Here is a 130,912-nt window from a genome sequence, read left to right as displayed (position 1 = left end):
CTTATATGACACACACACATATCATGTCCTACTCTTACAATACACAAATATAGCACATTCTGCTCATTCCATACAAACATATAACAAGCTCTGCTCATGCTAAATATACCTAGATATACATACACAGGGGACATAGGACAACTGTTCTCTGCCGACTTGAGGGTCACATTTGCTGAACTCCCTACAAACCATATATTATATATGTATAGTGTTAAATCCACGCAACACTGACTACACTGCACCTGACAGAAATCACAAGGGGTCAGGTAGTAGTGCAGCCTCAGGCCTTGGGCCTGTAACTTCAAGTGATCATATCTCTAATGTAGACGGACGGACATTTATTTTGGATCTACTCATTTAAGGATCAGCCACTGAAGCCGTAAATCTCAATACTGTTCATTTCCAGGAGAAAATTTTTAAAATGGTTGATAAATGAAAGGGGTATATTTTTAATGAGGATTTTGTGAGAGCGGTAACTATGTGGAGCAAACGTCCCGTCACATCCATTTATTCATCTATTCAGGGTGTTCAGCGGTAGCAGTTGACCTCGACCCCTGGGGTCCAAAGTCCCCTCTACCACATAAATGGACTCCAGCATTAGGTGGGGGGCCCTGTCACAAGTTTTGTATTGGGGGCCCAGGAGCTTCAAGTTACTGCTCAGCATATATTATATTATTCCAGGAGGCCCGTAGATTGCAGACAATTATATAAACAATTTATATACAAATTTCCATGGTCGACCGCAATTTTTAACACAACAGAATTCTCATACGAGGACCTAGAGCACTGTTCATCCTGAGCCACCTGGTTCATGAACACAATAAGGGTCAGTTCACACGCCGGATTTTGTGTGGCGGGTCCCGCCGCAAAATCCACCGCGGAATTATTCCTGCCATCGGCAGGAAGATTCCTCCTCCCATTGACTTCAAAAGGGAGGATGTAATATGGGAAGAAGACAAGCCGACAGAGGCAATATGATGCTCTGGGCAATGTTCTACTGGGAAACCTCGGGTCCTGGCATTGATGGGATCTGTGGGATGAACTCGAAAAACATTTCCTTAAAGGCGTTGTCTACTTTAAAGATCACTTTTTTTTCTTGGAAAGTTTCCGCATCCATAAGCTGATCACAAGTTGTTCTGCTGTTAGGACCCTCAATGATCGCCTGAAATCTGTAGATGAATCCAGCAGTAAGTGTCTACTCCCTGACAGCGCCCCCAAAGGTTATATTAAGTATTACATGTTTTTTATTGCAACCAATGGGCTGTACATGTAATGCATGGACGTGTTATTCCTCCAGCGGGAAAGAGATCGCGCAGGAGCAAACTTGTCAACTTTTGAGAAGGGAAATCAGGGAGATACTGAATGACGATGTACAAATGCCCCGCCCATTTATATAGGATATGCCCCCAAGCTACGGCGTTTGAATCACAAATAGTACATATGACCCCCTTTAGCACACCCCAAAGATAATGCAGACCTCATACCAGATGCCCTAAGCTATACAGACTGCAGACTAGAGCCCCTAAATAAATACAGACCCCCAGACTAGACACCCTAAACAAATACATACCCCCTTACTACAGACGTCAGACCACTAAAATAAATACAGACCCCAGTCTAGACTTTCTAAATAAATACAGACCCCTTAGGTAATTACAGATCTGAGACCAGACCCCTTAAATAAATATAGACCCCAGACTAGACCCTCTAAATAAATATAGACCCCAGACTAGGCTCTCTAAATAAATATAGACCCCAGACTAGACTCTCTAAATAAATATAGACCCCAGACTAGACTCTCTAAATAAATATAGACCCCAGACTAGACTCTCTAAATAAATATAGACCCCAGACTAGACTCTCTAAATAAATAAAGACCCCAGACTAGACTCTCTAAATAAATATAGACCCCAGACCAGACCCCTAAATAAATATAGACCCCAGACTGGAACTCCTAAACACAGACCCCCTGATTAAAAAGAAACCCCAGTCCAGACTTCTTAAATAAATAAATAAAGACCCCTGAAATAAATACAGACCTCAGACCAGACCCTCTAAATAAATATAGATCCCAGACCGGAACTCCTAAATACAGACCCCCTGAATAAATACAAACCCCAGACCCTATAAATAAATATAGACTCCAGAAGAGGTCCGTTAAATAAATGTAGGCCTCAGACCTGAACGGCTAAATATAGACCCCCTGAATAATTACAGACTCCAGACCAGACCACAGTGTGAGGACGTTGTCTGCGCTGGCTCCCGGGAGTGAAGAGGACTGCCGGAACGGCGAGAAGTATGTTTTAAAGAGCACAGGGGGCACCCGGGGGGGGGGGGTCTCCCCTTTTTCTGGGAGTTACTGGACAGTCTGTAAGAGTTGGCATGTATCACCTGAGATCCCAGCACTCCACACTGTGAGTGATATAACGGCGTGGGGTCCTGGACTGAGAATCATACCTCTAGTTCTGGGTGTACGTGACGCTGTGAGAAGACGTCGCTGTGAACCGCGTGCAGTGACAGATTAACTTTTAATTGAAACGGATGGAACTCACTGCACCATTAACAAAACATTATCCCAAGGGGAGAGCTGCCTCCTCGAGTGGAAAATCAGAACAGAGTAAAACGTGTTTTCTTTTTATAGAAAAGGCCTAAAACACGATAGTAAAAAAATAACATAAAAAGACTTAAAATAACCGAAAATGAAAAGTTCTAGAATAGGAATCATCTAGTAAATATGTCAGAGGCATCACTTTACAGAGGTAGAACGGACATCATTAGAAATAATGCGGCTGTATTTAATCATTTATGTTTCAATTCCTCACTATTTTCAAAATGTCTGCTTGCTGTTAGTAAACGGAGACATTTTTGTTTACATCCAAAGAGGCCGAAAATCTCTTCAGACCTAATATTTCTCTCAGCTTAATTTTCCCAGAGTCATAAATAATCACCTATTCTCAGGATAAGTGATAATTTTCTGATTGCTGAGGGCACCACCGCTCGGACCCCCACTGATCCTAAGAACAATAGTCCCAAACCCCCTGCGGCCGAGCAGTGAGGAGGACATTGAATGTAGTGGCGGTCGAGCATGTGCGCTGCCACTCCATTCAGTCTATGGGAATGACAAAAACAGCCGAGTACAGCGCTCGGCAGTTTCCGTCATTCTCATACACATTGAATTGAGGGGCAGCGCACATGCTCGACCGTCACTCCATTCAATGTCCTCCTCACTGCTCGGCCGCAGGGGGTTTGGGACTATTGTTCTTAGGATAGATGGGGGTCCCAGCGGTGGTGCCCTCGGCAATCAAAAAATTAACACTTATCCTGAGAGATTTGAGCTGCTGATGTATTTTACTCACAGAGGCTTATCTATTATTATAGTAGTTATATTCTTGTATATAGGAGCAGTATTATAGTAGTTATATTCTTGTATATAGGGGCAGTATTATAATAGTTATATTCTTGTACATACGGGCAGTATTATAGTAGTCATATTCTTGTATTTAGGGGGCAGTATTATAGTAGTTATATTCTTGTATATAGGGGGCAGTATTATAGTAGTTATATTATAGTATATAGGGGCAGTATTATAGTAGTTATATTCTTGTATATAGGAGCATTATTATAGTAGTTATATTCTTGTATATAGGGGCAGTATTATAGTAGTTATATTCTTGTATATAGGGAGCAGTATTATAGTAGTTATATTCTTGTATATAGGGGGCAGTATTATAGTAGTTATATTCTTGTATATAGGGAGCAGTATTATAGTAGTTATATTCTTGTATATAGGAGCAGTATTATAGTAGTTATATTTTTGTATATAGGAGTATTATTATAGTAGTTATATTCTTGTATATAGGGGGTAGTATAATAGTAGTTATATTCTTGTAAATAGGAGGTAGTATTATAGCAGTTATATTCTTGTATATAGGAGGCAGTATTATAGTAGTTATATTCTTGTATATATGGGGCAGTATTATAGTAGTTATATTCTTGTATATAGGGTCCGTATTATAGTAGATATATTCTTGTATATAGGGGGCAGTATTATAGTAGTTATATTCTTGTATATAGGGGCCGTATTATAGTAGTTATATTCTTGTACATAGGAGCAGTGTTATAGTAGTTATTGTCTTGTACATAGGGGGCAGTATTATAGTAGTTATATTCTTGTATATAGGGGGGAGTATTATAGTAGTTATATTCTTGTATATAGGGAGCAGTATTATAGTAGTTATATTCTTGTATATAGGAGGCAGTATTATAGTAGTTATATTCTTGTATATAGGGGGCAGTATTATAGTAGTTATATTCTTATATATAGGAGGCAGTATTATAGTAGATATATTCTTGTATATAGGAGGCAGTATTATAGTAGTTATATTCTTGTATATAGGAGCAGTATTATAGTAGTTATATTCTTGTATAAAGGGGGCAGTATATAATAGTTATATTCTTGTTTATAGGAGGCAGTATTATAGTAGTTCTATTCTTGTATATAGGGGCAGTATTATAGTAGTTATATTCTTGTATATAGGGGGCAGTATTATAGTAGATATATTCTTGTATATAGGGGCAGTATTATAGTAGTTATATTCTTGTATATAGGAGCAGTATTATAGTAGTTATATTCTTGTATATAGGAAGCAGTATTATAGTAGATGTATTCTTGTATATAGGGGCAGTATTATAGTAGTTATATTCTAGTATATAGGGAGCAGTATTATAGTAGTTATATTCTTGTATATAGGGGCAGTATTATAGTAGTTATATTATTGTATATAGGGGCAGTATTATAGTAGTTATATTCTTGTATATAGGGGCAGTATAATAGTAGTTATATTCTTGTATATAGGGGGCAGTATTATAGTAGTTATATTCTTGTATATAGGAGCAGTATTATAGTAGTTATATTCTTGTATATAGGAGCAGTATTATAGTAGTTATATTCTTGTATATAGTAGCAGTATTATAGTAGTTATATTCTTGTATATAGGAGCAGTATTATAGTAGTTATAGTCTTGCACATAGGAGGCAGTGTTATCGTAGTTATATTCTTGTGTATAAGGGCAGTATTATAGTAGATATATTCTTGTATATATGGGCAGTATTCTAGTAGTTATATTCTTGTATATAGGAGCAGTATTATAGTAGATATATTCTTGTTTATAGGAGCAGTATTATAGTAGTTATATTCTTGTACATAGGGGGCAGTATTATAGTAGTTATATTCTTGTATATAGGGGACAGTATTATAGTAGATATATTCTTGTATATAGGGGGCAGTATTATAGTAGTTATATTCTTGTATATAGGGAGCAGTATTATAGTAGTTATATTCTTGTATATAGGGGGCAGTATGATAGTAGTTATATTCTTGTACATAGGGGGCAGTATTATAGTAGTTATATTCTTGTATATAGAGGCAGTATTATAGTAGTTATATTCTTGTATATAGGGGGCAGTATGATAGTAGTTATATTCTTGTACATAGGGGGCAGTATTATAGTAGTTATATTCTTGTATATAGGGGGCAGTATTATAGTAGTTCTATTCTTGTATATAGGGGCAGTATTATAGTAGTTATATTCTTGTATATAGGGGGCAGTATTATAGTAGATATATTCTTATATATAGGGGCAGTATTATAGTAGTTATATTCTTGTATATAGGAGCAGTATTATAGTAGATGTATTCTTGTATATATGGGCAGTATTCTAGTAGTTATATTCTTGTATATAGGAGCAGTATTATAGTAGATATATTCTTGTTTATAGGAGCAGTATTATAGTAGTTATGTTCTTGTACATAGGGGGCAGTATTATAGTAGTTATATTCTTGTATATAGGGGACAGTATTATAGTAGATATATTCTTGTATATAGGGGGCAGTATTATAGTAGTTATATTCTTGTATATAGGGAGCAGTATTATAGTAGTTATATTCTTGTATATAGGGGGCAGTATGATAGTAGTTATATTCTTGTATATAGAGGCAGTATTATAGTAGTTATATTCTTGTATATAGGGGGCAGTATGATAGTAGTTATATTCTTGTACATAGGGGGGCAGTATTATAGTAGTTATATTCTTGTATATAGGGGCAGTATTATAGTAGTTATATTCTTGTATATAGGTGGCAGTATTATAGTTTATTCTTGTACATAGGGGGCAGTATTATAGTAGTTATATACTTGTATATAGGAGCAGTATTATAGTAGTTATATTCTTGTACATAGGGGCAGTATAATAGTAGTTATATTCTTGTATATAGGGGGCAGTATTATAGTAGTTATATTCTTGTATATAGGAGCAGTATTATAGTAGTTATATTCTTGTATATAGGAGCAGTATTATAGTAGTTATATTCTTGTATATAGTAGCAGTATTATAGTAGTTATATTCTTGTATATAGGAGCAGTATTATAGTAGTTATAGTCTTGCACATAGGAGGCAGTGTTATCGTAGTTATATTCTTGTGTATAGGGGCAGTATTATAGTAGATATATTCTTGTATATATGGGCAGTATTCTAGTAGTTATATTCTTGTATATAGGAGCAGTATTATAGTAGATATATTCTTGTTTATAGGAGCAGTATTATAGTAGTTATATTCTTGTACATAGGGGGCAGTATTATAGTAGTTATATTCTTGTATATAGGGGACAGTATTATAGTAGATATATTCTTGTATATAGGGGGCAGTATTATAGTAGTTATATTCTTGTATATAGGGAGCAGTATTATAGTAGTTATATTCTTGTATATAGGGGGCAGTATGATAGTAGTTATATTCTTGTATATAGAGGCAGTATTATAGTAGTTATATTCTTGTATATAGGGGGCAGTATGATAGTAGTTATATTCTTGTACATAGGGGGCAGTATTATAGTAGTTATATACTTGTATATAGGAGCAGTATTATAGTAGTTATATTCTTGTACATAGGGGCAGTATAATAGTAGTTATATTCTTGTATATAGGGGGCAGTATTATAGTAGTTATATTCTTGTATATAGGAGCAGTATTATAGTAGTTATATTCTTGTATATAGGAGCAGTATTATAGTAGTTATATTCTTGTATATAGTAGCAGTATTATAGTAGTTATATTCTTGTATATAGGAGCAGTATTATAGTAGTTATAGTCTTGCACATAGGAGGCAGTGTTATCGTAGTTATATTCTTGTATATAGGGGGCAGTATTATAGATTTATTCTTGTACATATTGTATATAAAAAAGCACCTCCCACAGTGAAGAAAGTAGTGAATCTTAGCTTTATTATGAGGCAGGATATATTCAGGTAACAACTAAAGTAAAAATTCTATTTAATATAATAATTTTGTACGATTGCTCTTCCATGTAACTTTGATATGTTTTTTGTTTATTTGATATGTTTCCATGAATGTTATCATCGGTTGTGACTGGAGTTATATTGCACTGGGCTGATGAAATCTCATATTTGATTGTCGCTGAGGATGGAATTATTTGCCAGGAATTTGATGGAAGAAACATTGCCCCGCTGTGGGTCTCATTTTCTCTCAAGAGCATTCTTGTCTATAGTGAATCAGTTCCGCCAATGCCCTTACAACGAGTTTGTTTGTACATGCTGAATACGTCAGAACGAATCTTCAACAGCAAATGTTTATAGTTTTCATGCTGGTGCGATACCATCTGTCTTTGTGCAAAAAGCGACAAACTCTCATGACTAATGTTCCAGCTATTTTAGGCGATAAGCTGAGAGGTTGCTTTGGCAAAACTAACAAGTATCCGTTCCATGGAATGCAAACTGTGTAATGTCAATATAGTCACCGCGCTGGGTGGAACTGTCCTGACTTGAGCTTCTCAATGGCACTTACATAACCATGAATGTGGAGATAAGGAATCGTGCAGAACGGCCTGGGAAAACACACTGAACACGTGCAGGGAAAATATAAAAAAAGAGAGTAAATCTTTGAGTCCCAATTTTTTTATTAGAAACTCCTCCCCTATATCAGAACTAAGCATGGGCGTAGCAATAGAGGCTGCATTGGTCGCAGTCAAACCCACAACCTGGTGTCCGACGGCACAGTTCACTTTAAGCTGCATGGCAGGGCGGCCGCACAGCTCAGAGGTGACCCACGCTCAAGCAAATACTGCTCCCATGTAGACACCCTGAACTCCCCCTTAATCCTAAAGCAGAGCGCTTATGTTACAGCCTGGACAATTCTGGAGCCTGGAGAGGTGAGTAACCACTGGACCCACTAACCCAGGTATCGCCCACATCCCTAACCGCCCTTCTCACTAGTTACAGGGCTTAGAGGACGTATTGCATTGGGGGCCCTAAAGCAATTAGAAGATGCCAGTATTATAAATGGCACATGGTAGGTGAGGGGGCCCTGGTACAGATTTTGCACTGGGGCCCAATTTCTTCAAGTTACTCTGAAAACTTTTCTTGTTATATCAGTGTGCTGTGTTTTACTTCTTGTGTCAGCTATTTCTGCTCCTGCTTCTACCTCTAGTGGATGAGTGATAAAAGGAGATACATTACAGCAGCCATGATACTTATCGTTTAGTCACAGAGTCATCCAGGCTTCATAGAAATGCATAGCCCCTGCTGTCTCCTCCTCCTTTCCCACCTACTCTCTCTGTGGCCTCCTTTATGATGAAATCAGTTCAGTGCCTAAAATATAGCAGCTTAAGAGTGAAAAGCTATAAAAATCAGGTAAGAGATTTGTCGTCACCCCCTAAAACGTGACAGCCGCTCTGAGCGCCACCTTTTGGTGCCTGGGTGGATTATATGAACAGGTCAAGAAAATGGAAACGTTTTTTAGAGCTGAAATATGTGGTATTGTTTTTCCAGCACATCCCACAGATGTTCGATTGGATTGAGATCTGAGTCATTTGAAGACAAGTCAATGCCTTGAACTCTTATTCATACTCCTCAGATCATTCCTGAATAATAACTATCCTGCTGACAGGGGGCACTGCTATTAGGGATTACCGCTGCCATGAAGGGGGCACTTGTCTGCAGCAAGGTTTAGGTCGGTGGTAGAGGTCACATCCACATGAATGCCAGGACACAAGGTTTCCCAGCAGAACATTGTCCATAGCACCACATTGCCCCCGCCGTCTTGTCTTCTTCCCATAACGTATCCTGCTATCTCTTCCCCAGGTCAGCGACGCACACGCACCCGGTCGTCTACATGATGTAAAGAAAATATGATTCATCAGACCAGGCGCCTTCTTCCTAGACTCCATGATCCAGTTCTGATGCTCACGTGTCCATTGAAGGCGTTTTCGGCAGTGGACAGGGGTCAGCATGGGCAATCTGACCATTCTGCAGTGACACAGCCCCATATACAGCAAGCTGCAATGCTCTGCATGTTGTCACATCCTTCCATCATTGCCAACTGTGACTTTTTCCGCAATTTGTGGTACAGTAGCGCTTCTGTGGGATCGGGCCAGACAGGCTAGCCTTCACTCCCCACACGAATCAATGAGCCTTGGGCACCCATGACCCTGTTGCCGGTTCTCCGGTAGCCTTCCTTGGAGCACCACTGGTAGATACTACCCACTACATACCGAGAACACATTACAAGACCGGCCGTTCTGGAGATGCTCTGACTCTCAACACAATTTGGCCCTTGTCAACGTCACTCGGATTCTTACACTTGACCATTTTTTCTGCTTCCAACATCAACTTCAAGAACAGACTGGCCACTTCCTTCCTGCCACTTCCCCCCTGTCAGGCGTTATTGTAGCCAGATCATCAATGATATTCACTTCACCTGTCAGTGGTTCTAATGTTATGGCTGATCAGTGTATAACTACCTAAGGGTATGTTCACACGGCCTATTTTCGGACGTAATTCAGGTGTCTTACGCCTCGAATTACGCCTGAAAAGACAGCTCCAATACATCTGCAAACATCTGCCCATTGCTTGCAATGGGTTTTACGATGTTCTGTGCAGATCAGGTGTAATTTTACACTTCGCTGTCAAAAGACGGCGCGTAAAAAGACACCCGCGTCAAAGAAGTGCAGGACACTTCTTGGGACGTTTTTGGAGCAGTTTTTCATGGACTCCAATGAAAAACAGCTCCAATTACGTCAGTAAAAGACGCAGCGAAAAACGTGAATATTTGCAAAAACGTCTGAAATTCAGCTGTTTTCGCCTGAAAACAGCTCCGTAATTTCAGACATATTTTGCATTTGTGTGTGAACATATCCTAACAGGCCTATATTTCGTCAGCAGGTGTATATGTCAGTGCATTCAGTGAGCCGGAAGCTTACATACGACTGGAGCCGAGGAACAGATGTTTATAATAATTCTGCAGATCTCATCTGTTACATGAAGGATTTCCTTTATATCGCCGTCTGTCAACATCTGCAGCGTCGTTGTTCTCTGTCCCGTTAACCTTCCTCTTTCTTGTAATTCACATCATAAAAGCCACAAATTTTTAAAAAAAGTAAATCATTTTTTTTTTTTTTTAACTAAACGCCGTCTCTACAGGTGCAGAACAAACGACCAAGTGCTTAACAGTATCTGTGTACGGGGCAGATTGTTCGGTGACAGATGTCACATGCAAAAAACTTTAATAGAAGATCAAAAACAGGATAATATTGGATGTAGTATTCACTGGGGGTGATTATTAGGACAGATAAATGGGCATTTCCCCTTTAAATCATCAGTTAACATAACGTTTTAGTTGTTTTTTGTGTCAAACAGTTAATAATATATAATCAATGTTTCATATTTTTGTCTGTGGCTGGGGAAGCTGGGTGACAACCAATATGGCCACCATTAGGCTGGGTTCACACGTGGCGGAATTTCACTTGAATTCCGCTGCGGACACTACGCAGCGTTAATCCGCAGCGGAGCCGTTTCTCCATTGACTTCCACTTTAATTTAGAAGTGTTCGTTTAGACGATGCGTAAAATTCCGCTGCGGAGCATAGGCTGCGGAGCGGAATTTGGTGTCCGCAGCATGCTCTGTCTGTTGCGGAGTTGTGGCGGACTGGTTGCGGACTCATGGCGGAATTTCTCCATTGACTTCAATGGAGATTCTAAGTTCCGCAATGAAGTCCGCAGCTGTCATGCACATGTTATGTGTGCTGCGGAGCGTATTGGTTTTTTAACATGACATTTCTTCATTCTGGCTGGACCTATGTATTTCTAGGTCTACAGCCAGACTGAGGAAGTCAATGGGGCTCCCGTAATTACGGGAGCGTTGCTAGGCGACGTCAGTAAATAGTCACGGTCCAGGGTGCTGAAAGAGTTAAGCGATCGGCAGTAACTGTTTCTGCACCCTGGACAGTGACTACCGATCCCAATATAAATCAACCTGTAAAAAAATAGAAGTTCATACTTACCGAGAACTCCCTGCTTCTGTCTCCAGTCCGGCTTCCCAGGATGACGTTTCAGTCTAAGTGACAGCTGCAGCCAATCACAGGCCAATCACAGGCTGCAGCGGTCACATGGACTGCCGCGTCATCCAGGGAAGTCGGGCTGGATGCCGAAAGGGGGACGCGTCACCAAGACAACGGCCGGTAAGTATGAAATTCGTTTACTTTCACTAGGGAAAGTGCTGTCCCTTCTCTCTATCCTGCACTGATATCCTGCACTGATAGAGAGAAGGGAAGCACTTTTCCCGCAGTCCGCAGCAGCTAGTCCGCATCAATTTACTGCACATTTTGGACAGATCCGCCGCAGAATCTGCAACGCAGATTCTGTGCGGCATTGATGCGGACAGTTGCGGAGGAAAACCGCCACGTGGGGGCATGCCCCTACAGTTCTCATACGGTTTGTCACCCAGCTGTGGATGTAGATCCAGATTTGCTGTTTAGTCTGGGAAAGTAGTTGTCACTCAGCTTTCTGAGAAACATATAAAAAAGCGACTGGTGATTGGAGTTATTAGCTCCTGTTACTAATAATGTGACAGAAGAGGACGATTCGAGGACTTATCTGCTATTGATAGTCGATTCCATATTTTAAGGGACGCTACAATGTTACCCATAGCAACCAAGTTTATGTAATGAAAGCAAATCTGTTATTGGTTGTGAGGAAATATAATTTCGGCACTTTTCGTTATTAACAATTTTTCCTTAATATATTCCACATGTTCAGAACAATGGAGGAGACTGCAAAAAGTGCAGCGAAGGAAGAACAGACTGCTCAGACATCAACAAAACATCTCTAGAGACTGTGCAGATAGGAAAGAAAGTTGTATTATTATACTAGAATAAAAGTACAACGAAACACCTGAAGTAAAAAATAAATAAAGGATAGATAATGAGGTAGATAGATAGATATGAGGTAGATAGATAGATAGATATGAGGTAGATAGATATGAGATAGATAGATATGAGAGAGATAGATATGAGAGAGATAGATAGATAGATATGAGAGAGATAGATAGATATGAGGTAGATAGATATGAGGTAGATAGATATGAGGTAGATAGATATGAGGTAGATAGATAGATATGAGGTAGATAGATAGATATGAGAGAGATAGATAGATAGATATGAGAGAGCTAGATAGATATGAGATAGATAGATATGAGATAGATAGATATGAGAGAGATAGATATGAGAGAGATAGATATGAGGTAGATAGATATGAGGTAGATAGATATGAGGTAGATAGATATATAGATATGAGGTAGATAGATATGAGGTAGATAGATATGAGATAGATAGATATGAGATAGATAGAGAAATAGATATGAGGTAGATAGATATGAGAGAGATAGATAGATAGATATGAGGTAGATAGATAGATAGATAGATATGAGGTAGATAGATAGATAGATAGATAGATATGAGGTAGTTAGATAGATAGATAGATATGAGAGAGATAGATAGATAGATAGATATGAGAGAGATAGATAGATAGATATGAGGTAGATAGATAGATAGATAGATATGAGGTAGATAGATAGATAGATATGAGGTAGTTAGATAGATAGATATGAGAGAGATAGATAGATATGAGGTAGATATGAGGTAGATAGATATGAGGTAGATAGATAGATAGATAGATAGGAGGTAGATAGATAGATATGAGATAGATAGATAGATAGATAGATATGAGGTAGATAGATAGATATGAGAGAGAGAGATAGATAGATAGATACGAGAGAGATAGATAGATATGAGGTAGATATGAGGTAGATAGATATGAGGTAGATAGATAGATAGATAGATAGATATGAGATAGATAGATATGAGATAGGTAGATAGATATGAGATAGGTAGATAGATAGATATGAGGTAGATAGATAGATATGAGGTAGATAGATACATATGAGGTAGATAGATACATATGAGGGATAGATAGATAGAGATAGATAGGGAGAAAGATAGATATGAGGGAGATAGATAAATAAAAAGTTCACAGGTTAGTGAGATAGATAGGTAAATATATATATATATATATATATATATATATAAAAAAGATAGAAACATGAAAGATATTTATGAAATATATGAGATATATAAACAAATCAGAGAGGTTAGATAAATATATAGATATGAGATTGATACATTCATGTCTTATCGTAGCCATCGTCTATTGTTAATAAGCGGAGTAACTTTATGTTGGAGGGACAGCAGTATGATTGACAGGTCTGGTTTTGGGTTCTGTTATGCCACAGTCCTGTATTGGGAAATATATCCGTTACCAGCTGGACCAGACTTTTATGACCATGGGGCCGTTTACTAAGATGTAACATACACAAAGGGTTAAGACAAAGACAAGTAGAAAAACTTCTTGGCAAAACGTACTTAAAATATGAAGCGATAATTACACTTGTCACATTCTCTTCTGCACTCAGAAAACCCTTTGTGAAGCTGCAGTAAATCTAAAAATTCCAAATGTTCTAATTAACCGAAGCTGTAGATACATATACGGACGTGTGGCGACTAGTGCAGAAATGCGGAGGTTTTACCATAGCAGTGAGGTCCCTAATGCAGACACCCGGGAGGCTCAGGAGCAGGTGGCCAAAATATGGCTACATTTTACCGTCCGCTTAACAGGCGCAAGACTAGGACCCCTACGGTTCTACTTAGACTCAGTTTACATCTGCATCAGAGGCTAAATAACAGATTCTGTCATATTTGGCAGGAAGAATAGCATTTAAAGAGGAATCACCCCTTCAGATCCGGTCTGAACCTCAGTTGAGTGACCCCCTGACTTCTTGCATTATTACAACGGATTTGCCTTTCCCGATTCCTATTTAAAACTTTGCTGTGTCCTGCCTTCCCCTTCAGATTAACGCCTGGTGCCTTTCCTGTTGAACTCCCAGTTGCCAACCTCTGTTCCATCTTCTGACTACGCCACAGGTCATCCCCGGTACTTCAGTCCGTCTGTGCCTGACATGGTCAGCCGTGCATCTACTGCCAAACAGTGACTACGCCGGTGCCCGAAACCTGGGAATCTCAGCAGAAAAAGTACATCCATCCGTAAGGTTAAAGGTGAAGAATTGGTGGGTCCCTTAGGAATAGTGTCCTGGTTAGTCAGCACTTTGGTTGCGGCACAAGAGGTTCAACTATCCCGGTGAGTTCCGTAACCTAGGACAAGGAGGCCACTTGGTAGCTTACACAGGACGCCATGGCAGTACCACAAGAGGTTCCACTAGCCTGGTCAGTTCTAGAACATAGGATGAGGAAGCTACTCAGTAGCTGGCACTGGACCCAAAGGCAGTACCTCAAGAGGTTTCACTATCCTATAGAGTTCTGTAACATTGGATAAGGAGGGCACTCAGTAGCTGGCACTGGACCCTATGACAGTACCACAAGAGGTTCTACTATTCTGGCGAGTTCTGTAACATTGAATAAAGAGGCCATCCAGTAGCTGGCACTAGTGCTGGACCCCATGGCAGTACCACAAGAGATTCCACTACCCTGGTGAGTTCTGTAACATTGGTGAAGGAAGCCACCCGGTAGCTGGCACTCAACCCAATGACAGTACGCAAGCGGTTCCACTATCCTTGTGAGTTTTGTAACAATGGATAAAGAGGCCACTCAGTAGCTGGCACTGGACACCATGGCAGTACCACAAGAGGTTCCATTACATGGACTCGGACGGGTGATCCCTTTAAACATACACTGCAATACTTCTGTAACGTAGTGTATTGTGCCGGTTAGTGTTAAAACTGGCAGGCATCTAAAAGGCCCTGCCTTTAAACCCCATGAAAACCTATTGGCACCCCACGATCTCATTGCGGCAGTGCTGATGGCTTGACAGAGGAAGCCCCCACCCTCTGTCTAACCACTTAGATGACATGGTCACTATTGACCGCGGCATCTGAAAGGTTAAATGGCCACGATCTGAGTTACCAGCAGAGTGACAGCTGAAATCTACAGATGACACCGATGTGGATAGTACAATCACCGCTCCTGTCCCTGCACCATCCCGGTGCCCTACATTTACGGCGACAAGAACATGGCACCAGCGCAATAAATTCACAGCGGATGGTGCCAAGTGGTTAATGTTGTACACATTTTCTTTAGTGTATTACGACCACCTTCCTCCTCCTTCAGTCTAGTGCGCTGATAAAATCTACATATGGTTAGAGCGAATGACACAGGATAAACACTGACACACTGAGACGGAGCGTAAGTTTTATGTTCAGAAGCAGAAAACATGACACTTGTAGGCAGAGATGAAGTGTGAGCTTCCTCAGAACATTTCCTTTCATGTCTGCAGTGCTCAGCGTACAGCCCCATGCACACGGCCATAAAACTCTTGGTAATTGCGGACCGTAGTACGGTCCGCAATTACAGATCCATTCAGTTCTGTTTACCGTGGACACCCTTCCGTATCGCTACAGAGGGGTGTCCGTGCTGTAAAAATGTAATGTGTAATTGGTGGGTGGTCCGAACTCCGGGGCCCTTAGGGCCCATTCACAAGAACGTGAATAAAGTCTGTGTGCTGCGCATGGAAATGACATGCAGCACACGGACCCATTGATTTCAATGGGGCCGTACACACATGTGAGTGTCCGCTGCGTGAAACTCACAGCATGCCCTAAATGGGTGTGTGAAAACCACGCACCGCACACACATGCACATCCGTGTGCGGTGCGCGATTTGCGCATCAATTCAATTGAAAAAAAATACTCAACGATGCATAATGCATTTTTCATGCACGTGAATCTGATACACTTGTGTGAATGTAGCCAAAGGGGTCCTCGCTTTATATTAGAATCAATAAGACATGATAATGGTTTGCTTTATTTGTATTGCTGACCTATTCTGTAGTGCATGAAATCATGAGAACCAGTAAAAGTGAAATAGCAATAGGGATAACGGAGGTTGAAATCGCATCAGACCCCTCTCCACCAGGACATGGGGCCATATACAGAAGGACGGACGTAGGTGAAGGCAACTGAGAAGGGAGTGACAGAGCAATCTCTAGAAATACTATATTTTATGCAGATCCTGAAGCTATAATCTGAGAAACCCCCTATAAAACCAAGAAGACTAATCAGGGAGAATATATTAAAAGGGTCTTCTGAGGTAATAGAGGAGGGTTCCCCTAATTGGGAGCTCACTCTATTAGCCATATCAGTCAGCCCAGGCAACAACACCCATTCATTAATTTGTAATGTTACATGGATAATCCCCTCCACATCTATCTGCAGCAGTGGGACCCCCGCAATTATCACCGCATCGAACCATATGTTAAAAGAGCTGCAAAGGAAATGAAGCAATACATGGCGCCAACTGAAACTGATGGGCACCATTGTAATTCACAGGCGCCAGCAAAACTCCAGCATGAAAACTGCTCTGCGGCGCCTCTACACTGATAAATAAAGGGGTTATCACATCTCTAAGTAGTGGTTCTCCTCAGACTATAGGGTTGGGAACTTGCAGAATAAAAAAAAAAAAAGGCTTGTTCAATAGCCTTTAAGGGGCATATATACCTTTGAACACCATTTTACAGTTTATAGATAATGTATGTAAAAGTTGAGACACTTTATAAAAACATTACATTACTTATCTTGTACTAATACGGAGTTACATGCTGTATTATACTTCCGAGCTGCACTCCCTATTCTGCTGTTTGTCCCTGGAAACAGCATGCTTGTTGTCTAACACGCCTAACAGCTTAGCTAAGCTCCCATAATGAAGGGGGACAGTTTTTGATACATGACATAAGTGAAGCGGACATTTCTCCGGCACAAGCTCTGTGCAGACCTGAAGATAGTTGGGAATGCTGAGAGATTTCAGCTCTGGAGCTGCAGAATTGTGACTGCGGCTGTGGTGTTTAATACAGGATGTAAGTCAGGATCAGTACAGGATAAGTAATGTAATGTATGTACACAGTGACTCCACCAGCAGAATAGTGAGTGCAGCTTTGGAGTATAATACAGGATGTAAGTCAGGATCAGTACAGGATAAGTAATGTAATGTATGTACACAGTGACTCCACCAGCAGAATAGTGAGTGCAGCTCTGGAGTATAATACAGGATATAACTCAGGATCAGTACAGGATAAGTAATATAATGTATATACACAGTGACTCCACCAGCAGAATAGTGAGAACAGCTCTGGAGTATAATACAGGGTGTAACTCAGGATCAGTACAGGATAAGTAATGTAATGTATGTACACAGTGACTCCACCAGCAGAATAGCGAGTGCAGCTCTGGAGGATAATACAGGATGTAACTCAGGATCAGTAATGTATGTACACAGTGACTCCATCAGCAGAATAGTGACTGCAGCTCTGGAGTATAATACAGGGTGTAACTCAGGATCAGTACAGGATAAGTAATGTAATGTATGTACACAGTGACTCCACCAGCAGAATAGTGAGTGCAGCTCTGGAGTATAATACAGGATATAACTCAGGATCAGTACAGGATAAGTAATGTAATGTATGTACACAGTGACTCCACCAGCAGAATAGTGAGTGCAGCTCTGGAGTATAATACAGGATGTAACTCAGGATCAGTAATGTATGTACACAGTGACTCCACCTGCAGAATAGTGAGTGCAGCTCTGGAGTATAATACAGGATGTAACTCAGGATCAGTAATGTATGTACACAGTGACTCCACCTGCAGAATAGTGACTGCAGCTCTGGAGTATAATACAGGGTGTAACTCAGGATCAGTACAGGATAAGTAATGTAATGTATGTACACAGTGACTCCACCAGCAGAATAGTGAGTGCAGCTTTGGAGTATAATACAGGATGTAAGTCAGGATCAGTACAGGATAAGTAATGTAATGTATGTACACAGTGACTCCACCAGCAGAATAGTGAGTGCAGCTCTGGAGTATAATACAGGATGTAACCCAGGATCAGTACAGGATAATAATGTAATGTATGTACACAGTGACTCCACCAGCAGAATAGTGAGTGCAGCTCTGGAGTATAATACAGGATATAACTCAGGATCAGTACAGGATAAGTAATATAATGTATATACACAGTGACTCCACCAGCAGAATAGTGAGAACAGCTCTGGAGTATAATACAGGGTGTAACTCAGGATCAGTACAGGATAAGTAATGTAATGTATGTACACAGTGACTCCACCAGCAGAATAGCGAGTGCAGCTCTGGAGGATAATACAGGATGTAACTCAGGATCAGTAATGTATGTACACAGTGACTCCACCTGCAGAATAGTGAGTGCAGCTCTGGAGTATAATACAGGATGAAACTCAGGATCAGTACAGGATAAGTAATGTATGTACACAGTGACACAACTTGTTATAGAGATTAATTTTACATATAAACTGTAGTATGGAGTCTTATTGCACAATATAAGGTGAATTGAATGGATGAGAACTGCTCTAGGACGTCAGACTACAATAAATAGCATTATTCAATCCTCCAGTCCAATGTCATTGAAATTTACATAAAGAAAGTTTTCCACCACCTCTATCTCTCAGTTTAACCATAGTCCTCTAATGGAAAAATAATATTCACCATCCTCCGTGAAGTAGCGACTTGTTAGCAATGAAAATGATGCATGGTGGTTCAGCCCACACAGCCGCGGTGATGTTAGGATGGAGGTTGTCATTTTCCTTTGAAGTCATCAGCAGCACAGACAGGATAAGAAACGATCACACATATAAAGTGCCTGAACAGGTGAGAATAGTCCCTGAAAAAAAAATAAGACACAGCCAGGGCTCAGCGTCCACACAGCACAGAGTTCTCCAAGGTGAAGTCGTAATGGAACCTGGCAAACGTCTCGTCCAGGCTGTATACAGGGCCCGGCTCCGGCAGCTCCTGGCAGATGTTCTGTACCTCCTGGACATGGGGGGCCAGGATGAAGGGGATGTCGTTGAGCAAATCGGCCATGGCTGGGTTACCTTCTGAGGCCTCACTGGTCACTTTGGCAGAACCGGAGTCATTGCTGTTGACCTGCGAGAAGTTTCCTGGCGACAACTAGAAAACCAAAAAGGTAGAAATAGATGAGGAACATATGCTGCTCCAACTGCGTATCAAAACGACAATAGTTACGCAATGCTAATACAGAAGAATTCACAAGACGCAAATAAACTAGGCGCCGGATTTAAAAAAACAAACTTCTGAACTATTGGACACAGGCAATAGCCAGCCGCTCAAATCAACCCAGGACAACATCTGCGTGGAGTTTGTATGTTCTCCGTGTTTGCGTGGGTCTCCTCGGGGTACTACGGTTTCCTCCCACACCCCAAAAACATACTGATGGGGAACTTAGATTCTGAGCACCAATGGGGACAGTAAGTGAGGACCTCTGTACAGCGCTGCGGAATATGTTGGCGCTATATAAGTAACTGAAATAAATAATAAATGTCTCATCTCTATCTATCTCATATCCATCTATGTCAAGGTTGTCAGGTGCTGGGCAAATTCCTTCTAATCTGGCATTAATTTTGTTGCATACCATCAAGCAATGTAATAATAATCCCAATAACTCCAACACAACCTGAGTATTTAACGCACAATCTCCATGAACATCCGTTAAATAAAACCAAATATACAAAGGGAGCGGTTAATTTCCTATTTATGACAGCGGAGGAAATTCTGTGAAAGTGGAGGAAGCAATGAGTGGAGATAAGCGGTTCTCCTTTCCATACATGGAGATAAATTACGTGGACCCCATATTATACCACTGCACGAAAAGCAGAAAGAGTCACACAATTTGCACAATGTGACTGATAACTTATATGGTAAAGACATTTAACTAAATTGTTTTTGCTCAATTCCTCATAACTACTAAAATACTGCCCCCTATATACAAAAATATAACTACTATAATACTGCCCCCTATATACAAGAATATAACTACTATAATACTGCCACTATATACAAGAATATAACTACTAAAATACTGTCCATATATACAAGAATATAACTACTATAATACTGCCCCCTATATACAAAAATATAACTACTATAATACTGCCACTATATACAAGAATATAACTACTATAATACTGCTCTATATACAAGAATATAACTACTATAATACTGCCCCCTATATACAAGAATATAACTACTATAATACTGCTCTATATACAAGAATATAACTACTATAATACTGCTCTATATACAAGAATATAACTACTATAATACTGCCACTATATACAAGAATATAACTACTATAATACTGCCCCCTATATACAAGAATATAACTACTATAATACTGCCCCTATGTACAAGAATATAACTACTATAATACTGCCGCCTATATACAAGAATATAACTACTATAATACAGCCCCCTATATACAAGAATATAACACTATAATACTGCCCCTATATACAAGAATATAACGACTATAATACTGCCTCCTATATACAAGAATAGAACTACTATAATACTGCTCCTATATACAAGAATATAACTACTATAATACTGCTCCTATATACAAGAATATAACGACTATAATACTGCCCCCTATATACAAGAATATAACTACTATAATACTGCTCTATATACAAGAATATAACTACTATAATACTGCTCTATATACAAGAATATAACTACTATAATACTGCCACTATATACAAGAATATAACTACTATAATACTGCCCCCTATATACAAGAATATAACTACTATAATACTGCCCCTATGTACAAGAATATAACTACTATAATACTGCCGCCTATATACAAGAATATAACTACTATAATACAGCCCCCTATATACAAGAATATAACACTATAATACTGCCCCTATATACAAGAATATAACGACTATAATACTGCCTCCTATATACAAGAATAGAACTACTATAATACTGCTCCTATATACAAGAATATAACTACTATAATACTGCTCCTATATACAAGAATATAACGACTATAATACTGCCCCCTATATACAAGAATATAACTACTATAATACTGCCTCCTATATACAAGAATATAACTACTATAATAAAGCCCCCTATATACAAGAATATAACTACTATAATACTGCCCCTATGTACAAGAATATAACTACTATAATACTGCCCCTATGTACAAGAATATAACTACTATAATACTGCCCCTATGTACAAGAATATAACTACTATAATACTGCTCCTATTTACAAGAATATAACTACTATAATACTGCCCCCTTATACAAGAATATAACTACTATAATACTGACCCCTATATACAAGAATATAACTACTATAATACTGCCCCTATATACAAGAATATAACTACTATAACACTGCTCCTATGTACAAGAATATAACTACTATAATACTGCCTCCTATATACAAGAATAGAACTACTATAATACTACCCGTATATACAAGAATATAACTACTATAACACTGCTCCTATGTACAAGAATATAACTACTATAATACTGCCCCCTATGTACAAGAATATAACTACTATACTACTGCCCCCTATATACAAGAATATAACTACTATAATACTGCCCCTATATACAAGAATATAACTACTATAATACTGCTCCTATATACAAGAATATAACTACTATAATAATGCTCCTATATACAAGAATATAACTACTATAATACTGCCCCTATATACAAGAATATAACTACTATAATACTGATCCCATATACAAGAATATAACTACTATAATACTGCTCCTATATACAAGAATATAACTACTATAATACTGCCCCTATATACAAGAATATAACTACTATAATACTGCTCCTATATACAAGAATATAACTACTATAATACTGCTCCTATATACAAGAAAATAACTATAATATTGCTCCTATATACAAGAATATAACTACTATAATACTGCCCTTATATACAAGAATATAACTACTATTATACTGCCCCTATATACAAGAATATAACTACTATAACACTGCCCCTATATACAAGAATATAACTACTATAATACTGCCCCTATATACAAGAATATAACTACTATAATACTGCACCCTATATACAAGAATATAACTACTATACTACTGCCCCCTATATACAAGAATATAACTACTATAATACTGCCCCTATATACAAGAATATAACTACTATAATACTGCTCCTATATACAAGAATAGAACTACTATAATACTGCTCCTATATACAAGAATATAACTACTATAATACTGCTCCTATATAAGGGAATATAACTACTATAATACTGTCCCTATATACAAGAATATAACTACTATAATACTGCTCCTATATACAAGAATATAACTACTATAATACTGCTCCTATATACAAGAATATAACTACTATAATACTGCTCCTATATACAAGAATATAACTACTATAATACTGCCCCTATGTACAAGAATATAACTACTATTATACTGCCCCTATATACAAGAATATAACTACTATAATACTGCCCCTATATACAAGAATATAACTACTATTATACTGCCCCTATATACAAGAATATAACTACTATAATACTGCCCCTATATACAAGAATATAACTACTATAATACTGCCCCCTATATACAAGAATATAACTACTACAACACTGCCCCTATATACAAGAATATAACTACTACAACACTGCCCCTATATACAAGAATATAACTACTATAACACTGCCCCCTATATACAAGAATATAACTACTATAATACTGCCCCTATATACAAGAATATAACTACTATAATACTGCCCCTTATATACAAGAATATAACTACTATAATACTGTCCCCTATATACAAGAATATAACTACTATAATACTGCTCCCATTATACAAGAATATAACTACTATAATACTGCCCCTATATACAAGAATATAACTACTATAATACTGCCCCTATATACAAGAATATAACTACTATAATACTGCTCCTATATACAAGAATATAACTACTATAATACTGCTCCTATATACAAGAATATAACTATAATATTGCTCCTATATACAAGAATATAACTACTATAACACTGCCCCCTATATACAAGAATATAACTACTATAATACTGCCCCCTATATACAAGAATATAACTACTATAACACTGCCCCTATATACAAGAATATAACTACTATAATACTGCTCCCTATATACAAGAATATAACTACTATAATACTGCTCCTATGTACAAGAATATAACTACTGTAATACTGCTCCTATATACAAGAATATAACTACTATAATACTGCCCCCTATATACAAGAACTACTATAATACTGCCCCCTATTTACAAGAATATAACTACTATACTACTGCCCCCTATATACAAGAATATAACTACTATAATACTGCCCCTATATACAAGAATATAACTACTAGAATACTGCTCCTATATACAAGAATATAACTACTATAATACTGCTCCTATATACAAGAATATAACTACTATAATACTGCTCCTATATACAAGAATATAACTACTATAATACTGCTCCTATATACAAGAATATAACTACTATAATACTGCCCCTATGTACAAGAATATAACTACTATAATACTGTCCCTATATACAAGAATATAACTACTATAATACTTGCCCCTATATACAAGAACTACTATAATACTGCCCCTATTTACAAGAATATAACTACTATACTACTGCCCCCTATATACACAAGAATATAACTACTATAATACTGCCCCTATATACAAGAATATAACTACTATAATACTGCTCCTATATACAAGAATATAACTACTATAATACTGCCCCTATATACAATATAACGACTATAATACTGCCCCTATATACAAGAATATAACTACTACAATACTCCCTCCTGTACAAGAATATAACTACTATAATACTGCCCCTATGTACAAGAATATAACTACTAAAATACTGCCCCCTATATACAAGAATATAACTACTATAATACTGCCCCTATATACAAGAATATAACTACTATAACACTGCCCCCTATATACAAGAATATAACTACTATAATACTGCCCCCTATATACAAGAATATAACTACTACAACACTGCCCCTATATACAAGAATATAACTACTATAATACTGCTCCCTATATACAAGAATATAACTACTATAATACTGCTCCTATGTACAAGAATATAACTACTATAATACTGCTCCCTATATACAAGAATATAACTACTATAATACTGTCTCCTATATACAAGAATATAACTACTATAATACTGCTCCCTATATACAAGAATATAACTACTATAATACTGCTCCTATGTACAAGAATATAACTACTATAATACTGCTCCCTATATACAAGAATATAACTACTATAATACTGCCCCTTATGTACAAGAATAGAACTACTATAATACTGCCCCTTATGTACAAGAATAGAACTACTATAATACTGCTCCTATATACAAGAATATAACTACTATAATACTGCCCCTATATACAAGAATATAACTACTATAATACTGCCCCTATATACAAGAATATAACTACTATAATACTGCCCCTATATACAAGAATATAACTACTATAATACTGCTCCTATATACAAGAATATAACTACTATAATACTGCCCCCCTATATACAAGAATATAACTACTATAATACTGCCCCTATATACAAGAATATAACTACTATAATACTGCTCCTATATACAAGAATATAACTACTATAATACTGCCCCCCTATATACAAGAATATAACTACTGTAATACTGCCCCTATATACAAGAATATAACTACTATAATACTGCTCCTATATACAAGAATATAACTACTATAATACTGCCCCCTATATACAAGAATATAAAACTATAATACTGCCCCTATATACAAGAATATAACTACTATAATACTGCCCCCTATATACAAGAATATAACTACTATAATACTGCCCCTATATACAAGAATATAACTACTATAATACTGCCCCTATATACAAGAATATAACTACTATAATACTGCCCCTATATACAAGAATATAACTACTATAATACTGCCCCTATATACAAGAATATAACTACTATAATACTCCCTATATACAAGAATAGAACTACTATAATACTGCTCCTATATACAAGAATATAACTACTATAATACTCCCTCCTGTACAAGAATAGAACTACTATAATACTGCCCCCCTATGTACAAAGTTACAAGTTATACAATTAACATGTAACAGTTTATTTTGATTTGCATCCATTGAATTACACAGAGTGCAGTAAATCTGTAACACTGTATGTGATTCCACTCCAGTAGGAGTAAACTCTGCGGAGGATTTTCGATGTAAGAATTTCTTGAATCTTCCATGCTTCGAGAACCCCGGCGACACCGCTCACTTGAAACTCATACACGTCCATTATTCATTGACCTTTCTTGGATTCCAAAGCTTTTAATTCTGAAAGACTCAGGGAAGTTGGCAGTGAACCAAAGGCAAAAAGCATTGCCTGAGATGCGGAGCACAAGAAACGGTTCTACATTACCTGGTAAGGCAGATTGTAGGAGAGGTCGGTCCCAGGAAAAGGGGGTGCACTGTCCCTCCGCTCAGCCGGAGTCTGTCCTGTACAAAACACAAGGAATGTTACATGATCTATATCTCAGGAGAATGGAAAATATGATCCTCTCATAGCCCAAGGTACGAGAAAATTCCTGTAATCCAGTAGGTGTGGGATTATATAATATTCTGGACTATCAGGCGGCCACAGAAAAATATAGAAAACTTTTACCTGTAAGGACAGAAACACTCCGGGAAAATAAAATACCTCTCCTATCACTAGTATATTATGTGTGAAAAACCGGAGTATTTTGCAGTACCAGTGCCGGACTATTGGACGCTGGATTAAAGGAATTTTACTGTAAAACATCTATAAAGATGTAATAATTATCATGATCAAAATGTAAAGGGTTTGACCCTTCAAAAAGATATTACAGCCATTACCATTTCCGTGGCATAATTGTTTGATCGGTCAGGGTTTCCATCCCATGCTCGGCCACCACTCTATACCACGGATGGATGGTGGGAAGGGGTGGGCGAGTAGGGTCCCTCATTTTAGCATTTGTTGGGTGTCCCAGAGGTTGGACCCCCCACAGATCTATCATTTATTCATAAGGTCTGGAGTACGCATTTAAGGACACGTCCAGTTTTGGCCTCCAGGACCCAGAGATTTTTGGTTTTTGCCTCCCCACATTCTGACAGTCGTGACTTTTTTAGTTTTATTCTGACATAGGTCGGCAGTATTTCCCGGACTGACCACAGTTCAGGGAGTCGGGGTTCCTAGCATCATAGACATCTATGATGCTAGGAGTCCCTGCCTCTCCGCGGAAAAACCGTCCCATAATGAAAACATGATTACAGTACGGGCCAGTATTCCCGCGGGCAGGCGGGGACTCCCAGCATTATACATAACGATGATGCTGGGAACTCCGGCTCCCGGAACTGTGGTCGATCCGGGAAACGCGGCCGACATATGGTCTGTATCTCAACCGAACACGGCCGTGTGAATATAGACCAAATAAGGGCTAATGTGCCATCTGACGTCCGTTTTTTTTAACAGCCGTCATGCGACTGTGTTAAAATCAATTCAGCTCTAAGGGGCTAGTCACATGGTCGTTATTTTAATGTACCGCGTGAACGGCCCGTGAGAAGATAGGACATGTCCTATATTTGCCCGTATTCCCGGATCCCTCAATAGACTCAAGTCTATGAGGGATCCGTGAAAACAGGTCCCGCACGGGTGCAGATCGGCCGTGAGAAACGTCATCTTTTTACAGTCGATTTGACATCCGTTTGTATGAATATGGCCTAAGAGTTTTATGTGTTTATGTAAATAAAGCTTATTTCTTGTATAATGAAAAAATGAGATTTTCGAATATACATTCACAGCTACACTGCTAATTACTGCTGTATAATCCCTTCCATGTTGCTGCGGCTTCTATTAATATTTCTCCCCAGTGTTGTATTCACAGCTACATTGATTATTACCACTTTATAATGTCCTCCATGCCGCTGCTTCTTCTAGTAAGTGTTACATTTCACCCGGCTGCTAGATGTATAGCTACACTGCTCACTACTGCTGTATGATGTTCTCCATGCTGCAGCTTCTAGTAAGTGTTATATCTTACCCCAGAGGGGGAAAACTGCTAAAAATTTCCATATACAAGTCATGTAATGGCCAGAAATAGTGTTATTCCTGATGTACACATATATGACAGCTTATTCTGTAAAGTCACCTGAAAGGTTAGGTATGCTTTAAGATCTCTGCTTGCGGTCAGTTAATGGAAATATTCTTTTTTACATCCAGTGGCTGAAAACCTGTCTTGATCAAGTCCAACTGACCCAGGCGCCCGGCTAATTATAGAGTATCAGAGCGCTCTCTAATAACGAGCCCTGCAGTTGAGAGCAGGGCAGGTTTTTAGTACCATTTAAATCCCTACTTGTTATAAGGGTGGTTTGACAATGAGCTGATTACAAAGTGTCCACCTGCTGGGTCCTCCAGCGATCAGCAGTGATCTGTGGGAAAACCAGGCAGTAAGTGTTCAATTTTCCTGTAGCGCCACCACAGGAAAAACTATGCATTACACATTCACGAGTTATCGGTGTAATGCAGGACAGGACAGGTCCTCCAGAGAGAGACGACCTATGTAAACCCTCCCCCCAAGAGATGAGGATCCTAAACAGGGGACCCCTTTCTATTAACTCCAAATTCCCTAATAGGGTGTATGAAAAAGATTCTCTAAACTAGACAACCCCCTTTTAGCAAAGAGCAGGAATGCACGAACAAGCCCACGCACTCAGAACATTGGACTGGCCGAGTGGTATCCCTGAGAAGTGACTGTAATGTTCTTCGCTGCTTCACATTATAAGCGCTCAACAACAGGATTAGTGGCCCTTTAAATATATTCACGTATACATTCCATAGTAAGCCCTGGCAATGTCTCAGATGCAGGTTGGGCCTGTAAGAGACAAAACCATGAACCCTACACATACAATGCAATGTAAACACGGACTTCTCAGTCATCCCGGTTCAGCAGGACTGTTCTGTCCAGTCTTTCTGCTCTATGACCCCATACAAAGTCCTGTAGTCACGGAACGCCCCTCCTGATCAGTTACGGGACATCGAAATGTGGACGTCAATTCGCTGTTAGATCCATAGACTTTGGAGTTAATGCCTTATATATACATCCGCCGTATATATATGGCGCACGTCTGGTGGGGGAATATGGAGCAGACTCGCGGGCTGAACCAATAGCAACCATGGAATTTAAATTACTAGAAACAGGGGGGCAGACCCCCGTAACATTCCAATGCCCCCCACCCGGTGACACGATCAGGGGGCGCCGTTGGTTGACATGGCAGTGTGGGAGCCTGATGAGGGATCCCAGATCCGCCATCTTTGTACTCCTATGAAGCTCTGCCTCAGGCAGGGCTTCATAGGAGACCGTCAGTATCACAATATACTGCAATACATTAGTATTGAAGTATATGGTGTAAGTGATCCAACGATCGCTGGTTCGAGTCCCCTAGGGGGACAAGTAAAAAAAAAGTGAAAAACAGTAAAATAAAGCTTTTTTCTAATAAATATAAAAAATTAAACGTTTAAAAAACTTTTCCCATTTTCCCTCAAGCACAAAGTAAAAAAAATTAACATAACTAGTATAGACGCGTTCATAAAAGTCTGAAATAATATATCATTACTTAGGCCGCACGGTGAACGCCATAAAAAATTAAAACCGCCAGAATTGCTGTTTTTTGGTCACTTCATCTCCCACAAAAAAAATGGAATAAAAAATAATCCAAAAAAGTCTCATGTACCCCGAAATGGTACCAGCAGAAACTACAGCTCGCCCCACAAAATATAAGCCCTCAAACCGCTAAAAAAAAAAATCGACGGAAAAATAAAAAGTTATGGCTCTCAGAATATGGCGACAAAACGAAAATTTAATTTTTAACAATCAGTTTTTTTCCCCTTGTAAAAATAGTAAAACATCAAAAAAACTATATGAATTTGGTATCGCCGTAATCGTATTCACCAGTAGAATACAGTTAATGCCGTTTTTACCACACAGTGAACACCGTAAAAACAAAACTCCCCAAAAGGATTTAGCAAATCGCTGTTATTTTCTATTCCATCCCTCAAATATTTTTTCCCCAGTTTCCCACTACATTATATGGTACAATAAATGGTGCTGCGAAAATCTACAACTCGTCCAACAAAAAACAAGTCCTCATACGGCAATTTTGATGGAAAAAAAACAAACCCAAAAACTGGCTTTTGGAAGGTGGGGAGGAAAAAACCAAAAGTGAAAATTCGAAAAACGGCTGCAGCGAGAAGGGGTTAAATCCACACTTGAGCACGATTTCTCTTTTTAACCTAAAAAGGGCCAATATTCTGTGCTGATTAATTTGACAATATACCCTTATAGCCGGGAGCAGGGTGGCTACATACAGCCGCCACTAGGGGGAACTTGGAAGCTTACTGCATACTGTGTTATTCTTGCATAAACAGTATGCAGGGAGCTCCCCCTACTGGTGGCTGCAAGTAGCCAGGTGTTAATGATTCAAAGGGTTTTTCCCATCTGCACAACCCCCTTCTCTAAAATGAAGACCCACTGGTGATCAGCTGATTGACACTGGTCTGGCACCTGAAATCCCTAGCAGCGACCACTGCAGGAGAAGAGTGGTATTACAAGGTGCTCATTTAAACGAAAGTCCACTATGTGATACATGGTCGCGGTGCGTTCTCCAGAACACCAGCTAATAGAAGGCTGACCCGAGCAGGGTCTTCCCCTCTCTGACGTCCATATTCCCGATTAGGGCATACGGACAGGGGTGTCGGGACGGGGCAACCCCCTTTAAATCTATACAGGGAGCTCTAACCACTATATAAATGAGTATTAAGAAACTCATCAGAATTATGGACCTTGAAATGACATGGGGTTAAGAGGTAGGTTTTCCCTTTTATCACTGTGTGAAGATAAAGTCCTTGGGCTTTGATGCCAATGTTTAGGAGAAAAGGAAGGAAAATACTGCATGTCAATTTGCCAATTATTTTGAAATGGCTGATAACAGGGAGCGATAGTATGCATTCTACTGCACAGCAAATGGAGAGAACGCCTCTTTCAGTAGAATGTGAAGTCCTTGGGTCTTGATGTTAAAGACAAGCGATTCTGCCTGGGATTATACCGAATGTAAATCTGCAAACTATTTTAAATTCTAAATATACAAAAAAGTGAAATTCACATAAAAAAGTGGAGAAATAATCTGCAAATCATCAGAACAGATAATCCTGGGATCAGACGTCTCCAGGGAATTTTTTTTAGGATTAAGCACATTTGTTTGCAATAAATGTTGAACAAATGGGATTAGTCTACACTGTACCTGCCATACGGGAAGCCACGTGGGCCATACCGGGAAGCCACGTGGGCCATACCGGGAGCCATGTGAGCGCCTTACCGGGAGCCATGTGTGCCACACCGGGAGCCATGTGAGCGCCTTACCGGGAGCCACGTGTGCCACACAAGGAGCCATGTGAGCGCCTTACCGGGAGCCACGTGTGCCACACAAGGAGCCATGTGAGCGCCTTACCGGGAGCCACGTGTGCCACACAAGGAGCCATGTGAGCGCCTTACCGGGAGCGACGTGTGCCACACAAGGAGCCATGTGAGCGCCTTTCCGGGAGCCATGTGTGCCACACCGGCAGCCATGTGAGCGCCTTACCGGGAGCCACGTGTGCCACACCGGGAGCCATGTGAGCGCCTTACCGGGAGCCACGTGTGCCACACAAGGAGCCATGTGAGCGCCTTACCGGGAGCCATGTGTGCCATACCGGCAGCCATGTGAGCGCCTTACCGGGAGCCACGTGTGCCACACCGGGAGCCATGTGAGCGCCTTACCGGGAGCCACGTGTGCCACACAAGGAGCCATGTGAGCGCCTTACCGTGAGCCACGTGTGCCACACAAGGAGCCATGTGAGCGCCTTACCGGGAGCCACGTGTGCCACACAAGGAGCCACGGATGATGTAAGAGGGGAATGGAGAACATACAGGAGGACTAGGAGACGTTATCAATTATTTAGGATGTTAAAGGAAATGTTCAACAACCAACCCCCATTTATCAGCCACTCCCTCCCCCCATAGTGACCTGTCCATGGCAGAGGGACCTGTCCATCTTATGACTGCATTAAGCGCCCGCTGATCTACCCTACCCGGTGATCAGCGGTAATTGGTGTTTGCAGCAGACCTGGAGCCGCTGATTATCACGTAAACTCCTATGTGGGACTATACAGTGCCGGATTAGAGGACTTCTCTGGTATATACACATATTAGAGTTTATGTTATTCCAGAACACATTAGGGGTGAAGCAGATAAAAAGTTACTATGTCCAATAATTGCAGCGATTTCACATGTCTCAGCTCAGCGGATCACGCTGCAGCACATTTCCACTGACAGGATCATCACAATTTAAATCGCATGCCGGTATTTCAAGAATTTCCTAGTAATGAAGCCGCTCTTATTTTAAGGTAAAAGGTTTATGACCTCCAGTAAATCGGCTCCAGCTGCACACGTTATAACCTTCATAATGATGTTCAGTAGAGAAGGGGGCGGGGCTCTGACAACTTCTCAATCATTTCTCTAAAAGAGGGTGGGACTTGATTTTGTGATATCAAATGTGTCAAAAAGGAATAAAATAGTAGCAGTAGTAACGGAATTCTAGTTCGGGTAAATGTTGTATTTGGGCGCTATTCCTAGGCAGCATCTGGATGAGTTTGAGTGGTTGCCTAGCAACAAGCCCATTGGTGACCACCCTGGATCTCCACGCTCTATTGGAGCTCAGCGTGGTCGCATTCAATACTACAGAGGAGCTGGCGCACCTTTGCCCCGTGCATTTTGAAATGGAACAAAGCCAAAATGTTTTTAGTGGGAGGAACACCTTTAATACTTCGCACAGCTGAGAGTTTGCTACAATTGTATCCCATCTAGCCAATCCTGTTTAACGGACACAGCTGCAAGAGAGAGCACCGGTACACTGTAACAAGCCGTGCCGCTGTGTCACGTGGATATTACGAGGCTGGGTTTCCAGTTTCTGGGTGCAGATAGTGGGAAAGGTTTAACAAAACTTGTGCAAACACCCACATCATCCAATCAGACTCAGCCTCCTGCACTAGTTTTGATTAATCCCCCTCAATGTTTTTTTCATTGACAACAACTAGACATTGTTCTGTAACATATAAGCAGTACAAATCTCTCTCTTCTGTCCTGATGGTTTGCTACAATGTATCAGTGCAGGTAAAATGTCTCAGCGTGTTTCGCTCCGAAGGATTACTGGATACAATTGTAGCAAACCCTCATCTGTGAGAGGAATTAGGTCGGTACAGGTTCATTCCGTGGGTGGTAACAGGAACGTTACCATTCACTGACAGCAAGCATAGATCTTGAAAATTGTGAGGAATTGAAACACATAGTATATTAGAAAGTTGCAGCATTTCTCCCATGCTGTGTATGACATGGACGCTGCCCGCTTTGTGCCAGCTTGTAGAGAAGATCAATGTGAATTGCCGTTCCTTTCCTAGACAAACAGGTTCCTAACAATGTTATAGACCGCAACACAAACAGAAGTAAATCTCTGCCGCGAGTAATGAGAAGTATATTGTTCTGGTGTTTTTCTGACTATCACAAGGTTTCGGTGAAGTAAAATAAAAGGTGTCAGGAGCTTATAATGGCGCAGCAGCGTTATAGGAGGAGCGGCTGATAGCGGTAACGTATACGGATGTATCACGAGGTTCCCAGCACTGGGGATAAGAAGTGGTGATCACGGGGGCAGGGAGTTTGGAGTTTACTTTTAAATTTCTTCATTTCCTACACCTGCTATGAACAGCCGTACCTTTGTGCCACTAATTTGCGCCCTTTTTTTAAAAATGCGCCTAAACGAACATTCATCGCATGGCCACGCCCACTTTTCTTAGCCTTTCCTGTGCAAAATCGGCGCAATGTAAGATGCAACTTTTTGACCCGTAAAGTTTTCTCACAATAAATTTTTTGAATTATAGATTTGGCCTATTATGTGTAGACTATAAAGGGAAATAACAGGATGCGTGCTGCCACCTAGTGGAACTGAAGAGAACAGCAATATGCCATATAGCGAATTATGCGCTGCAAGCGGATCTGGCCTCGGATTTGACCCTTTATGTTGCAAAAAAGTGAAATACACGTTAGAATGTGGGGCAGATCCGTGACAGAACATGCATACTGCGGATGTGAAAACGTGCATGGCTCTATTCACGATTACTGTAATTCGCTGGGGACTACCAGCGCAGGAAAATCTGCAACAAATCAGTCACGTCTGAATATAGCCTTATAGGATGCCAATAAACCGATCAACATGTATTCGGAGTATGGGAAGAATTTGTGTCATACAAAACAATTCCCTTCATTTGGCAACTGAAGGTCCAGAAATCCCACTAATCTGGAACGGGACAAATATAGTCCCATGCCGGATTATCAGAATTTTAACTAAAAACTCAAGATATTCTTCATAAATTACGGAATTTTTGAAAACCGTTTTGCAGAAAACATTTATGTGCTCTCTTTTTGGATGGAGGGTCTACAGGAGGGGCTTGGTGTCCCTGGTCTCCTACTGCAGACAAAGAAGTGGGGAAAGGCTCCTGGGGCAGCCAATTGCCTAACAGCAGCACAGAGGTTTGTGAGCAGAAGGAAATGTGTCAAATGTCAAAAATGAGCCAAAAAGATACTGTTATGTCAAATACGGGCCCCATAAAACCGGGGAAGGTTATAGTATATAGTATAGGTTATAGTATAGGTTCCTATGGGGATGAAGATGACAAATATTTAACCCTTCTTATCATGTGAAGTAGTACTGGAATCATGGAAGAAGAATTTGCATTGGCAGCAGGTAAGATTTCAGGGCTGTGATCTCCCCTATAGGGCAATGTATGGAATTACATAAACACCCCCCAGCATTGTAAGGTGTTTACTGCGCTCTAGTTATGGAGGGAAATATCTGGTCCTTCTTGTTTGTCTTAATTTTACTGCTTGAAGGTCATTTCTTTTTACCTTTTGCCTCGTTTAGATTTCACATACTGATTCCTAAGGCCTCGCGCACGTGATTACAGCACGGGCCGTGTACACAGAAGATGTGCATTTATTTCAATCGGACCGGACCGGAACAGGACTTGTCCTGAGGTTTTTACGGATTGCGGCCCCCGCATAGTCCATGTAAACCACGGTCGTGTGCGTGGGCCCATGGAAATGAATGAGTCCGCAATGTATCCGCATTTTTGAAAATGAATTGCGGACGCAAAAACACGTCCGTGTGCATGAGGCCTAACACTCTCCATGCCTTACATCATCACTCATGACAGGGGCCGGTCCAGTATTTCCAGACATTGCCCTCTACCGTCTACAATGTCAATGTACCATAATAGGGGCAGGTGGAGTTGACCTGAGTGCATGACCAGTCTCTACGTAGGACAACCACTTACCCAGGAAAATAAAGCCATCCGTCTCTTTCTCTGAAGCTGGATTTTTTTTTGTATCTTGGTTTTTCCGGAAAAAGTTGAACATTGTTGAGCTTTGTCGCTGGCCCTTTAAAAACATAAAGACTTTTAACAACCCTGGAAATAACAAGGAACGAGTCATTAACGAAAAAACCTGCCTCAAAGTTCCGCATCTGCCTCCCATTGAAATCAATAGGGGGCAATCTGGGGCCTCTTTTGGCGCTGATTCCAAAGCAGTTTACATATCAAAATCAGCGTAAAAAAAACGGAGTGTGAACGGACTCTAAAGATTATATTAGGGAATTCTAAGCAGCTACAACGAGCAACTTCTCACAGAAACTCATCAGTGAAATCGTAATTATCAATAAGCCCGGAGTCAGGACAGGTCTCATCTTGTAGACGTCAATGGACGACTTTAAAGGGGTTGTCCCAAGATTAACATTTATCACCCATCATAACGGTCTGATCGCTGCGGGCTCCTTTGATCACTAGAACGAGGGGTCCCAAACCCGCAGTGAGAATTCTGAATTGAATTATGCGGAGGACGAGCACACAGCTTCCTCACCGTCTACGGGGCTGATGTAAACGCTGCACTCCGCCATCTCCATCCGTCCTATAGAATTTATATGGAGAGATCTACTTGGCCGCCACTCCCAATTTAAGCCCCTACTCATTGCGGGGGGGGGGGGGTGCACTGAGGAGGAATGGGGGGTACCAGGGAAAGTGATCATTTATTCACTCACATTAATCATTAAAGAAATATTCAGAGAATCGTCACTGATCACCGGTCCTCAGGATCGGTCGTAAGTATCTGATCGCTGGGGGGCCCCACCGATCGCAACAACGCGGATCCCGGGTCCCCCGTACTGCTTGACCGCATGAATTGGCGGTTGAACATGCGCGGTGCCACCAAATTCAGAGTCCATGGGGACACCGGAAACAGATGAGTACAGAGCTCCGCTATAGACATTGAATAGAGCAGCACCGCGAATGTGCAAACGACGCTCCATGCGGTTGAGCAGTAAGGAGAAACGGGGAATTCGGGACCCCCGTTCTCACGATCGGTGGTGGTCCCAGCGATCCACCAGTGGATAGGTGATCATTTTTTATTCTAGTACAACCCCTTTAAATGACCCCAGGGTGTTCTTTCATCTATGAGGAGTCCGGCGCTATCAGCATTAACCCCTTCACTCTTGATTGATATCTCCGGCCTCGTTTGACAGTTTCTTTTTAGTGGCCTGACAGGAAGAACTATCATAGACTTTCACAGACAATGACACAGAGTTAGGCACCAGCAGACGAGGTTTTGGGGACATCGGCCTCTTGGATTCTGGGATTTGTCTACTGCTATGTGGGGGGGGGGGCGTTTCGAGTTGTAGGGCGTTGTCACAGAAGCCATTTTTGGCTCCTGGACTAGACGGCGACTTTAGACATTGCGTTTTTTTAGCGGCCACGTGAAATCATACAATGTCGCACAATTAGTCCGCAACCCAGACCGGGAGTTGCGTCAAAATTCTATTCGACGGTGACTTTGGTGAGACATCATGTGACTTACATCCTCCAACCAATGAGAAAGGGGAACAAGGCTTCTGCGCTACTTTTACCACTCACTTCTATTGTGAAGAGCTGCACACAAAATGACCTAAACATGGCGGCCTGAACCACGATCGCACTGCGAAAGTCATCAACTAAAACTGGGTATGACAATTCTATGGGGGGGGGGTTCACCCCTCCTTATCAATGACTGACGCATAACAAAACTACCCAGTTAGCCAACAATTCCCATAACAACCTGATGATCGCTGCCCACAGACCCATTTACCTCACCGCCAGCTGACCGGGAGACCTCCGCACTCTTTACAAAACATACGCCCCCTAGGCTGTCACTCAGATGACTAAACAATATGACGTCACGATCCCTAAAGCGCATGCGCCTTGGTCCAGCACCAAAATACTTCCCCCATCCCTTCACAAAGGTTCCACGTCACTTATGATTCCTCTCATGAAAATCCAGTCAATATTATTTTCAAGCCCTTATTTTATCAGGTTAATAATACACAAATATTCCCGGCTCGTATAGAGCTATGAACTAACGAGGTAAAGTCATAGAATTTTGCCCGGCGGGATTTGAGAGTGGACTCTCCTCCCTCTGCTGTGCGTCAGAAGCGTTTCTTTTGATTGGCTGATCTGACTAGGAGGTTTATGCTGATTGGTTGGTGTCGGTGTGAAGCCCGTATGGTACGTTTGGGTATGTCAAATCGTTTTGATTGGCTAGTTGGTATCAGGTGGTCTTGTCAGTGGTTTCCCGCCAGACGAGGCTTGTGTGGTGGTTTCTGAGTGAGGTGATGGCAGATCTATATGAAGTGCCGCGGGTTCGGATTAACACCAGCATGTTGGCGCAGTACATGGGACAGCCAGTGTGCTTTGTGGGCCGGGTGGAGAAGGTAATGACGTTATATGTTTCTTTAACCCCTCTTATATGTAGACCTTTCCTTGACCTACAAGTCCCAGCATGCCGTGCTGTATTATAGGCGCTAGCAACTTTGGGTTCAGAATTTGATCTAGAACAACAAATCCCAGCATGTCCTATCAGCCGCAGGGTCAAACCAGGGCCCTTCATCTGTTGGGGACTGCAAGGCCCAGCATGACCTTTCGGTTTCTAATTCTCGGAGAATGCTGGGTATTGTAGTTCCCTACATTCTGGAACTTGTGGGAGGAGTTTTAGAAGTGTTTTTGTTTTTTTTACCTTTTTGTATGTTGATTTTGGGTTAGTCAAAAAAGTTACCGCAATCTCTGCAACTAACAAACTAGGATGTGTTCCTGCAGGTTGTAACGCTGCGTTCAATTTCATTTGCTAAACTTTTCTGATTTTCCCCTGTCAGTATCTTTTCTTAGAACTCTGCTGGTATGTTCCTCTGTTGCTCCTCCTGGAAGTGTATGAATTAAAGCGGATTTTGCATCTCATATAGGGATGGCATTATAGGGGTTCTGATCACTGTCTGGTTGGGATCAGACTACTCGGCCCCCTGAGCGTGAGAAAGAAGGGACTGCAGTTTTCAACCCTTCAAAGTGTTTCTCCACGGCCCCGTTACATGGAAAACTGACGATCCAGATCCACGAACCCTTCATCGTTGGGGGCCCCCCCCCCCCAACCAACCAGCCATGTCTTTATGGACCTTGTGCAGTGGGGCGCAGTCATCCTGGAACAGAAAAGGGACGAACCCCAAACTGTTCCCACAAAGTTGGATGCTACAAATGTCCCCAATGTCTTGTTATGCTGGAGAATTAAGATTTCCCTTCGCTGGAATCCCGCCTTTCCTGTCTAAAATAATTCCTAGGGACCGGACGGGTTTTGTTCCTTCGAGAGAGACCAGGGATAATACCGTCCGGCCTGTTAACCTCATTGAACATCTTACCTCTTCCTCTGTCCCGGCTTTTTTTGCTCTACCGATGCCGAAAAAGCTTTCGACCGGATCGCCTGTTCATTTCTCCAAGAGACTCTTCTCTTATATCGGTCCGGGCCCGGGTATGCTCTGTTGGATTTTAAGTCTATATTCCTCTCCTTCGGCATAATTCCTCCTCCTTTCCCCATCTCTAACAGAACCCGCCAGGGCTGCCCACTACCGCCCCTGATTTTCACACTGTGTCTGGAACCCTTCCTATGCCCTGTCCGTGATAACACGGATACCGCGGATGTACAGGTTGGGGATACGACTCGCAAAGTCGCAGCATACGCGGATGACTTAAAATTTTTCCTCTCACGTCCCCACATTTCGGTGCCTAACCTGATGGCTGAATTTCGGTCGTTTGCATCACTGTCCAATTTTAAAATAAACTTTGAAAAGTCAGAAGCTCTCAATAGCCCCCCCCCCCATATCCCAATTGGTGGCAGCCTTGGCGGATTCCTTCCCTTTCACGTGGGCGGCCAGCTCCACATCCCCCCCCCCAGTCTCCGCTGTACCCCATACTGGACAATCCCTCTTTTCAGCCGGGTTGCGAGCCTGGTCCTTTTTTCCCACAACCGCATCGCTAGCGAGACCCAAGCACGTCATTACATCATTAAAGACGTCATCGCAACTAACTGACAGTGCGGAGCCGGGACACCTTCCGTTCTGGCAGGCTCCCAATGACGTCACTTTCTCTTATCCCTCCCTCACGCCCCCGCGTTTTCCCGTCCGTTAACAGCCTTTGAAACCACAACGACGGGACATCTTCGCCACACCCTTTCTGTAACGTATGGTTTGTTAAATTCCCCAATGACAGACCTTCCAACTTATTTGGCTAAATGGGCAACTGACCTTGACAACTATCACAGCGGACGTGCGTAACCGGTTGTATACCATGACTCGTCAATCTTCTATGTCGAGTAGAATTCAGGATGCAGGTTTTAAGATACTGACGTGATGGTACAGGGTCCCCTCCAAACTCCACAAATTTTACCCTGAGCTGTCCCCCATGTGGTGTGGGGATGGGTGATCTTTTACATTTTTGGGATTGTCCGCGACTAGCTGCCATTTGGGAAAATGTTTGGAATGTGGCTTCTAAGTTCACTGACTGTACATTGCCCAGATCCAAGAAGTCGATATCTGGTTAACTCGGCACGTGCTTGCGTTCCGGCGATGTGGAAACAGGTTGAACCCCCCCCCCCCCCCCCCCCACACAATTCGCTTTTGGTTTCAGAAGATCCAAGAAGTGAAGCGAATGGCGGAGCTGGCGGCCTCCTTACAGGACACTCATGATAAGTTTATGCACTCTTGGTCTACCTGGGTAAGCTTTGAGAATTCTTCGGAGTATATCGCTCTGATGTCCTAAAATGAAAAAAAGCTATATATACATTTCCTATGAGACGTCCGCTTATGGGATGGACGCTGAGGAGAAATCCCCCTCATACCCCTCTTCCCCCCCCCCCCCCTTCCTGGCTCTTTCCTTCCCCCCCCCCCCTTCCTGGCTCTTTCCTTCCCCCCCCCCCTTCCTGGCTCTTTCCTCCCCCCCCCCCCCTTCCTGGCTCTTTCCTTCCCCCTCTTCTTCATTGTATTATCCTTCTAACCGTCCTGATGGGTGATCTCTGTTATATCCGCTTAGTTGGACTTTTAGGCTTCCAGGGGTCCCCATTGGTCCTTCCTTTCTTTTTTGTTCTTTGTGTTCACATGTTACAATTGTATATCATTGAGTCATGATATGTTGTATGTTTCTGAAACAAACTTGTAAAAAATGAATAAAAAGAGAATTAAAAAAAAATAATTTTCCCCTTCACTGGAACAAAGAGACCGACCCCTGAAAAACACCCCCGTAATCTTATCCTCCTCCACCAAACTTTACAGCTGGCACACTGCAGTCAGGCGGGTAACGTTCTCCCGACATTCACCAAACCCAGACTCCTCTGTCAGAAAGGCCTGTGAAGTGATTCTTCTCTACCTGAACACATTTCCGCTACTGCAGAGTCCAGTGGGTGCGGCTTTACACCCCTCCATCTGACACTTTGGCATTGTGCTTGGTGATGTAAGGCTAGCATGCAGCTGTTTGCAGGATCAGACTACAGAGCGGTTGTTTGTAGTCTGTTACCATGGAGACACATAGGTCTGCGTAGGCGCTGAATGACTATTTGCAAATTCCAGAGCTCTGGATTAGATGGTCCCCTGGAAGGAGAAGTCTGCGTGCGTTTGTTGGGCATGCTGGGAGTTGTAGAGCCGCTCGTTATAGACCCCTGGTAATTAGAAGAGTGGTGACTTGGTGTCTCAAGGGTCCTACAGCAGCACCAAATTTGGCACCCCTGAAATAACTGTTAATGGTGCAGCTCTCTGGTCTAGTTTTCTATCGTCTAAAACCATAATAAATCTCCCTCCATGTATAGGATTGTTTGACCTCCACTTCACTGACCATGTTATCGCTCATGACAGGTTCACCCTACAGGGACGTCGTTCATCCTCTCTGATGGAGCGGGGAAGAACGCCACCGTAGAATTAACAGATCCAGTAAGTATATCCGGCACGGACTAGGGAACCACGTGAAGGGCCTAGGTCAGCAGGGGGCTCTTACAGGGGTGTTCTGGTGTCCGCATATAAAGCTTAGTCATTGTATAATGAAACGTTAAACAATTTTCCAACAAAGTTTCTGTATCATTTATTGTTACTGTGAAAACGAAAACGTCCGGAATGGAAACGCGCTGAAACGGAAGCATGACCATTGACATCAATGGAAATACAAACGGAAAACAATAGTTTCCATTCAGGTTTCTGTATCTGTTCCTCTGATGGAATAAATGAACGGAAACCCCGAACGCTGATCTGAACAGGCCCTTATGACGTGTTTTTTTTTCTTTCATATACTTCTTGTATCATTACCTAATAATTATTCACCTCTAATGTCCTTTTCTGTTTTGTTTTTATTCCTAAGCTTGACGAAGAATTATCTGGTGTGATTGAAGTTGTTGGTAAAGTTACCCAGAAAGCGACAATAATGGGGGTGTCCTATGTCCCTTTTAAAGAAGACGTCGCCTCTTTTGGTAAGTAAAAGGATTGTTGCAAAAAACAATATCGGGATGTAAATTAAAGTACGAGGTCAGTCCTGATAACCTCTGTGGTCACTTGAGTAAAGCTCTGCTGCCCTCTCTGGAGCTGGTGGCAAAGTGACGACTGTATGTATTAAAGGGTAACTAAACTTTAAAAACTTTTGACATCTCATAGTGACATGTCAGAAGTTTTGATCGGTGGGGTCTAATCACCGAGACCCCCACCGATCACTAAAACAAAGTGGCAGAAGGCCTCGGGTGGGCGCTGTGCCGCTTAGTTTGTGATTTTCCTCTCTGAAAACCGAGTGAGCGTTGCACGGGCTCATAGACTTCCTATTGAGCCTGCAAACCGTGCCAAGACATGAAGTGGCAGAGCACTCACTCGAGTACATTATATTAGTATACGGCAGGCTCAGTGTGTGTGTGTGTGTGTATAAACCGTAATATACCACTCCACTAACTAGTAGCTGAGGCATCTCCATCAGGTTCTTCAAGACTAGTGTTGAGCGGCGACGGCAGCAGAGGAAGCTGACGGAACAAAGCAAGCACAAAGTCTGGGGACTGCCAGAGGTGGATGAGCAGCGAAGGTTGACCAAAACGAAGTGTTACTGGACTATCTTTAAATAGTGCATTGACAGGACTGCTGTGCGCTGCTTGTGTGGGGGGTGGGGGACCGCTCTTGGCTCAGGCAGGGCCCACTGGGTGATTTGGTGGGTCTGCTTGTGCCTGTACATGTACCTCTGCAGCTCCTGTACCTGACAAAACCTAAAATGATCCCTGCATGCCATCCTTCAGTGTTCTGGATGCTGGAGTAGCAGCGTCGATGCCGTCATATTAAGCCTGCTCTGCCATTGGCTATCCAAAACGTTAGTAACTGATAGCCAATCAGAATTGCTGATATGTTAATCGCATATCAGCTATTCTAACTGGATAGCCTACAGTTACTGGCGGCAGTGGCTGGGCTGCATGTAATCGAACCGAAATGCGTAGGATGACGTCTGTTATCTGCGCTGAATTTCGGTTTTGGATGTTTTTAGATTAATTGCCCAGCTCTGTATCATCGTCATTTCACTTAGTGCACATAACAACCTAAAAACTGAAAGACCCCCTTGCCTGATTTGGGGGTAGGGGACTATACACGGTTGTGTGCAAATGAATTGGGCTGAGCTCTATCTACAATCGGATGCACTAGTAGGACTCGTGGGAGTAAGATCCACCTGCCTAGGGGGCATTAACAGTCGACCATTTGTGGGGTCCGGGCACACCCATAGACTTGTTTCTTAGGGCAACTCGACAAGGATGCCCTCTAGTGACCGATGTCTTAAGTTGGACCATGTCAAGTTGTTTCTTGCATAGATTTGATTTCTATTTGTACATCTTCCTGCAGATCTTGGCTTGTATGATGAAGCCTTGAAGATAATTCATGAATTTCCTCAATATTATCCCTTTGGACAGAAAGGCATGGAATAAGCTTAATTTTCATCTCCCGCCCACTGGAAATCTGGATTCTGCGGCCTGTGACATCCGTCTATATTTATCACTTTCTGCCACGGGCAGGATTTAGCATCTGCTTTTACCTGGTATTCAATGTAAGAAGAACTGATCCAGAGAAAAACATTGATTCTTCTTCTTCGGAGGCTGCAGGATATTTACCCTGACCTCACTGCCTACCTGAATACATTGTGGGGGTCAGTCGGGGGTCAGTGCACTGCTGAGACTGCTGTAAATCTCATGTAATGTGTTCACGTTTCAAATACAGTTATATTTTTTAAACAAAGTGTCTTTATATTTGGGTCTTGTTTTGTATGATGAGAACTGAGGCAAATATCCATTATCAGCCCCTACTGCAGACTTAACAGGATCCAGGGATGGATGTCATTGCATAAGTGCAGCAAAATCAATCCTGATGCCAAAAGATCACTCAGCGATCGACCTCAAGCCTAAATATGGGCTGTGAAAACAAGCGCCGGCCAACAACACAGCTCATTGATCGGCGCTGAGCTAGGATCGCTTATGTGGGGGGATGAGTGACTTATATGGGGGCAGACGATGGTCGTGTATTTTCATCATGTCGGTAGGACGTTTCCCTGTTTACACAGGAAGATGCGCTGCCGACTAGCGACCATTTTATTGGCCTCGAATGAGCCGATATGCGACAAACGCTTGTATCTGTACGTTCGCACTAAGACATTCACACGAGCGCGTCTGATTTGATTCTGCAAAAAAACTTTCTTTTGTATTCCTGTCTGTGTCCGTTCTTCTCCTCTGCAATCATTTTCTGATTTAACTTTTTTTTCTTGCACCGCTTAGCGACAGAGAAAATGGCGTTTGTATGCTTTTTTTTTTTTTTTTTCACGCAACCCTAGATTTCAATGGGTGAGTCTGGTTTGCAAAAACAGCAGAATAGGGCATGCTGCAAGTTTCTCGCCACAGATACACTCTGGTAACAAATCTGATGTGTGTCAGCAATGATTTGTACGGGTCAGGGCACAGTCTTAATATATACAGCACACAGACTAGAAATACGTTCGTGTGAAGAAGGCAGAAGAATGCGTTTTGTACCAATCCTAAGTTACAGCCTCTCTTATCCTCTAGCGCTACATTCACAATTAAGTTGGTTGTGTTAGGAAACAGTCAACAAGCTCGTCGTCAGACACATTCCTAATATCTCAGCTTGTATCGTACAGGGAGACCGGGCCGCCCCCTCACTACATTAGATTCATGTGCTAAAGGTTCTTCAGAGAGCATGTGACACATGGAGTCAGCAGGGGATGCTGAGAAACGTCCACTCTGAAGTCTGCAGAATTGTGACTATAAAGACCTCCCGCCCACGAGATGGAAATGCTGCAGAAAGCCTATTCCAGTAGCCGCATGCACCTGCTGCAACACTGAGCTGCAGTGCTAATTCACAACCACCTGACTTTTCCATGAATTACATTTCAGCCGTTGGATGGAGGAACGTGACCGATAAATGAACGGGAATGGGATGTCAGAATAACACATCCCAGTTCTCACCTCGAGTACCGACTTGTAGAAATAGATCCAGAAATTGAGAACTTTCCTTGAAGAATAAATGTAATTTTTTTTGTTTTTTTTTACAATAACAAACGAAGTCCAGTAGGGGGCAGCTTATTTTATGTACCGCGTTGCGTTATGCGATTCATAATCTTCCGGATTCCTGGTACAAATCCTTCATGTGTGACAACAGTCTGTACTCTGTGGTATACAGAACGCCTCCTGCTGTGCTGCGTCTTGTATGACAATGTCCTAGATGAGGGTCAGACTTACGGCTGTGCAGTCTCGGCGGGAACCAGATTGCCTGTTGTATCCAGCTGCATACACTTACAGGAACACGCCGACACCGGGCACTCTGTGTGATCCCTGCAAATCACAGGACACAATTATAAAGCCAGAGTATAAGCAAAACATGAAGTCATTGGGTCAAACATAGCACCCCCTGTAGGGCAAATGTCGCATTACATGACCGACTGTATTTGGTGAGAGACACTCTTTGCAGTCTCTGCTTTTTCTGATACGGGGCATGTTGATGGGATAATAGGGAAGGGGTCGACCTGAGCAGACAAACCCTTCAAAAGTTACTCTCTGTAGATACTGCACATTTTGACAGAATCCCCTTAAAGGGAACTGGTCTAACATGCTGGATTTCAAATACTGTCCAGAGATAAGCAGTGCCTGACATATGCTTATCTCCATAGTGAAATAACCCCCGTTGGGCTGAGCCGGATGTGCACATTTATGAGAGGTTGGGGCTGACAGTGGTCTATGGCCAGTTGTAAGGTCACGGATACAGCAATCATTCTGAAGTTATTGGACAGAAAGCAAATTTTGTTTAATCCCACCCAGGATTTCTGGCAACAAAAAAAAATAAAGTTTGTCACTTATATGCACGGGTGTTATCTAGTGTAACACTACGGGAAAGAATATAAATCATGTAGTATGGCTTTTTAACCCATTTATCACATACGCCGTTCCTCACCTGAACCAGCTCATCATGTGCCCGGCGTGACCACCATGTCGACAGTTGTGGCACCACGTGAACCAGTTGTTAAACTGAGCCACCTTCTTCTCCTTGCTGAGGTCTATCTTCTCATCAGACTTTGATGCTCCTAGGCAGAGAACAGATCCATGAGGTAAAGCAGAGCATGGCATTTTTATTTCCCCGGCTGTCAGACACTACAGAGAACGGGTAGAACAATGCAGCGGCGCACGCTGGACAATACCCAGAGGTCTGATATAGGACAAGGAGTGAGGTGAACACAACTGGCAAGAAGGAGAACAGATCTCAATGGCAAGTGCCTCAGGTTAATAAAAGCTTAGTGAAAATCCACCCAAAATTCTGTGCTGATAAATCATATAATATAGGTTTTGCGGTTTTGTTTTTCTGATACAGAGGTCCAAGTCACGCGCTTCTCTTCACACAGCCATTAAATTCTGGCTACCGCCACTAGGGGGAACTAAGGAGCTCGCTGTAAGACAGATTTATTCAAGAGTTCAATGTGTATATAAGTGTATGCAGTTAGCTCCCTCTAGTGGTGGCTGCAGACAGAATTTTATCATTTAAATTGTAACTAAACTATTTTTTTCTTCTTGTTCTTCTTTAGAATAAGCAATATTAAGAAATACTCATTTATTTCATTACCTTATTTTTCTCCTTGACGAAGAATATTGTAGCCGAACTCCCTTCCAAACCCCTTCTCCTCGAATGCCTTTTGCGGTTGCTATGAGAAGTCCCTACCCGGTTTCTAGCTACTTTGTGTATGAATTGAACGGTGTCTGTGTACGTGTGCGGGGGCGGCACCTGCTCAACGTGCACGCTCCTTGTAGGCTATACTTGGAGCTGGACGTACCTCACAATCCAACTCTCTGCAGGAGACACGAGGTGGAGTGGTTTTTAAGGGGCGGCGGTAATGAATGGCATGTGCCCTCACGATAGCGCGTCAATACACGATGGGTACGTTAACAATTACACATTTTACTGGCACGGCCCACGAGCCAATTGAAACAGGAAGTGTGATTCGGTGCGTTGAAATGTGATAAACCTTCAAAAAGGTAATAAGTGCTCGAATTATGAGTAATATTTTATTAATTATTGACAATAGAATTTGATCACATTTTTTGTTTAGTAACTCTTTAACTCTATGACTGTGTGAGGCAAAGCAGGGGATTTGATGCTCCTGATTAGAACAATGGCGCTCCAACTTTTAGGTTGGGTTCCCATGTAGCGTAAACGCTGCGGAAATTCCGCAACGGAATTCTGTTCTGAAATTCCGCAGCATTTACAGTAGCAGCAAAGCGGAAGAGATTTAGTCAATCTCATGCCCACGTCATGGGAAAAAAAAAACGCAGCGTAAACGTTAAGTTGACCTGCGGTGCGGAATTTAATTCCGCATCACGTCGCTTTATGCTGCGTTTTTGTGGATTTTCGGTTGCGAGTTTTTCCCCATTGAATTCAATGGGGATGCGAAACCCACAACAGGAAGCCAAGTGTTGCGACTTTTGCGGCGTAAACGCAGCAATTTCGCCGCAAAAATTGCTACTTCGGAAAAAAATAAATACCACATGCTTACCAAGAACGCCCTCCTCCTTCCAGGTCAGACACGCGGTGTAGCCGACCCGTGGGAACCCGGCCTTGGGCTGGATTCACACAGGCAGTTGTTTTTTTTTTAACCAAAAACAGGAGGAGGAAGAAGAAGATCCACTTCTGGCTTTGGCTCAAAAGAACTGCATTAAAAACTGCATGTGTGAATCCAACCTTATAAAAATATATTATAAAAACGAATCACCACACAGATTACCAAAAATTGTTAAGTGTTACCTGGACTACTAGATACTGGATTACCCATGTTAATGAGACAAAGAGCGCAGCGTGGAAGGGGCTTTCGGCACCCAGGGCAACTGGTGAACTTTGACTTGGTTGGTGACCCACTGACTCCGTACTGACTGAACCCTCGTCCCTGGTGCGGTACAGACGAGCAGCTGTAAGAGATCGATTTCCCACAGAAATTACAGCTCACAAATACCTGCAAAGAAAAAAACTAAAATTAAAAATCTTCAACTGAGAAAGTACATTTTCAATTCTGGTCGAAATTTCGATTTGTAGTGGCGCTGATAAAATCACCAAAGACCTATCACCATTTTTGTAATTTAAAAGGGGTTCTCCACTTATTGGAAGGGTCTTTTGACAAACTGATCACAAAGTGTCCCCCTGCTAGGACCCCAAGCGATCATCTGTAATCTGTGGAGTAACCTGGCAGTAAGCGTTTCATTTCCCTGCAGCGCCACCACAGGAGAAATGAAGTATTACACAGTGTCCATTTATATCAATGTGTTGTCTGTGTAATGAGAGAGCGGGAGAGACAGAGAGAGCGGGAGAGACAGAGAGAGCGGGAGAGACAGAGAGAGCGGGAGAGACAGAGAGAGCGGGAGAGACAGAGAGAGCGGGAGAGACAGAGAGAGCGGGAGAGACAGAGAGAGCGGGAGAGACAGAGAGAGCGGGAGAGACAGAGAGAGCGGGAGAGAGATATAGAGAGACAGACAGACAGAGAGCGAGCGAGAGCTAGACACGCTCTATATAACCGCTCTCCACTCTGACCAAGAGATGAGGATCCTGAATAGAAGACCCTCTATAAACACAGAATCCCCAAATAGGGGGTATGACAATGGGTTTTCTAAACGGCACAATCCCTTTTTGTAAGATGCTTATAGGAAAACCCAACCTGTGCGAGAGGCTTGGAGCTGGGATCCAGTTTACTCCGGTGGATATCAAACTCTGCTCTTTTATGCCAAAACCTCCAGGCATCCAGCAAGTTCCTATAGTTTTCTATCCAGTATTGGACTCGCTCGTCCTTCAGCACATCAGACGGAGATCCCTACATATGACCACCAGGAAAGCAAACAGTTAATGTCAGTGTAACCAACATCTTCTTTTTACATTTAATACAATATCCTTACAAAGTCCAGGCTTTATGGGAACGGACGACCAAAGATATCGCAGTGTATTCTAATAGATGTATATATATATATACTAGTGACCTGATATAATGAATGAGCGGCACTCACCTGCAGCATGCAGTAACTCGCCGTCTGTACATCTCCTGTTCTATCCACATAACTCTCAATCAGGTCCACTCCATCCTTAGTCAGTCCAGTCAGGACTATCCCCTCGAGGTTCCCAACATCCTTCATGTCCTGGGTCAGCTTGTCAATGTATTTAATTAACTGCACCAAATAAAAAGGGCCACGTAAGAAAAATACTACGCAGGAGCAGCAACACGAGGATTTCCAGAATGAAGCAAATCTATAAAGATCAAACCCCTTCGGCACGGCTCAGATTTTTGTAACTAATATCTGACAACATTCTCCCACCTATCAGATATAGTCTGACAACATTCTCCCACCTATCAGATATAGTCTGACAACATTCTCCCACCTATCAGATATAGTCTGACAACATTCTCCCACCTATCAGATATAGTCTGACAACATTCTCCCACCTATCAGATATAGTCTGACAACATTCTCCCACCTATCAGATATAGTATTTAAGGCAGATCCTATTAATAGATCATAAATGTGTATAGTGGATAAACCCCTTTTATAGTGCTAATGATGCACACAAAAAAAAAACACGAGCCAAACAACACAGACAAACCCAGCTCCACTGCATAGCACCCGATGCCCAGAAGCAGCCGATAGGTGCCGATCCTGTAGATAGGTCATCAGTATAAAAAACAGCCCCCAACCTGGACAACTCCTTTAAGCAGCTTTTTTGGTCGACAGTTATTCCAGTTTTCCTCCCAATTAGGCTGGATTCACACGAGCATGTTCGGTCCGTAATGGACGGAACGTATTTCGGCCGCAAGTCCCGGACCGAACTCAGTGCAGGGAGCCGGGCTCATAGCATCATAGTTATATACGATGCTAGGAGTCCCTGCCTCTCTGCAGGACAACTGTCCCGTGCTGTAATCATGTTTCAGTACGGGACAGTAGTTCCACGGAGAGGCAGGGACTCCTAGCGTCGTACTAGGAGCCCGGCTCCCTGCAGTGTGGTCGGTCCGGGAATTGCAGCCGAAATACGTTCCGTCCTTTACAGACCGAACATGCTCATGTGAATCCAGCCTTACACCATACACGTGTTCCCCCCCCCCACATACACTTGGCCAAAAGACACTTGGTAAAAAGCCACACCCAAACTCCTCAGGCAGCGGCTCATCTCCAGCAGATACAAAGGATCGGGCATAATAAAATCTATCCTGCCCGATCCTTCACTCCCCCGACATTGGTGGGTTTGGCCGACTTATCGAAAATGCCCTAAACTGTCGTGTTCTGACACACACAACTCAATCCCTCCATTCCTGACCCCAGCTCTTCAACACAAGGTCCCCTGCTGCCCATTATGGGATGTTTAAAAAAACGGATGGTGACCGTCTCCGCATCCAAAGGACTCAAGATGGCGGCGGCCACAAAACCACTTCTCCGGCTTCCTCCCCTTCTGCGCACGTGCAGATACAGGCAGCAGAATCTACTTTATCTGCGCATGTGCTGAATGCGTTGAGGCTCCGTTCACCACCTGTGCAGAAAGGGACGCGGTCAAGAGGGTAAATCATGTGACCGCCACCATCATAAGTCCTACTCAGAGACAGTCACCGTCCATTGTTTACACATCCTATACATTGGCAGCAGGGGGGCCTTATATTGAAGAGATGGGGGGATGTAGAGTCGTCTGTCAGAACAGTTTTGGGCATTTTAGAAATTTTACTAGAAAGCGGCCGACCCTTGAGCTTAAGCATTGGTGCCTATTGGTCCACCTATCACTAGCATTAGTCATCATTGGTGTTGGTTGGTACGCTTCAACGCATTCTACTTCACAAAATATTGAAGTCTCACCTGAGCGTCATTAAGGAACAAGCACGCGAAGGCCACCCGATCTCTCACTGCCATGGCGCATTCAAACTGAAACAATATAGAAATCAAAACATTTATTCGTACATACAATAGAAGCAACTTTGTAAATAGACTTCATTAAAAATCCCCTACCGTTTTGTGTCTAGAACTGCTAGGCAGACCGATGTGTCTCCATGGTTACAGACTACAAACTTACCCTGTGTCGTCTGACTCTGCAGTCATGTGTGAACACATTTGCTAATAGCTAAAAAGAGGTTTACCAGAATCGCCAATTAACACCTATCCACACAGGATAAGTGATAATTGTCTGATCGCTAGGACCCCCACCGATCGCGAGGACCCACCGTTCCTCCTCACTGCACCCTCCCATAGCGAGTAGGAGTTTGAATGGGGCAGCAATCCAACATGTGCCTGCCACTCCATTTAAAGGAACAGTGTCATCACAAATAATTTTTTTATATGTTAAAGATGTTAGTGCTTTAATAAAAACGTTTATTTTCGTGTGTTTGTGTTTTACTGTTTCTTATTTTTACACTTTTTCTTCCCTATGGGGGCTGCCATTTTTTGTTCCATTTCTGTGTGTGTCGATTAACGACACACACAGACATGGAATACGGCAGCCACAGTCCCATAGGGACTGCGAACGGCTCCCGTCCCATTGACTGCCGTGTACGGGACTGAGGAAAACAGCACTGTACAAAGGATCGGTGGGGGTCCCAGCGATCAGACAATTATCACTTATCTTGGGAATAGGTGATAATTGGAATACCCTTTTAAAGGGAACATGTCAGGAGTTTTGAGGCCTCAATACTTCTGACAAGGCTATAAAGTGGAAGGGAAGGGCATTTTCAACCTACCTTTTAGCTTGGTCCTGCAATTTGTATGACCGAGAAAATGACGTTAAATTCCGCCGATGCGCCAATCACAAGTGCCATTAAGACTGGACTTTATGCTATAACGGTCTCCTGATTGGCCGCTAGAGCCTTCATTCAGTCCAGAGAGTGGCCAGGGGTCTCTTTAAGACACCGATAATCATTGAGGTGGCGGTGCCGACTACTCTATCCACTGACCCCTTCCAAAGTTGCACTCCCTTATGGTGAACCTACCAGAACGGTGTCGTAGCAGCCAGGGTCACTGGTGAGGAAAGCAAACATGACGGCAAGGTACGGGTTACTCAGCTGATTTCGGAGGGAGCTGCACATTTCTCTCCAGAGGGAATTCTTTTCATCTGTATATCCGGAGAGCGCCATTGCTACAACATTGAGATTCAGATCTCCTGCCAAAAATCAAGGCAAATAGTTACGAACGCTGCAACGCTCATTGTGTGCAGGGGTGGGACAACTCTTAGACATCCGCAATGACAAAGAAATTCATTATACCGGTCATTGGGTGCAACATGAATGAGTCTGGTACAGCCCAAAACAACGGCAGTGGGCATGAATGCCATCTATGTAGTCCCAACCCGGTCATATTAAAGGGACTGATCTGATTTTCTTAGCTTTACATCCGGAGTAGGGTTCCTAGAAAACAGCACTCTCATAGAGGAGGGCACTATAGTCAGCCTCTCCCCAGTCTGAAACGGCTGACAACAGGGAGCAATAGATTGCATCAATGGAGATTTCCCATCACGGAAAGCGCTGGCATATCACTAGGACATGCGATCACTTTCTGAGCGGCGGCGGTCGGACTGCCGAGGACCCCCCACAATCCTGAGGATGTTTAGTTTTCCCTAAATTCACCTCTATATGGCATTACTGGATGATTTTTGGGACGTGAGGAGGTGGATAGAATCGAACTAGGGACTAAAAAAACCCGCTACGTGGGGATTCTCTATCTTTGGTTCTTCCGCTATCAGACAGGTGGGGTGCACGTTACCGGTTCCTATTCCCAACGCCCCTTTGTTTCTCCTCTACGTCATCTCTCCCTTTCCGACCATTCTCCCACCATCCTGCCCTGTTCTGCTTCCCTCCTTTTTCATTCTCTCCCTTTTATGAAAATGGCAGAAATATTTGTAGGTTAGGGTCTCACCTTGGGAAACTGGGACTGAACCTATACGTCTGCCTGGACTAAGAGGTCCCAGAGAGGGTGACCCCACTCGTAATGTCTATATGCCAACCTAATAGGTAAAATATGATGACATATCACTAGTCAGTCTTTCCTAGTGCCGCTGCGACTTTGTTTTAGCGATGTGCGGGGTGTCCCAGCGGTCGGTTATTGGTGACGTATCTTAGTGATAAGCCGCCAATGTCTAAGATGGCACAAAGAAATACAATAATTTCATACGAAAGAAGGAAAAAAATTAGATCATGGGATTAAAGCCTCCAACCTTTCCCTGTGGACGCCCCCTTATTCAGGATCTGGATGGCACGACGGATATCAAGGTTAAACAACGCAATTGCCGCTGCTCTCTCCCATTCGCCTTCCTGTTCCAACGAGGTCAGAAAATGTCCAATATCCGCATCGGATCCTTTCTTTCTCCAACCACAAAGCTGCAGCGCCAAATTCCGCTCCTCGCTGACGTAATGAACCACATCCGCTTGGTGGTCAGAGCCGCTCCAGCTGCTCTGGACACTTTCTGTAGTTCCTTAAAAACAACAAGTAATTTATGAAGAGATGACTTTATGCTTTGCTGAATAAAATGCTGCCGATAAATACGACACGATTATTGCTAGGTGGAAAAATATTACATTTATGTAAATCAAATAATGTATGAACACAGTGACTCCACCAGCGGAATAGTGAGTGCAGCTCTGGAATATAATACAGGATGTAACTCAAGATCAGTACAGGATAAGTAATGTAATGTATGTACACAGTGACTCCACCAGCAGAATAGTGAGTGCAGCTCTGGAGTATAATACAGGATGTAACTCAGGATCAGTACAGGATAAGTAATGTAATGTATGTACACAGTGACTCCACCAGCGGAATAGTGAGTGCAGCTCTGGAATATAATACAGGATGTAACTCAGGATCAGTATAGGGTAAGTAATGTAATGTATGTACACAGTGACTCCACCAGCGGAATAGTGAGTGCAGCTCTGGAGTATAATACAGGATATAACTCAGGATCAGTACAGGATAAGTAATGTAATGTATGTACACAGTGACTCCACCAGCGGAATAGTGAGTGCAGCTCTGGAGTATAATACAGGATATAACTCAGGATCAGTACAGGATAAGTAATGTAATGTATGTACACAGTGACTCCACCAGCAGAATAGTGAGTGCAGCTCTGGAGTATAATACAGGATGTAACTCAGGATCAGTACAGGATAAGTAATGTAATGTATGTACACAATGACTCCACCAGCAGAATAGTGAGTGCAGCTCTGGAGTATAATACAGGATGTAACTCAGGATCAGTACAGGATAAGTAATGTAATGTATGTACACAATGACTCCACCAGCAGAATAGTGAGTGCAGCTCTGGAGTATAATACAGGATGTAACTCAGGATCAGTACAGGATACGTAATGTAATGTATGTACACAGTGACTCCACCAGCAGAATAGTGAGTGCAGCTCTGGAGTATAATACAGGATGTAACTCAGGATCAGTACAGGATAAGTAATGTAATGTATGTACACAATGACTCCACCAGCAGAATAGTGAGTGCAGCTCTGGAGTTTAATACAGGATGTAACTCAGGATCAGTACAGGATACGTAATGTAATGTATGTACACAGTGACTCCACCAGCAGAATAGTGAGTGCAGCTCTGGAGTATAATACAGGATGTAACTCAGGATCAGTACAGGATAAGTAATGTAATGTATGTACACAATGACTCCACCAGCAGAATAGTGAGTGCAGCTCTGGAGTATAATACAGGATGTAACTCAGGATCAGTACAGGATAAGTAATGTAATGTATGTACACAATGACTCCACCAGCAGAATAGTGAGTGCAGCTCTGGAGTATAATACAGGATGTAACTCAGGATCAGTACAGGATAAGTAATGTAATGTATGTACACAGTGACTCCACCAGCGGAATAGTGAGTGCAGCTCTGGAATATAATACAGGATGTAACTCAGGATCAGTATAGGGTAAGTAATGTAATGTATGTACACAGTGACTCCACCAGCGGAATAGTGAGTGCAGCTCTGGAGTATAATACAGGATGTAACTCAGGATCAGTACAGGATAAGTAATGTAATGTATGTACACAGTGACTCCACCAGCAGAATAGTGAGTGCAGCTCTGGAGTATAATACAGGATGTAACTCAGGATCAGTACAGGATAAGTAATGTAATGTATGTACACAATGACTCCACCAGCAGAATAGTGAGTGCAGCTCTGGAGTATAATACAGGATGTAACTCAGGATCAGTACAGGATAAGTAATGTAATGTATGTACACAATGACTCCACCAGCAGAATAGTGAGTGCAGCTCTGGAGTATAATACAGGATGTAACTCAGGATCAGTACAGGATAAGTAATGTAATGTATGTACACAATGACTCCACCAGCAGAATAGTGAGTGCAGCTCTGGAGTATAATACAGGATGTAACTCAGGATCAGTACAGGATACGTAATGTAATGTATGTACACAGTGACTCCACCAGCAGAATAGTGAGTGCAGCTCTGGAGTATAATACAGGATGTAACTCAGGATCAGTACAGGATAAGTAATGTAATGTATGTACACAGTGACTACACCAGCAGAATAGTGAGTGCAGCTGTGGAGTATAATACAGGATGTAACTCAGGATCAGTACAGGATAAGTAATGTATGTACACAATGACTCCTCCAGCAGAATAGTGAGTGCAGCTCTGGAGTATAATACAGGATGTAACTCAGGATCAGTACAGGATAAGTAATGTAATGTATGTACACAGTGACTCCTCCAGCAGAATAGTGAGTGCAGCTCTGGAGTATAATACAGGATGTAACTCAGGATCAGTACAGGATAAGTAATGTAATGTATGTACACAGTGACTCCTCCAGCAGAATAGTGAGTGCAGCTCTGGAGTATAATACAGGATGTAACTCAGGATCAGTACAAGGTAAGTAATGTAATTTATGTACACAGTAACTGTTCCTTCGTTCTGCTGATCAGTGGGTAGTACCAGGGACAGTCGGACCCCACCTATAAGGATTAAACTCCCTTCAATGGACTTTTCGACTTTAAAATTAAATAAACGTACTATTATATGTGTCAGTGTAGAAAGAGGGAGATGTGCAGACAAGTTTTCAGGACGGGTTAACAATGACTATAGTCCAATTCTAAATAACCCAATAGCTATTTTCAGCCGTCGGGTTCTCTGGTGGTGCCCAAAGACACAAAACTTTCTCCCAATCTGCAAAAGCTAACGGTCAAAGAATATCTATGGGCGACCCCAGCAATAACCATACATCAGGAAATGACATTTACTGATCTGATCGTCATCCTCTTACCCAGTGAAGATTTCACTATTGCCTTAATCCCAGCATAAACCAACGATCCTTTGTTGCTTGTAGATTTCTGGTCTATGTCTTCCGCGTACTGCTTCATAAGTATTTATACGTATAGGAAAATATCACGTGAGTCATATATTGTATACAATATCATTACTTCCTATATCCAGTATGCAAATAAATGGATGAAACAGGTCAATAGTAGTCGTCTGCCATCTGCGGCTCCCCAGCGGGTTACAAAACTACAATACCCAGCATGCAACTGTCAGGGGTCACATGTTGCTGATCACAGGCTTATAGTACCACGCTGTGCATAATGAAATGCTATATATGTTTTAAAGGGAACCTGTCACCATGTATCATAAAATTGCTAAACTAGGGGGCGCCATAAATGCAGATGGGGTGCAGTAAAATGGCGAATTTTATTCTGTGCTGCTGGATGCTATATAGGACTTATACAGAAGCAGGTACAGACTCATTAAAGGGGCTTGGTGGGGGTCTGACTTCCAGCACAGATCAGCTGACTGAAAGGCCGTGACGCTCCACTGAGCGCTGCAGCCACTTCATTACTTACCAGGAACAGCACCGTGCATCCAGTAGAGGTACTGCAGCTCAGTCCCATTCACTTGACTGGGACTGAGATGCAAAGAGACCTCAGATCGGTCTCTTTTAAAGGGTTTCCCCACCATAAAATTGATGGTATATATCAACTAGATACACAACCAATGTCTACTTGGTCAGGGGATGTGGGGTCCTTTACAAATGCCTAGTATGAAGGTGCTGCAGCACTTGAAAGGGTGCACTGGCCCTTCCAACATAGCCACCTGCTCTTCAAGGGGGTGTTTTGCAGTTCCTGGCACAGCCAGGAACGGCGCTGCTTTCAACTTCAATGTTGACTTCTGCAAAGTGCCTTTAAAGGATATAGTGCAAGGTGTACCAGAGAGATTTGAGCTGAGGGTCTTCGTTCCCCGCCAGTAGATGGTTTCTCCACACCTGCTCCGTGTCCAGGCCGTACCGCGATAAAGCCCGGAGCCGCATCTTAGTGGCGATATCCCTCTCTAGGGAATGGTCCTTCCCTTCCTCTGTGCACTCATACAGCTGCCTACTGCACGCCCACATCAACGAGGTGGTAGGGCTCCAGGCCAGAGAAATGCGCTCAAACACTGTAAAATCGGACATCGTCCTGTTAGGGGTAACAACCACCATCCGGTTCTGACTGGTCGGATGCCACGCGAAGGAGGCAATGTAGTTATCACAAGGTTGGACGCTCCTTTCGATTATAGTGGGCTCCGTTTCATCCCCGATAGGCGTGGGGGTGTGCTGCATATCATACAGCCTGATTATATTACTGTCCCGGGTTAAGGTGGCAAGTAACCCAGTCCTTGTCGGGCACCAGGCTACTTTGCTCAGTGGCTTAGGCTGCTCCGTAAGAGTAAGCACCGGCTTTTCAAATTTTCTAAGGTCCCAAATGGCCACTTGACCTTCAAAGAAAGAAGCCACCCTGTCATGGAAGTGGGGGTCCACGGTCACCCCCTGCACAGCTTTGGTGTTCACAAACATTTTCTGGTTGGTGTTTCGGAGGTCGAATATGGCCAAGTTACGGTGCATCCCGGCCAGGAGCAACTTCTGGTCCCTAGGAAGCCAGCAGAGGGATAGACAGGCGTCGTTCTGGCCCAGTTCATACAGGGGCTTAGTCACCACCAAGCTCGTTTCGTTGTCACCAGTTGAAAGGCGGACCTTCTCCATGGTGGCGTCGGGGGTGTACTTGCTGCTGATATCCCAGATCGATACGGAAAAGTCAGCTCTGTGCTTGTCCAGGCCAGCTGCCAGCCAATTGCTATCCAGGAGATTCCAGGCAAGGGTGTTGCACTGCCTGGCGTGTTTAGGGACAAACTCCTTACCAATCAAGTCCTTGCACTTGGAGTTGTGATCTTGGCCCAGACTGGTGAGCACCACTCTACCGTTAGCCTGGCCAACAGCCAAGAGGCATTCTGGGTCATATTTTGGATACCAAGCGACGCATTTCATGTAAGGTGTATCCGAGTTTATGGCCAAGAGGGTAGCGGTGGTCTCCTCCGAGAGTCGTAAGGATCCAGCCTTGAGTTCAGAGTTGGTGTTGACCCTGGATTCAATGTGATAGAGGATGAGCTCCGAGTCACACACCACAAACCTGTCCACGTGGTGGGGGGCCCACAGGATGTCCGGTTTGGACCCGCTCATTTTTTATAGATCAGAGAGCACTGAAAATAAATAAAAAGACTTAGGATATGATCGTGGTAATTGACATCCTATTCAGAATAAATTTGAAACGTATTACTCTCACTCACAAAGCTCTCCCCAGTGCTGCACCTTCCTACATCTCCTCCCTCATCTCTGTCCACCACCCGACCCACGCTCTACGTAATCCAAACTTCCCACTTCCGTCTCCGAGACTATTCTCGTGCTGCACCGGTCCTCTGGAACGCGCTACCCCAGACAAACAGATTAGTTCCCAACATCAACAGTTGTAAAGGGTAACGAAACTTTAAAAACACTTTTGACATGTAATTTTAGAAGTTTTGATGGGTGGGGGTCTGAGCACCGAGACCTCCACCAATCGGTAAAACGAAGCGGCAGAAACGCTCGGGTTTCTGATCAGCTTTCCTCGGAGCAGTGAATGGACTTAATGTACGGACTCAATAGAAAGTCTATGAGCCTGTACACCGCTCGCTCAGCTTTCCGAGAAAAGTGTTCAGAAATGAAGCAGCACAGGGTCACCTGAGCACTTCTGCTGCTTCATTTTACCTATTGATGGGGGCCTCAGTGCTCGGACCCCCACCGATCAAAATTACTGACGTGTCAAAAGTTTTTTTAAGGTTTAGTTATTCTTTAATTCTGCCTCAAAATTCCGTTTGAAATGTTGAGGCAGATTTTCGTCTGCCTGCACGCCGTTTGCCGCGTTTTTTTCGCTCGCGCCCATTGAGTGCCACAGGCAAAAAGGCAGCGAAATACGCTTTCTCTGCCTCCCATTGATGTCAATGGGAGGTCAGAGGCATAAACCCCCGAAGATAAGGCAAGTCGCTTATTTTTACCGCTCGCGGTAAAAAAATGCGCCCGCCTCCCATTGAAATCAATGGGAGGCACTTTTGGCCATTTTTTGGCGCGTTTTACGACGTGGTTTCCGCGTCAAAAGATTGTGTGAACAGGGCCTAAGTGTGCCCTGAAAACAGATTTTTAGACAGGCCTATAATATTCCCTAATCTGACTTCTTTCCTTGGCCCCCCCTTTTATATTAGTCATCAGAACTTGACCCCCTCATTCAGCAGGATCCCCCACACTCCTTGCACCCTAATACACTTCATGTCCGTCATACACAGATAATGGCTGGTGACAGCTCATGCAGCTTTATGTTACTACCCCGTGTGTATAAAAGATGGCCGGACCATTGTAGCGAACAGGCACTTTTTACATTTTGTGTCTCCCTTATTTCCACCTCTTGTATGAATCCTTTTTTTTTTAAATCAAACCAGTTTTTATTGATAGTACAACATACATTATAAATCTCCTGTATATCTAGTCAATTCCAACAATCAATACATTTTCAGTTTTGTACAGAATATTCAGTTACATTTAACATAACTCCCCCTTCCCTGCAACCAAACTCCCCCCCCCTCCCCCGCAGTATCTCCTTTCCCTGGCTCGTACATTTTCTCTCCCGCATCATACTAATATATTCATAAGCGATCTCCTGATCATGTCCCCTCAATCTGCCTCCTACCTCCCTGCCGTACCATAGTTATGTATCCACTTTCCCCATTGTTTATCATATTTGTGCATTGCCCCACGTTTCAGATATATCCGATGTTCTAACGACACCGTGTGATTAACATATCCTACCAGTTCAGACACCTCCGGGGGATCCGTGTTCAGCCAATATTTTGCTATCAGCTTCCTAGCATGGTATAAAACTTTTTTAATAGCCAGTAATTCAGCCCCATTTCCTCCCTCCTCCCCCATACAACCCAACATAAAGATCTTAGGTTCCAACGGGAAATCCCTCCCATATACTCTCGCTACCATGCCTCCAACCTCCTTCCAGTAGTCCTTCAGCATCGGACAGTCCCAGAACATATGCTTTATGTCTGCCCCATCAAACGAACACCTGGGACACTCCTTCGTTGGCCTAAGCCGCATTTGCCATAACACCTTAGGTGTCCTATACACCCTATGCAGGAGAAAAAGTTGTGACCGCCTATGTGCTACATTAATGGACAGCATTTTGGGCGATTCGAGTATCTCCTCCCACTCTTCATCTGTTATAGTCCCCACATCTTCTTCCCATTTGCGTCTGATCTCCCCCATCGGATCTCCAAGGAATTTGGAAAGTAATGTACTATATATCACAGAGATAATCCCCTTAGTGTCCTTTGCCCCCAATACCTGTTCCATCGCTCCCATAGTGGAGCAGCTCAAGTCCACCGACCTACCCTGGGCCTGCGCCGCATGACGCAACTGGAGATACTGATAGAACATCCGATGTGGGAGTCCAAACTCCTCCTGCAATTGTGAGAACAATTTGAGACTTCCTCCCTCATACAACTGGTATACATATCTGACCCCTGCTTGTTCCCATTCCTGGAAGCCAGCCAAGATACTAAATTCCCATAGGTATGGATTGTCCCATAGAGGCATATAGTTGGAGCACCCTGTAACGCCCAATATTTTCTTGCATTCCCACCAGATCCTATGTATCAATAGCAAGGTTGGTTTCCCTTTCGCCTCCCTCCGCAACTTATGAGACTCCATGGCCTCTAGTATATCCGTGCATTGACTCAAATAATACACCAGTTTCCCACTAGAGTCCCACTCTTCCCTATTCTTCCAACCTTTAAAGTGTTGCACTTGGGCTGCTAGATAATATATCCACGCATTTGGAATAGCCAATCCTCCCTGGTCTGTTGGTAATTGTAGTTTTTCCAATTTAATCCTGGGGATCCCCCTTTTCCACACCAAGTCCCTAAACAGATTATGTATTCTCCTGAACCAGTACTTAGGCAACCACACTGGGGCATTATGCACAACATAAAGAACCTGAGGCATCAGAATCATTTTAATCAGGTTTGCTCTTCCTAGCGCTGAAAGTGGTAGTCCTAGCCATATTCTAGTCTTTTCTTTTAGTTTGTCCAGTAATGGTTTTACATTCAGTGCGACAAAGTCCTGCACCCTCGCCGAGACCTTAATCCCCAGATATTTAAATTCCTTAACACAAGGTATATCAATTCCCCCCCCCCTGCAGTGGCCCCTCTAATGACTTGAGTGGCAATAATGCCGACTTACTCCAATTAATTTGCAACCCTGAAAATTTACCAAACCGTTCCAATACGGTCATTATCATAGGCAGTGATCGATCTATCTCTCCCAGAAATAGCAAAATATCATCCGCATATAGTGCAATGCGTTCCTCCAGGTCCCCACATCGAAACCCTTCTATACCCGGATGTTGCCTTACTATGTTTGCCAGAGGTTCGATCGCTATAGCGAATAGTAACGGGGAAAGTGGACATCCCTGACGTGTCCCCCTCCCTAATCTAAAAGAGTCTGACATCCTTCCATTGGCTCTGATTCTAGCCACCGGTTCCTTATACAACAATTTTACCCATGTTATAAAATTTCTCCCAAAACCAAACCGCTCCAAAACAGCCCACAGATACCCCCATTCCACGCTGTCAAATGCCTTGGCAGCGTCTAAGGACAGCACTGCTCTACACTGCGTATCTGCAGCATCTGTCTGCAAATTCAAGAATAATCACCGTATATTAATCGCTGTAGATCTTGATGGCATGAATCCCGACTGATCCGGGCCCACTACTTTAGTTACCACTCTTGTCACCCTGTTAGCCAGAGCCTTTGCCAGAATTTTAACATCAGCGGGCAGCAGGGATATTGGTCTATAGGAATCTGGCTTTGTTCGATCTTTCCCCTCCTTGGGAATGACCACTATTGCTGCTTCGTACATAGTCTGCGGTAATCGCCCCCTGGTAAAACTATCTTGGAACACCTCTAATAACTCTGGCAGAAGCTCCCCCCCATATGTTTTGTACAGCTCAGTGGGTATTCCATCCATCCCTGGAGCCTTTTCATTTGCCATAGAACTCACCGCTTCCTGCAGTTCCTCCAAAGTAATTGGCTCCTCAAGCCACTCTCTCTCCTCCTCCCCCAGAGTAACCCACGTCATTTCCGCCAAATAGTCTGTCAGAAGATCTTCTGGATAATCTACCCTCGTGCGATACAGCTCAGTATAAAAGGACTTCAACACTCCCAGTATATCCCCTGTTTCTCCCACCAGTGTCCCGTCTTTATCCTGCAATTGGTGGATGAACGCCCCCTCCCTCTGAGGCCTAGCCATATTTGCCAACAATCTACCCGTCATTTCTCCCTCCTCATAGTATTTTTGTTGCAAAAACAACCTTTTATTAGCTGCTTGTTCCAGCTGATGTTCCTTTAGTAGTTTTTGGGCGACCTTCCACTGGGCCAAAGTTTCTACTGTACTATTAGCAATATGATTCTCCTCAGTTAACGTCACCCTTTCCCTCAGATGTTCTCCCACCTGTCTTGATTTATTCTTTATGATCGTGATCTCCCGAATATACACCCCCCTTATATTTGCTTTCATAGCGTCCCATAGGATATCTATAGGAACCGTACCTTTATTAAACTCAAAGTACTCCTGCAAGCTCGCAGTTATTATCTCCTCCCCCACTAGGTGTATCCAGAACGGATTTAGCCTCCAGTGCAGTCTTAGCCCCCCCATCTGTGGGCTGGTTCGAACCTTCAGTATCATCGGGGAGTGATCAGACAATGACCTTGGTAGATATTCCACCCCTTCCACCCCCTCAATCCCTAACCCGTTACTAAACATCAGATCTATTCTGGATAATGACCCATAAGTAGATGACACACAAGAATATTGCGTAGTAGAGGGCCATTTTGCCCGCCAAATATCTGTATATCCAACCTCCGTCATGTATTTCCCAAACCGCGTCAGAGCAGCCTCTCCTACCCCCCCCCCCTTTTGGAAATTTATCACACCTTTTATCCATTACGTTGTTGAAATCTCCCATTAGTATAGTCGGAACCATAGGCCAACTAGCCAACCTCTCCAACACTTCTCTTATTGGAACCACAGAATATGGGGGAGGTACATACAGTACCACAATTATACATTCCCAATTAAACAGTTTACAATGTACCCCTACATATCTGCCCTCTCCATCTCTAAAGGAAGCCAAACAGCAAAAAGGTACATCCCTATGAACCAGGAGACTAACCCCCCTCGAGTATGTGGAGTGAAAGGAGTGGAAGCTGTGCCTAATCCAAGCCCTATGTGCCTGTTGCACAGTATCAGCGGTAAGATGCGTTTCCTGTAGTCCCATCACTCCAGCAGACTGTCCTTTCAGGAAATCGAATATAGCTCGCCGTTTTGTTGCCTCCCCCATACCTCTCACATTCCATGACAAAAGATTTACCCTACCCCCCATCTAGCCATTTCTTTTAACTGACAGTGGCAATTACCGTTGAATCCAGTGTTAATCAGAGCATACTGCATTTCAAACTCCCTTTCCCTCCAAAACATTTTCCCCCCTCCACCCACTTCCCTAACCCACCCAACTTTACATAAACTTACCCTCCAAAGAGGGCCCGGGCTGGCGAAGAAACCTCCACCAATGTGACTATTCAGCTTCCCATTCACATTGCAGAAATACATCTCTTCCCGCAATATAAACTTAACCCCTTCCCTCTTTAGCCACTTTTGACCTTCCTGACAGAGCCTCATTTTTCAAATCTGACATGTGTCACTTTATGTGGTAATAACTCCGGAATGCTTTCACCTATCCAAGCGATTCTGAGATTGTTTTCTCGTGACACATTGGACTTTATGTTACTGGCAAAATTTGCTCGATATGTTCAGTATTTAATTGTGAAAAACACCAAAATTTAGCGAAAAATTGCAAAAATTAGCATTTTTCTCAATTTAAATGTATCTGCTTGTAAGACAGGCAGTTATAATACACAAAATTGTTGCTAATTAACATCCCCCATATGTCTACTTTAGATTGGCATCGTTTTTTGAACATCCTTTTATTTTTCTAGGACGTTACAAGGCTTAGAACTTTAGCAGCAATTTCTCACATTTTCAAGAAAATTTCAAAAGGCTATTTTTACAGGGGCCAGTTCAGTTGTGAAGTGGTTTTGAGGGCCTTATATATTAGAAACCCCAAAAAAGTCACCCCATTTTAAAAACTTCACCCCTCAAAGTATTCAAAACAGCATTTAGAAAATGTCTTAACCCTTTAAACATTTCACAGGAATTAAAGCAAAGTAGAGGTGAAATTTACAAATTTCATATTTTTCTGCAGAAATACATTTTTAATACAATTTTTTTTATAACACAGAAGGTTTTACCAGAGAAATGCAACTCAATATTTGTTGCCCAGTTTTTGCAGTTTTAGGAAATATCCCACATGTGGCCGTAGCGTGCTACTGGACTGAAGCACCGGCCTCAGAAGCAAAGGAGCACCTAGTGGATTTTGGGGCCTTATTTTTGTTAGAATATATTTTAGGCACCATGTCAGGTTTGAAGGGCTCTTGCGGTGCCAAAACAGTCAAAATCCCCCAAAAGTGACCCCATCTGGGAAACTAGACACCTCAAGGAAATTATCTAGGGGTGTAGTGAGCATTTTCACCGCACAGGTTTTTTACAGAAATTATTGGAAGTAGGCCGTGAAAATTAAAATCAACATTTCTTCAAAGAAAATGTAGGTTTAGCGATTTTTTTTCTCATTTCCACAAGGACTAAAGGAGAAAAAGCACCGCAAAATTTGTAAAGCAATTTCTCCCGAGTAAAACAATACCTCACATGTGGTAATAAACGGTTGTTTGGAGACACGGCGTGGCTGAGAAGGGAAAGAGCGCCATTTGGCTTTTGGAGTTCACATTTAGCAGGAATGGTTTGCGGAGGCCATGTCACATTTACAAAGCCCCTGAGGGGACAAAACAGTGAAAACCCCAAACAAGTGACCCCATTTTGGAAACTATACCCCTTGAGGAAATTATCTAGGGGTATAGTGAGCATTTTGACCCCACAGGTTTTTTGCAGAAATTTTTGCAAGTAGGCTGTGAAAATGAAAATCTACATTTTTTCAAATAAAATGTAGGTTTAGCTAATTTTTTTTCATTTCCACAAGGACTAAAGGAGAAAAATCACCATAAAATTTGTAAAGAAATTTCTCCCGAGTAAAACAGTACCCCACATGTGGTAATAAACGGCTGTTTGGACACACGGCGAGGCTGAGAAGGGAAAGAGCGCCATTTGGCTTTTGGAACTCAAATTTAGCAGGAATGGTTTGCGGAGGCCATGTTACATTTACAAAGCCCCTGAGGGGACAAAACAGTGGAAACCCCCCACAAGTGACCCCATTTTGGAAACAACACCCATTGAGGAAATTATCTAGGGGTATAGTGAGCGATTTGACACCACAGTTTTTTTGCAGAAATTATTGGAAGTAGGCCCTGAAAATAATAATCTACATTTTTTCAAAGAAAATGTAGGTTTAGCTAATTTTTTCTCATTTCCAGAAGGACTAAAGGAGAAAAAGCACCACAAAATTTGTAAAGCAATTTCTCCCGAGTAAAACAATACCCCACATGTGGTAATAAACGGCTGTTTGGACACACGGCAGGGCTTAGAAGGGAAAGAGCACTATTTGACTTTTTGAGATCACATTTAGCAGGAATGATTTGCGGAGGCCAGGTCACATTTGCAAAGCCCCTGAGGGGACAAAACAATGAAAACGCCCAAAAAGGGACTCCATTTAGGAAACTACACCTCTTGAAGAATGCATCTAGGGGTGTAGTGAGCATTTTGACCCCACAGATGTTTCATAGAATTTATTAGAATTAGGCAGTGAAAATAAAAACAGTCCTTTTTCTTCAATAAGACGTAGCTTTAGCGCAAATTTTTTCATTTTCTCAACAAATAAAGGAAAAAAAGAACCCAACATTTGTAAAGCTATTTCTCCCGAGTACGGCAATACCCCATATGTGGTCATAAACTGCTGTTTGGGCAAACGGCAGGGCTCAGAAGGGAAGGACCGCCATTTGGAGTGCAGATGTTGCTGGATTGGTTTCTGGGCACCTGTGGGCCCAAAACAGTGGAAACCCCCCAGAAGTGACCCCATTTTGTAAACTACACCCCTCAATGCATTTACCAAGGGGTGTAGTAAGCATTTTAACCCTGCAGGTGTTTTGTAGAAATTAGTGTGCGCTCAATGTTGCAGAGTGAAAATGGGATTTTTTTCCATAGATATGCCAATATGTGGTGCCCGGCTTGTGCCACCATAACAAGACAGCTCTCTAATTATTATGCGGTGTTTCCCGGTTTTAGAAACACCCTACATGTGGCCCTAATCTTTTGTCTGGACATATGACAGGGCTCAGAAGTGAAGAGTACCATGCGGAGTGGAGGCCTAATTTGGCGATTTACAAAGTATTGGTTCACAACTGCAGAGGCTCAGATGTGAAATAATAAAAAGAAACCCCTGATAAGTGACCCCATTATGGAACTGCACCCCTCAAGGCATTTATTAAGGGGTGTAGTGAGCATTTTCACCCCACAGGTCTTTTCCATAAATGAATGCGCTGCGGATGGTGCAAATTAAAAATTTATATTTTTCCCTAGATATGCCATTCAGTGGCAAATATGTCATGCCCAGCTTATGACGCTGGAGACACACACCACAAAAATTGTTAAAAGGGTTCTCACGGGTATGACGGTGCCATATATGTTGAAGGAAACTGCTGTTTGGGCACGCTGTAGGGTTCAGGGCCGAGGGAGCACCATTTGGCTTTTGGAGAGCGGATTTTGCTTGGTACTATATTTGTTTGAGTATTGCTGGTGTTTTATAATGTGGGGGTACATGTAAGCGGGGCGGAGTATATAAGGGGCATAGTCAGGTGGTATAAAAAAATAAAAATGATCCATAGATGTGTGTTACGCTGTGAAGCAATCCTTTCCGCACAGGCCAGTGTCGCACTGATAAATGGTGTCATTTCTTATCCCCCTTTTGGTCCACACTCCGCGCCTTTGTAGTTTGGGGAATTTTGCTGGGAAAGTATTATCCTGGTATAATACGGGCACCGTCGCTTCCATCGGATATGATTGGGCCCTCCCTTCCTGGTTCCCTAATTTTAGGTCCTTGATAAATCGCCTCTTGAAACAGAAGAAATGTTCCCCTCGGGCACAACTGCATATTTTTTTATTTCCTGACTTATTGGAGCCATAACTAATTTTATTTTTCATAGACGTAGCGGTATGAGGGCTGGTTTGTTGCGGGACGAGCTGTAGTTATTATTGGTACCATTTTGGGGTACATGTGACTTTTTGATCACCTTTTATCCTATTTTTTGGGATGCCAGGTAAACCAAAAAACGCAATTCTGGCACAGCTTTTTTTGGTTTTTTTTTATACAGAGTTCACCACGCATTATAAACTACATGTTACCTTTATTCTGCGGGTCAGTACGATTCCGGCGATACCTCATTTATAGAACTTTTTTATGTTTTACAACTTTTTGCACAATAAAATTACTTTTGTAAAAAGAATGTATTTTTTCTGTCGCCAAGTTGTGAGAACCATAACGTTTTAATTTTTTTGTCGACGGAGTTGTATGAGGGCTTGTTTTTTGCGGGACGAGCTATAGTTTTTATAGGTACCATTTTTGGATACGTGCGACTTTTTGATCACTTTTTATTGTAATATTTGTAGGGCAAAGTGACTAAAAAACAGAAACTCTGGTAACGTTTTTTACGGGTTTTTTTTACGCTGTTCACCGCGTGCAATAAATATAATATTTTGATACCTCCGGTCGTTACGGTCGTGGCGATACCAAATACATATGGTTTATTATTATTTTTCAATAATAAAGGACTTGATAAGAGTAAAAGGGGGATTGTGTGTTATTTGATTACTTGAAACTTTTATTGTTTTCAAACTTTTATTTTTTGCACTTTTTTTTACACTTTTTTATACTTTTTTTACACTTTTTCTCAAGTCCCACTAGGGGACTTGAAGGTCCAACGGTCAGATTTTTTTTTTTCTAATACATTGCACTACCTATGTAGTGCAATGTATTAGATCTGTCAGTCATTCACTGACAGCAAGCCGTTTAGGCTTCGCCTCCCGGCGGGGCCTAAATCGGCTTCCGTAATGGCAGAGCAGGAGACCATTGTGTCTCCTGTTGCCATAACAGCAGTCGCCAGTCCCGATTGCCTGTCAGGGCTGGCGATCTGCTTGTAACCGCTACGATGCAGCAATCGCTTTCGATTGCTGCATCGAAGGGGTTAATGGCAGGGATCGGAGCTAGCTCCGGTTCCTGCCGTTACAAGTGGATGTCAGCTGTACAGTACAGCTGACTTCCACCGCTGATGACGCCGGATCAGCTCCTGACCCGGCGCCATCTTGCCGGCAGCTACGGAAGCCGATCAGGCTCCGCCGCCGGGCGGATCTTGACCGGCCTCGGTGCTAGGCAGACCGGGAGGCCAGTATTAGGCCTCCGGTTGCCATTGCAGCCACCGGAACCCCGGCAATTTCATTACTGGGGTTCCGATGAGCTGCAAACACCTTAAGTGCAGCGATCGCGTTTGAGCGCTGCACTTAAGGGGTTAATGGCGGGGATCGAAGCTAATTTCGGTCCCCGCCGTTACAGTCGGATGTCAGCTGTAAGATACAGCTGAGATCCGGTGATGATGGGACCGGCTCAGCTTCTGAGCCGGTGCCAAACGTTTGACGTACATGTACGGCAAGATGCGGGAAGTCAGTACTTTCCATGACGTACATGTACGTCAAATGTCGGGAAGGGGTTAAGAACCACAAACCTCCCGCCACCTTACCACAATAGACATATAGCATTTCTGTGACTCAAATACCTGATGCTTCAACTAAACTAACATCTCTGTCTCCTCCTCTCACCATTATAGACATATAAACTGCAGACCCACATTAGAACAACAAATAAATGCAGAAAACAGTGCCTTATTCCTCTTCGCAGCTCATCCTTCTCTTTTTTTTTTCATAAAAATCAGAGTCCCCCTTTCAGCCCTCCACCTGATGATCACGCCGCATCTTCCCCTCGATCTTGACGAAGGCGATCTTCGTGACTATCCAGCCATCTCAGCGCATCTTTTGAGTTCTCAAAAAATTGTACGGATCCCAGCGCCGCAACCCGAAGCTTCGCCGGGTACAGCATTGAATATTGAACACGCAGATTCCTCAGTCGTCGTTTAATATCCATAAATTGCATCCTTCTTTTCTGAACCTCTGCAGAAAAATCTGGGTAAAATGACACTTTCACACCATTCACCCGTATATCTTGCTTTTCCCGGGCTTGCCGAAGAATTAAATCTCTGTCTTTATAATGAAGCAACTTTACCAACACAGGCCTTGGCGGCCGTCCAGGTGGGCCAGGGCGAGTTGGTACTCTATGGGCTCTTTCCACCGCAAACAGTGGGGTCAGCGACTCCTTACCAAACACCTCCAATAGCCATTTTTCAAAAAATGAATCCGGGTTGGACCCTTCTACTTTTTCAGGAATCCCCACCATCCTCACATTGTTTCGACGTAGGCGATTTTCCAGATCATCAGCTTTAGATAACAGGTAATTAACATCCACAGCTACCGCATTTACATCCCTCCTCATGGGCAGCATTCTGTCTTCCAATTCGCTGACCCTGCCTTCCACCGCTGTTGTTCGTTCCGAAACTTTCTGTAAATCGTGACGTATGATGGAGATATCCTCCTTAATTCCGCCCACCTGGCAGGTAAGTTTAGCTAGCGTGGAATTACACAGGCTCACCGCCGAAAAAACATCCGCCAGCGTGGGTCCCGGCTTATTCAAGCTATGCGAGCCTCGATCCAGCCCTCCTCCTGAGCTGCCTGCAGCATCTTCTCCATTCTCTTCCTCCTCTGACTCCATCTGTGCCCTCAGCGGTTCATACCTAGACCCTGAGTGGCCTGTCTGCTTTTTCCCTCCGTCTGTCATCTCTCCATCAGCAGCTGCCTTCATGGGCATCTTTCTGGCAAAACGCTCCAGCCGGGATGCCGCCGCCCCTCTCAAGTCCCTGCTCTCTGCCATCATGCACGTGTCGGCGCCATCTTGTAAGCGCAGCTCACCTTCCTCTGCCGCCTTAGACTTTCTGGAACGGGTCATTACAGCCTCCAACAGCTCCAAAGTCGTGTCCACAGATTCTCCTCCTTCTCCCCTCTCCGCACAGGTATGTCTCCGTTAGGATAATTCAGCCACAGGATATGTACCAGGATATCGGCAGCGGGAGCTCCGGTTCCTGCGTCCGCTCACATATGCCGCTAAGCCACGCTTGTATGAATCCTTAATTAGTTTTGTCCCTATGTAATGTCTGATATGGTCTGTACAATGTACCCCCTGAATTGTAAAGTCCTGCAGAATATGTTGCCGTCATAACTAAAGATTATTATTATTCTGAAGCCCAGTCTGCATTCTATTAAAAGGGGTTGTCTAGGCTCCCTGCTTGATCAGTGTCTGCACAGAGCGTTCTCAGGTCATTTGGATTCTGAGAAGTGGATACTGCAGAATAATACAATGTAGGAGAAATTAAATGCCCTCCCCTGTAATTAAAGGAGCTCAGCCAAGCTGTTTAGGGAGTGTGATGACAAAGCTTGTCTACTTTTCCCAATGACAACCAGCAGCATAGTGAGTGCAGCTCTGGAGTGTAATACAGGATGTAACTCAGGATCAGTACAGGATAAGTAATGTATGTACACAGTGACTCCACCAGCAGAATAGTGAGTGCAGCTCTGGAGTATAATACAGGATGTAACTCAGGATCAGTACAGGATAAGTAATGTAATGTATGTACACAGTGACTCCACCAGCAGAATAGTGAGTGCAGCTCTGGAGTATAATACTGGATATAACTCAGGATCAGTACAGGATAAGTAATGTAATGTATGTACACAGTGACTCCACCAGCAGAATAGTGAGTGCAGCTCTGGCGTATAATACAGACTGTAACTCAGGATCAGTACAGGATAAGTAATGTAATGTATGTACACAGTGACTCCACCAGCAGAATAGTGAGTGCAGCTCTGGAGTATAATACAGGATGTAACGCAGGATCAGTACAGGATAAGTAATGTATGTACACAGTGACTCCACCAGCAGAATAGTGAGTGCAGCTCTGGAGTATAATACAGGATGTAAGTCAGGATCAGTACAGGATAAGTAATGTAATGTATGTACACAGTGACTCCACCAGCAGAATAGTGAGTGCAGCTCTGGAGTATAATACAGGATGTAACTTAGGATCAGTACAGGATAAGTAATGTAATGTATGTACACAGTGACTCCACCAGCAGAATAGTGAGTGCAGCTCTGGAGTATAATACAGGATGTAACTCAGGATCAGTACAGGATAAGTAATGTAATGTATGTACACAGTGACTCCACCAGCAGAATAGTGAGTGCAGCTCTGGAGTATAATACAGGATGTAACTCAGGATCAGTGCAGGATAAGTAATGTATGTACACAGTGACTCCACCAGCAGAATAGTGAGTGCAGCTCTGGAGTATAATACAGGATGTAACTCAGGATCAGAACAGGATAAGTAATGTAATGTATGTACACAGTGACTCCACCAGCAGAATAGTGAGTACAGCTCTGGAGTATAATACAGGATGTAACTCAGGATAAGTAATGTAATGTATGTACACAGTGACTCCTCCAGCAGAATAGTGAGTGCAGCTCTGGAGTATAATACAGAATGTAACTCAGGATCAGTACAGGATAAGTAATGTAATGTATGTACACAGTGACTCCACCAGCAGAATAGTGAGTGCCGCTCTGGTGTATAATACAGAATGTAACTCAGGATCAGAAAAGGATAAGTAATGTAATGTATGTACACAGTGACTCCACCAGCAGAATAGTGAGTGCAGCTCTGGAGTGTAATACAGGATGTAACTCAGGATCAGTACAGGATAAGTAATGTAATGTATGTACACAGTGACTCCACCAGCAGAATAGTGAGTGCAGCTCTGGAGTATAATACAGGATGTTACTCAGGATCAGTAATGTAATGTATGTACACAGTGATTCCACCAGCAGAATAGTGAGTGCAGCTCTGGAGTATAATACAGAATGTATCTCAGGATCAGTACAGGATAAGTAATGTAATGTATGTACACAGTGACTCCTCCAGCAGAATAGTGAGTGCAGCTCTGGAGTATAATACAGAATGTAACTCAGGATCAGTACAGGATAAGTAATGTAATGTATGTACACAGTGACTCCACCAGCAGAATAGTGAGTGCCGCTCTGGAGTGTAATACAGGATGTAACTCAGGATCAGTACAGGATAAGTAATGTAATGTATGTACACAGTGACTCCACCAGCAGAATAGTGAGTGCAGCTCTGGAGTATAATACAGGATGTTACTCAGGATCAGTAATGTAATGTATGTACACAGTGATTCCACCAGCAGAATAGTGAGTGCAGCTCTGGAGTATAATACAGAATGTATCTCAGGATCAGTACAGGATAAGTAATGTAATGTATGTACACAGTGACTCCACCAGCAGAATAGTGAGTGCAGCTCTGGAGTATAATACAGGATATAACTCAGGATCAGTACAGGATAAGTAATGTAATGTATGTACACAGTGACTCCACCAGCAGAATAGTGAGTGCAGCTCTGGAGTATAATACAGGATGTTACTCAGGATCAGTAATGTAATGTATGTACACAGTGATTCCACCAGCAGAATAGTGAGTGCAGCTCTGGAGTATAATACAGAATGTATCTCAGGATCAGTACAGGATAAGTAATGTAATGTATGTACACAGTGACTCCACCAGCAGAATAGTGAGTGCAGCTCTGGAGTATAATACAGGATGTAACTCAGGATCAGTACAGGATAAGTAATGTAATGTATGTACACAGTGACTCCACCAGCAGAATAGTGAGTGCAGCTCTGGAGTATAATACAGGATGTAACTCCAGATCAGTACAGGATAAGTAATGTAATGTATGTACACAGTGACTCCACCAGCAGGATAGTGAGTGCAGCTCTGGAGTATAATACAGGATGTTACTCAGGATCAGTACAGGATAAGTAATGTAATGTATGTACACAGTGACTCCACCAGCAGAATAGTGAGTGCAGCTATGGAGTATAATACAGGATGTAACTCAGGATCAGTACAGGATAAGTAATGTAATGTATGTACACAGTGACTCCACCAGCAGAATAGTGAGTGCAGCTCTGGAGTATAATACAGGATGTAACTTAGGATCAGTACAGGATAAGTAATGTAATGTATGTACACAGTGACTCCACCAGCAGAATAGTGAGTGCAGCTCTGGAGTATAATACAGGATGTAACTCAGGATCAGTACAGGATAAGTAATGTAATGTATGTACACAGTGACTCCACCAGCAGAATAGTGAGTGCAGCTCTGGAGTATAATACAGGATGTAACTCAGGATCAGTGCAGGATAAGTAATGTATGTACACAGTGACTCCACCAGCAGAATAGTGAGTGCAGCTCTGGAGTATAATACAGGATGTAACTCAGGATCAGAACAGGATAAGTAATGTAATGTATGTACACAGTGACTCCACCAGCAGAATAGTGAGTACAGCTCTGGAGTATAATACAGGATGTAACTCAGGATAAGTAATGTAATGTATGTACACAGTGACTCCTCCAGCAGAATAGTGAGTGCAGCTCTGGAGTATAATACAGAATGTAACTCAGGATCAGTACAGGATAAGTAATGTAATGTATGTACACAGTGACTCCACCAGCAGAATAGTGAGTGCCGCTCTGGTGTATAATACAGAATGTAACTCAGGATCAGAAAAGGATAAGTAATGTAATGTATGTACACAGTGACTCCACCAGCAGAATAGTGAGTGCAGCTCTGGAGTGTAATACAGGATGTAACTCAGGATCAGTACAGGATAAGTAATGTAATGTATGTACACAGTGACTCCACCAGCAGAATAGTGAGTGCAGCTCTGGAGTATAATACAGGATGTTACTCAGGATCAGTAATGTAATGTATGTACACAGTGATTCCACCAGCAGAATAGTGAGTGCAGCTCTGGAGTATAATACAGAATGTATCTCAGGATCAGTACAGGATAAGTAATGTAATGTATGTACACAGTGACTCCTCCAGCAGAATAGTGAGTGCAGCTCTGGAGTATAATACAGAATGTAACTCAGGATCAGTACAGGATAAGTAATGTAATGTATGTACACAGTGACTCCACCAGCAGAATAGTGAGTGCCGCTCTGGAGTGTAATACAGGATGTAACTCAGGATCAGTACAGGATAAGTAATGTAATGTATGTACACAGTGACTCCACCAGCAGAATAGTGAGTGCAGCTCTGGAGTATAATACAGGATGTTACTCAGGATCAGTAATGTAATGTATGTACACAGTGATTCCACCAGCAGAATAGTGAGTGCAGCTCTGGAGTATAATACAGAATGTATCTCAGGATCAGTACAGGATAAGTAATGTAATGTATGTACACAGTGACTCCACCAGCAGAATAGTGAGTGCAGCTCTGGAGTATAATACAGGATATAACTCAGGATCAGTACAGGATAAGTAATGTAATGTATGTACACAGTGACTCCACCAGCAGAATAGTGAGTGCAGCTCTGGAGTATAATACAGGATGTTACTCAGGATCAGTAATGTAATGTATGTACACAGTGATTCCACCAGCAGAATAGTGAGTGCAGCTCTGGAGTATAATACAGAATGTATCTCAGGATCAGTACAGGATAAGTAATGTAATGTATGTACACAGTGACTCCACCAGCAGAATAGTGAGTGCAGCTCTGGAGTATAATACAGGATGTAACTCAGGATCAGTACAGGATAAGTAATGTAATGTATGTACACAGTGACTCCACCAGCAGAATAGTGAGTGCAGCTCTGGAGTATAATACAGGATGTAACTCCAGATCAGTACAGGATAAGTAATGTAATGTATGTACACAGTGACTCCACCAGCAGGATAGTGAGTGCAGCTCTGGAGTATAATACAGGATGTTACTCAGGATCAGTACAGGATAAGTAATGTAATGTATGTACACAGTGACTCCACCAGCAGAATAGTGAGTGCAGCTATGGAGTATAATACAGGATGTAACTCAGGATCAGTACAGGATAAGTAATGTAATGTATGTACACAGTGACTCCACCAGCAGAATAGTGAGTGCAGCTCTGGAGAATAATACAGGATGTAACTCAGGATCAGTACAGGATAAGTAATGTAATGTATGTACACAGTGACTCCACCAGCAGAATAGTGAGTGCAGCTCTGGAGTATAATACAGAATGTATCTCAGGATCAGTACAGGATAAGTAATGTATGTACACAGTGACTCCACCAGCAGAATAGTGAGTGCAGCTCTGGAGTATAATACAGGATGTAACTCAGGATCAGTACAGGATAAGTAATGTAATGTATGTACACAGTGACTCCACCAGCAGAATAGTGAGTGCAGCTCTGGAGTATAATACAGGATGTTACTCAGGATCAGTACAGGATAAGTAATGTAATGTATGTACACAGTGACTCCACCAGCGGAATAGTGAGTGCAGCTCTGGAGTATAATATAGGATGTAACTCAGGATCAGTACAGGATAAGTAATGTAATGTATGTACACAGTGACTATTGCTATTTGTTGCGGGATTTACCTACCCATTGAATTCAATGGGGAAAACCTCCAACAAATAAGCAGCGTTTACGCAAATACAATTGAAATGCTGCGGAATAAAATTCCGCACCGCAGGTAAATTTCGGAGCGTTTTTTCCGCTCGCCATTTACGTGTGCTGCTGCTACTGTATTCGCTGCAGATTTTCCGTTGCGGAAAAACCGCAGTATTTGCACTACGTGTGAACTGAACCTTACTCTCCACACCGCCGCCCACAAGGTTGGCAGTTTATGAACTCCTGGCCCCGATTAGTCCAGCGCTGATGACCAGGTCTCCTTCCACGTCGCTGGATATTCTCATTCTAATGTACATTGACACCAAAACTGATCCACGGTAAACTGGATTACTTGATTTTATGCCGCGCTCCGGGGTCACGTGTCTAATTTCCATACAGCGAAGCTCCAATCATGAAAGGGCAGGTGTCTCTAATAAAGCGGCCATCGAGTGTACCTATGTGTAAATATAAAACGTCCAACAGTCTGGAATTTCCAATAATCGGGCGCAGATAGCCGACAATGCCGGATTACCGCGTTTTGACTTTGTGTGACATTTACCGGAGGAAAAAAAATTGGAAATGGTGAAAAAAAGTTGCGCAACTTCCCTGCACCAAGAATCCCATGGCACAGGCAGCGGTTTAGCCCCGGCTATAGCTGGCACCAGCCATACATGTTATTATTATACACAGACAAGACCACCCTGCAGATGCTGCACTGCAATAATGGAAGCCACCATGGAACTACAAGTCCCAGCATGCCTTGCAGACTCAGCCTCTTGGGGCACGCTGGGATTTACAGCTACAGGCTGCAAAACTAAAGCCTTGTCTCCGTGTTACCTTCCACGGGATGACGAGCAGGGCTCCACCGCAACCGGAACTGCCAGGTGTAAGCGTCACCAGTACCACGGAGGAGCGCGCGGTCACTTCCTAACCTGACTCTGCTACAGGCAACATACGTCATTACGTCGCTCACGTCCTGCCGTTCAAGGGGCGTGGTTATGCAAATAGGCAAATGGAATGAGTCAGATGATTGACAGTGTTCGCGTTGCATGGATTTAAACCGGCTGTTTTAGTAATTGTTTTTATACTACAGTGTGGATTATCGACTCAGTATGGGTGTGCACAGGCAGAGGAGTGGTTGTCTATAGCAACCAATCAGATAGCAGCTTTCATTTTCTTTTTTTTGCACTGTCAAAATAAAAGCTGGAATTTGATTGGTTGCTGGGTCAACTACTATACAGGGGAGATAAAACGGGTGTAAAAGAACAGTGAAACAACCAATCAGGTAACAGCTTTCATTTTCTATCCTGCGCTGTAATGATGAAAGCTGAAATCTGGTTAATGGGGCCACTGCCCATAGCAACCAATCATTCTGCAGCTTTCATTTAAAAATAAGGCCTCTCCTGTATTTGGTTGGTTGCCATGCGCAACCGCTGCATTTTTCCTTTGCACCAGTTTTGATAAAGTCTCAAATTTGGGACAACTAGAGAGTTCCGCACTGCAGCCCAGGTCTGCAACATTAGCAACTTAACTTGCCAGGTTTGAGATGAACTTTGTCGAATTTATATTCGAGTTTAGCAAATAGATTTACCTGTTTCATCAATTCCCTGATGTGCCGGTCCAAAGAATACAACTAGAGAATTCAATGATTAGTCTCAAAAATTCGTCATACGCGAATGTCAAACCAGGCAAATCAATTAGCCAATGCATCCTATTGGCTGGCGAATACAGTAAAAGATTCTTTCACCTCTTTTTCTGAGAATAATAGGGAATCAATTCTTCCATTATATTCTATGGACCAGCAAATCAGGTAAAATGGCGAAACAGGCAAATCAATTCGCTCTCCCCTAATTATCATATTCACCAGTCCATAGAATACAATGATAGAATTGATCCGCCTATGGTTCTCCTAATTTCGCCAAAGTAAGGCCAAATTCACACGAGCGTGTGCGTTTTGCGTGCGCAAGAAACGCAGCGTTTTTTGCGCGTTGCAGTTCCGTGTGTCATAAGTGTTTAGTACGTGGCTGCGTGATTTTCGCGCATATGCCAGCCCTATGACACGCGGTTTTGAGGTTTAGAAAAAGAAATGAAGGAGGTGGTTTTCTTTTTCCCTTCATTTCTTGATCTACTGTTGCGCGAATCACACGCAGCACACGGAAGTGCATCCGTGTGCTGCGCGTGATTTTCTCGCACCCATTGACTTCATTGGGTGCGTGATGCGCAAAAAACGCTCAAGTACAGGACATGTCGTGAGTTTCACGCAGCGGACACGACGGAATGTCTGAATGTCCCCATTGCCTTACATAGGTCCGTGCGACGCGCGTATCATTGACGTGAACTACCTCGTGTAAATAAGGCCTTGGTCTCGCACCTGGTAGAATTAATGAGCCCAATGCATTCTAATGGCTTGTGAGTCATGAACCGTTTTGAGAATCGACAAAACGCAAATCGGGCAAAAAAACGATGGATGGCTTTGTCTGTCATTATTAACGGGGGAAATCTGGTAGTGTTTATAGGGACACATCCTAGTGCAGATTCCAGGCACCAAACTCAAAAATACACAGTCAATAAAAACCAAAAAGTTCACTATTCCGATAAATCTCTTTTTTTATTGGATATTGACCTTGATTGGATATTGACAATGGTTATATATTTGATAAAGGATCCTCGGGGAGGGGATTCAGGGTCCGCAAAAAAGCATGTGATGAAAGGACGGATTGTACAACTAAAAAAGTCACACGGGTTCAAGGGTTAAAGATAACATGGATTCAGCCACAGGGATCCCATGAACAGTGATTGGTCGTATTGGGGTTTTTGTACTTTCCTGGCTTATAACCCATCTAGATGAGCCATGAGAGTTCGGGTTATACAGGATTTGAGAAACAGGTCTACTTTCTTGCAAAAACAGCGCCACACCTGTCCAAGGGTTGTGCGTGGTATTACAGCTCTGCTCCATTCACTTCTGTAGAGCCTGGCTGCGATACCAGATACAATCCATGGACAGGTGTGGGGCTCTTTCTGACAGGAAGCTGCCATGTTTTTCTAGAGCCGCACAACCCCTTAAAATATAGATGAGACCTTTTCTGCAGACGAGGAAATCTCCAATCTTGATTCTTAGATAATGGAGGGAAGAGAAACACACAAAATCCCCAGGAAGGGAGAAACCTCATTCCTCTTTTTGAGGCAAAAAAAAAGCTTTTTCAGGGTAGGAACACACACAGCGTATCCACCCTGAACCCCACGGTGAATGGCGTCCGATAAACCGTACCACATGCGGTTTTTCGGGCAGAATTTCTGCAGCGAAAAACAGCGTCTGCGTAGTCCGGCCTCCTAAAATGACGCTGCAGGCCTTGGCTGCAGCGTTCACATGGGATGAGATGTCATCCCAGGTGGCCAGACTGATGAAGAAACAGGGAATTCTAGGTAAGTATAACTTTTTTTTCTTTTACTTGCGATTTATGCGGCGAAATCGCTGCGATTCCGCCGCAAATGTCGCAACACGCACCACTTTGTTGCGGGTTTCATCTGTAATTACGGATCAGTTAAATAAGGATGAAATTGCGGATCCATCCATTTCTATTGGCCACGGACACCTTTCTGTATATTTATGAATGTGTGTCTGTGCCATAGAAATGATCTGCAAAATATAGAACATGTCCTATTCTTGTCCGCAATTGCGGCATGGACTCGCCAACAGAAGTCCATTGGGCAGTTCCACAAAGGCAGACGGCTACGGATGTGGATCCGTAGCCATCTGTAATTGCAGAAGCTTTGCCATGCGACGGCAGGGGATTCATCATGGAGACCATTTCAAGGGGTTGAAACATGTTGGTGACGTCAGTTGTAGCCTCCCATTATTATTTTTTTGCGGATCCGTAAATACGGATGCAGCACGGACCGTATTTTCGGAGAGCATGCAAGCTTGGCTGATGACTTGCGGATGACTACGGATCCGTATTTGTGGACAGTAAAAACCCTTACGGTCATGTGAATGAGGCCTTACTAAGGCCTCATGCCCACTTCAGTTTTTTTCTTCAGGGTGCTAGCCGTTTTTCAGACGGCTAGCACCCTGACCCATTCATTTCAATGGGGCCATGCACACTACAGTTTTTTTGACGGTCCCGTTGCTCCGTTTTTACAAAAGTAGAGCATGTCCTACTTTGGTCCGAGATTCCGTGACCGTGAGGCCCATGCAAGTCAATGGGGCCGTCAAAAAAACTGAAGGCACACGGAAGGCATCCGTGTGCCGTCCATGTGTGAAGGAGCCGTTGCCTAGCAACGGCCGGGCGGGCAGAGGTACACATACAGACAGATACGGAACTCCACTAATCGGCAGCCCCTTCTCTCTGTCATCACTCTTAGAGAGAAGAGGCTGCTGATCAGTGCTGGAACGCAGCGATATTAAGAAAAATAAGTTCATACGTACCCCGGCCGTTGTCTTGGTGACGCGTCCCTCTTCTGACATCCAGTCCGACCTCCCTGGATGACGCGGCAGTCCATGTGACCGCTGCAGCCTGTGATTGGCTGCAGCGGTCACATGGTCTGAAACGTCATCTCAGGAGGCCGGACTTGAGGAAGTAACAGGGAGTTCTGGGTAAGTAGTAACTTTTTTTTGTTGCAGATTTTTTTTAATGAACCATTAATCTCTATTGTGAGCGCCGCGCATGGTATTCCCTGTCCAGCGGTAGTCTCTGTCCAGGGTGCTGAAAGAGTTAAAGGGCTGCACTGATTGGCAGTAACTCAGCATCCTGGACAGTGAGTACCGCCGGACAGGGAATAGCATGTGCGGCACTCACAATATCGTGTACATAGTGTGAACTGGTTTCAGTTTCCTCTCGAAAACAGAAACACTGAAGTGTACACGGAGTACACACGGGAAGCACACGGTTCCAATCACGGACACACGGATCCGTGAAAAACGGCCGTGAAAACGGTGATGGAAGTGTGCATGAGGCCTTAGGGTAGGTAGGGGCAGAGGAGCACATAAGCTTGACAAGGACCTTTTTTTTTTCTGTGAACCGACAGACCAGGCTCCCACAAAATCCTGTACATTGTGCTTTACTGGGGCCGCCAATACTCATAAATGATCAGGTACACATGTTTTCCCTGGTGGACTATTGATAGGAGAGGTGGGAGTGACCGCCACAATTCATGGGGGGTCAAGAACAGTTTGGGGCTCACATGGCTGAGTGGAATTCAAAGTATCAATAGAATGTGAAAGAGAATTTGTCTTTTTGTTTTTACAGCCAGGATGATTTGTCGCTTGAAGATTCAACCATGAGCCCAGGGCTTGGCGATCATTCCCACATTGAAGATATTAAAATGTTTTATGGTCTGTGAAAATAGTTACTGGAAATAAGGCGCCTTCTAGTAAATGTCTCGATTTCTCAAGAACAAACTTAATGGCGAAAAGCTCACAGTCTCCAATCTCATAACTGCATTCAGAAGGCGTTTATTTCCATGAGATGCCATAGAGCTGTAGCTTGCCAGAAAACTGATGCTTGATCAAAACTGTTCCAACCCTGATAGACGAGGCATCTACTTCCAGAATAACGGGTCAGTTGGAATCAGAATGTTGAAGATGGACATGGATGGCTTCCGTGTGCTGTCCGTTATTTTTGCAGAACCATAGACTTAAATGGCGGCATGGATCAGCAACAATGCACAGGGATAGATAGGACATTTTCTTTAATTTGCGGGAAACGGAACAACGGATCCGCAAATAAAAAAATTGCTATGCGCATGGCCCCATAGGAATGAATAGACCCGTGTGCTTTTTCGCAAAAAATGCGGATAGCACACTGAAGAAAAACACGGTTGTGTGCAGGAGCCCTTATAGAAAACTTGAATGTCTTCTTAAAGGGGTTATCTGGGTTGTTAAAAATATAGTGAATGAATACTTTCTCAAGATTCAAGCCCATAAACTCCTGTGTCCTAGACAGTAGCTTTTCTCATTGAGCCATCTGGAATGCGGGACAGCTCCACTTCTGAATCTGGTGTCTAGTTTCTCTTGCCTCTCTGGATTTGTTTGCTTGATTGCCTGATTAGTCTCACCCTTTTGGTTTCCTATATAAGACTGAACCTTGCACTTTTTCCTGCTCAGACTATTGAGTTTCCTTCCTGTATTCTGGCGCCTTGCTGCCTTTCTACAAAATTTTGAAGCTAATCTGTGTCCCAAACTTGGATTATTTCCTGACCACGTCTTTGCCTCACACTACAACATGTTGCTACTTACATGTGTAGCGTCCACAGCCACGGATCGTCGGAATTACTCACCCCCTGACGGCCACAGCCATGGATCTGTGAGCGCTGGCCCGCATCTCCTCCCTAGGAGACGCCAGTGATCACTTCCACTCCGTTCTGCTGTGTCCCGTAGGGTGCGCTCGCATGTTCGTGCCCGGCCTTAATGGGCCAGCGCGTGCACATGAAAATAATCATTTATTAGCCCATGAACCCCTGGACTATATGAAGGGCCCTGCCCCCTTTACTCCTTTCCTGAGCGTTGTTGTGTTTAACCGTGTTAGTCTTGCAAATGGTCCCTTAGTGTTATCCTGTTTCCAGTGTTCCCGTGCCTGCTACCTGCATCCTATATCCCGTGATACCCATGTTTCTGTGCCTTAGAAAGTTGGAGTCGTGTTGTGCCACCGGTCACGCCTGCTGAGTTACACCACGCCTTGTGTCTGCTGCCAAGGTCCCATCTGAGCCTAGCCGTTACTACTGTCTGAACTGCTACAGGTACCCTGGTGCTTTGACTATATATACACATTTACTTGGTACACTGTTTGGCGAGCTGCTGTCCTGCTACGGCGGTACGGCCCAGTGGGTCCACATACCCACAGATCGTGACAATATGTCTACCTAACTTGGACTGTTACTTGACTACTCTTGCCTGAACATTTCTACCGCTGGACTCTGAATCTGCTATAGACTCTGACAACTGTTTTTTACTGTCTGATTGTGTAATTAAACACTTCCCAGTTAAATTGCCTTCCAATGTCTCTATAAGAAGCTAAGGCCTTATGTTTGTACAAAATTTTCACAAAGGTGAATACTTTGAAGGCAGCACCAGCTGAGATCAAAATACATGCTGGAAGATCCACAGGGAGGCAAACCTCCTTAAAGGGGTTGTCCGGACACGGACAACTGATGACCTCTCCACAGCATAGGTCATCAGTATATGATCGGAGGGGGTCCGACACCCGGACTCCGAATCCTCAGGAGACGCCAGCGCTCACTTCCGCTTCACTCTGCTGTGTCCCGTAGGGTGCTTGTGCCCACTCTTAAAGGGCCAGCGCGCGCATCTGAATTAAAGAACCAAATTAGCCCATGAGCACCCTGGACTATAAGAAGGACCCTGCCCCTTCCTGCATTACCTGAGCGTTGTGGTCATTACCTATGTTCGTCTCTGCAAATGGTCCCTTTAGTGTCTTCCAAGTCCCAGTGTTCCCGTTCCTTCTACCTGTAACCTGTATCCCGTGTTATTCTGGCCCAAATGCCATACTGAGTTGGAGTCGTGATGCGCTGAGTACTACACTTGTCCTTTTACACCACGCCTGGTGTCTGCCTGCTGCCAAAGACCCATCCGAGCCTGTCTTGCTACTGTCTGAAGTTACTACAAGTACACCTATTTGAACTACAGACTTTGACCTGTGTCCTGTTCGCCAGCTACCATACTGTTAAGGTGGTATGGCCCAGTGGGTGCCCGCACCCTACGTGACAGCCTTTACTATAGGACACCATCTTATAATATTTTGCTAACTACGCCCCCTACAGGCATTTCTACCAGGAGGTCTCCAGACCATACCCAGGGTTCCTCCCTCACACTTCCTGTCGCTACAGAATCCAGGCAGCCTCTCCACTAGGACCCTGCTATTAAATGGTCACCTACCGCTACCTATCCAAATGACTCTACAGTAATCCAGCGTGTCCCAGCACTACAATTATCAGGCCATGTTTCAGGCCATTAGCGCAACAAGACCCACCGTAGCTTACTTCCAGGCCCACCGTAGCTTACTTCCAGGCCCACCGTAGCTTACTTCCAGGCCCACCGTAGCTTACTTCCAGGCCCACCGTAGCTTACTTCCAGGCCCACCGTAGCTTACTTCCAGGCCCACCGTAGCTTACTTCCAGGCCCACCGTAGCTTACTTCCAGGCCGCTGGTTTATCACATGACCAGGACAGATTATCTCTTTAGAGTAAACAATTAACCCCTTCCCGCCGCAGCTAGTTTTTATTTTCTCCTGTTTTTTTTGTTTCTTCCGCCCCATCTTCCAAGAGCCATAATTTTTTTATTTTTTCGTCGATATAGTCGAGGGCTTGTTTTTGACTTGTAGTTTTTCATAGCACCATCTGATGTAATATATAATGTTCTGAAAAACTGTGTGGAGGAATAGGAAAAAAACAACAATTCCTCCATGGATTTTTTGGTTTTCATTTTACAGCATTCACTGCGCAATATAAATGACATGTTAACTTTATTCTTTGGGCCAATACGACGACGATACCGCGTTTTTATCGTTTTTATGTTTTACCACTTTTAGAAAATTAAAACCATATGTTTAAAAAATTTGTTTCATGTCGCCACATTCTGGGAGCCATAACTTTTTTTATTTTCGTCGATTGATCGGTGTGAGGGCTTATTTTTGTGGCACGAGCTGTAGTTTATATTGTTACTAGTTTTGGGTATATACAACATTTTGATCACTGTTTATTACATTTTTGTGGGAGGTAAAGTAACAAAAAGACGGCAATTCTGGCGGTTTTTATTTTTTTACGATGTTCACCGTAAGGGATAATTATCATTTATAATAGTTTATTTTAATAGTTTGGACTTTTACGGACTTTTTTTTGGACATCCCCACTTATGTTTATTTTTTTTATTGTTAAAAATGGAAAATGTTTTTTGTTTTTTTGTATAGTGTTCAAAACTTTTATTAAATGTATTTATTAGGAGTCCATCAAGAGACTCTTGATAAATGAGTCACATCTTACTCCTGCGGGCTTCAGACTGTAGGCCCATTTACATGGGCCAATGATGGGGCAAACGAACGTTCACAACCACCGGTTCGTGTTAAAAATGTCAGCAACCAGACGACAAACTGATCGCATGTTTTATGCAGTCTATAAAATCATCGTTGTCGGCAGCACATCTCCCTGTATAGACATGGGATGTGCCGCTGACAATATGCAAACTGTATGGGGACCGAATAATCGTATCAACAAGCGTTTGTCCTCATACAATTTGTATCGGCCAATGTAAAAGGTCCTTAAACGAGCATCGATCGATTTGATATATTGGAGAACGGCGCTCGTTTTGGGCACAAATCTGCCTGTGCAAGGGTCAATGCACACAATGCCTATTACGTGCGGTTTTACTGTGCAAATTTGCGTACGGCAACACCGCAGCGTAATACAGTACCAGCATGGTCAATGAGATTCCAGGTAATCTCATGTCCAAGCTGCGGTATTTTTCAGGACATAAATTGACACGCAGTGCGTATTTTCTAAACCGCAGCATGTCAATTTATCTCGCGATTCCGCTTGCCAATTCTATCCCTGTAGTTCTACAGAAATAAGCAGCAAAACCTGCAGCATGAAAACGCATCCATCCATCCATCCATCCCTCTGTCCGTCCATCCATCCATCCCTCTGTCCGTCCATCCATCCATCCCTCTGTCCGTCCATCCATCCCTCTGTCCGTCCATCCATCCATCCCTCTGTCCGTCCGTCCATCCATCCCTCTGTCCGTCCGTCCATCCATCCATCCCTCTGTCCATCCATCCATCTCTCTGTCCATCCATCCATCCATTCCTCCCCCTGTCCATCCATCCATCCCTCTGTCCATCCATCCATTCCTCCCTCTGCCTATTCCTCCCTCTGTCTGTCCATCCATCCATCCATCCATCCATCTCCCTGTCCGTCCATCCATCCATCCCTCTGTCTGTCCATCAATGTCTGTCCATCCAACCATCCATTCTTACATCCCTCTGTCCTTCCATCCATCCATCCCTCTGTCCATCCATCCAACCGTCCATCCATCCAACCGTCCATCCATCCATCCATATATCCATCCATTCCTCTGTCCGTCCATCCATCCATCCCTCTGTCTGTCCATCCATCCATCCCTCTGTCCATCCATCCATCCATCCCTCTGTCTGTCCATTCCTCTGTTTGTCTGTCCATCCCTCTGTTTGTCTGTCCATCCAACCATCTATTCTTACATCCCTCTGTCCATCCGTCTTTACAGATGTAAATGCTGCACTAACGTTTCACCGAAGTTGTGCAGTCTGGCTGCTTATGACTTAGCACTGGCAGATATAGTGCCCCCCTCCCAAGCAGAGGCGAGGGGAGGTGTAGGAGAGAGGGATGGGTTATGGTCTGATGCTGATGAGGCTGAGCCAGGGCCAGCATGAGACAGCGGATTGTAGAGCAGCATCATGCAGTAGTTACTGAGCATCTGTTCTGCTGTACCAGGGACTCCAGCCTCATCACACCCCACCCAACCCTCCCCCAGAAGCCGCACATCACACAGGAGCAAGGTAAAGATCCCCGGCACCATGCACCCTCCTCCGCTGCGGCATGCATGGCATTGATGAGCAGTGCACACTTCTTACACTGGCGAGGGCTTTTGCTGTGCCCCGTTGACCTGGGCATCACCTGGCACAAGTCTGTATATGGGAGCGTGTGGATTTGTTTGTAGTTTATGTGACTCATCACAATAACGCTGTGTCATGTGTATAGTGCGCGATCTGAGAGGACGGGGCGTCTATGCCAATGTCAGGATAATTGCTCCGTAATTAGTCGTTGTGAGTTTGAAGTCTTATCGTGAAGTTTTACGGGGCCATTGTTTAATGTCACGTAGAAAGTATGAATATTTTAGGGTAGGTTGGGCAAAATGTGCAGACTGCCTATTCTATCTATCTATCTATCTATCTATCTATCTATCTATCTATCTATCTATCTATCTATCTATCTATCTATCTATCTATCTATCTATCTATCTATCTATCCTCATATCTATCTATCCTCATATCTATCTATCTATCCTCATATCTATCCTCATATCTATCTATCTATCTATCTATCTATCTATCTATCTATCTATCTATCTATCGCATATCTATCTATCTATCGCATATCTATCTATCTATCTATCTATCTATCTATCTATCTATCTATCTATCTATCTATCTATCTATCTATCTATCTATCTATCTATAGTCTGGTCTGGGGTCTGTATAAGGGGATAGTAGTCTGGTCTGGGGTCTGTATAAGGGGATAGTAGCCTGGTCTGGGGTCTGTATAAGGCGACAGTAGTCTGGTCCGGGGTCTGTATAAGGGGATAGTAGTCTGGTCCAGGATCTGTATAAGGGGATAGTAGTCTCGGGTCTGTATAAGGGGATAGTAGCCTGGTTTGGGGTCTGTATAAGGGGACAGTAGCCTGGTCCGGGGTCTGTATAAGGGGATAGTAGTCTGGTCCGGGATCTGTATAAGGGGATAGTAGTCTGGGGTCTGTATAAGGGGATAGTAGTCTGGTCCGGGGTCTGTATAAGGGGATAGTAGTCTGGTCTGGGGTCTGTATAAGGGGATAGTAGTCTGGTCTGGGGTCTGTATAAGGGGATAGTAGTCTGGTCTGGGGTCTGTATAAGGGGATAGTAGTCTGGTCTGGGGTCTATATAAGGGGATAGTAGTCTGGTCTGTGGTCTGTATAAGGGGATAGTAGTCTGGTCTGGGGTCTGTATAAGGGGATAGTAATCTGGTCTGGGGTCTGTATAAGGGGATAGTAGTCTGGTCTGGAATCTGTATAAGGGGATAGTGGTCTGGGGTCTGTATAAGGGGATAGTGGTCTGGGGTCTGTATAAGGGGATAGTAGTCTGGCCTGGGGTCTGTATAAGGGGATAGTAGTCTGGTCTGGGGTCTGTAGAAGGGGGTAGTAATCTGGTCTGGGGTCTGTATAAGGGGATAGTAGTCTAGTCTGGGGTCTGTATAAGGGGATAGTAGCCTGGTCTGGGGTCTGTATAAGGGGATAGTAGTCCGGTCTGGGGTCTGTATAAGGGGATAGTAGTCTGGTCCGGGAACTGTATAAGGGGATAGTAGTCTGGGGTCTGTATAAGGGGATAGTAGCCTGGTTTGGGGTCTGTATAAGGGGACAGTAGTCTGGTCCGGGATCTGTATAAGGGGACAGTAGTCTGGTCCGGGATCTGTATAAGGGGACAGTAGTCTGGTCCGGGGTCTGTATAAGGGGACAGTAGTCTGGTCCGGGATCTGTATAAGGGGATAGTAGTCTGGTCTGGGGTCTGTATAAGGGGATAGTAGTCTGGTCTGGGGTCTGTATAAGAGGGTAGTAGTCTGGTCTGGGGTCTGTATAAGGGGATAGTAGTCTGGTCTGGGGTCTGTATAAGGGGATAGTAGTCTGGTCTGGGGTCTATATAAGGGGATAGTAGTCTGGTCTGGGGTCTGTATAATGGGGTAGTAGTCTGGTCTGGGGTCTGTATAAGGGGATAGTAATCTGGTCTGGGGTCTGTATAAGGGGATAGTAGTCTGGTCTGGAATCTGTATAAGGGGATAGTGGTCTGGGGTCTGTATAAGGGGATAGTGGTCTGGGGTCTGTATAAGGGGATAGTAGTCTGGCCTGGGGTCTGTATAAGGGGATAGTAGTCTGGTCTGGGGTCTGTAGAAGGGGGTAGTAATCTGGTCTGGGGTCTGTATAAGGGGATAGTAGTCTGGTCTGGGGTCTGTATAAGGGGATAGTTACCTGGTCTGGGGTCTGTATTAGGGGATAGTAGTCTGGTCTGGGGTCTGTATAAGAGGGTAGTAGTCTGGTCTGGGGTCTGTATAAGGGGATAGTAGTCTGGTCTGGGGTCTGTATAAGGGGATAGTAGTCTGGTCTGGAGTCTGTATAAGGGGATAGTAGTCTGGTCTGGGGTCTGTATAAGGGGATAGTAGTCTGGTCTGGTGTCTGTATAAGGGGATAGTAATCTGGTCTGGGGTCTGTATAAGGGGATAGTAGTCTGGTCTGGGGTCTGTATAAGAGGGTAGTAGTCTGGTCTGGAATCTGTATAAGAGGTTAGTGGCCTGGTCTGGGGTCTGTACAAGGGGATAGTAGTCTGGTTCGAGGTCTGTATAAGGGGATAGTAGTCTGGTCTAGGGTCTGTATAAGGGGATAGTAGTCTGGTCTACGGTCTGTATAAGGGGATAGTAGTCTGGTCTGGTGTCTGTATAAGAGGGTAGTAGTCTGGTCTGGGGTCTGTGTAAGGGGATAGTAGTCTGGGGTTTGTGTAAGGGGATAGTAGTCTGGGGCCTGTATAAGGGGATAGTAATCTGGTCTGGGGTCTGTATAAGGGGATAGTAGTCTGGTCTGGAATCTGTATAAGGGGATAGTGGTCTGGGGTCTGTATAAGGGGATAGTGGTCTGGGGTCTGTATAAGGGGATAGTAGTCTGGCCTGGGGTCTGTATAAGGGGATAGTAGTCTGGTCTGGGGTCTGTAGAAGGGGGTAGTAATCTGGTCTGGGGTCTGTATAAGGGGATAGTAGTCTGGTCTGGGGTCTGTATAAGGGGATAGTTACCTGGTCTGGGGTCTGTATTAGGGGATAGTAGTCTGGTCTGGGGTCTGTATAAGAGGGTAGTAGTCTGGTCTGGGGTCTGTATAAGGGGATAGTAGTCTGGTCTGGGGTCTGTATAAGGGGATAGTAGTCTGGTCTGGAGTCTGTATAAGGGGATAGTAGTCTGGTCTGGGGTCTGTATAAGGGGATAGTAGTCTGGTCTGGTGTCTGTATAAGGGGATAGTAATCTGGTCTGGGGTCTGTATAAGGGGATAGTAGTCTGGTCTGGGGTCTGTATAAGAGGGTAGTAGTCTGGTCTGGAATCTGTATAAGAGGTTAGTGGCCTGGTCTGGGGTCTGTACAAGGGGATAGTAGTCTGGTTCGAGGTCTGTATAAGGGGATAGTAGTCTGGTCTAGGGTCTGTATAAGGGGATAGTAGTCTGGTCTACGGTCTGTATAAGGGGATAGTAGTCTGGTCTGGTGTCTGTATAAGAGGGTAGTAGTCTGGTCTGGGGTCTGTGTAAGGGGATAGTAGTCTGGGGTTTGTGTAAGGGGATAGTAGTCTGGGGTCTGTGTAAGGGGATAGTAGTCTGGTCCGGGGTCTGTATAAGTGGATAGTAGTCTGGTCCGGGGTCTGTATAAGAGGTTAGTGGCCTGGTCTGTGGTCTGTATAAGGGGGTAGTAGTCTGGTCTGGGGTCTGTATAAGGGGGTAGTAGTCTGGTCTGGGGTCTGTATAGGAGAAAGTAGTCGGGTCTGTATAAGGGGATAGTTACCTGGTCTGGGGTCTGTATAAGGGGATAGTAGTCTCTTCTGGGGTCTGTATAAGGGGATAGTAGTCTGGTCTGGGGTCTGTATAAGGGGATAGTAGTCTGGTCTGGGGTCTATATAAGGGGATAGTAGTCTGGTCTGTGGTCTGTATAAGGGGATAGTAGTCTGGTCTGGGGTCTGTATAAGGGGATAGTAATCTGGTCTGGGGTCTGTATAAGGGGATAGTAGTCTGGTCTGGAATCTGTATAAGGGGATAGTGGTCTGGGGTCTGTATAAGGGGATAGTGGTCTGGGGTCTGTATAAGGGGATAGTAGTCTGGCCTGGGGTCTGTATAAGGGGATAGTAGTCTGGTCTGGGGTCTGTAGAAGGGGGTAGTAATCTGGTCTGGGGTCTGTATAAGGGGATAGTAGTCTGGTCTGGGGTCTGTATAAGGGGATAGTAGCCTGGTCTGGGGTCTGTATAAGGGGATAGTAGTCCGGTCTGGGGTCTGTATAAGGGGATAGTAGTCTGGTCCGGGAACTGTATAAGGGGATAGTAGTCTGGGGTCTGTATAAGGGGATAGTAGCCTGGTTTGGGGTCTGTATAAGGGGACAGTAGTCTGGTCCGGGATCTGTATAAGGGGACAGTAGTCTGGTCCGGGATCTGTATAAGGGGACAGTAGTCTGGTCCGGGGTCTGTATAAGGGGACAGTAGTCTGGTCCGGGATCTGTATAAGGGGATAGTAGTCTGGTCTGGGGTCTGTATAAGGGGATAGTAGTCTGGTCTGGGGTCTGTATAAGAGGGTAGTAGTCTGGTCTGGGGTCTGTATAAGGGGATAGTAGTCTGGTCTGGGGTCTGTATAAGGGGATAGTAGTCTGGTCTGGGGTCTATATAAGGGGATAGTAGTCTGGTCTGGGGTCTGTATAATGGGGTAGTAGTCTGGTCTGGGGTCTGTATAAGGGGATAGTAATCTGGTCTGGGGTCTGTATAAGGGGATAGTAGTCTGGTCTGGAATCTGTATAAGGGGATAGTGGTCTGGGGTCTGTATAAGGGGATAGTGGTCTGGGGTCTGTATAAGGGGATAGTAGTCTGGCCTGGGGTCTGTATAAGGGGATAGTAGTCTGGTCTGGGGTCTGTAGAAGGGGGTAGTAATCTGGTCTGGGGTCTGTATAAGGGGATAGTAGTCTGGTCTGGGGTCTGTATAAGGGGATAGTTACCTGGTCTGGGGTCTGTATTAGGGGATAGTAGTCTGGTCTGGGGTCTGTATAAGAGGGTAGTAGTCTGGTCTGGGGTCTGTATAAGGGGATAGTAGTCTGGTCTGGGGTCTGTATAAGGGGATAGTAGTCTGGTCTGGAGTCTGTATAAGGGGATAGTAGTCTGGTCTGGGGTCTGTATAAGGGGATAGTAGTCTGGTCTGGTGTCTGTATAAGGGGATAGTAATCTGGTCTGGGGTCTGTATAAGGGGATAGTAGTCTGGTCTGGGGTCTGTATAAGAGGGTAGTAGTCTGGTCTGGAATCTGTATAAGAGGTTAGTGGCCTGGTCTGGGGTCTGTACAAGGGGATAGTAGTCTGGTTCGAGGTCTGTATAAGGGGATAGTAGTCTGGTCTAGGGTCTGTATAAGGGGATAGTAGTCTGGTCTACGGTCTGTATAAGGGGATAGTAGTCTGGTCTGGTGTCTGTATAAGAGGGTAGTAGTCTGGTCTGGGGTCTGTGTAAGGGGATAGTAGTCTGGGGTTTGTGTAAGGGGATAGTAGTCTGGGGTCTGTATAAGGGGATAGTAATCTGGTCTGGGGTCTGTATAAGGGGATAGTAGTCTGGTCTGGGGTCTATATAAGGGGATAGTAGTCTGGTCTGTGGTCTGTATAAGGGGATAGTAGTCTGGTCTGGGGTCTGTATAAGGGGATAGTAATCTGGTCTGGGGTCTGTATAAGGGGATAGTAGTCTGGTCTGGAATCTGTATAAGGGGATAGTGGTCTGGGGTCTGTATAAGGGGATAGTGGTCTGGGGTCTGTATAAGGGGATAGTAGTCTGGCCTGGGGTCTGTATAAGGGGATAGTAGTCTGGTCTGGGGTCTGTAGAAGGGGGTAGTAATCTGGTCTGGGGTCTGTATAAGGGGATAGTAGTCTAGTCTGGGGTCTGTATAAGGGGATAGTAGCCTGGTCTGGGGTCTGTATAAGGGGATAGTAGTCCGGTCTGGGGTCTGTATAAGGGGATAGTAGTCTGGTCCGGGAACTGTATAAGGGGATAGTAGTCTGGGGTCTGTATAAGGGGATAGTAGCCTGGTTTGGGGTCTGTATAAGGGGACAGTAGTCTGGTCCGGGATCTGTATAAGGGGACAGTAGTCTGGTCCGGGATCTGTATAAGGGGACAGTAGTCTGGTCCGGGGTCTGTATAAGGGGACAGTAGTCTGGTCCGGGATCTGTATAAGGGGATAGTAGTCTGGTCTGGGGTCTGTATAAGGGGATAGTAGTCTGGTCTGGGGTCTGTATAAGAGGGTAGTAGTCTGGTCTGGGGTCTGTATAAGGGGATAGTAGTCTGGTCTGGGGTCTGTATAAGGGGATAGTAGTCTGGTCTGGGGTCTATATAAGGGGATAGTAGTCTGGTCTGGGGTCTGTATAATGGGGTAGTAGTCTGGTCTGGGGTCTGTATAAGGGGATAGTAATCTGGTCTGGGGTCTGTATAAGGGGATAGTAGTCTGGTCTGGAATCTGTATAAGGGGATAGTGGTCTGGGGTCTGTATAAGGGGATAGTGGTCTGGGGTCTGTATAAGGGGATAGTAGTCTGGCCTGGGGTCTGTATAAGGGGATAGTAGTCTGGTCTGGGGTCTGTAGAAGGGGGTAGTAATCTGGTCTGGGGTCTGTATAAGGGGATAGTAGTCTGGTCTGGGGTCTGTATAAGGGGATAGTTACCTGGTCTGGGGTCTGTATTAGGGGATAGTAGTCTGGTCTGGGGTCTGTATAAGAGGGTAGTAGTCTGGTCTGGGGTCTGTATAAGGGGATAGTAGTCTGGTCTGGGGTCTGTATAAGGGGATAGTAGTCTGGTCTGGAGTCTGTATAAGGGGATAGTAGTCTGGTCTGGGGTCTGTATAAGGGGATAGTAGTCTGGTCTGGTGTCTGTATAAGGGGATAGTAATCTGGTCTGGGGTCTGTATAAGGGGATAGTAGTCTGGTCTGGGGTCTGTATAAGAGGGTAGTAGTCTGGTCTGGAATCTGTATAAGAGGTTAGTGGCCTGGTCTGGGGTCTGTACAAGGGGATAGTAGTCTGGTTCGAGGTCTGTATAAGGGGATAGTAGTCTGGTCTAGGGTCTGTATAAGGGGATAGTAGTCTGGTCTACGGTCTGTATAAGGGGATAGTAGTCTGGTCTGGTGTCTGTATAAGAGGGTAGTAGTCTGGTCTGGGGTCTGTGTAAGGGGATAGTAGTCTGGGGTTTGTGTAAGGGGATAGTAGTCTGGGGTCTGTATAAGGGGATAGTAATCTGGTCTGGGGTCTGTATAAGGGGATAGTAGTCTGGTCTGGAATCTGTATAAGGGGATAGTGGTCTGGGGTCTGTATAAGGGGATAGTGGTCTGGGGTCTGTATAAGGGGATAGTAGTCTGGCCTGGGGTCTGTATAAGGGGATAGTAGTCTGGTCTGGGGTCTGTAGAAGGGGGTAGTAATCTGGTCTGGGGTCTGTATAAGGGGATAGTAGTCTGGTCTGGGGTCTGTATAAGGGGATAGTTACCTGGTCTGGGGTCTGTATTAGGGGATAGTAGTCTGGTCTGGGGTCTGTATAAGAGGGTAGTAGTCTGGTCTGGGGTCTGTATAAGGGGATAGTAGTCTGGTCTGGGGTCTGTATAAGGGGATAGTAGTCTGGTCTGGAGTCTGTATAAGGGGATAGTAGTCTGGTCTGGGGTCTGTATAAGGGGATAGTAGTCTGGTCTGGTGTCTGTATAAGGGGATAGTAATCTGGTCTGGGGTCTGTATAAGGGGATAGTAGTCTGGTCTGGGGTCTGTATAAGAGGGTAGTAGTCTGGTCTGGAATCTGTATAAGAGGTTAGTGGCCTGGTCTGGGGTCTGTACAAGGGGATAGTAGTCTGGTTCGAGGTCTGTATAAGGGGATAGTAGTCTGGTCTAGGGTCTGTATAAGGGGATAGTAGTCTGGTCTACGGTCTGTATAAGGGGATAGTAGTCTGGTCTGGTGTCTGTATAAGAGGGTAGTAGTCTGGTCTGGGGTCTGTGTAAGGGGATAGTAGTCTGGGGTTTGTGTAAGGGGATAGTAGTCTGGGGTCTGTGTAAGGGGATAGTAGTCTGGTCCGGGGTCTGTATAAGTGGATAGTAGTCTGGTCCGGGGTCTGTATAAGAGGTTAGTGGCCTGGTCTGTGGTCTGTATAAGGGGGTAGTAGTCTGGTCTGGGGTCTGTATAAGGGGGTAGTAGTCTGGTCTGGGGTCTGTATAGGAGAAAGTAGTCGGGTCTGTATAAGGGGATAGTTACCTGGTCTGGGGTCTGTATAAGGGGATAGTAGTCTCTTCTGGGGTCTGTATAAGGGGATAGTAGTCTGGTCTGGGGTCTGTATAAGGGGATAGTAGTCTGGTCTGGGGTCTATATAAGGGGATAGTAGTCTGGTCTGTGGTCTGTATAAGGGGATAGTAGTCTGGTCTGGGGTCTGTATAAGGGGATAGTAATCTGGTCTGGGGTCTGTATAAGGGGATAGTAGTCTGGTCTGGAATCTGTATAAGGGGATAGTGGTCTGGGGTCTGTATAAGGGGATAGTGGTCTGGGGTCTGTATAAGGGGATAGTAGTCTGGCCTGGGGTCTGTATAAGGGGATAGTAGTCTGGTCTGGGGTCTGTAGAAGGGGGTAGTAATCTGGTCTGGGGTCTGTATAAGGGGATAGTAGTCTGGTCTGGGGTCTGTATAAGGGGATAGTAGCCTGGTCTGGGGTCTGTATAAGGGGATAGTAGTCCGGTCTGGGGTCTGTATAAGGGGATAGTAGTCTGGTCCGGGAACTGTATAAGGGGATAGTAGTCTGGGGTCTGTATAAGGGGATAGTAGCCTGGTTTGGGGTCTGTATAAGGGGACAGTAGTCTGGTCCGGGATCTGTATAAGGGGACAGTAGTCTGGTCCGGGATCTGTATAAGGGGACAGTAGTCTGGTCCGGGGTCTGTATAAGGGGACAGTAGTCTGGTCCGGGATCTGTATAAGGGGATAGTAGTCTGGTCTGGGGTCTGTATAAGGGGATAGTAGTCTGGTCTGGGGTCTGTATAAGAGGGTAGTAGTCTGGTCTGGGGTCTGTATAAGGGGATAGTAGTCTGGTCTGGGGTCTGTATAAGGGGATAGTAGTCTGGTCTGGGGTCTATATAAGGGGATAGTAGTCTGGTCTGGGGTCTGTATAATGGGGTAGTAGTCTGGTCTGGGGTCTGTATAAGGGGATAGTAATCTGGTCTGGGGTCTGTATAAGGGGATAGTAGTCTGGTCTGGAATCTGTATAAGGGGATAGTGGTCTGGGGTCTGTATAAGGGGATAGTGGTCTGGGGTCTGTATAAGGGGATAGTAGTCTGGCCTGGGGTCTGTATAAGGGGATAGTAGTCTGGTCTGGGGTCTGTAGAAGGGGGTAGTAATCTGGTCTGGGGTCTGTATAAGGGGATAGTAGTCTGGTCTGGGGTCTGTATAAGGGGATAGTTACCTGGTCTGGGGTCTGTATTAGGGGATAGTAGTCTGGTCTGGGGTCTGTATAAGAGGGTAGTAGTCTGGTCTGGGGTCTGTATAAGGGGATAGTAGTCTGGTCTGGGGTCTGTATAAGGGGATAGTAGTCTGGTCTGGAGTCTGTATAAGGGGATAGTAGTCTGGTCTGGGGTCTGTATAAGGGGATAGTAGTCTGGTCTGGTGTCTGTATAAGGGGATAGTAATCTGGTCTGGGGTCTGTATAAGGGGATAGTAGTCTGGTCTGGGGTCTGTATAAGAGGGTAGTAGTCTGGTCTGGAATCTGTATAAGAGGTTAGTGGCCTGGTCTGGGGTCTGTACAAGGGGATAGTAGTCTGGTTCGAGGTCTGTATAAGGGGATAGTAGTCTGGTCTAGGGTCTGTATAAGGGGATAGTAGTCTGGTCTACGGTCTGTATAAGGGGATAGTAGTCTGGTCTGGTGTCTGTATAAGAGGGTAGTAGTCTGGTCTGGGGTCTGTGTAAGGGGATAGTAGTCTGGGGTTTGTGTAAGGGGATAGTAGTCTGGGGTCTGTATAAGGGGATAGTAATCTGGTCTGGGGTCTGTATAAGGGGATAGTAGTCTGGTCTGGAATCTGTATAAGGGGATAGTGGTCTGGGGTCTGTATAAGGGGATAGTGGTCTGGGGTCTGTATAAGGGGATAGTAGTCTGGCCTGGGGTCTGTATAAGGGGATAGTAGTCTGGTCTGGGGTCTGTAGAAGGGGGTAGTAATCTGGTCTGGGGTCTGTATAAGGGGATAGTAGTCTGGTCTGGGGTCTGTATAAGGGGATAGTTACCTGGTCTGGGGTCTGTATTAGGGGATAGTAGTCTGGTCTGGGGTCTGTATAAGAGGGTAGTAGTCTGGTCTGTGGTCTGTATAAGGGGATAGTAGTCTGGTCTGGGGTCTGTATAAGGGGATAGTAGTCTGGTCTGGAGTCTGTATAAGGGGATAGTAGTCTGGTCTGGGGTCTGTATAAGGGGATAGTAGTCTGGTCTGGTGTCTGTATAAGGGGATAGTAATCTGGTCTGGGGTCTGTATAAGGGGATAGTAGTCTGGTCTGGGGTCTGTATAAGAGGGTAGTAGTCTGGTCTGGAATCTGTATAAGAGGTTAGTGGCCTGGTCTGGGGTCTGTACAAGGGGATAGTAGTCTGGTTCGAGGTCTGTATAAGGGGATAGTAGTCTGGTCTGGTGTCTGTATAAGAGGGTAGTAGTCTGGTCTGGGGTCTGTGTAAGGGGATAGTAGTCTGGGGTTTGTGTAAGGGGATAGTAGTCTGGGGTCTGTGTAAGGGGATAGTAGTCTGGTCCGGGGTCTGTATAAGTGGATAGTAGTCTGGTCCGGGGTCTGTATAAGAGGTTAGTGGCCTGGTCTGTGGTCTGTATAAGGGGGTAGTAGTCTGGTCTGGGGTCTGTATAAGGGGGTAGTAGTCTGGTCTGGGGTCTGTATAGGAGAAAGTAGTCGGGTCTGTATAAGGGGATAGTTACCTGGTCTGGGGTCTGTATAAGGGGATAGTAGTCTCTTCTGGGGTCTGTATAAGGGGATAGTTGCCTGGTCTGGGGTCTGTATAAAGAGATAGTAGTCCGGTCTGGGGTCTGTATAAGGGGATAGTAGTCTGGTCTGGGGTCTGTATAAGGGGGTAGTAGTCTGGTCTGGGGTCTGTATAAGGGGATAGTGGCCTTGTCTGGGGTCTGTATAAGAGGGCAGTAGTCGGGTCTGGGGTCTGTATAAGGGGCTAGTAGTCTGTTCTGGGGTCTGTATAAGGGGATAGTAGTCTGGTCTGGGGTCTGTATAAGAGGGCAGTAGTCGGGTCTGGGGTCTGTATAAGGGGCTAGTAGTCTGTTCTGGGGTCTGTATAAGGGGATAGTAGTCTGGTCTGGGGTCTGTAGAAGGGGGTAGTAATCTGGTCTGGGGTCTGTATAAGGGGATAGTAGTCTGGTCTGGGGTCTATATAAGGGGGTAGTAGTCTGGTTCGAGGTCTGTATAAGGGGATAGTAGTCTGGTCTGGGGTCTGTATAAGGGGATAGTTACCTGGTCTGGGGTCTGTATAAGGGGATAGTAGTCTGGTCTGGGGTCTGTATAAGGGGATAGTAGTCTGGTCTGGGGTCTGTATAAGGGGATATTAGTCTGGTCTGGGGTCTGTATAAGGGGATAGTAGTCTGGTCTGGAGTCTGTATAAGGGGATAGTAGTCTGGTCTGGGGTCTGTATAAGGGGATAGTAGTCTGGTCTGGTGTCTGTATAAGGGGATAGTAATCTGGTCTGGGGTCTGTATAAGGGGATAGTAGTCTGGTCTGGGGTCTGTATAAGAGGGTAGTAGTCTGGTCTGGAATCTGTATAAGAGGTTAGTGGCCTGGTCTGGGGTCTGTATAAGGGGATAGTAGTCTGGTTCGAGGTCTGTATAAGGGGATAGTAGTCTGGTCTAGGGTCTGTATAAGGGGATAGTAGTCTGGTCTGGTGTCTATATAAGAGGGTAGTTGTAAAGGATCTGCCAGGCACAGCTTCGGGGTTAACTTCCATAGGTAATCAGTCTTCACCTGAGTCTATCTCTCTGAGACTGACTCCAGCTTCCACCACTCAGGCTGGCAGGCTTAGGAGTGGGAGAGCCTATCGCAGCCTGGCCAGACTCAGCTAGCTCCCGCCCTCTGTCTATTTATACCTGCCTTTCCTGTTCCTCCTTGCTTGTGATTCTTTTCATGTGGTTTCCTGGCCCAGCTACAGCTCCTAACAATTTGATCCTGCTCCATTCTGACCCTGGCTTTCTGACTACTCTTCTGCTCTGCGTTTGGTACCTCGTGCTCTCCTGGTTTGACTTGGCTCGTTCACCACTCTGTTGCTCACGGTGTTGCCGTGGGCAACTGCCCCTTTCCCTTTGCTTTATATTCCCTTGTATGTTTGTCTCGTGCACTTACTGAGCGTAGGGACCGCCGCCCAGTTGTACCCCGTCGCCTAGGGCGGGTCGTTGCAAGTAGGCAGGGACAGAGTGGCGGGTAGATTAGGGCTCACTTGTCCGTTTCCCTACCCCTATCATTACAGTAGTAGTCTGGTCTGGGGTCTTTATAAGGGGATAGTAGTCTGGTCTGGGGTTTGTGTAAGGGGATAGTAGTCTGGTCCGGGGTCTGTGTAAGGGGATAGTAGTCTGGTCCGGGGTCTGTATAAGTGGATAGTAGGCTGGTCTTGGGTCTGTATAAGAGGTTAGTGGCCTGGTCTGTGGTCTGTATAAGGGGGTAGTAGCCTCGTCTGGGGTCTGTATAAGGGGGTAGTAGTCTGGTCTGGGGTCTGTATAAGGGGATAGTAGTCTGTTCTGGGGTCTGTATAGGAGAAAGTAGTCGGGTCTGTATAAGGGGATAGTTACCTGGTCTGGGGTCTGTATAAGGGGATAGTAGTCTCTTCTGGGGTCTGTATAAGGGGATAGTTGCCTGGTCTGGGGTCTGTATAAAGAGATAGTAGTCCGGTCTGGGGTCTGTATAAGGGGATAGTAGTCTGGTCTGGGGTCTGTATAAGGGGGTAGTAGTCGGGTCTGGGGTCTGTATAAAGAGATAGTAGTCCGGTCTGGGGTCTGTATAAGGGGATAGTAGTCTGGTCTGGAGTCTGTATAAGGGGATAGTAGTCTGGTCTGGGGTCTGTATAAGGGGATAGTAGCCTTGTCTGGGGTCTGTATAAGGGGATAGTAGTCTGGTCTGGGGTCTGTTTAAGAGGGCAGTAGTCGGGTCTGGGGTCTGTATAAGGGGCTAGTAGTCTATTCTGGGGTCTGTATAAGGGGATAGTAGTCTGGCCTGGGGTCTGTATAAGGGGATAGTAGTCTGGTCTGGGGTCTATATAAGGGGATAGTAGTCTGGTCTGGGGTCTGTATAAGGGGATAGTAGTCTGGTCTGGGGTCTGTATAAGGGGATAGTAGTCTGGTCTGGGGTCTGTACAAGGGGATAGTAGTCTGGTCTGGGGTCTGTATAAGGGGATAGTAGTCTGGTCTGGGGTCTGTATAAGGGGATAGTAGTCTGGTCTGGGGTCTGTATAAGGGGGTAGTAGTCTGGTCTGGGGTCTTTGTAAGGGGATAGTAGTCTGGTCTGGGGTCTGTGTAAGGGGATAGTAGTCTGGTCCGGGGTCTGTATAAGGGGATAGTAGTCTGGTCTGGGGTCTGTATAAGGGGGTAGTAGTCTGGTCTGGGATCTGTATAGAGGATAGTAGTCTAGTCTGGGGTCTGTATAATGGGATAGTAGTCTGGTCTGGGGTCTGTATAAGGTAGTAGTAGTCTGGTCTGGGGTCTGTATAGAGGATAGCAGTCTAGTCTGGTGTCTATAATGGGATAGTAGTCTGGTCTGGGGTCTGTATAATGGGGTAGTAGTCTGATCTGGGGTCTGTAAGGGGATAGTAGTCTGGTCTGGGGTCTGTATAATGGGGTAGTAGTCTGGTCTGGGATCTGTATAAGGGGATAGTATTCTGGCCTGGGGTCTGTATAAGGGGATAGTAGTCTGGTCTGGGGTCTGTATAAGGGGATAGTAGTCTGGTCTGGGGTCTGTATAAGGGGATAGTAGTCTGGTCTGTGGTCTGTATAAGGGGATAGTAGTCTGGTCTGGGATCTGTATAGAGGATAGTAGTCTAGTCTCGGGTCTGTATAATGGGATAGTAGTCTGGTCTGGGGTCTGTATAGAGGATAGCAGTCTAGTCTGGTGTCTATAATGGGAAAGTAGTCTGGTCTGGGATCTGTATAATGGGGTAGTAGTCTGATCTGGGGTCTGTAAGGGGATAGTAGTCTGGTCTGGGGTCTGTATAAGGGGATAGTAGTCTGGTCTGGGGTCTGTATAAGGGGATAGTAGTCTGGTCTGGGGTCTGTATAAGGGGGTAGTAGTCTAGGGGTCTGTATAAGGGGGTAGTAGTCTGGTCTGGGGTCTGTATAGAGGATAGTAGTCTGGTCTGGGGTCTGTAAGGGGATAGTAGTCTGGTCTGGGGTCTGTATAATGGGGTAGTAGTCTGGTCTGGGGTCTGTGTAAGGGGATAGTAGTCTGGTCTGAGGTCTGTATAAGGGGATAGTAGTCTGGTCTGGGGTCTGTATAGAGGATAGTGGTCTGGTCTGGGGTCTGTATAATGGGTTAGTAGTCTGGTCTGGGGTCTGTATAATGGGGTAGTAGTCTGGTCTGGGGTCTGCATAATTTGTTAGTAGTCTGGTCTGGGGTCTGTAAGGGGATAGTAGTCTGGTCTGGGGTCTGTATAGAGGATAGTGGTCTGGTCTGGGGTCTGTATAAGGTAGTAGTAGTCTGGTCTGGGGTCTGTATAGAGGATAGCAGTCTAGTCTGGTGGCTATAATGGGAGAGTAGTCTGGTCTGGGATCTGTATAATGGGGTAGTAGTCTGATCTGGGGTCTGTAAGGGGATAGTAGTCTGGTCTGGGGTCTGTATAATGGGGTAGTAGTCTGGTCTGGGGTCTGTATAAGGGGATAGTAGTCTGGTCTGGGGTCTGTATAAGGGGATAGTAGTCTGGTCTGGGGTCTGTATAAGGGGGTAGTAGTCTAGGGGTCTGTATAAGGGGGTAGTAGTCTGGTCTGGGGTCTGTATAGAGGATAGTAGTCTGGTCTGGGGTCTGTAAGGGGATAGTAGTCTGGTCTGGGGTCTGTATAATGGGGTAGTAGTCTGGTCTGGGGTCTGTATAAGGGGATAGTAGTCTGGTCTGAGGTCTGTATAAGGGGATAGTAGTTTGGTCTGTAAGGGGATAGTAGTCTGGTCTGGGGTCTGTATAGAGGATAGTGGTCTGGTCTGGGGTCTGTATAATGGGTTAGTAGTCTGGTCTGGGGTCTGTATAATGGGGTAGTAGTCTGGTCTGGGGTCTGCATAATTTGTTAGTAGTCTGGTCTGGGGTCTGTAAGGGGATAGTAGTCTGGTCTGGGGTCTGTATAGAGGATAGTGGTCTGGTCTGGGGTCTGTATAAGGGGATAGTAGTCTGGTCTGGAGGGGCCCCAAAAATGCTGTTACCAGATAAAATTACACTAGTCCAATAAATATAATGTGGCCCAAAGGATTTAACATCACGGCTAAGGCTTCCGACTTTCTGACTACTTCCATGATCATCTACATTGGACAGTGATACAGCAGAGGATTAAAGAGTTAGGAAATACAATAGAATCCTAGTGGGACTCTACCCCCCCCCCCCCCCCGCCCCCTCTCGTTCCTGGACTCTCTCCTGACTGTTTGTTGTACACAGTAGATGTGATATGTGGCTCAAGAAAATGACAGGTCCTTGCAGGAGATTTATGGGCTGCGACATGATGAGGAGTGGGTAATACGGAGTATGGTCCTTAACGTTTCTTGCCAGTACTTTGGGTGCTGTGGGTAATATTAGGGGAAATAGTATTCAGTTGAGTGCAGGAGTTGCTTGTTTCTTTGTGGGTTTTTCCTTGGTTTTTATTTGTGTCATTCGTGTCATTCTAGTTTCTATGCTCCCCTGTCAGTTTGCTGGCTGCTCTCTTTTCAGTTTAACAATTTTACTGGTCGCACAACCAAATCTATCATGATGGTCAAAACTTTTAAATTTTCTGGGCCTCTTGATAGGAGTGGTCATATTTTTGACACCTCCCAAATGAGCCTTTCCCTGCCAAGGACATATCTCATACTTCCTTTCATTGACTCACTTTAGTAACCAAGGGCGTATCTGAAACATCCTTGCTACTAAAGTCTCTAGGTCAGGCGATATTGCAGCTATAGCTGCAATCCGTCTTGTTTTAAAGCCATGAATCTGCGATCCAGCCTCAATAAGAGCAGGTTGAAGTGGGAGCTGCATATATTTGCAGCTCTCACTTCAGCCTGCGAGGAGAAGTAGAGGGGGCTCAGCGGGGAACATGCAGGGAGACATGCAGGGAGAGGAGTAGATTTTATGATCCTCCTCCTGTCCCTGCATGGCTGTAGATGACACCAGAGGGAGGGGTAACACAAACTTTTTTCATGTTATCACCCAACTTTTCAATCAAAGAGCATACTTGCTCTCTGTCACATATGGAGGGGGTAATTTTTTTTTCCACAAAAAAGGAATGAGAAGATGAAGCGAAGCACATCTAATCACCCCTCCACGCCTAATTAGGCTGTTCATTGACTCCTCCACCCTGCTTCGTCAAATAAGTTCAGATCTGATCTTTAGTGTAAAATGCACTGACCACTTCTGTAGTGATACCCCTTACACGCTAGAACCATAACAAGAACAATCATCATTAGGGAATAATTTATAATATATTTCCGATGGATGAAAGAGTATTCCCACAAAAGACATTCCCACTGACTGTCGCAAGTACTGTCACCGGAATCTACGCCCTTGTGCTTTTATAGGATGATAATTTATGGCAAATCCATTAGCAGGACACATCATAGCTCAGCTGCCTTTATTACATGAAAGCACTATTCCTGGAGGCCCCGTAGATTGCAGCCACAAATGCGGCTCTGCCTACTGATGATAATTACATTTTATTATTAACGAAAAACCTGATTTATCTTACCATTATCATCTGTCCTCCCACAATTCCTGCAGCAGAATGTCAACACTCTAACATCCTTAATGGGGTTATGTGGGGGCCGAAAATTATTAGCCGTGTAGTCACTGTTGTAAAGGATCTGCCAGGCACAACTTCTGTGTATACGCCCATAAGTAATCAGTCTGCACCTGAGTCTATGTCTCTGAGACTGACTCCATCTTCCACCACTCAGGATGGCAGGCTTAGGAGTGGGAGAGCCTATCGCAGCCTGGCCAGACGGAGCTAGCTCCCGCCCTCTGTCTATTTATACCTGCCTTTCCTGTTCCTCCTTTGCTTGTGATTCTTCTCGTGTGGTTTCCTGGCCCAGCTACAGCTTCTAACTATTTGATCCTGCTCCATACTGACCCTGGCTTACTGACTACTCTCCTGCTCTGCGTTTGGTACCTCGTTCACTCCTGGTTTGACTCGGCTCGTTCACCACTCTTGTTGCTCACGGTGTTGCCGTGGGCAACTGCCCCATTTCCCTTAGCTTTGTGTACCCTTGTCTTTTTGTCTCGTGCACTTACTGAGCGTAGGGACCGCCGCCCAGTTGTACCCCGTCGCCTAGGGCGGGTCGTTGCAAGTAGGCAGGGACAGAGTGGCGGGTAGATTAGGGCTCACTTGTCCGTTTCCCTATCCCTGTCATTACAACTGTAGTATGTGATACACGCGCTAATATACATTTCGGTCCTCCGTCGCGCTGATTCTGAGATTTTCATAGATTTTTATAGAGCTGGCGGGGCACCGGAAGTCTAGTTGCACAGTCTACCTTCATGACGGCACGACTCTTCGTCATGTGACCGGTCCCGCTGTACTCTATGTAATCGCTTTACTACCTCTATTCTTCCCAGTCCAACCTACCAAAAGCGCCCGTTATCCGAGTCTATGGCCACCTCCAATCTCTCCTTCTACCCCTAAGAAGACATTGAGTCTCTTCTTGAGAATTTGATTTATAAACGACCTTCAGTGTTTAACAAATGTATCCCCTTTCTCTCGAGGTATCGCACAACTAGGAAATTCATATAAAGTTACTTTTTTCAATAGCAACTGTGACAGCTAAGCTGCTAGAGGGGGATAACCCCCTCCATCAGCCCATCACCCCCCCCACGTGTCATAATCGCGGGGTGACTATGGCAGGAGACAGACTGAAGGCACCTAGGTTTGCCACCTCTCTGCTCCTATTAAGCATTGCTAGCAACAGGGCTTAGAAACCAGTTGAAAATACCGTACACTAGGGGGGGGGGCTAAAAAAAATAAAAGTAAAAAGAAATATCCTGTACATTTTTATATAATTGGTGAGCTGCTTAAAAATAAATTAAATAAAAAAATGCCAGAATTGCTGTTTTTTGGTTGCTTTACCTCCCTAATATAATGGAATAAAAAGTGATACAAAAATGGCATGTACTCAAAAATGGTACCACTAAAAAAAACAAAGGTTTCCCCACCAAAAAAAGCACCCACGACGCTGAATAAAAAAAAAAGAGAAAAGTTATGGCTCTTACAATATGGTGACACAAAACAATTGTTATCACAATTATGGTTTCCAGTTTTTCAGTACATTAAATAGTGATATTAAAAACTGCAACTCGTCCCACAAAAAAAAGGGCAAGCCCTCATACGGCTGTTTTGATGGAAAAATAAAAAAGTTATGCCTTTTTGGAAGGTGGGGAGGGAAAAACGAAAATGAAAAAACGAAAAATGCCTGTTGCTCCAAGGGTTAATGCTCTCGTCAGAGGCCAAAACTCTGATTTCCCAGGATCAAACATCTGCCTGAATTACCCACTGGCTCCAAAAAGTTGAGCAGTTTTTTTTTTTTCAAATGGAAGAACTATCGGTCCTGGAAACTTTTACCCGTCATGATCCAGAAGGTTTGGAAACTTTTGTTAATTTTTAGATCAACTGCAGAATATATATTGAATTGTTCATTTTAAAAATTATAAACTTTTACCTTCGCATGACTAAACAGAAACTGATGTAAACTTTCACCCGGTCTTCCCTTACCCCTCTACTTCCCCCCCCCAAAAAACTTTTGGGATGTTACCGCTTAAGAATTTATATTTTTGGTAATATCGTGTAATTTGCTGATAGTCTATGTTCGTTAGTAACTAGACCTAGTTACGACCGCTTTTTTTTTTTTGTAATACCAAGTTTTGTTACTTATGTTATATGTAAAAACTTCAATAAAAAGAGAATAAAAAAAAAAGGACAGAGGCTGCAGGGGTGAGTGTAAATTTACCCGCCTTTCAGGGTCTGTAGAAAGCCGGGAAATGGCCCTACATACAAGTTTATAAAATAAACCGATTTTCTAAATAGAAATATCAAATTCAGTAATAATCTGCTCAACGTACAGAATATCATAGAAATTCCATTAAAAAAACTGCAGGATCAGAGACCGATTTGAAAAGTATCCATATACATATGGCGGCCGCTAATCATATCTCTGCAAACCAGATACAGAAATGGAGAGTGAGAATAAAGAGAATAAATCTACCGCAACAGATTATCAGAGAAAGTGCTCAATTCAGGATTAATTTCTGCAAAATTTTTGCCGTAATGGGAGCGCTCGGTGTCAATCAGGACAGATTCCCTCATTTACAAAGCAAATGAAGACCTGGGATCTCGAATGGCCCAGTTTCCTCACAATGGGCTGTATTCACACGCAGTTTTGCTGTAATATTTCCAGGGCAGTACCACTGCTGAATGTACCTTAGATACCTTTTTATTATATTTTTCTGCAATCAACTGATCGCCAGAATGGTGATTACTTCTGCAGTGGCCACTACAGGTCAAATGTGGTATTACATGCCAGTCATTCAGATTAAAGTGTAACCATGAAATTCTTGGCTGGGACAACTCCTCCAGAGCAAACGACACTCTTTACGGTAGATCTCTTTTTCAGCTAATAAAGAGGATACTATCACATCCTTATTATCTTAATAAATGGGCATGGGAGGGGGACAATGATATTCTAGAAAATCTATTGCTTTCAACTTTAAGAAAGCTCTTTTCCTGTTTGGACAAGACAATTCCCCAGGTCACATGGTTTAAAAAAAAATAAAAAATAAATCAAGTTTAGTGTCAAGGAGCTTCACCGGCCTGAATAGAGTCCTGACCTCCACTATATTAGACACCTTTGGGATGTATTGGAATCCATCACCCAACATCAGTCCGCAACCTCATCAATGATCTTGTGGTCGAATGGACCTGTTCCAAATATTTAGTGGCCTGTCTTCCCAGAAGATTTGGGGATGTTATCGCAGCACAAGGGAGACTAATTCCATAATAATGTCCATGCTTTTGGAATGATGTCCAATGGTTTTGAAATGAGATGTTCTTCAACCATCACCCATTAATGTGACGTTCAGGGCTCCACATACTTTTGGCCACGTAGCATAGAAGCAAAGATAACCTAGATAAGGTTGATACATTATTAACCTCAATCTTCACAGCACTAGAGTACTAGAAGATATGTTCTTGTGGTTTCTATGGGTTATGGCCCGCATGCTTCCTTACACCATATAATTAGGGAACAGACAGTAGAAGAGCTCATTATCATGCTAATTGCTCTTGATAGTAGGTTGTTGCATAACATAGTCCACCCCGTTGTCATGAAACTTTCATCGACATTCGGAGAAGCTGCGACTCGCTATGTCAGCTGCGCTGCACCGGCTACAGATTAGGAGATGGATTGTCTAACAAAACCAGGAGGAATGTCGGAGTCAGCGATATATGATGCCAGGATGAAGCCACTCACTATATCTGCTGGGGATGAGGTGTAGTTAGTTGGTGGTTTGAAATTAGATTTGCACAGTTTTTGGGCGAACAATCATGTGCATATTGCATTGCACCCCCCCCCCCCCCCAAAAATTTTTTTTTTACATCTGAGAGAGAAAAAGATTTATACTAATTTTGTATTTTATAACATACAAAGATAATGTTACAGAGACCTGTTTTATTTTACTTGGCTTCTGTTTATAACATAATTCATAACGGTGTGCTGGATCCATTGTGCGACGAGTCTGAATGGTGCCCGATGGACCCCATTGACTTAATGTATTTGTCATTTTGATGCAACAATAAGGGTATGTTCGCACGGCCCATTTTCGGCCCGTAAACGGCTGAAAAACGGCCAAAGAAATCGGAAGCAAAACGCCTCCAAACATCTGCCCATTGATTGCAATGGAAAAAACGGCGTTCTGTGCTGATGGGCCGTTTTTTTACGCGTCCGTTTTGAAAAACGGCCGTGTAAAAGAACAGCCGCGAAGAAGAAGTGCAGGACACTTCTTGGTACGTTTTTGGAGCTGTTTTTCATAGACTCTATTGAAAACTGCTCCAAAAACGGCCTTAAAAAACGCAGCGAAAATCGCTTAAAAAACTTCTGAAAATCAGGGGCTGTTTTCCCTTGAAAAAAACAGCTCCGTATTTTCAGACGTTTTTGACTCAGCGTGTGAACATTCCCCAACGCAAGTGGCGGAAACCTCAACAGAAGGGCCAAAATCAGATGTGAACATAGCTTAAGGTTTATTAAAGGGGTTTTACAATTTATTTTTCCAAATAGGCGTATTCCTAGCTTAGATATGTACGACATATCCACAGGATATACTAAAAATTTTTGATAATTGTGCGTGACAGCTCTGGGATCCACACCTATATCGAGATGGAGGTCACCTGGCCCCAATGTCGCTTGGTGCGGTGGCCGATAATGATTGACAAATCCTAGTTATTTAACCCCATAGATTACGTGGTTAATAGTGACTGTGGCATCTAAGGGGTTTAACAGAGAGGGGGGCTCCCTCTGTCAGCCCATCGGCACCCTTTGAACTTCATCACCGTGTGCAGATAGGAAACCATGGCATCCTGGCGCCTAGTAAAGGTCTTATGTTTGACATAGGTATATGATTATTAGGCAATGCCAGAGGAATATCACGGACAGGCAATAATGCTTAGAAATTCTAAGGGTCCTTCTACATCGGGCAATTTTGGCCATAACAACGAGTGCCGATCAACTCGTTGATCGGCGCTCATTGGCTCCTTTCACAAGGAGCTATGTATAGTTTCTACGGTCCTTCGCCCCCATGCATTACCATTATGTCGGCAGCACGTCTCCCCATTTACACAGGAAGATACGATGCCAACAACGATAATATTTAATGCTGCATAAACGAGCAGATCAGCCGATGAACACGCATTTGCTTGTTCATCGGCTGATCGTTACCCTGTTTACACAGGTCAATGATCGGGAACGTGCGATGGTCAATAATCGGAAACGTGCGATCATATGAATGGGCAGTAATCGGAAACGTGCGATCATATGAATGGGCAGTGATCGGGAACGTGCGATCATATGAATGGGCAGTGATCGGGAACGTGCAATCATGAACGTTGGTTTGCCCGATCATTGGCCTGTGTAAAAGGGCATTTAGTATTACAAAGCATTGTAAGGGTATGTTCACACACAAACTCAAAAACGTCTGAAAATACGGAGCTGTTTTCAAGGGAAAACAGCTCCTGATTTTCAGACGTTTTAAGCCACTCTCGATTTTCATGGCGTTTTTTTATGGCCGTTTTTGGAACTGTTTTCAATAGAGCCTATGAAAAACGGCTTCAAGACCGTCCCAATAAGTGAAATGCACTTTTTCACGGCCGTTTTTTTACGCGGCCGTTTTTCAAAACGGCCGTGTAAAAAAACGGCCCATCGGAACAGAACGCCGTATTTCCCATTGCTATCAATGGGCAGATGATTGGAGGTGTTCTGCTTCCGATTTTTTGGGCGTTTACGGCCAAAAATAGGCCGTGTGAACATACCCTTAATGTGATCAAGAAATTGCAGCTTCAGGTCTCCTAGTTCAAAAATGTTTAGTAACAAACACCCTCCCACTCCAAAAAAATAAACCCCTTTTTCAATAAACACATGTTTTATTATTTTAAAATAATACATCATTAAAAAAAACAAACAGGAAAATAAAATAATGATAGATCTTGGAGTGCAGTGAGGAAAAAAAATAAAATAAAAAAAAATTGCTGCATCCTAAAGGCCCAAAATAATCTGAGCAATCAACCCAGACTGTAAAACATCATCAATAAGAATATGTATAAAAATACAAATAATAAAAAACAAAAAAACTTATAAATAAAAAATAGTAAATCAATAAAAACCTGAAAAATAATGGGAATAGTTAAGAATCGGGGAGTGTATATCACATAATCCTTTTCAAAGCTGTTGACTGGCTGAGAAGTTTCCCCTTTCTCCAGGAGTCTCTCAGACATTGCAGGAAAGTTGGCAATTATCCTTCTAGGCCCAATGCAGACGCTGCATGTTACGTATGGATTTGCCACGCGTATTTTCGAGCGGCAAAACCGCAGCGTAATACAGTATCAGCAAAGTAAATGAGATTTCAAGAGATCTCATCTACATGTTGCAGATTTTTTCTGCACAAATTAACCTGCGGTGTGTATTTTAAATTCTGCAGCATATCAATTTATCTTGCGTTTCCGCTTGCGAATTGTATATGCCTAATTTCTAAAAAAAATGCACCAAATTCCGCAAAAAAACATAAAAACGCACCTATTTCCACATCAAAATGTAAAAAAACGCACCTAAAAATGCATAAAATTACCTGTGGAATTGCCTGCGTTTACCTGCAGATTTTCTGCACCAAACTTTGCAACGTGAAACCGTTACGGGATTTTAGGGCACTATGGGTATATTCACACGTCTTATTTACATCTGTTTTTCAGGGTGTAAACGCCTCGAAAAATGGCTGAAAATACAGAAGCTAAATGCCTCCAAACATCTGCCCATTGATTTCAATCTGAAAAACGGCGCTTCGTTCCGACAGGGCATTTTTTTACGCGTCCATTTGAAAAAAAACGGCGCGTAAAAAAATTCCCCGTAAAAAGAAAAGCGTGTGACTTTTTGAGCCTTTTTGGAGCCGTTTTTATTGGGTCAATAGAAAAACAGCTCCAAAAATGGCCTCAAACAATGCCCAAAAAAACGTTTGTGTGCACCTTCCTACAGGAGCAGGATGACGCTGGACTCATCTCAGGACTCTTCTTCGGTAATTTATAACTTCTTTTTATCCAATATCCTAAAACGGACAGTTCTTGAGGGGCATATTTAAGACACTAGACCCCGGCAGTATAACAACATGCTGGTGGTTTAGTGCCCTAAAATCTAGTAATTTTTTTTTCCTTGAAACGGTTATTTCACTTGAAAAAAGAAAAATCAGCAGTAAATAGAAATACTTGAGCTCTTCTCTGCACTTAAGCTTTTTATTTTTTTCAATCCTGTTCAGCTGTTTCTTAGTTATAATAGTTTATTTTCTCCAAATTTTCCAAAAGTGACAATAAAAATTGCAGCCATTACAGCTCCTGTAGGAGTCGATAATTGCTACTCTGTCAAGCAATACAGCGATAAAGTTACAAAGTAGCAACGTACAACCAGATAAATCGTTCCGAGTGTCTGGATAAAAGTTGGTGACAAACTACAGTATATAAGAGCTGCAGCAGGGGCGTACAGTAGGGGGTGACGAGGTTACAATCGCACCCAGGCCCTGTAGCATAAGTTTAAATTCAGACGAGCGTAGCGAACCTCAGACGTGGAAAACTGCCGTTTTTCACGTCCGAGCTTCACCCGTGCGGGACGCGTGGTCACAGATCCCTCCCATAGCCTAGAGTCAATAGAGGGATGCGTGACACGCAGGAAAATAGGACTGTCCCATTTTTCAGACTCTTCACATGCTCCGTTGAAACAGTCGTGTGAACGGCCCCATTGAAATACATGAGTCCGCGTGACGGCCGTTGTTTTAATGGCCGTCACACGGACTACATAAACGTTCATGCACACGACAGTATTTTCATCTATCCCGAAATACTGTCCGTAAATACGGATCAGTAGGCATCCGTATTTCATCAGTATATACGGAAGGGTGTCTGTAATTGCGGTCCGTAATGCATCCGTATTCCATCCGTATATACGGATCCTTACAAAAAGAGGGAGGTTGCAAATGATGTCATCAATATGTTGCTTAGCAATGCTTCCGTAAATACGGATGCACATCAGTAGCCGTCCATATTTATGGAAGCGCCCATAGACTTCTATGGGAGAGTCCTTACCGTAATTACTGACAAAAACAGGACACATAATTCTGTGGCCAATAGAAATGGATGGGTTCGTAATTACTGATGAAAAATACAGTAATAGGCCCCATTAATTTATATTGGCCACGGACACCTTTCAGTATTTTTACGGATGGGTGTTCGTGCTGAAAAAATCAGAGAAACCCGTTCTGTTCTTGTCAGTAATTACGGCAAGGACTCTCCCATAGAAGTCTATAGGCGCTTCCGTAAATAACGACGGCTACTGATGTAAATGAAAATACTGTCGTGTGCATGGGGCCTCCGAGTCTGAAAGACCCCTCTGCCTCATATGAAGAGATTAGTAATATAAATGATGCATCTTATCTGAAGACTCTGTTACAGAGGAGGCATTAGGGGGCCCAAGAGCTTCAAGTTACCCCACTGATGACTGACATTTCCTGTTGTTACTTTTGAAAAATAACAAGAACAATAACTGGAGGGTTTATATTTACTGGTGTTTTTTCTTTTCTAGGTGAAAAGGCTCTTGGCTACACTGCAGGTCTCCATCAAAACTGGGACCTTGAAATTTAAAGGTGAGAACCACATGAGAGCCAAACAGATTTAACCCCTTAATGACCGGGCCATTTTGCACGTTAATGACCAAGGATTATTTTTTGTTTTTTCACGGTCGCATTCCAAGAGTCGTAACTTTTTTGTATTCCGTCTATATAGCCGTATAAGGGCTTGTTTTTTGCGGGACGAGTTGTATTTTGTAACTGCACCATTTTTAGATGCTTATTATATATTGATTAACTTTTATTAACTTTATTTTAGGAGAGAATTGAAAATAAGCAGCTATTCCAGCATTCATTTTCACGTTATAAATTGACGCCGTTTACTATGCAGCGTAAATAACATGTTCACTTTATTCTATGGGTCGGCACGATTACAGGGATACCAAATATGTAAAGGTTTTATATGTTTTTTCTACGTTTGCACAATAAAAACCCTTTTAGAAAAAAATTACTTGTTTTTGCATCGCCGCGTTCCAAGAGCCGTCATTTTTTTATTTTTCCGTCGATGTGGCCGTATGTGGGCTTGATTTTTGTGGGCCAATGTGTAGTTTTCATTAGTACTATTTTGGGGTACATAGGACTTATAGATTGACTTTTATTTAATTTTTTATGGGGGGAATGGGAGAAAAGAGGGAATTTTGCCGTTGTTTTTTGCGGTTTTTTTGGACACCGTTCATCCGGCGGTTTAATTAATGTGTTCATTTTATTGGTCAAGTTGTTACGATCGCGGGGACACCATATATGTGTATGTGTGATTTGTTTTGACACTTTTACTGAATAAAACCACTTTTTGGGCAAAAAAAGTAGTTTTATTTGATTTTGACTGTAATTATTATTTTTTTTTTTCAACAAACTTTATTTAACTGATTGACATTTTTTTTTTAAGTCCCACCAGGGGACTTCACTATGCGATGTGCCGATCGCATATATAATGCTTTGGTATACTTAGTATACCAAAGCATTATTGCCTGTCAGTGTAAAACTGACAGGCAACCTGTTAGGTCATGCCTCCGGCATCGCCTAACAGGCAGTTGCAGAAGACAGACCTGGGGGTCTTTGTTAGACCCCCGGCTGTCTTGGAAACCCGACGGCGACCCGCGGTTTGTTTGCGGGGGCGCCGATCGGGTGACAGAGGGTGCTCCCTCCCTCTGTCAAACACATTAGATGCCGCTGTCACTATTGACAGTGGCATTTAATGGGTTAAACTGCCGGAATCGGAGCGCGCTTAGATTCCGGCAGTTGCAGCAGGAGCCAGGCTGTGTATAACAGCCGTGCTCCTGCCGCTGATCGCGTGGGTACAGTCTCAGTACCCGCGCCATCACAGGACGGATATATCCGTCCTCCTGCGCGAACTAGCAGCTGCTGAGGACGGATATATCCGTCCTTCGGCGTTAAGGAGTTAATAATTTAACTTGATAGTATTATAATATTGCTCCCTATATACAAGAATATAACTACTATAATACTGCCCCCTATATACAAGAATATAACTACTATAATACTGCCCCCTATATACAAGAATATAACTACTATAATACTGCCCCTATATAGAAGAATATAACTACTATAATACTGCTCCTATATACAAGAATATAACTACTATGATACTGCCCCCTATATACAAGAATATAACTACTATTATACTGCTCCTATATACAAGAATATAACTACTATAACACTGCCCCCTATATACAAGAATATAACTACTATAATACTGCTCCTATATACAAGAATATAACTACTATAATACTGTCCCCTATATACAAGAATATAACTACTATAATACTACTCCTATATACAAGAATATAACTACTATAATACTGCCTACTATATACAAGAATATAACTACTATAATACTGCTCCCTATATACAAGAATATAACTACTATAATACTGTCCCCTATATACAAGAATATAACTACTATAATACTGCTCCTATATACAAGAATATAACTACTATAACACTGCCCCCTATATACAAGAATATAACTACTATAATACTGCCCCCTATATACAAGAATATAACTACTATAATACTGCCCCCCATATACAAGAATATAACTACTATAATACTGCTCCTATATACAAGAATATAACTACTATAATACTGTCCCCTATATACAAGAATATAACTACTATAATACTGCTCCTATATACAAGAATATAACTACTATAACACTGCCCCCTATATACAAGAGTATAACTACTATATTACTGCCCCTTATATACAAGAATATAACTACTATAATACTGCCTCCTATATACAAAAATATAACCACTATAATACTGCCTCCAATATACAAGAATATAACTACTATAATACTGCCCCTATATACAAGAATATAACTACTATAATACTGCTCCTATATACAAGAATATAACTACTATAATGCTGCCCCCTATGTACAAGAATATAACTGCTATAATACTGCCCCTATATACAAGCATATAACTGCTATAATACTGCCCCTATATACAAGAATATAACTACTATAATACTGCCCCCTATGTACAAGAATATAACTACTATAATACTGCCCCCTATGTACAAGAATATAACTACGATAATACTGCCCCCTATATACAAGAATATAACTACTATAATACTGCCCCCTATATACAAGAATATAACTACGATAATACTGCCCCCTATATACAAGAATATAACTACTATATACTGCCCCCTATATACAAGAATATAACTACTATAGTACTGCCCCCTATGTACAAGAATATAACTACTATAATACTGCCCCTATATACAAGAATATAACTACTATAATACTGCTCCCTATATACAGGAATATAACTACTATAATACTGCTCCCTATATACAGGAATATAACTACTATAATACTGCTCCTATATACAAGAATATAACTACTATAATACTGCCACTATATACAAGAATATAACTACTATAATACTGTCCCCTATATACAAGAATATAACTACTATAATACTGCCTCCTATATACAGGAATATAACTACTATAATACTGCCCCCTATATACAAGAATATAACTACTATAATACTGCCCCTATATACAAGAATATAACTACTATAATACTGCCCCTATATACAAGAATATAACTTCTATAATACTGCCCCTATATACAAGAATATATCTACTATAATACTGCCCCTATATACAAGAATATAACTACTATAATACTGCTCCATGTACAAGAATATAACTATTATAATACTGCTCCTATATACAAGAATATAACTACTATAATACTGCTCCTATATACAAGAATATAACTATTATAATACTGCCCCTATGTACAAAAATATAACTACTATAATACTGCCCCCTATGTACAAGAATATAACATTCCCCCTACAAAAGCTAATATAATACTTTTTCCCATGAGCAAGAATAAATATTTTAATAATTCTATATCTAATTTAAATGTCTTATTAAAGGGGTTTTCAGCCAGTAAAAATTGATGGCCTATCCTCAAAATAGGCAGTGAACACACATGTAGCGACAATTCACATGTATTTCAGCCTTCTTCTCCCATTGAAGTGAATGGGAGAAAAGGCTGCAATACCTGCGAATCGCCGCTACATCCGTGTTGAGGATTCACAGTGTGCAAGAAGAAATGAAAGGGAAGCAGCGCTCGTATGAACGCTGCGGCCCCTTCAAAACAGCTCGGCGGGGGTCCCGGGAGCCGGGCTCCGACCGATCAGCTATTGATGGCCTAGCCTCAGGAGTTATACCGGCTAGAAAATTCCTTTAATTGCATATACCTTTTTATTTACCCTATTGAAGTAGTTTCTTCTTTTCTGGGTAATATTACCAGGTTTTTGTGATGCCCCCAAAACGAAGAGTTTCAAAAGAGAAAAAAGATCCAAAGAAGTCAGAGAACACATCGGCTGCAGGGAGCAGCAGCCAGGAAAAGGCAGCGAAGCCACAGGAAAAACAAGTTAGGGTTGCGTCAGCCCGAGGTCCTGGACGACGTATTAAAGAGGAGATTGCAGCGCCTGCAGTAGTTACTCACACTGGGAAAGTCCAGGTAAGACATTCATGCAGCAAACTATAAGACTTCATGTGGAATTGTCCCTCTAGGCACTAAAACACAATGGTGTGTCAGTGTCATCAGGACTGACGGGTTCAGTGTCATCGGGTCCTGCGTGTGTCTGACACTCAATATCGAGCTCTTACCAATCACATCTAAGTTCATAACTTAGATGTGATGGATAACAGGACCTGCTGACACTGAACCTGTCAGTCCCGCTGACCTGACGGATTCAGGTGTCAGCGCTAGATACAGCTGCTCTATATATAGGTTACAGAGCAGCTGTATCTCAAAAAGTAAAAATAATTTTTAATAAAAAGTAATTAGAAAGTTGCACCAAACACAATGATACACGGTCTTATATATATATTTTTTTTTAAATAAAAAAAAGTTTTCGAAGGTTTACATAGCCTTTAACAATACATAATAAATGATACTACAATTGGATTCAATTTGCGAGGTCCAATCTTTGTTGACTCACAGACCAACCATAGCGTCAACAGACCAACCATAGGGTCAGCAGACCCAGTGGGGTAATAAATCTGATGAAACTTTTTTTTAGAACAATAGCTCTGTCTAGAGAGTTTCTTCAAGAAAAATATTCTTGAAGGAATTTCAGGGATAAGATTCAAAGTGCGCAGATGAAGCTGAGGCCAGTATAACTTACATCACTGAGCATGGTGCTGGATTGTAATTGTATATCCCGGCTGTGAGATGTTTTCCTTTTAAACCTACTACACTCCTGTATAACACTTTGGCTTTAGGGGCTGTATATGTGATGACAGGAATATCCCTTTCAAGGGATATTCCTTTCTCTGACATTTATAGAGACCGCAACTATCTGAAAAATGGGGCCCCCTGACCCAATTTTACTTTCTGCCTCTGACGCTGGGTATCGACCACTAAGTTACTGTGCATTGGGAGAAAGTGTCAATCAGCGACTGCACGGCGGGGGCAACATGAATATATGAATATCTTTAGACCCTCAGACAGGGCGACATAAGTATGAAAAATCCACTTTGACATAACTTCTCAGTAAAGGATCAGAGGTTCCCACGTACTAGTAGACACAAAGTAGAGCAGACAGCTCCTCTATACTACACCACACAGGAGAACTGACAGCTCCTCTATACTACACCACACAGGAGAGCTGACAGCTCCTCTATACTACACCACACAGGAGAACTGACAGCTCCTCTATACTACACCACACAGGAGAGCTGACAGATCCTCTATACTACACCACACAGGAGAGCTGACAGATCCTCTATACTACAAGACACAGGAGAGCTGACAGATCCTCTATACTACACCACACAGGAGAGCTGACAGATCCTCTATACTACACCACACAGGAGAGCTGACAGGTCCTCTCTACTACACCACACATGAGAACTGACAGATCCTCTATATTACACAATACTGGAGAGCTGACAGATCCTCTATACTACACCACACAGGGGAACTGACAGATCCTCTATACTACACCACAAAGGAGAACTGACAGATCCTCTATACTACACCACACAGGAGAGCTGATAGCTCCTCTATACTACACCACACAGGAGAGCTGACCGCTCCTCTATACTATACCACACAGGAGAGCTGACAGCTCCTCTATATTACACCACACAGGAGAGCTGACAGATCCTCTATACTACACCACACAGAAGAACTGACCGATCCTCTATACTACCCCACACAGGAGAACTGACAGATCCTCTATACTACACCACACAGGAGAACTGACAGATCCTCTATACTACACCACACAGGAGAGCTGACAGCTCCTCTATATTACACCAAGCAGGAGAGCTGACAGATCCTCTATACTACACCACACAGGAGAGCTGACAGATCCTCTATACTACACCACACAGGAGAGCTGACAGATCCTCTATACTACACCACACAGCAGAGCTGACAGATCCTCTATACTACACCATACAGGAGAGCTGACAGATCCACTCTACTATACCACACAGGAGAGCTGACAGGTCCTATATACTACACCACACAGGACAGCTGACAGATCCTCTATACTACACCACACAGGAGAACTGACAGATCGTCTATACTACACCACACAGGAGAGCTGACAGATCCTCTATACTACACGACACAGGAGAGCTGACAGATCCTCTATACTACACCACACAGGAGAGCGGACAGATCCTCTATACTACACCACACAGGAGAGCTGACAGGTCCTCTCTACTACACCACACATGAGAACTGACAGATCCTCTATATTACAGAATACTGGAGAGCTGACAGATCCTCTATACTACACCACACAGGGGAACTGACAGATCCTCTATACTACACCACAAAGGAGAACTGACAGATCCTCTATACTACACCACACAGGAGAGCTGATAGCTCCTCTATACTACACCACACAGGAGAGCTGACCGCTCCTCTATACTATACCACACAGGAGAGCTGACAGCTCCCCTATATTACACCACACAAGAGAGCTGACAGATCCTCTATACTACACCACACAGGAGAGCTGACAGCTCCTCTATACTATACCACACAGGAGAGCTGACAGCTCCTCTATATTACACCACACAGAAGAACTGACAGATCCTCTATACTACACCACACAGGAGAACTGACAGATCCTCTATTCTACACCACACAGGAGAGCTGACAGCTCCTCTATATTACACCAAGCAGGAGAGCTGACAGATGCTCTATACTACACCACACAGGAGAGCTGACAGATCCTCTATACTACACCACACAGGAGAGCTGACAGATCCTCTATACTACACCACACAGCAGAGCTGACAGATCCTCTATACTACACCATACAGGAGAGCTGACACATCCACTCTACTATACCACACAGGAGAGCTGACAGGTCCTATATACTACACCACACAGGACAGCTGACAGATCCTCTATACTACACCACACAGGAGAACTGACAGATCCTCTATATTACACAATACTGGAGAGCTGACAGATTCTCTATACTACACCAGACAGGAGAACTGACAGATCCTCTATACTACACCACAAAGGAGAACTGACAGATCCTCTATACTACACCACACAGGAGAGCTGACAGCTGCTCTATACTATACCACACAGGAGAGCTGACAGCTCCTCTATATTACACCACACAGGAGAGCTGACAGATCCTCTATACTACACCACACAGGAGAGCTGACAGATCCTCTATGCTACACCACACAGGAGAGCTGACAGATCCTCTATACTACACCACACAGGAGAGGTGACAGATCCTCTATACTACACCACACACCAGAGCTGACAGATCCTCTATACTACACCATACAGGAGAGCTGACAGATCCACTATACTATACCACACAGGAGAGCTGACAGGTCCTATATACTACACCACACAGGACAGCTGACAGATCCTCTATACTACACCACACAGGAGAACTGACAGATCCTCTATATTACACAATACTGGAGAGCTGACAGATCCTCTATACTACACCAGACAGGAGAACTGACAGATCCTCTATACTACACCACAAAGGAGAGCTGACAGATCCTCTATACTACACCACACAGGAGAGCTGACAGCTCCTCTATATTACACCACACAGGAGAGCTGACAGATCCTCTATACTACACCACACAGGAGAGCTGACAGATCCTCTATACTACACCACACAGGAGAGCTGACAGATCCTCTATACTACACCACACAGGAGAGGTGACAGATCCTCTATACTACACCACACAGCAGAGCTGACAGATCCTCTATACTACATCATACAGGAGAACTGACAGATCCTCTATACTACACCACACAGGAGAGCTGACAGCTCCTCTATACTACACCACACAGGAGAGCTGACAGATCCTCTATACTACACCACACAGGAGAGCTGACAGCTCCTCTATATTACACCAAGCAGGAGAGCTGACAGATGCTCTATACTACACCACACAGGAGAGCTGACAGATCCTCTATACTACACCACACAGGAGAGCTGACAGATCCTCTATACTACACCACACAGCAGAGCTGACAGATCCTCTATACTACACCATACAGGAGAGCTGACACATCCACTCTACTATACCACACAGGAGAGCTGACAGGTCCTATATACTACACCACACAGGACAGCTGACAGATCCTCTATACTACACCACACAGGAGAACTGACAGATCCTCTATATTACAAAATACTGGAGAGCTGACAGATCCTCTATACTACACCAGACAGGAGAACTGACAGATCCTCTATACTACACCACAAAGGTGAACTGACAGATCCTCTATACTACACCACACAGGAGAGCTGACAGCTGCTCTATACTATACCACACAGGAGAGCTGACAGCTCCTCTATATTACACCACACAGGAGAGCTGACAGATCCTCTATACTACACCACACAGGAGAGCTGACAGATCCTCTATACTACACCACACAGGAGAGCTGACAGATCCTCTATACTACACCACACAGGAGAGGTGACAGATCCTCTATACTACACCACACAGCAGAGCTTACAGATCCTCTATACTACACCATACAGAAGAGCTGACAGATCCACTATACTATACCACACAGGAGAGCTGACAGGTCCTATATACTACACCACACAGGACAGCTGACAGATCCTCTATACTACACCACACAGGAGAACTGACAGATCCTCTATATTACACAATACTGGAGAGCTGACAGATCCTCTATACTACACCAGAGAGGAGAACTGACAGATCCTCTATACTACACCACAAAGGAGAGCTGACAGATCCTCTATACTACACCACACAGGAGAGCTGACAGCTCCGCTATATTACACCACACAGGAGAGCTGACAGATCCTCTATACTACACCACACAGGAGAGCTGACAGATCCTCTATACTACACCACACAGGAGAGCTGACAGATCCTCTATACTACACCACACAGGAGAGGTGACAGATCCTCTATACTACACCACACAGCAGAGCTGACAGATCCTCTATACTACATCATACAGGAGAACTGACAGATCCACTATACTATACCACACAGGAGAGCTGACAGGTCCTATATACTACACCACACAGGACAGCTGACAGATCCTCTATACTACACCACACAGGAGAGCTGACAGATCCTCTATACTACACCACACAGGAGAGCTGACAGATCCTCTATACTACACCACACAGGAGAGCTGACAGATCCTCTATACTATACCACACAGGAGAGCTGACCGCTCCTCTATACTATACCACACAGGAGAGCTGACAGATCCCCTATACTACACCACACAGGAGAGCGGACAGATCCTCTATACTACACCACACAGGAGAACTGACAGATCCTACTACACCACACAGGAGAACTGACAGCTCCTCTATACTACACCACACAGGAGAACTGACAGCTCCTCTATACTACACCACACAGAAGAACTGACAGCTTCTCTATACTACACCACACAGGAGAGCTGACAGATCCTCTATACTACACCGCACAGGAAAGCTGACAGATCCTTTATAGTACACCACACAGGAGAGCTGACAGCTCCTCTATACTACACTACACTACACAGGAGAGCTGACAGATCCTCTATACTACACTACACAGGAGAGCTGACAGCTCCTCTATACTACACCGCACAGGAAAGCTGACACATCCTCTATACTACACCACACAGGAGAGCTGACAGATCCTCTATACTACACCACACACAAGAACTGAGAGCTCCTCTATACTACACCACACAGGAGAACTGACAGCTCCTCTATACTACACCACACAGGAGAGCTGACAGCTCCTCTATACTACACCACACAGGAGAGCTGACAGCTCCTCTATACTACACCACACAGGAGAGAGGACAGATCCTCTATACTACACCACACAGGAGAGCTGACACATCCTCTATACTACACCACACAGAAGAACTGACAGCTCCTCTATACTACACCACACAGGAGAGCTGACATATACTCTATACTACACCACACAGGAGAGCTGACAGATCCTCTATACTACACTACACAGGAGAGCTGACAGATCCTCTATACTACACCACACAGGAGAGCTGACAGGTCCTATATACTACACAGGAGAGCTGACAGATCCTCTATACTACACCACACAGGAGAACTGACAGCTCCTCTATACTACACCACACAGGAGAGCTGACAGATCCTCTATACTACACTACACAGGAGAGAGGACAGATCCTCTATACTACACCACACAGGAGAGCTGACACATCCTCTATACTACACCACACAGAAGAACTGACAGCTCCTCTATACTACACCACACAGGAGAGCTGACATATCCTCTATACTACACCACACAGGAGAGCTGACAGATCCTCTATACTACACTACACAGGAGAGCTGACAGATCCTCTATACTACACCACACAGGAGAGCTGACAGGTCCTATATACTACACAGGAGAGCTGACAGATCCTCTATACTACACCACACAGGAGAACTGACAGATCCTCTATACTACACCACACAGGAGAGCTGACAGATCCTCTATACTACACTACACAGGAGAGCTGACAGATCCTCTATACTACACCACACAGGAGAGCTGACAGGTCCTATATACTACACAGGAGAGCTGACAGATCCTCTATACTACACCACACAGGAGAGCTGACATTAAAGTAAAGCTTTACATTTTGTTTACAACATCTTTTTTTTTTTTTTTTGTCCCATTGTTTTCTCTAGGGAAATATCATAGTGTGCAAATCTAATATAGCAAGAGATCTGCTGACATGACCCATTTTAGGACTCAGTCACATGGCTACTATGGCTGGATACAAGCTCCAAAGTCTACAGAGCCATAAAATGAGAGTAATAGAAATAGGCTCATATTGTACCTATGTATGTTCCTATGGATGTGGTGTTACGGAGGCAATCTCCCCTAGTTACAACATCTTCATAATTAATTGTTCCATTGTTTATTTGCTCTGATACTGGAGAGAGCAGATCATACATCTAGTTATTTAGAAATGTTTGTGTATAATCAAAATGTACTTCTCAGCACTAAGAGAATCAAGATTGTTCTGAATATCTGTAGGTTTTTGCATATTTATAATCTCACTATTACATAAATCTCACTCTGAGCCCCAGACAGATACTTTTTATTAATTCTCTTTTTGATCTTCATATAATAGGAATCAGAATGGTTCCACATGACAGATTCACAATCCATGAGCGGGTGCCCAATGTGGAACCGTGACACTAATTACTGTCAAAGTGCCATGTGAATAACACCTGAAGGCAACACAAACGAGCTCCAAACTAACATTTCTAGAGAAAAAATATAAACTAGAGGAAACATCACAGTAGTCTATAGCTACTTTAGCCTTACTTAAAACAGATCTGTCGGGGTAATATGCTCCCCTCGTTAAAAAGGTAGTGCTCATACCTCCCAACTTTCAAGTATCACAACATCCGTTTTTTTTCTTTTAAGCCACACCTCTAATCCCACCCAATCACCGCCTATACACACCCGGTTCAACCGACATAGTATAATGCCAAATAGGTGCCCTCACACAGTATAATGCCCTCTAACTGCCACCATGCAGTATAATTCCCTCATAGATGCACCCATACAGTATAATGCCCAAAGAAATTCCACCATACAGCATAATGCCCCATAGCTGCCTGATACAGTATAATACCCCATACAGTATAGTGCCCACACAGAATAATGCCCCCATAGCTGCCCCATACAGTATAATGCCCCATAGCTGCCCCCATATAGCTTAATGCCTCCATACAGCATAATGCCCCCCATAGCTGCCCTCATACAGTATAATGCCCCCAAAGCTGACCCTAGTGCCGGTGCCCATATATAAAGTGCCAGTGCCCTTGTAGATAGTGCTACCGTGCCCATATAGATAGTGCCCATGTAGATAGTGATCCTATATAGTGCCACAGTGTCCATGTTGATAGTGCCACACCCCCTGTAGATATAGCCATTGGGACTCCCTCTAGGAGCAGAATCCTCAGCCAGAGCATAGGCCAGGGATTCTGCTCCTAGAGGGAATATCTGATGTCACTGTCCATATATGGACAGTGACGTCAGAGGCTACTCCTTGTGCGGAATCCCCGTTGCTGACTCTGGCCGGGGATTGCGCTCCAGGAGGAGCGGAATCCCTGGCCAGATCATCGCAAACGGAGATTCCGCTCATTTAGAAGCCACTGACATCACTGTCCATAAATGGGCAATGACATCAAGGGCTTCCCTGAGCACAGCGCTTAAAATAGCGCTGTGCCCAGGAAATCCTCGGCAAGCAGAGTAGCTCCCTCTGCTCCTACACTCTGACCTAATTCTGAAGCAGGGAGCTGATGGTTACCTGGTTCAGCATTGGATTTAACTGTATCTGCGTCCAGGCAGCGAAATATTACTTCTGCAGAGGACTCTGAAATAGGACTGTGGTATTACATAATGCTTATTCAAATTAACAGGGGACCAAGTGATGCATGGTTGCAGTAAGTCTTCCACAGTGAAGGACAGAAAAGGGAAGGAGTTTAGCCCCACCGCTTGAGAGCAGTGACTGTTGAGATGTATACAGAGCCTTATTTATTTGTATAGTGTTGCTATCCTGCCTTATCTAGGCCTTCATCAGTGCAATAGAGTTATCATTAAAGGGGTTTTCCAGCCTCCAAAAATTGATGTTGTATCCTCAGGATAAGCCATCAATAGCTGGATCGGGGTCCGACTTTCGGCTCCCCCGCCAATCAGCTTTTTTTAAGTGCCGCAGCGCTCGTACGACCGCTGCTTCCCCTTCATTTCTTCTTGCTCACTGTGAATCGCCGACATGCACTTAGTGGCGATTCACAGGTATTTCAGCCTCCTCATATTCACTTCAATGGGAGAAAAGGCTGCAATACCTGTGAATCACCGCTTAATGCATGTCGGCGATTCACAATGAGCAAGAAGAAATGAAGGGGAAGCCGCGCTTGTTCAAAACAGCTGTGCACCAGCAAGTTCTGCAGCCCCTTCATTGTTTACACAGGCACAACAGCTCATGCGTACGGGCAGCTGTGTCTGGCACTTCATTGCAGTCCTATTTACTTCAAGGGACACGACCCTATTTATTTATTTCAGTTACTTATATAGCGCCAACATATTATGCAGTGCAGTACAGAGGTCCTCTGTTTTACTGTCTCCATTGGGGCTCACAATCTAAATTCCCTAATAGTATGTTTTTGGTGTGTGGGAGGAAACCAGAGTACTCCGTTGGATTTCAACCCTGGACCCCAGCGCTGCAAGGCAATAGTGCTAACCACTGAGCCACAGTGCTGCCCTTATTCTGACCCTTCATTCTGCTGTTCAGCAAGGGTCCAATGATGCTGTTTTAGATGCTAACTAACTCCCAAAAACACCCTTTAACAGATAAATACTCGATGCTCTGAATCAGTCTGGTTAAAATATGATTGTCTGATACTTGCCACTGGTGTCAATGATCCAGTACTTAATAGAGACCAATAATAAGAATAACAGATCAGTCAAAAGCAGCTTGTTGACAGTATCCAGGTAGCAACAAGTAGTTTTCTTTCTTTACTGAACAGAGTAAAAAAATTAAGTTAACAAACAGCAAAAAGTTCAGCACTCCACAGCAAGTTGTGAGGCAGCCGGATATGTCCGTAGCTGTTCCTATACATTTATATTATCCATTGTATTAGCACATTACCATAGACATGACTGGGATACTTCTATAGGTTATCTAAGAAATATTGAAAGAGAAGGGGGAAGGCAAATATAAGATTTATTTTGAATATGAAGATTTACGGAGGTTCTTGTCTCTCCAGGAATCAATAATGTCTGATAAAAGTGACCTGAAGGCTGAACTAGAAAGGAAGAAACAACGCTTAGCCCAAATACGAGAGGAGAAGAAACGTAAAGAGGAGGAGAGGAAGAAGAAAGAGGTTAGTAAAGATGCACTCTTCTCTGTAAGAGGTGGGGAGCTCAGGAAGCTGAGATATGGGGAGCTCTTACTTTCTTCCTTTGAAGATAAATTCCACTGAATTCCTAAAGTTTAAGGTGTGACTACAGTGACCCCCAATATCCTCATCAGGACCGCTGTCAGGAATTCCTGGGCCCCATACAGCCAAGGAGTCTGGGCCCCTCATTACCGGGGAGGGTTCGAAGGGCAACAGAAAGTGTGTGTGAGTGGGGGGGGGGGGGCAGGGGTGAGACATTAGGTGGGCAAGGGCTCTCTCAGGGGCAAAGAGTAGAGACTAGGTGGCAGGGCTCTAGGGGGAGGTGTGGGCAGGGGTAACAGAGTGATGATGGCAGACAAGGGGGGAGACACAACCTGACAGGAGCTTTGGGGGGGGGGGGGGAGACTGCAGGTTTGCAGGGGCTCTGTAAGGGATTAGGGGGGTAAATCAGCTACCTGTAAAGAGCAGTAACTCACCATAATGAAGTTCAGGCTACTGCTTGTGGCTCCTACAGGGTCCACGATCTCCCACCACCACCGTGGCATGCCTGGATGAAGTCTGCTCTTCCTCCTCACACATAGCGGCCAACATTATATTTTTTTTCCATGGACACTTAGGGTGTGGCGTCTTCGACGGGTGTGTCTTATGGGGCATGGCTTATCTGGTGGGTGTGGTAAGTGGGCGTGGATTTATTTCCAGAATTTCTGCATACAAATTAACAAACAACAATTTCACACAGCCCCCTGTAGATGCCACAAAGCCACCCCCGTAAATGATGCCACACAGCTACCCCCGTAGCTGATGCCACAAAGCCCCCCGTAGCTGATGCCACACAGGCCCCCCTGTAGATGATGCCACACAGCCCCCCTGTAGACAGGGGCGTAGCTAAAGGCTCATGGGCCCCGATGCAAAAGTTCTTATTGGGCCCCCCCCCCCCCCGCAAACTTCTCATGGCCGACGGTCCGCAGCTTTCAGCTGCATCGCTGGGTCTCCTGAGTGACCCAACAATGCAGCACTAGCAGCCGGGGGCGTCACTAAGGGCTTAAAATGTCAGGGGAAATAGCCCCAATACATATGTGTCCACCCAAAAAAATGTGTGTATAGGAGACAGCATATCATATCTATAGCACTACGACCCTATAAACTATGGATAGGATTAGATACAGTGGCTCAGCAGACAGTATCACACATGATAGGATTAGATACAATGACTCAGCAGACAGTATCACACATGATAGGATTAGATACAGTGGCTGAGCAGACAGTATCACACATGATAGGATTAGATACAGAGCTCAGCAGACAGTATCACACATGATAGGATTAGATACAGAGCTCAGCAGACAGTATCACACATGATAGGATTAGATACAATGGCTCAGCAGACAGTATCACACATGATTGGATTAGATATAGGGCCCAGCAGACAGTATCACACATGATCGGATTAGATACAGGACTCAGCAGACAGTATCACACATGATAGGATTAGATATAGTGCCCAGCAGACAGTATCACACATGATCGGATTAGATACAGGACTCAGCAGACAGTATCACACATAATCGGATTAGATACAGGACTCAGCTCGCTGACATTGCGGCTCCAACGCTGGACCAAGGAAAGGTAAGAATAATAATTTTGCTTCTTTAGGTGTTACTGATTATTTTTGTGTGTTTGTGTTTTTTTACAGGTTCGGTTGTTGGACTTCGGATTCGAGGACTTCAATGACGGCGTTTTTTATTCTCAATAAAATGGTTAATGAGGGTTGTTTTTTTATTTCAATAAAATATTTTTCTATGTGATTGTATCTTTTTAAACTTTATTATCACCGCCTTAGTAATGGCCGCTGGCTGATTAACAACCTCCATTACTAAGGCGAGGCTTAATGTTAGCCGGTGCAGAGGCCAACACTAACCCCCATTATTACCCTGGTACCCACCGCCACCAGGGGTACTGGGAAGAGCCGGGTACGAACCAGTACCCGACCATCTGCAGCGACGGTCAGGCACCGGGGTGGCCGCAGGCTGGTAGTATTAGGCTGGGGAAGGCCAAAAACAGTGGCCCTTCCCACCCTGGTAATGCTGCCTGCTGCTGCTGTGTTGTATTTGGCTGGTTATAAAAATTGGGGGGGACCCCACATCGTTCTTTCCAATTATTTTTTATTTAATTTTTTTTAAATGACGTGGGGTCCCCCCCATTTTTCATAACCAGCCAGATACAATAAACCAGCAGCAGCCTAGCATTACCAGGGTGGGAAGGGCCACTGTTTTTGGCCTTTCCCCTCCTGATAATACCAGCCTGCGGCCACCCCAGTGGCCGACCATCACTACAGATGGTCAGGTACTGGATGGTACCCGGCTCTTCCCAGCACCCCTGGCGGCGGTGGGTACCGGGGTAATAAAGGGGGTTAGTGTTCGCCTCTGCACCGGCTAACACTAAGCCCCGCCTTAGCAATGGATGCTGTCAATCAGCCGGCGGCCATTACTAAGGCGGTAGTAATATAGTTTAAAAAAAAACAGACATAGAAAAAATATTTTATTGAAATTAAAAAAAAGCCCACACGACCCTCATTAACCATTTTATTGATAATATAAAAAGCCGTCATCGAAGTAGTCCTGGAATCCGCCGTAGTCCAACGACCGAACCTGTAAGAAAACACACAAGAAACTATTAGTGACACATGTGTTAGGCTTAGATACAGGGCCCATGTGTGATACTGTCTGTGGGACCCTGTATCTAAGCCTATCACAACGTAGGCTTAGATACAGGGTCCAGCAGACAGTAATCTTATACAGTATAAGATTACTGTGTGCTGGGGCCCTGTATCTAAACCTACCGTGTGGTAGGCTTATATACAGAGCCCAGCAGACAGGATTACACATGGGCCATGTATCTAAGTCTACCATGTGATTGGCTTAGATACAGGGCCCAGCAGACAGTATCACACATGGGCCATGTATCTAAGTCTACCATGTGATTGGCTTAGATACAGGGCCCAGCAGACAGGATCACACAATCTGTGATCCTGTCTCATGGGCCCTCTAAGCCTGCTACGTCGTAGGCTTAAAGGGGTTGTGCAGTCCCTAAACATTGATGGCCTGTCCTCAGGATAGCGCTATGCGCCGCGCACAACATCGAGAGGACAGAACTTCCGCCGCGGCTGAAGAGGAAGGTAAGATTAGTTGCCCTGACTGGCGGGGTCCGACTCCCGGGACCCGCCAATCAGCTGTTTTGAAGGGGCCGCAGCACTCGTACGAGAGCTGCTCCCCTTCATTTCACTACTCGCTCACACTGTGAATCGCCGACACCGATTCACAGTGTGACCGGAATGAAGGGGAGCAGCTCTCGTACGAGTGCTGCGGCCCCTTCTAAACAGCTGATTGGCGGGTCCCGGGAGTCGGACCCCGCCAATCAGGGCAACTAATCTTACCTTCCTCTTCAGCCGCGGCGGAAGTTCTGTCCTCTCGATGTTGTGCGCGGTGCATAGCGCTGTGACGTCAGGACCTCCGCTGCGATCCGGAAGCAGGAAAGTAAGGTCAGTCTGTTACTATAGTAACAGGGGCCCGCGGCCCGAGTTACTATAGTAACTTTTTATTGATGTGGTGCGGGGGGCTGTGGGCAATTGCGACCGCTGCGACCCCTATAGTTACGCCAGTGTAGATATGAGATAGATAGATAGATAGATAGATAGACAGACAGATAGATAGATAGATAGATAGATAGATAGATAGATAGATAGATATGAGATAGATAGATATGAGATAGATAGATATGAGATAGATAGATAGATAGATAGATATTAGATAGATAGATAGATATTAGATAGATAGATAGATAGATAGATAGATAGATAGATAGATAGATAGATAGATAGATATTAGATAGATAGATAGATATTAGATAGATAGATAGATATTAGATAGATAGATAGATAGATAGATAGATAGATAGATAGATAGATATGAGATAGATAGATAGATAGATATGAGATAGATAGATAGATAGATAGATAGATAGATAGATAGATAGATAGATAGATAGATAGATAGATAGATAGATAGATACTTTGTCTGTTATGCTAAACTGTCAGCCCTGAGGTGTGACTGCTCAGCATGACAGACATACATACACACAGTGAAGGGGTTAAGAGCTGGATTACTAGTTGCTACTTACATCTGCTGTGGGGTCAGAGAGCAGCTGGTACTGCAGGGGAGCAGCAGACACGCACACCATCTTCTTGCTGCAGCCATTCCTTTCCCTCTGAACAGGTCACGAGGAAGAGGGAAACAGCAAGAAGTGAGCTGATTGGGTGGACAGTACAGTGGGCGGGGCTGGGTCTCGTAAGATGAGTGGATTCATCTATCATTCATTTTCCACCCTCTTGTTCCCCCTCCACGCAATGACTCTCTGACAGCTGAGCTGCCACCAATGCTTTAAGCTACATTACTGGGTCTCTTTTGTACCACAGCAGGGACCCAGCAATGTAGAGCAATCATTGCAGCGCTAGTGTGGTGAGGGGGGCCTGCGGGCCCCCCTAGCTACGGGGCCCGGTCGCAGTTGCGACCGCTGCGACCCCTATAGCTACGCCACTGCCTGTAGATGAGACCACACAGCTCCCCCCTCTAGATGATGCCACACAGCCCCCCCTCTACATGATGCCACACAGCCCCCTGTAGATGAGACCACACAGCTTCCCCCTCTAGATGATGCCACACAGCCCCCCTCTACATGATGCCACACAGCCCCCCTGCAGATGATGCCACACAGCTCCCCTGCAGATGATGCCACACAGCTCCCCTGCAGATGATGCCACACAGCTCCCCTGCAGATGATGCCACACAGCCCCCCTGCAGATGATGCCACACAGCCCCCCTGCAGATGATGCCACACAGCCCCCCTGCAGATGATGCCACACAGCCCCCCTGCAGATGATGCCACACAGCCCCCCTGCAGATGATGCCACACAGACCCCCTGCAGATGATGCCACACAGACCCCCTGCAGATGATGCCACACAGCCCCCCTGCAGATGATGCCACACAGCCCCCCTGCAGATGATGCCACACAGCCCCCCTGCAGATGATGCCACACAGACCCCCTGCAGATGATGCCACACAGCCCCCCTGCAGATGATGCCACACAGCACCCCCTCTACATGATGCCACACAGCCCCCCTGCAGATGATGCCACACAGCCCCCCTGCAGATGATGCCACACAGACCCCCTGCAGATGATGCCACACAGCACCCCCTCTACATGATGCCACACAGCCCCCCTGCAGATGATGCCACACAGCCCCCCTGTAGATGATGCCACACAGCCTCCCTAATATGGCCGTTCCTTTCTCCAAGATAACTACCTTGC

At 43.9% G+C, this 130,912-nt stretch overlaps 4 protein-coding genes across 6 annotated transcripts in view; 2 read left to right on the top strand and 2 right to left on the bottom strand.

Annotated features, from left to right (window-relative positions):
- Window positions 1–15,587: 15,587 nt before the first annotated feature.
- UMAD1 (UBAP1-MVB12-associated (UMA) domain containing 1) lies at window positions 15,588–36,956 on the bottom strand. The gene is made up of 4 exons (XM_075827747.1): window positions 36,650–36,956; window positions 34,813–34,915; window positions 25,798–25,874; window positions 15,588–19,389 (listed from the first exon to the last, which is right to left on the bottom strand). Exons 1-4 carry the CDS (start codon window positions 36,755–36,757, stop codon window positions 19,132–19,134), a joined length of 546 nt encoding a protein of 181 aa, XP_075683862.1. The 5' UTR covers window positions 36,758–36,956; the 3' UTR covers window positions 15,588–19,131.
- Window positions 36,957–37,087: 131 nt separating this feature from the next.
- Window positions 37,088–43,112, top strand: RPA3 (replication protein A3). Its single transcript, XM_075827748.1, has 4 exons — window positions 37,088–37,271; window positions 40,725–40,799; window positions 41,221–41,329; window positions 42,723–43,112. Exons 1-4 carry the CDS (start codon window positions 37,173–37,175, stop codon window positions 42,803–42,805), a joined length of 366 nt encoding a protein of 121 aa, XP_075683863.1. The 5' UTR covers window positions 37,088–37,172; the 3' UTR covers window positions 42,806–43,112.
- Window positions 42,722–76,488, bottom strand: MIOS (meiosis regulator for oocyte development). The gene is made up of 11 exons (XM_075827749.1): window positions 76,318–76,488; window positions 56,591–57,907; window positions 55,668–55,766; window positions 52,587–52,844; window positions 51,367–51,536; window positions 50,243–50,308; window positions 48,416–48,574; window positions 48,073–48,225; window positions 47,172–47,376; window positions 45,333–45,462; window positions 42,722–44,716 (listed from the first exon to the last, which is right to left on the bottom strand). The coding sequence occupies exons 2-11, from the start codon at window positions 57,885–57,887 to the stop codon at window positions 44,620–44,622; spliced, it is 2,634 nt and encodes an 877-aa protein (XP_075683864.1). The 5' UTR covers window positions 57,888–57,907; window positions 76,318–76,488; the 3' UTR covers window positions 42,722–44,619.
- A 9,370-nt stretch (window positions 76,489–85,858) lies between these two features.
- DYNC1I1 (dynein cytoplasmic 1 intermediate chain 1) overlaps window positions 85,859–130,912 on the top strand; it is a 322,553-nt gene continuing 277,499 nt past the window's right edge. For all 3 annotated transcript variants that reach the window (XM_075827746.1, XM_075827745.1, XM_075827744.1), the window contains exons 1-4: window positions 85,859–86,018; window positions 111,543–111,603; window positions 115,397–115,609; window positions 125,415–125,531. In XM_075827746.1, coding sequence (XP_075683861.1) covers window positions 115,406–115,609; window positions 125,415–125,531 — 321 coding nt within the window. In that variant the 5' untranslated portion in view covers window positions 85,859–86,018; window positions 111,543–111,603; window positions 115,397–115,405. The remainder of the gene's footprint in view (window positions 86,019–111,542; window positions 111,604–115,396; window positions 115,610–125,414; window positions 125,532–130,912) is intronic.

This window comes from Rhinoderma darwinii, chromosome 5, assembly GCF_050947455.1.
Source record: "Rhinoderma darwinii isolate aRhiDar2 chromosome 5, aRhiDar2.hap1, whole genome shotgun sequence".
Taxonomy (NCBI): Eukaryota; Metazoa; Chordata; class Amphibia; order Anura; family Rhinodermatidae; genus Rhinoderma; species Rhinoderma darwinii.
The sequence above is the reverse complement of the archived record's forward strand: the minus strand, read 5'-3'. Positions and strand labels throughout refer to the sequence as shown.

Coding starts and splice junctions, on each gene's coding strand:
- RPA3 (XM_075827748.1), top strand. CDS start 37,173: ATGGCAGATCTATATGAAGTGCCGCGGGTTCGGATTAACACCAGCATG. Junction 37,272..40,724: donor TTGTGGGCCGGGTGGAGAAG/GTAATGACGTTA, acceptor CGCTCATGACAG/GTTCACCCTACAGGGACGTC. Junction 41,330..42,722: donor AGAAGACGTCGCCTCTTTTG/GTAAGTAAAAGG, acceptor ATCTTCCTGCAG/ATCTTGGCTTGTATGATGAA.
- MIOS (XM_075827749.1), bottom strand. CDS start 57,887: ATGAGCGGGTCCAAACCGGACATCCTGTGGGCCCCCCACCACGTGGAC. Junction 48,226..48,415: donor CGAGTTACTGCATGCTGCAG/GTGAGTGCCGCT, acceptor GGTCATATGTAG/GGATCTCCGTCTGATGTGCT. Junction 45,463..47,171: donor TCCAGTATCTAGTAGTCCAG/GTAACACTTAAC, acceptor TTCTCTGCCTAG/GAGCATCAAAGTCTGATGAG.
- UMAD1 (XM_075827747.1), bottom strand. CDS start 36,757: ATGCGCTTTAGGGATCGTGACGTCATATTGTTTAGTCATCTGAGTGAC. Junction 34,916..36,649: donor CCCGGTCAGCTGGCGGTGAG/GTAAATGGGTCT, acceptor ATGTTTTTAAAG/GGCCAGCGACAAAGCTCAAC. Junction 25,875..34,812: donor GGATGGCTTTATTTTCCTGG/GTAAGTGGTTGT, acceptor TGTTTTGTACAG/GACAGACTCCGGCTGAGCGG.